Source organism: Lepisma saccharinum, chromosome 15 (assembly GCF_977018435.1).
Source record: "Lepisma saccharinum chromosome 15, izLepSacc3.1, whole genome shotgun sequence".
Classification (NCBI taxonomy): Eukaryota; Metazoa; Arthropoda; class Insecta; order Zygentoma; family Lepismatidae; genus Lepisma; species Lepisma saccharinum.
In genome coordinates this window covers 13,805,512-13,943,325 of record NC_139243.1, presented here as the reverse complement: position 1 = coordinate 13,943,325, position 137,814 = coordinate 13,805,512, and the positions used below count along the sequence as shown (strand labels likewise).

Here is a 137,814-nt window from a genome sequence, read left to right as displayed (position 1 = left end):
ACACTGATCTAAATTAATGCAACGGTACTCGGATATGCTAATCGACACTCGACCTGCAGTTAAAAGTGGAAACAACCCACCTACAGTGAGTTTTTAACTGACAACAAACCTGATACCCTTTTATAACTAAGCCACAGTGTTGCCACGATAACATTGGGTACGTTTTTTTTTTTTTGCTAAGTAAAGTAGGATACACAAGTATTTCTATGTAAATTTCCATAATTCTCCTGTGGCATCCAACTTGATTTTAAAAATGTAATTTCCACTTATGTTGCTCTATAGGCACATAGATCAAGATAAGAACAAAACACAGCTTGTTTTGAATTTTTTACAATACAAGAGGCTCCCATTCTATTAAACAAGTAGAACAAACATTGTGATGGACAACATTTGCTGGGTAATACTTATTCATCCCACTTATCAAGCCTGCACAAGAGTTTCTCAATTTTATTAAATAGGAAGAAAAACAAACGCAGTATATTTTAGGTATTTAATATATTCTTTCATTGCGGTTTATGCAACAGATTTAATATGCACAATGAAATTTCAATATATCGAAACCTTACATTTTCATGTTAATTTTAACCATCATAGGCACACATTTTTTTAAAGTTATGGAAGTAACATATTACCTAGGTAAATATGATTGAAGTACAAAAATTCTGAGTGACATTTGACAACGAATGAAAGCATAATTCAACTTCAGAGAATACATTAAGTTTTGCTACACAAAACATTTATAACAAACAATAAATGGACAAATAACACTTTTCTACACACATTTTGTTACCGAAATGAAAGTAGCCATTCTTTAATAATTTGAGAAGATATAATCTTATCCAGGGCCTCGAAATAGGTATGTTTTTACGCCACTTCATGCAAAGAATGCTTACATTGCAAATAATTAAATATATGACACGTGGGAGCTTTCGAAGAATAAACATAAAGGATGCAGCAAGTAGGCCAAAGGCGTATCCATGCATGGGCTCACCGACTCAGGGCACTTTTTGCAAAACTACCCTCCTGACGCAAACACAAGAGGCGTTCTTTATGGATTTGGGAGGGTTGAATTCGAAAGTGAAATTGACTTGTGTTGGTTGGTTCTTGTCATATATCCTTTAAATTTTCCCACATTACGGGCGCACGTAGGATCTTTTTCAGGTAGGACACAATTATCGATGAATAATTTTGAGGAAGGAAGTAGGCAAGTACACAGCAGAAAAGAATAAAGAAGTAAAGTTATCGCCTGTAAACTGTACCGTGTCATTAAAACGGTCTGTAGACCAATTGCTTAGAGGCTGATCTAACTTAAAATCACCGTTATCCCGTGACAGTAAGATACCATAACGATCTGTGTGGTCAGAATGCATACATTATTAAAGATAAAGCATGAAGTTAAACTACAAGGAATACATTACAAAAAATAAATATTTTAGTTAAAGTTATAAGTGATCCATTAGACAAAATAAAATATATTGGTGATATATACAAAGTAATAATTAGATGAGATGAAGCATGTAGGTATTCTACAAGGAATACATTGCAAGAAAACTGTCACATACACAACATTTTAAAAGAAGCTTCAAATAATACTTCACACAGATAAAGCACATAGATAATGTTCAACTCATATAATACAAAAATAAAGCAAATAGGTTACCTTGAAAAGACATTACAATAGATAAAGATCATTGGATAAATTTCAAACAATACATTACAAAGAATAAAACCATTTCTATTCCATTAATTAAAATATTATCTAAAACCTATGCAATAATTAAGGGACAACACATCCTCCATGTTAACACCTTTGTTATCTATATATACAGTATTGTGTGTGCTGCGAGACTATACTCTCACTAGACATCTTCACGACAGACACCCAATTTGATGCATAAATAATGTATCACTACATGATATTAAAATCTTGAACAATTACTTATAAATTTTACAAAGTAATAATTTCGTATTAAATTTTTCCATACGAATATTGTTTTCTACGAACTGTTAAAATGATCAATAGTAATAAAAATCAACATGTACATTATTTTTGTAAGTTGATATTTCAAATTAATTTTAAAGCTTAGAGTGAGCTTGTAATTTTGCAAAAGATTATTAGTTTCGAAATACATAATGTGCTTATTAAAATAAATAGTGTGCTTTCGTGTGCTAACGAATGCCTAAACGTAGTACAATTTAGTTGCTCAATTTTTTTTTATTTGTGGCGATTTTATCGATATCAAGCCAGAATAACCACAGTAAACTCATTAATATCTTTATTCATATTTGTGTGCTTATTAAAATAAATAGTGTGCTTTCCTGTGCTAACGAATGCCTAAAAGACAGTACAATTTGGTTGCTCAAAAATATTTTTTTTGATTTGTGGCGATTTTATCTTGATATCAAGCCAGAACTGTAGGTGCAGTCCCTATTAGACTTACAGCATAAAGTGGACTTAAAAAACCAACTTAATCAAATCAGCGTGCGTCCCGTAGCCAAAACCCAAGGCCTGGCAGAGACACGTGCTGAGTTTAGTTACGGTAGGGGGCTGGGCCACGTATAATGTGATGGGTGCAAATAACTCAAGTGTTGACGTAGCCAAATCAATCAAAAAAATGAAAGGACAATAGGGTCTCTGCAGCGCCGTCCCTGACCCCGGATACTGTACCAGGGATACAGGGCTCATAGTATCGCCAATTCGATTTCGAAGGTAACAATTTTATTTCAGAATATATTATGCATATAAATACTAATCAAAATTGAATCAGTAGTTTTAGATGTGCTTCAAAAATTAATTTTCTTACACAGAATCTAATTTGTCCACTCTGACTGTACTGCAGAAGTTGTTTTCCAACCTTACAAATGATAATTAATTAACATGTAACTGCGAGCAAGCATATTGATTTTCGCACCTGGGCCTCCCTGATGGTACAGTGGTTGTGTCGTCGCCTTGTAATCAAGGGGTCCCGGGTTCGATACCCGGTAGAGCCACAAGTGGTTCGGATCCCACTTTAAACTGTAGGTCCAATCCCGATTAGCCTTACTGTGCATAAAGTGGACTTAAAACACCAAATCAAATCAAACTCGTGATTTTCGCACCGTATTGCAATGATTAGTTGATTTGATTTGTATTACGGTCCACTATATGCACAGAGGCCCTCCTCCGTGGCCGTGCAGCCTAAGTCGCTGTGCTTTGAACTCCGACTGCGGGACGGCATAGGTTCGAGTCCGCCTGGGTTCTCGGCCTGTCTCGGCCTGTGTATAGGACCGGTGGCAACCCACCATCGCGAGGAAATTGGGGAGCTACGAGTGAGTAGCGTAATCCGGTCTCGGAAATCTCCTATAAGGCTGGGGATTCGACGTGCTGACCCCACGTCATCCCATTACCGGTTCATAAACTCCAGACCCCTAGGGTAGGATTGAGGGAGGGAGACTTGCATTCGGGAGATAGGCCTAGGGCTGTCGAGCCACTGATTATTATTATTAGAGGCTAATCGGGACAAGAGCTAAAACTTCCAGTGGAATCCGAACCACTTCATGAAATGTTACCTCCACAGGGGATAGAAACCGGGACACCTCGATATCAAAATAACCGTTTTATCGCTAGACTATCTGGGCTGGGAGCCCAATTTTAATATTTCGAATTCTTAGCATTTCAAAATTAGGTAGTTGTGTACTCTTTGATTCCTTAACATCGTATTTCCCCCTCTCGAATATTTGCAGCGAAAAGAATAGATATAACGATGAAACCAATGAGGGAGCATCGCTAACACTCGTGCAATTGTCAAAACTGGAATGAGGAACTAACGAACAGAAAATTAATACTGTATAACGTTCTTTAGATTTTGAACGTCGTCATAAATATTAATTTTTTATGCTTGTTAGACCTACTTCGAAATATACTGATACGATTTATAGAGGTTAATAATGCCCCAATGGAAGTTTTATAATGGAAAATGTAAACTTCTACTTTTTAAGTTTTCGGTCCGCAGGTTGTTGCCCCAAAGATGTTTTTCCCTGATTGTACATATTATCCGTTTGACAATAAATAACATCATTATAATGTATAATGCATATGTTTAACACACACGCATGTAGGCTATATATACTAATTATATTTTACATTGCAAAGGTTATGTGCAAATGTAACTGTTGATCAGTGTGTGATTGGGTTCCAAAACTAGGGGGGCAAGGTGCAAAAAGTGGGGGAGGGGAGGCCAAGAGCAGTTTATTTTCCCATGGTATGTAAGGTTTGGTATAGTGCTAGGGTAAAAGTGGCAAAAAGTGAGGGGAGGGCAACTGTTCCCCTAATCGCCGCCACTGCTGTTGATACATAAACAAAATGAAAGATCACGAAAAACAAATGGAAGAAGAAAAATCTCTTTTTGTAAAAACTGTGACTGACGACTCATTGCGAAGGTAATTATTTAGCCTACTCTAGGCCTATTGCGAAAATTGTTTTTCAAATAATTGTTTCATTAAAAATAGCTCAACATTGTTTGTAATAATATAGTATATTACAATTATAGGACAACCTATTGCATTTGCTTTTGTGATGCAAAAATAAAAATAATAAACAATGAGTAAAAAAAATAAGTATATTCTTCCGACTATAATCTTTTTTTCTTTAGTTTGAAACATTTATTTTACATGTTATGCTGTTCATTAGATAACATTTTTGTAATCTGTAATTTTAAAGGCAGTGTATTGTTTGTAATAAAATATTCCAAACCATATCAAGGGTAGAACTACAAATATTGTCAAGTGACCCCGAACATATGGTCAACTCACTCCACATACGAGGTGAATTTACATTACTGACACATTTCGAAAATAAAGACAAACTCTTACAAGTTTTAGAAGTATGGTGAATTTTTAATTCATAGTGATCGAAGAAACTAGAGGTATTGTTTGTTCATAGCATGTCGTCAATAGTAGATCTTATTTTTTAAGAACTTCAAAAACAGAAGGGTGCCTTAGAAAAATTGTTAAATGTTCCAAATTTCGCCACGACAGATAAATGGAAATAATGGCGATACACTTGAAATCATGGAGTTTATTGTTAGGAATATAGTCGAAGTCTTACTTTCAAGTAACTTTCAAGAATTATATGGCACGTTTGTTATTCTGATTTAACGATACAAGTGTTGCAGAAAACACATGCTGCACTCATGGCCGTCCGGAAGGGGGGCCGTGTCCCCTTCCTGGAAAATGAAAGTCAACAAAAAATTATCTATTTTTCACATATAATTTCATTTCAGCCACAGTAATATGTGTTAATTATTGCATGAATATGATAAATTCAAATTTAAACAATATTTTTTGAGGGAGCAACACTATAATTGGGGAAAATGTGCATTGTTTGCCATACCCCCTGGAAAAAACTACTTTCCTTGCCCCTCCCTGGAAAAATACTGTGGACGTCCATGGCTGCACTCCATATTTTAAAAATGAAATGAAAATTTCCATAAGAGAACTTGAAATATTAAATATATATATATATATATATATATATATATGTGTGTGTGTGTGTGGGTGTGTGTGTGTGTGTGTGTGTGTGTGTGTATGCATATATATTGAGAACTGAATTTGAAAATTCAGGCGCCAGTTGAAAATCCCTACATTTTACATTACCAATTTCGCCTTAAAATAAGCACTCAGGGAAGCTATTATCAATTACACAGGACAGGCAAAGGCAACCTTATTTTCACGTAAAGATTCGGAAGAGTTTGTGGTGGATGACACGCATCGCACACCCAAACCCAGAGCTATAGATCGACCACAAGGAAAAAAACCTTGGGACGGGAAGTCCCCGCGCAGCTTTCCCTTCTTCCCTCCACCTCGGGCCATAAGGAAGCATGTTCCACTCTCCCCCTCTCCTCTCGCGGGGGTAGGGTGCACAGGAGTCGCGGCTTCGTCGGGTACAAGAGATCTGACCAATAAGGACGTTTGAAACCCACGTGACTGTCACCGAAAGAGCTCTCCCCCCAATTTGTGCTGGAAACAGCAAAAGAAGACGGCCGCGCCATCTACTGGCCACCGATGGAAATGCAATTTCAAAGCGCAGCGAGGTTTAAATGTGGGGTAATCCTCTACTCCTTAACTCCTCTATGGTTATATCAACAAGAAAATGTAAGCGGGTCTATTTTCGGTTTGTATCAACACTCAAGTTACTTTTCTCTGTTCGTGCAATTAAACAATGTTACAATATGCTCTTGCAGCTATTTAAGGCAAATTTCAAGAAAAAAATATATGGTATTTCAAACAGTAAATAACAATGACACGATGTATAGGAAGAAAGGAAAATGGAAGAAATATTTATCACTGTTCACCTCGTTGTGCATGCTTCTTCTTTATTATTATGGAAACAGGATTTTATGAATTGATTCTCCCGTCTTGCCACTTGCAACACATTTTACAAGCAAATATTCGTTAGTACAGCCATGTTACAACAGCTGAACTACGGTCAATGTCTGCTGATCGGAGAAAAATCGCGGATCAACTTTGATCGCAGGCACTGAATCTCAGTTCAACTTTTATACAACACAAAATCAGAGTTCAGCGTGACTGCAGATCAATTTTACTGGCTCATCGAGGATCAACTGTTTTATAAAATTTGTTATATCTCTTTTAGCATTAAAAAGAAATACATATTTTTTTAAAAAATCTATTTATGCAAGCATATTTTCTCCCCTTTGCAACCGAGAACCGATAGTTGCTTTCGTTGTCAAGGACAAATCATCCACGTGGAACGTGCACAAGCAATAAATGGCAGTTTAGTATCTAATTTACATGATGTTACTAAATTTGCAATATGTTCGAATATTTACTACAAGCAACACCTCAGATTCAAATATTAAATACATGCATTTTCCGAAACAGACTTTAAAATGTATGCTGTTCAGTATTGGATAATTGGCAACATCACAGGCACTCTAGCGACATGTCTGGATTTCTTTGACTCTTTTGTGTGTACCGTCAGTTCTTTTTTAATATTATTCTTTTTTTTACACTCCACTACATCCTTGTACATATTGAGAAGGTTGATTAGTACGTCTCTCAAATTCATAGAAGTTTGCAGCCCGAATTATTTTCATCTCCTACATGTTGATACTTTAACACATCACATTACTCTATTGGGTTCTTGATTGTCATTTGTTTTAGCCAACCAATCAGGTATAGCCTTACAAATTAATCTCGGATCAGTTGAACGGAATCTCCTGAACGTCGTTTTTCGTTGGTGCAATGCAAATCTTTAAACCAAGTTCATTTAGAGTGGATTACAATTGATCTCGTTCATCTGAACTTCGAAATAATCGGCGTTGGTGCACGCGGCCATAATAGTGATGTTTATACAACCGGCCCGATTGTATAAAACAGTTGATCTTCGATTAGCCAGTAAAATTGATCTGCAATCACGCTGAACTCCGATTTTGCGTTGTATAAAAGTTAAACTGCGATTAAGCCCTCGTGATCTAAGATCATAGTTGATCTTCGAATTTTCTCCGATTAACATCCTTGATCGTAGATTTGCCACGAACGAGCGAATGAAGGTTTCATTGAATGATAAAAGTTTTCAACAATTCTCCATTATCTTTGGGTTTCAAGAGGAAAACTATAGCGTCAGGTAGGTGAAGATACTTTTCTCAGCTTGTAAACTATTGTTTTTACGAAAATGTAAATCGATTGCAAGTGAATTACTACTGAAACAGGATGTATGGAATCGTAGCTTTTTTGGTCCTGAAAACGTTGTTGTGTTAGTTTTCAGAAATTATTGTACGAAAATGTATCTTGCTTGTACCAGGAGTTAGATCGTAGGTGGTGAGATCCATTATACCCCGGACGGCCTCGAATTTTTGAAAAGTTTTTCCTTTCCGAAAATTATTGTTTTTAAGGCTGTTAATGTGCAGCCGTGTAATTACATATTGACAATGCCATAGTGTTTGCACGTAGAAATTGTCATGTTTCAAGCTTTATCATTGATGCATAACTGTAGAATCATAACTAAATAAAGGACTAACCGACTTGACACAATGGTGTATTGAAAATAACATAATTTTGAATAGCCTAGATCAAAAACTGCCTATATATTATTCCATATATCTAACTGGTACCATATATAAAAATGAAAAATTGTCCTAAACCTATACTACAGCGCCTTGTACCTATACTAAAAATTAATAATGATATTATAAGTACAACATACAAAATTTTCACTCAAGATTGAGATATGGAATGTTTTGGGAAAACACACCTGGTGCCAAATAGTTGTTTATTTTACAAAAAAGAATCGTTAGAAAAATAATTGGTGCCAATTATCGTGAATCGTGTTTAGAAGCCTACAGATTTTACCATTACCATGTTTCTATATAATTATATGAAATATTAATATTTCCGAAGAGAAATATTTTCAACCTTAAACCAAATAGTAGTGTACATTCATATGGAACAAGGAAGAAAGATGACACAGTACATCTAATTTTAATACGAGTGTTTACTTTCATGGATATAAGTTATATATCAATTGTTATCTATATTTTGTATTAATAATGTATAAAATGTAATACATTGTAATGTAACATGACGTTTCGTATACCAAACTTGTAATTAGTGTTACATGTATGGTTCTTACAGGAAATAGATCTAATCTAATCTAAATACAACACACCTATTCTGACAATAAGCTAGCAACTTTGAGATATAACAGCGCCAACCCTTACTTGCCTAACCTACTCACTCAGAAATAAACTTGTGAATAGGTTGGGCAGGTTAGGTTTCGTGCTGTAGGCATATATGTTTAATTTGTTATAGCTGTTGCTAGCTGCTCATCCTATCATGGGTTCTTATGTATGAACCTGTCACTTCGAGTTTTGCCACTACTGTCCTTTCGTGGATTCTTCACCCCCTCTCTAGATAAATAGCCTCTATCTATTAGTTAGCAGAAGGTTCCCTTATTCCTGAAACTGCTGTACCTGATGTCACATGGCATAATGTAAGTTGTATCCATCCATGCTATTGTGACAGGCAACACTTCTCCCATTTAAAAATACATGGGAAATTATAGGCCACAGTTGTTAATATACACCTAAAAAAACTATGGAATATTGTTATGATAGGGATTAGTTGATAGGTGCATCCTTGGAATACAACAACACATGGTGTTTGTCTCTGCTGGACATCCTTGTGTTTTCGCTGACATATGCCACAGTGCCTATCACCTGTTGCCTAATGTAATAATATTCCAATCTTGTGCCTAACATATCAATATTCCAAATTTTTTTCAGGAGTGTATATTAAATTTCATGTTTAATAAGATTTTAATCTTAGAAATGATGAGCACAATAGTAGAATGTATCAGTGCTGGTAAAATTTTAGTATCCGCAAAACGTATTTCTTCAATTTTACAGGAGAATGTACTTATCGAACAGACTTTCTGTACACTTTTGAAAGGTTGTGGAAGTGTTTTTTCCCATCGCTTAATTTATTTCGCTGGTAAATCATGTATTTTTGAAGATTAATGTCTCTCCAATGCACGAAAGCTGTTGCCTCTATGTCCTTCTACTATGCAAACCAAATATTGCGTGCGTTCGATGATGTAACCCCCAGCCAGTGTTACCAACCGTGCCGTTGTTTTGCAAGAACATGACAATTTTAACTGTTTGCCTAACAGTGCCATGCATGGTTCGTGGGGCTATTTATGAATGGTTTGTGGGGCTACATGCTTTGTTTGTGGGGATTTCAAACACGGAAAAAAATACAAAATCAGTAACACGAAAGAAGATTTTTTTTATTAAGAAGGTTGGAAACACTGCACACCACTGATCAGAGACAATAATTACTCAGTATGTAGAAAATTGATACTATTGTCGTGAAAAAAACTAAAATAAAGGAATTTCAGACGTTTGGCAGATAATAAAATTTTACCAACAAATAATTATTTTGAGAGGGATACCAAACTTTACAGCCTAACCTAACACACATTGCCATATAGCAAATTTATGAAATAACATAAATAAAAATTCCGAATGTTAAATATCAGCTATCATGAACAGCTGTGGGACGGGCACTACAAAAGAAAATATGAGGGAAAATATTTCTATGCATGCTTTTATGGCTACTTTCGGCCTCTCACTTTACACACCATTCTTCAGTATTAATTTGGAAACGTACATAAATCTGGCCTGTGGTGTACAATTACAGTTTTAAGGTATTAACATCATGATTTATTATTGGACCTGAAAGATAGCTGACAGGACCACATTTTATAACTGTTACATTTGTGTTAGGTTTGGCTGTTTTGTTTCATATTATGTCTTTTTATTTTTTCAAATGAATATACTGCAGACACTATGATGCAGTGCAGACAGCCTACCAGTTTTAACATGAACATCTGCCACGATTTTATATATCTAGAAATCTTTGCACTTGTGATGTATTTAGGTGAAGGGGAAAATACAATTTAGAGTATTCTAGGAGCAGGAAGTAGAATATCAATATCTATATGTTAACATGGTATTCTGTAATGTTGGCTAAAGGTAGCAAAGAGAGTGATTATTTTTTTATTTTTGCTATTAACAGAATAATCCATTTCATCTCCACTGACGTCAGGGAAAGTGACAAAAATACTGAATATACTGATATATTATCAAAACTGATATTTCTTTTATCAATTTGCAGATGTCGGACTTCACCGATTATTCATCAGATGGGAGTGAAGAATTCCAAAGGGCTCCACGTGTATTCCAGCAGAGGCCAAATCCATTGAGGGAAATGAGTGATGAGCAATTTAGAATGAGATTTCGTCTCAGAAAAGATGTTGTAGAAAATCTGGAGATGACATTAAGAGAATCTCTGCAGCCTACGACTAGGAGAAATATGGCTTTGTCTCCCATGTGTATGGTGTTGCTAACACTGAGATTCTTCGCTACTGGCAGTTTTCAAATTGTGATTAGTGACTTATTTAAAATAGACAAGGCAACTGCATGCAGGGCAATCCACAAAGTTACAGCAAAGATTGCTGCTTTGCGACAACAATATATTAGGATGCCAAACAACAGAGGTGAAAGAAGATTGGCCATGCGTAAATTTTATGAAATTGCCAATTTTCCGTGTGTTTTAGGGGCAATAGATTGCACCCATATTCCAATCAAATCACCTGGAGGAGATAATGCGGAGATTTTCAGAAATCGCCATGGGTGGTTTTCACTGAATGTTCAAGCAATCTGCAATTCGGACCTGAGTTTTTGTAATGTTGTTTCCAGGTGGCCAGGATCATCACACGACAGCAACATTTTTCGGAATTCTAGGGTCCATGCACAGTTTGAGGCAGGGGAATTTCCTGAAGGTGTGTTGCTGGGAGATAGTGAATATTTCTGTTGCCACTATCTTCTTACTCCTGTTGTACATGAAACTACACCCGCACACAGAGCCTACAATAAAGCGCACAGGAAAACAAGGTCAGCAATAGAACGTGCCTTTGGAGTTCTTAAGAGGCGGTTTCCTTGCTTAAGTCTGGGACTTAGAGTCAATCTACACCGAATCCCACCAATAATTGTTGCAACCTTTGTGTTGCACAATATTGCGTTAAATGTTGGAGATGATGCACCTGAAATTGATGACCATCTAATTGCAGAAAGACCTGTGTTTGCAGAGTTGCCAGAGCCAACACGTGAACAGGGAGACAGAAGGGAAAACACTGCTGTAAGAACTGCACTGATAACCAACAAGTTTGCATAAGGATTTTAACTTCAATGTAAGGATGTTCGATTAGAGTGGATGGTGTCCTTATTTAACCATAGAGCTCCAGTCTTGATTGCTTTCACAATTGGCTCTGTTCATGATTACATTGCATTGTAAATAATACAATGTGTTTGTTTTGGCTCCAGGCCAAGATAGTGCATGAACAATATTTGACACTTCTTATAACACAGATTAGTACTCATCATGCAATATAAATATAATTGTCTACATGCTAAAAATATGTGCATAAATAAGTGAAACGTTACAGGATGAAAATGTCAGCATCTGCGCCATGCCATGCGCTATCTTGGTCCAGAGCCAAAACGAACATACTGTACTAACACCTTTATATAAAAAAAATACAGTTACATATTAAAAGAAAATAGAGTAGATATAAAAATGGGTACACTTCTTTTTAAATCCATAGCATGACTGAGCATATTATAGACTTACAAAATTTAGTTTAACTTGCTCATTCTGCTCTTTTTTTTTTAACCATATAATTTTAGTCTGGACTGAATTTAGTTGGTAAGAAGCATTGGAGTTTGTCTCTTTTCATGTGATCAAAGTTATGTCCTGAAACTTCATCACTCCCCACTGCCTGTCGTATCGCATCATTTCTTCCCTTCTAGTTTTCCCCAATATACTCCTTGAAAATTTCATCTCTGTATGTAATTATTGGCACATAGTATGTGTTATATATTACCTTCTTGCATTTCGTAGGAATATCCCTGTTCCATGTTAATCTTTAAATGTTTTGATATAGTCCACCACCCATTTGTCCTCTTCTGTTATGTTAAAATTTTTCACAAAGGAAACAACTTACCTATGCATACTTTTTATAAATAATTTTGAGAAAGTGGATACTATTGAAATTGGTCTGTAATTATGTACATTTTGTTTCTTTCCTTCTTTATTAGAATATCATTCGGCTCTAATAAGTCCTTATTTTTTTTAATTTTAATTGATACAAGTCTTATAAGCATTGTATTTGAATTAGATTTTATGCTTGGAATGACATGAGGGGAGTGATCTTCCTATGCTTTCAGGTATGATAATTGATAGATGAAAAATTATTACTGAACAAGTTTGCAATATCTAGGGGATTTTCTTACATGTATTATTCCATCATAGTGATACAAAATATTTTTGTTCCAACTGCCCGAAAGTAAACACCCATTTAACAAGAAGCAACAAACTTTTTTATTTATAATGCAAGAATTAGGTTTCCTTTTTGCTAATGATATTTGTTTATTTATTTTTTTGTACTAATTCTCAGATTCTATTCTATTGGGTTGTATTGTCTCAATAATATAATCTTGCTACTAGTGATTTTGTTTCTTGCTGCTGTTTTTTTTCCCAATGGAGAAGCCTTCTCAAAGATTTTTTGTTTTGCAAAACGAGTAAAAGGCTAGATTAACTTCATTCAAATTACATATACAAATGTTTCAATCTTCACTGCTGAGCAGGTATTTCTAGGAATCAAAATTGTCTTTGTTAAATGCTCTATTGTAGTAGTATGATAATTTCGTATTGCTCTTTTTCCAGGGAAGGGATTAGTTTTCATAATGAGAAGTTGAAATGACTGCAAAACGATAAAAAAAAAAAAGAGTTTTTGGTATTTGGTATTTACATTTCTATGCTTTTTTATTCAACAATATTTGGTCAAATTACTTATCAGTGCACGTATCTGTTAAGCAGTGTAATGCATTCAGGGTGTTTATCTTTTAAGAAATCTATGCTGGTATCACCTTCGATTACAAATTCTTTTTTTGGTAGTGGGAAATGAGTCACACTTTTTTGCAGGTGATATGAAAATACTTATTATGTTGCTATGTGGTGTGTAATAGATAAGAGTACAAATAATGACTAGTTCCATTATGATAATATGGATCTAAAAAACAATGTCAATATTGGCTAACACACCTTGTAAACCTTCAGGCATAAGCTTTTTATTTATTTCTTGTTTTATAGTTTTAGACCTTGTACATAATTATGATTTTTTTCTTGTCACATAATACATTGTTTTGTTTGATAAACTGATTTTAGTGTGTAAAAAGATGTGTTCTTTTCAATGAATGTTAGTATTTAATATTATCCTTAAATTGATTTCCTATGTCGCACTAGAAGCAGGTTTGGGACGGATTTTGTAAACTGTCTTATTTGCAGTTTTCATATTTAGTTTACACATTATTTGAAACATTTTGTTTGCAAACAGTAGGACTCCCAGATGTGAAAAATACATCAGATGCTCTTAAGTAAGTAGGCTTGCCAACTTTAAACAATAAAAGTCTACGAGATTTCTTTGCAGCCTCCAGACCAGGGTGTGAAATCACTGCAGATTGGTTGGGGGTTGGGAGTGGGGAGGAGCACGTGCACGCACACACACACACACAATTAAGTGAAGGGCCCGGGTGTCATTTTGGTCATTTCTGAGTTCATAGAAAAAAAGGTTATTAGAAGCTATACTGTAGATAAACTGTTTTCGTGTTTTGTTTACCAATTTGAAGGCTTTCACTGAGTTGAATGCAAATTGTATGATATGCCTTTCACTCGAAAATTGGAAGGATTGCACATTTTACTTTGCAACTCAAAATTACCAAAATGTTTTACACCCGAGCCCGTGAATGATTAAATTATATGTTTCACTGATGGTCCATTTCAAATTGAAGATTTTAATGCTATCAATATGAACAATGATTTGCGTAACTAAGGGAAGGTTAAAAATTAAGAACATACGTTTCCTGCATAAAATTCACATCTAAATGCTACTTATTAATATATTATATACTTTGCAGTAGTTGACGAAAGGTGATGATAAATGGAGAAGAAATAACAAGTGAGACTAATTTCTGTAATCTTCTTTCCCCCCTATTCTCTCTCACCGTTTTCTATGTTCCCGGAATTGCTGGGTTCAGTGGCCTTAGAGATGAGACTTTTTGTTGTCCGTCCTTTGGGAATGTTTTCGATATTATTCCAGTAAAGGGGGGTGGGTATATTCGACTCCCAAAGTAATTGTTTGTTTGCTTATAAAAGAAAAATTCCCCACCAGGAAAAGTTTTGTGGGGGGAAGAAAGAGAGAGAGAGAGAGAGAGAGAGAGGCAGGGGCGTTCCCCAGGATTTTGTAGTTTCAAACCCTTTAGATTGAAATGTTCTGAAACACTAATTTCCTGAATATCAGTTGTTATCAGTTTGTAATCTTCATACTGTGAATACTAAATTGAATCAACTTGATCAAAACTATCTAGCAACCACAATTTGTAAACAAAGTACCATACTTGCCAGTATATAAGATGCAGTTTTTCCCCATAAAAGTAGGTCTGAAAAACAGGGTGTGTCTTATACGCAGTTTTATATTACCTTCATTTCTGGAAATTTTCTCTTTGTTAGATAATTTCTTTATTGCTTCCTTGCGATGTATGACGAACAAGATTAAAATGTATTCTTTCGTAGTTAGATTGGGTAAGTTATTTGCAGTGTTCAAAAGTAGCATGCTACTTGTAGCGGCGATACGATAGCTAGCTACAAAATTTGTAGATGTAGCGGCACTACATTTTGAAAATTGTAGGGGAAGCGAAGCTACAAAATTCCTGCAGTTGTAGCAAAATTTCGCTACAGCTACTTTCTTCTCAGAAACCCTAGAACACTTGTTAGAATCACGTTGCCAGGAAAGCTACAATTCCTACTTGCTTCTCAGCATTTTCAGCTAAATTTTGAATGAAAAAAAAAAAGACAATAATGATTACTTTTGCAGGAGGTTCATAAAGACAGTCTTCCATATGGAAATACAGATAATCTATATTATAAATATCTTGATATCACAGATTAGATATGTGTAATTTATTTCATTGGTATCTGAATAATTATAATATACAGATAAATAACTGACATATATGAATATATTCCAGCTAACAGAAAGGTTTTTTTTTAACGGCATCGCTATTTTGGGTGAAACATGCCTCGTTTAGAGCACCCGTGAAAAAAAAGCAAAAAAATAAAAAGGCCTCGTTTGCGCCACCTACAGAATAAATCCATGGTGCAAGAGGCCACAAAATGCCATTATGTAATTACTATGTAAAACAAAACTTGCAGTGCAAAAACGAGTGATCCCTTTTCCACTACAATGACATAGCAATAGTGCCAATGTCAGGATATAGAATCACACCAGCAAGAAATAATTATTACAAGAATGATGGAAACATTCGGGTTTACACGTCAGTTTTCTCAATTATCTTTGTTTCACTTTTCTGTTACTTCCACTGATCATGACAATGAGGATGAATGTTTTATTTAGTAATTTTCTCATCTAGAGTCACTTTTGGCTAATTGTGAGAATGAGGAAGAATGATAAGCAGTATAAGGATTGGAGGAGCAGGAAGAAGGATCCCATTCTCCAGGCATGTTTCCTAGTTTTTATTTTGAGTTTACTTTATAAACAGATAAGCTAAAGTTTTTTCCTCAGAAATGTGTCCAAAAACAGGGTCTTATCAGGACCTACTCAGCTTTGCAATTAGCCAAAAGTAGCAGAAACATTGAAAAACACTTAATCTCACAGTAACACGCTATGAATTGAATCTATGTAATGCAGTCTTGAATGTTTTCATCATCTGCAGCTCTTGTGTACTCATTGGTGCAACAATGTGTTTTAACTTTCTATTTCTCCCTCCTCCCACTTAAACAATGATTCACTTTTCAAGAGCTTTCAAAATAATATTGAGAGGTTTGTTGTTTGTAATATATTTCTCTGCTGAGCAAATGCATACCAAATTAAAGAAAAAAACTAATGCCTGGGAGACAACCCCATCAGGAAGGTTGACAAGCTTGGCTGAAAGGAAATTGTGGAAATAAAAATAATGTTTCAATACATTACACTATTACATATACTATATTACAATACATTACGAATTCCGTAGTATTTCTTGTAATTCCATGTCTTTAATTTGATTTTCTTTTTTCAATATGTCCATTTTTAGCTCGTGTTCAATTCTCATGCACTTCATCTTAAATTCATGTTCTGCATTGAGACATTCCACTCTCCATTTGTAGAACTCTTCCTTCAGATTTTTTTTGCGGGGTGTGGTGCATGTTGATTGCGATGATCCTTGGCATGGTTGACCAGGCTGAAAGTAGACATTGCAGTATAAATTAGTGCTTTAATGAAAGACTCTTACTCAACTTATTCTTTATCATTTGTCATGCAAAAAGAAAAATAAAAGGCTGTGGATAAATTTCCACACATAAAGAATACAGTGAAAGGAAATAAGCAAATTTAATGCATGACAATGATTAAGATTCACATTTTGTCCATGAATGGTTATTGCTTTATGTTGGATGATTTGGCGATAACTTCTATGTTGCTGGGAGCTAAGTTTACTGGCCATTTGGGTCACCAACTTCCAAACATGAATTGAAGGGATTTTCCAACCTTTGGCACTGAATTTAATAAGAGATTTAGTAGCAACAAATACTGTGAATTTTTAGGGTGTAGCATCGCACTGGCAGATGTTCATGGGATGAATAATATTAAAATGCAAATTGATCTTTTTGCTTTATCTAATATGCAGGTCATATACAGAATAAAAAATTACAAGTTTCTTAGTCCTCACCTATGTATTTCATTTCATGATGGATGTGGCAAACACAGTTTAAGTATTAGCTACAAAAAGTGTCATGTTTCCATGTTGAACAATTGCATAGTTTTTTCAGATTAATTTCGAAGACTCACTACCACTCCCCGGGAACAAACAAAGAAGTGAAGTGTTACCATATCCAATCCAGTACCCTTAGTGAATGAAGGCAGAGATCCTTCAAAATTAATTGGGGAAAAAAAACTATCCAATTGTGAAACACAGAAACATGAAACTACACATATCTGTCCACTGATCCTGTGGAACAAAGGATTTTTTTATCTTCTTGTGCATCATCATTAATCGATTGATTGAATTGCTTTATTTAACTTCGCTTCTTGTGCTACTTTTCGCTAATTTACGAAGATGAGGATGGGTGATGATATGATGAAATTGATAAATGGACACTCACAAACATCCATGGCCAGGATTCGAACCTGGGACCCCTGGCTTCGTAGTCATAATTATTCGCTTTGTATGGCTTTTCGAACGCATTATGTTGGAATGAATTTATATTTTGAGATCTCGATAGTTAATGAAATATATGGGAGAAACAGAATGTCAATACAGGATCCACGAGGGGAAAAAATTGTCCTAAAACAGGAGTTCTGGGGAAAAAAAACTAGAGAATTGGTCACCCTATGCACAATTCTATTCTGTGACTCTTATTGATTGAACATTACAGAGTTCACCTGGTCAATAGTTGGTTGTGAGGAAAGCTTCAATACTTCCTTCACATTGGAAGAAAAAATATACAGTCGTAATCTTACAGCTTTACTTTCAAAGCTTGCTTTATTAGCATTGAATTTAAAATATTAGGGCATATTTGTTTGCACAAGAAAAGGTTAATTCCGACACAAATCAATGAACTGAATACTTCAATAGTTGTTTGTTTTCTTTTGGAGTTTTTGTTTTAAGTCCACTTTATGCCCAAATAGCCTGGAATACTCAAATAAGAAAATAGCAGATTTCCAAACTTATAAATCATTATATAGGGTGAGGCAGTCAACGGGAAGATTTTAAAAATTCACAAAAAATAGAGAGCAAATATTATTTATTTTATGAACATGAATGTACTGTACATGGGTTGAAATTACTAGTGTACCTGAAAAAATGTTCATTTTTAGAATATGGTGTCAGTAAGATAGCGTCCTTGGTGTTGCCCACATTATCAGAGTAAATCCGCCCATGACATTGCATAGCATCTCCAACGGAATGTTCTGGATCTCTTGCCGAATTCGCTCCTTCAAATCATCCCTGGTTCTTGTGGGGGTTGTCCTTGAATACTTTGGATTCGAGGTAACCCCAAAGGAAAAAGTCAGGAGCTGCCAAGTTGGGTGAACTGAATCTTACTGACACCATATTCAAAAAATGAACATGTTTCAGGTACACTAGTAATTTCAACTCATGTACAGTACATTCATGTTAAAAAAATAATAATATTTGCTCTCTATTTTTTGTGAATTTTTTAAATCTTCCCATTTAACTACCTCACCCTGTACATCTTAGCACAGGATAAAGAGTTGCATACCTCCACAGTCTCCACATGCTGCTCATCATCTACAATTACTTGCTCCACTACTTCATATTCCAGCTCTTCTGCATGGGTTTTCTTTTGAGAGTCATTTATCCTTATATCTGAATTTAAGATAAAAAAATATCATTTGAATAAAAAAGAATTACTAAGATAATTATTAAATAGGCATAATACAACCACAATCAATTTCATTTTGATGAGACTACAAATTTAAAAAAAAATCATATTCATGAGCTGTCAACTGAAAGAGAAATAAAAACAGAAGAATAAAGAATATGTGGTAACAGTTTCATAGATCGGAGACACATTAAAATCGGATATTTTGTTTCATGTGGTCCATACTTACCAATTGTGTATTGTGGAACATTGTGGTGCCATTATGCTTTTTACACGAACAAACTCAATTTTTCACATTCTGAGTGCTTTATTTTATTCCTTTCTACGTTTCCGGAACACACAATATGGTGGGCACATCTTTACTCAGATTGTGAGTATGCAGTGTTTCAACCTTGAGCACCGAAAAATACCTACTATCGTGTTTGTCACCGGTGGAAATTATGCATGGGTAGCTGACGTATAGCCCAGGTAACTGACGGATAGCCCCACAAACCATTATGTATGGTAGCTGACCGATAGCCCCACTAACCATTTCTGATAAGGTTTGGTTACGTTAGGCAAGCATTGTAAAAAAGAAAGGGGGTTGAACAGTGACAGGGGCTTACGTCAGTCATCAAACGTACACAGCATCAGGTTGTCGTATGGCAAGCAAATGAAGGCAATGGCAATTGTGCGTCGGTGAGATATTTCTCTTGAAAAATACATGATTTCCCAGTCAAATATATTCCACAATGAAATAAAATACATTGACCTTGGAGAAACTCATTTCGGTAAGTAGCTTCTTGTGTAAAATTGAAGAAGTGTGTCTCCGATGTATGAAACTCTTACTGAATATGTACCAAACAGCTTTGAGATTAGAAACAACAGGTAAAAAAAATTACATACATTGTAATGTTAACTTTTTAAAGTTATATATATTTTTTGGTCTAAGTATTTCTTCCAGTTCTTAATTCACATGTGTAACTTAATTAAAATAACAATAAAAAATATCAAGTACATTTTTGCATTTTAGCTACTTGGTACTTGGTTTTCATTTGAGATTTCCTTTCCTTATAAAAATATTATTGGTAAATCAAAAATTATTTTTTTCACTAAACCCTACCATTAGTGCTTCAAAATTTCCACAATGTTAATAAAAAACTTACCATAAACAACTTCAGGATGGAAACCAACATCATCATCAAACTGGTTTGCCAGTGGACAGAACTGGGGTTTCATAGCTGCTAGCAGCTTCTCGTCCGACTCATCTGTCGTTGGTGGAACAAACCCCCCACCACCAGTCTTGTAAATTTCCACCTGAAATGCAATTAATTTGTTTTAATAACACAAGAAAACAAACATAAATAAACTAATTTCCATCTGACATCATAAAAGCATGCAATAGTGTTATAATTTTCCCGTTACAAGCACGTACAATTTTTTTTCTGGAGTGACTACCTTCATCAGGTTTTGAGGTATTTTCACTACGTTTTAAACTGTGCATGCAGATGATCTACGACCTGGTAGTTTGTGCATTTATTTCCATACGGCTGAAAGCTACCTTTTCCTGCACATCATGAAGTTAGAAAAAAATACTGGCTTGTGTTATGATATCAATTGTTCTTGCTAAATGTCATGTGATGTAGGTATGATGGGGTATTGCAATCCTAAATGCTTTTGTTATTAGGTTAGGCAGGCCAGGTTTAGAGTTAACATTAAAATTACTTTCAAAAATACTTCTAATACCTAATTATGTGATTTCTGGTCCATCAGTTTAAGCTATTCTCACCACCTGGTGAAAGTAACGTACTATTCTCAGCACCAAGTGAATCATGTACAAAAGCATACCTCTCACGTCATAAATCTCGCCATACATCTATTCGAAACCAAATTAATCACATATTTGTAGCTAAAAATCCATTACAACCCCATAACCAATGGCACATTGGTGGTTCCCATAATTTTTCGTGGCTAATTGTCCTAATACTAAAAAATACTTTGAAAAATTAACTTACCTTGTCATTTGCATACGACTTTTTTGCCCTTTTCTTCAGATTTTCATAACAAAGTTTCAAACTTTTCCAGTCTCGCTCGTTCTCATCTGACGCAGAATTAAAGTCCACCGTCAGATTTTGCCACGCGGTCTCTTTCCTCTTTGAGGTGAAACTATCGGTCTTTTTATTTTCAATTGGGTAACAGTAGTATAAGCCGGAGACGGATTTCTTAAAATTTACAGGAGAAAAGACGAGAAAGTACTTACGGAATTGCGTTCTTGAGGACTTTCTGAAGCCGGGGAAATTGTTTTTTAGAATCGTGCAACGTATTTTGCCTGTGAATAAGGTATTTTTCGTCAATCATGCATCTCCGTTGTACGATAGCTCGTGCCGCCATTACCGTCGACTACTTGAATCAAATGTTCCGTGCGTTCGGTTATGTAACCCCCTCACAGTGTAGCAACCACGCGGAAGTTTGACAAGATGACGTGTGAGCGGTTTTTTTATCCAATGTAAGGTAAGACTCTAGTTTACGTCCTTTTCCTAAGGAATACGTGTCATATATCGTTGGAAAGCTTATTTTGTAAGGAATTCAACAACGTAAATAATAAAGCGAGCAAAAATTTCCTGAAGGAGTAAATCGAGAAAAACCGATGTTGTCCGGATATGCGCAATTGAACGTAATGGGGAATTTTTTAGATGATGAAGCACATATTTAGGGGTGAAATGAGTGCTAATGGAACCTAACCTAACAGGCCTAACCTAACCTCGTAGGCATACCTCGACCCCGTGAATGGATAGTGGGGCTATCGTGAACAAATCGAGAAAAAACGATGTTGTCCGGATATGCGCAATTGAACGTACTGAGGAATTTTTTAGATGATGAAGCACATATTTAGGGGTGAAATGAGTGCTAATGGAACCTAACCTAACATGCCTAACCTAACCTCGTAGGCATACCTCGACCCCGTGAATGGATAGTGGGGCTATCGTGAACAGAAAGTGTAAAAAGAAAAAGGTACTTACCCGAAGAGATGTCGGGTGCCGCACCGCGAACGCAAAGAAGCAATCACCATGCAGATAAGGACGTAAAGTAGAGTCTAGCCTCAATTTTCGCTTAAAAACCTTTTGTGAATAGTTTGTGCGGCATTTATCGGTTCATAAGTTTGGAAACACTGCACATCAGCTGACGATACTGCATATCAGCTGACGATAGACAACGTGAGTCAAAATTTGCCCGCCGAATTAGCAACGACCAATAAATGATTATAATGTTAAAAATATCGCTTTTTTGTTGGGAAAAAAAGTGATCCCCAGCTTGAAAAATCTTCCGCTATGCATATGAGGTAAGTAGCAATGATTTTTATTTGAAAACAAACGAGTTTAATGTGTCTCCGGCTTATACTACTGTTACCTTCAATTGTGTCTATGTACTTACTTAATACAATGTCTATTAGTATATCTTTTTCCTTTTTGGAAAAATTTGCTGCTCTATATTTTTTCTTTTCCGCCATTGTTTCATGGATTGTAATTCGAATTCTCTTTCTCTTTCATTGTTTACAGGTTATTCGCGAATTGACACACACCGTAATGACATTAACTAGTTTCAACTCCTACAATTTTTTTAGTTTAATCTCACCCAAAAAAAAATATATTTTAGTCGGAGAATAATATTGTCTGAATTAAGAAAAAAAAAGTTTATTTTTTCACAAAAGTGGATTAATTGTTTTTCGGCACGATGCAGGACAATTCACATATATAACGAACATTCTTTAACGTGTATTCACGTTTTTTTGATCAAAGTAATTGAATTTTTTTTAAAAAAAGTGTTTTTGTAACTGAAGAATGTACGTTTCCGCAAATTGTTTGTGGGGCTATGTGTCAATGGTTCATTGGGCTATGCGAGAATGATGGTGTGTGGGGCTACGCATATTTTTTTCAAAACTAATTTTTATCTATTGTAACCTATACGTGACCCTAACTAACCTAACCTTACCGGAAATGGTTCGTGGGGCTATGCGTCAATGGTTGAATTTCTGCTATGAAACATTCCCACATCACACAAAACACCTTCCAGATGTTAGACAATGCTACAGGAACGTATTACCATAAGTAGTTTCTTCTGTAAAAATGAAGAAATCTGTCCGGGGAATATCAGATTAGTACCATTTTTCCTCGCTTTGGGATTTACGTTGTTGAATTCCTTATACAAAAAGCTTTCCAACGATATATGACACATATTCCTTAGGAAAAGGACGTAAAGTAGAGTCTTACCCTCGGAGAAAAAAAAAAAACTCTCCATTGAAAAGCGACAGTAAGTATTGTAGACTAGTGGGGATGAATGTAGAAGTAAATCGGAACCTTAGTACAATGCATTTAGGGACTTTATTTTAATTATAAAATAACCAAACCTGACATGCCTAACCTAACCACGAAAGCATATATTGAACAAAATATATTAAACCTCCGCAGTATGCGTTAACATAGGTAAATCGAAATTGAGCCATGTAAAAATTGCATTTGTAGCATGACGAAATCGCAATAAAACAAAATGAACTTGGGCCACATTTTACTGCAATGGAAATCATTCAAGCGTGTTGTTTTATTAATGTGGGGCTTGCAATTGATGCTTAGAGCACAAATGTTGGATGCAGCTGACAACGGAATATGCTTATTATCCTCAAGGTTGACAGATTGTCAGTGGAAAGAATTTTGAAAAGACATATCTATTGCATCTTGATCAGTCACCATCTGAGAGTAATTAATTCGACTTAATATTTTTTCTCTCTACTTCCTAATATTTTTGCTATTTTGTTTTTAGTTTTTTCGTTTATTCCTACAATCGCGGCACCCCGGTTGCTCTAGATGGTAGTGGGACATTACGACACACGATAAAATTACATATTATAAGTATGCTCTAATGTAAATATTCTAACTAAAACATCACATAAAAATGTGATTACTACACAATAATGTGTTAGTTTTCTTTTCTAATATTGGTCAAAAAAATTGTGAAACCTTACTGGAAAATGTGATTCAATTAAGCATCAAACATGATTCTTTGATGGCTTAGTTTTTACCCATTGTACCATTTAAAATCCAGTTCAATATCGGTTTCAGCTTTAAATTTTCAACACTGATATATAGCAAAGTTACTTACCTCCATTGTCACTCGATTCATTCTAAAATGGCTTTGGTATTCATCCAAACTATAATTTGGCATCGTCAACTCGAAATAGTTCTCATTTCTTACATGTTCATCTGGCACATTTGGTTCTAAATGTGGCGGTTCCGCAAGCTCCATTGCAGCATTTAATATGACATTCATGTCTAACCCACCATCGAAAAACGGTAAAAGATTTGCCAGATTATCCATTACAGCGAAATAATTCGAATACTCTTTGTTCTTCCTTGGTTACAACGTTCCAGTTCGTTCAAGACGATTCCACCGGGTGGTCTCCAGGACAACGGTAAACGTTGCTCATCTGTTTGCAGCAGACGAATATCGGCCGTGGATGCGATCACTGAGCTGAAGCGTTCGAAGAACTTACATTTTCCCGGTGATCGCTCACAAGTGAGCCGCTCCGCATCGGCTCAGTCCTCCGAACGCACTCAATATATCGGAAAGAATCGATTTTTACCTCCAGTTAGGGATGTTTATACAATGTTTATTCAAGGCGCTGTACAGATGTCAACAAAGAAACCACAGATTAAAGGGACCAGTGTTGCCACATGAAGGGAAATTTCCCTTTTGCAGGGAAATTCGGACCGACATTTTAGCCAAAAGGGAAAAGGGAATTTCGATGAAGAATACCACAATTGCAGGGAAATTTTAAGATAATCTAACTACATTATTACAGTTTATGTTAATTTTGAATTTCATATAGGCTACACATTTTTATGTTATTTATTTATTGTGCTATTCCTACTTGTTTCTGCTCCTTTAAGTTTATTGTACGTTGCTTTTATGCATCTTTGGATAAATAGTGACGATGAGGATTAACGATTAAATGGATTCCTGACCAGGATTCAAACCTGGGGCATCTGGTCAGGAAGTGATGAAACTGAAATGTGATTTCTTTTTCAAACGAATAACGAATTCAACGGAATACTTAACTACGTACAGTGGGATCCATGAGTATTACCGTGCAAATTGTCCATGACTATTTTCATTATTTTTTCTCTTACATCCTGTGTGTTTTTAAGCGATGGATTTTTATGTATGCTGGTGCAGAAGTTGTTAACAGCTTGTTTTGAGTTTTCTTTTCATTCTTGAAGCTCTTATTGGGTCAAATAAAGTAATAATAATAATAATAATAATAATATATCTTTATTGAGCGGGCGAGGTTCAGCGTACGCTGTTCTCCCACCTAACCCTTGTCAGAATACAGTCTACAGTTACAAACGGTATATATATCCAATAAGAAAAAAAGAAAGAAAAACAATAATAATAATAATACAAATAATAGTAAGTAAGTAAGAAAGATGAAAAAAAAAATGCAAATCAAATAAGAACTGTAAAGATACAATTAATGAGTATATGTATACACAAAAAGAAAAAAATACATAAAACTAAATTCTAAATACAATTTTAAGTATATATATATATATAGGCACACACACATGTACACATAAATGCATATTTGGTAATGTTTGATGGTGCAAGAATAGAAATATTTGACATGAAGTAATATCAAATTCTTACATTGACATTAATACATTGTGGGATGTATTTTTATTCGTGTGTGCTTCTAGATTCAAACTGTTTACATAGTAGATAGTCCTTTGCTGTGGATTTAAGAGCATGCAGTGTTGATTGGTTAGTTATTGTTATGGGCAATTTATTCCAGGTTGAAACTGCATTTACCGAGAATGATGATTTGAAGGAGGCGGTACTGTGATGATATGTAAAAAGTTTGTTATGCCCTCGCGTGAAGTGTGAGTGTATTTGAGTGCCTACTTTAACTTTTCTAAATAGATAATCTGGTTTACTTACTTTCAAAATTTTGTTTATGAAGGTGATATAGTGCAGATGCCTTCTTCTGTCCATTGTTAATATTTTCTTTGTGTTCAAATGAGGCAGGATATGTTCATATTTCCTTATGTTCAATGCAAATCGTATGCAAGAATTTTGCATCACCTGAATTTTCCTTTTATCTCTGACTGAGACCCCAGGACCATAAACTACATCACAGTAATCAAAGAGTGACCACAATAAGAGCTCAACTAGCTTCAGTTTAACTTTTTCCGTTAGATAATTTTGAGACCTATATAAATTTCTGAGAATGTAGAATGATTTTCTACACAGTCCATTGATGTGTTCTGTCCAAGTGAGAGAACTATCAATCACCAAACCCAGGTTTTTAGATGTTGTTTTATGCGGTATGCACGTCCCACGTATCTTCAAGACTATGTCGTTATACTTGTCGTTTGTAATTGTTTGTCTGTTCCCCAGTAACATGTATGTGGATTTTTTGGGATTTAATATCAGTGCATTGGAGTCACACCAGGTGGAAATTCTTTTTAATTCATTGTTGAGGACCATAACATCACGTCTAACTGTAATTGGCGTGGTAGGTAGGTATATCTGTGTGTCATCAGCATAGAAATGGTATGTACATGTTTGTATTGCTCTCGATAAGTCTGCTGTGTATAAAGTAAACAGTAGTGGCCCCAATATTGATCCCTGAGGCACCCCAGTTTTTATTGGCACAGATTTTGAAAATGATAGTGGAGTGCCAGGCATTTGTACTTTCTGGTGTCTGTCTGTAAGATAAGAGTTGAACCACTTGATTGCTAATGGGCTGAAGTTATAATATCTGAGTTTAGCTAAAAGTAGATCATGCCGTACACTATCGAAGGCTTTGCTGAGGTCTAAGAGGACTAGTATAACTGCACACCGTTCATCCATGAAATGAAGGAAGTCATCTACTACTTTTGTGAGTGCAGTGGCTGTACTATGTTTACTGCGAAAACCTGACTGTAATTTTGGTAAAATATTGTTCGCATCAACAAATTTGGTGAGTTGCTGACACACTACTTTTTCAATAATTTTGGAGACAACAGGCAACAAGCTTATTGGTCTGAGGTCATCAAGACTTTGAATATTCTTCTTCTTTGCTAGTGGGATTACATGAGCTTCCTTCCATATGGAGGGAAATTCTCCAGTGCAAATAGAGAAATTGATGATTTGTGTTAGTGCAGGTAGTACAAAGGGAAGCGATAACTTTAACATTTTAACTGTGATTTTATCAGCTCCAGCTGCATTTGAGTGTATACTATGTATTGCCTTATATATGTCAAGTTCTGTTATTGTTTTAATTGCGAAACATAAATCTGTGGTATTCTCATTCCTGTTTGTCATGAAGTAATTGTACTGTTCTTGGATAAGTGTTTCAGAAAAATTCAGATTCTGTGTTACACTAACAAAATGGTTGTTTATAACATCTGCATCCCTAAGATTAGATGGAAGGGCATCAATATTATTTGTAGTTTTATCAACAATACCTAAATCTTTTAATTTTTGCCAGGTACCACGTGTGTTCATATTTCTGCTGTTTATATGGGATGTGAAATATGCTTTCTTTTCCTGCCTTGTAATTGACGTTGTGAAGTTACGCAGGTCCTTGTATTGTAGCCAGTCGTGTGGGTTATTTGTTCGTTTAAATTTACGTAAGGCATTATCCCTGAGTTTCATTACTAGTTTTACATTATCTGTGATCCATGGAGTATATTTTTTACCTACCCTTGCCGTTTTAGTAGGTGCATGAATTTCAAAGACGCTGATGATTTTTGAATTAAAATAGTTTATTTTGTCTTCAATATCATGGATAGGTTTCAGCAATTCCCAATCTACGGCTTTCATATCATTTTCGAATTTATCACTATCAAAATTAGAAAAGTCACGATATGTAATGTATTTCACCTGCTTTATGGGCTTCTCACAAACCAACGATACATATGTGAGACAGTGATCAGAGGTGCCTATAGGGTTTTCAACATTCGACCTGTGAACAAGTTCAGTATTATCTATTGCTATGAAGTCTAAGAGTGTCCTACTATTTGCTGTGATTCGAGTGGGTTTGTCGATTATTTGAGTCAGGCCAAATGTGTTAAAAATTGCTTTTAAATACATGGTGTCTGATTCGCGTTTTAAGAAGTCACAGTTTGCGTCACCCATCAGCAAGAGGGTGTCTACACAAGGGTATAGCTCAGAGAGTAGATTTTCTACAATGGAGAGTTTTGTGTACGCTATGTTTGGTGCTCTATATATAATACACACACCTATTCTTTTACTATTATTATTTACAATAATACTGATATATTCAACATCACTGCCATTGTCCAAGTCATTATAACCTACAATGCGAAAGTTCAGTTCTGTTTTCATGTAAATGGCAATGCCCCCTCCGGTTTTATGCATCCGATCAATTTTCACGATCTGATACCCTGGTAGGTTGATAGATGCCATTGGCGTGTAGGCATCAGTCCAGGTTTCAGAGATTGCGACAATATCAAAATCATGCAGTAATGTAACACACTGTAGTTCATCAATTTTTGGTACAAGAGACCGCACATTACAATGAGCGACGCTAAAATTGCCACTTGGCTGCGTTAGACACTCTGGATTTGTCGTTTTACCTTTTAGTTTGAAGAAGCATTTGCTTTCTTTAGTAGTTTTTCTTTCATTTTTGTCACGACTTACCATAAAAAATCTTCATTCCATTTTTGGGGCACACGCTTTACCCTTTCTGAGGATCTTAATGCACCATTTCCTTTTATTGTGGTTACATTGCCTACACTGACACTAATTTTTTCTTCACCTTTTACCGTATCATCATTTTTGGTTGGAGTTACGAGGTTAGTATCACACTGCACTTCACACACTTCACTTTCTGGTTTTTCCTTAAGAGGGTACACTGATTTCTGCGAGGGTTGTGTATTAGTAAATAGTGCATAGAGATTATCACACAGAAGCGTTTTCCCTTTTCCGTTCAGATGTTGGCCATGGTTTGTGTGGCCATCTCTTCCAATTTCACTAACGCTTAGCATTTTTGCTGTGGGAGAGGATTTACACACTTTGTATATTTTAGAGTTCACACTGTTAATTTCTAAATTTACACAGGAAGTTGGTATTAGGTCGTATCTGTGAGGAATGGCAGTAATGACGACGTTGGTATGTTTTCCACCACCACCACTAATAATGCTTCTACTACCATTAATACTAATGACTATTATTATTATATAATTTGTTTATGTGAAGGGAAAAATTGGTCCGAAAAGGGAAAGTTTGCCCCTTGGAAAGGGAAATTGTGCCCTCATATTGTGGCAACACTGAAAGGGACCTGTCCAAAATTCTCAAGAGTCAATCTATGTTTTGTATTTTTCACTGAAAATATGATAGTTTTGTGAAAATTTGAAATGATGGGACCCAAATTACTGAATAGAAATTTTTATCAGCACACAGAAATCGGAGAGGATTACCATAATTTATGTCGGCTTTGTTTGATGAACACTTGTTCGAAATTGAACTTCTGCCTAGAGGAGGGACAACGACGAGATATTCAAGGGAAGATATTAAATTGTCTATCCCTCATTGTGAGTATATTTTATTATTTGTAAGCATTACTTTTCATTTATTACTTCATGAAGCTTTTTTCAGTGTGGATAATAATCACCGTTGCCAATATTTTGGCAGCTCACCCAGCCTCAAATCAAGGTGAGTTGCTGCTCATATCACGTCCGAAATGCCCGAGATCTGGAATATGTAGGGCCCCTGCCCCCACATGTACTAAATGTGTCGGTAAATATGCGATAACGCCCGGACACTTTTCACTCATTTATTTCCTTAATTTTACCGCTGATACTTACCTATTTTGCCTTGTGGAACATTCTTTAAGGTGAAGTTATGCCTTTTTCCATAAAATACTGTCAACTTTTCATATTGCGATTGATTATTTGTCTTACTTGTTCTGCTTCTGTAATAGACCATATGGCGTGCACTCGCAATGGGTCATGACGCGCCAGCTTGTGTTTCGTCGATTTTCAGTGCGCAAGCAATGTTTCAAACCTTCGTGATGGAAAATTACGTACTATTTCGATTTTTGTTTCATGTTTACCTCCACAAACCATGCACGTTAGCCCCAAAAACCATCCACGGGTAGCCCCACAAACCATTGACATTAGCTCCAAAATCCATCCATTGGTAGCCCCAAAAACCATCCACGGATAGTCCCACAAACCATTCACACAAGCTTTGGTTAGGCCTGTTAGGTTAGGTTCCATTAGCACTCATTTCACCCCTAAATTCATCGAAAAAAGAAAGAAGGGAGAACAGTTAAAAATAGAAATTTTCGTAAAAAGAAGGCACGTTTGGAAACGCTGCAGAGATCACGTGACTTTCAACGCTCTCGCCATCTGCATGCACACAATGGAAACAACGGCATAATGTGGCAGGCAATGTAAATTTCTTACGTAAAAAGTGAATAATTCTTGTTCGGCAGCATTAAACTACGAAGTTTTTACTTTCCGTGAAAGAAAATACCTCCAAGAACGTCCAGAATGCTAAAGAAACTCATTTCAGTAAGTACTTTCTCCTGTAAATTTGAAGAAATCCGTCCGGGCGATAACGCATATTTACCTACATGAATCCATCATGCCATTAGGCCCAAGTTGCTTTTGTGGTAAAATTTTCGTATCCCCAAAACTTATTTCTTCAATTTTACAGGAGAAAGTACTTACCGAAATGGGTTTATTTATGCTTTAGGAAGGTCTTCGAAGTTTGTTTTCACCTCGATGAATTTTTTTTGCCGGTAAATCATGTAATTTTCAACATTAATGTCACTCCGATGCACGAAAGCTGTTCCCTTGATGTCCGTCTACTACTTGCACCAAATATTTGCGAGCGTTTCATGACGTAACAACCAGTCAGTGTTTCCAAATACGCGGTTTTGTAACTGTGTAACAGTTCTAGAACGTAAATAAACGTGAGTTACTGTTCATCATTTCTGATTACGAACTTGCAACAACATGACATGCACATGATCAGTGGCATGCTCAATGTGAGGTTGATGGGGGTTATAACCCCCCCCCCCCTTTCGCCCAGTGTCTCTAAGGCTACTTATGAATGGTTCGTGGGGCTATCCGTAAATGGTTCGTGGGGCTTTTTATGAATGGTTCATGGGGCTTTTTATGAATGGTTCATGGGGCTATCCATCAACGGTTCGTGGGGCTATTTATGAATGGTTTGTTTGGCTATCCATCAATGGTTCGTGGGGCTATTTATGAATGGTTCGTGGGGCTTTACGTGCATGGTTCGTGGGGTTTTCGAACACGAAAAAAATGTTCTAATTTTGAAAAACAAATTTAACTATGTTTGCCTAACCTAACAGAACCTAACCTATCCTTGCCATGCATGGTTCGTGGGGCTATTTATGAATGGTTCATGGGGCTATCCATGAATGATTCGTGGGGCTATCCATGAATGCTTCGTGGGGCTATTTATGAATGATTCGTGGGGCTATCCGTGAATGGTTCGTGGGGCTATTTATGAATGGTTCATGGATCCTTGAATGGTTCGTAGGGCTATCGGTGCATGGTTCGTGGGGGTTTCAAACCCAAAAAAAAATATATCTAATTTTGAAAAACAAATTTAACTATGTTTGCCTAACCTAACAGAACCTAACCTAACCTTGCCATGCATGGTTCGTGGGGCTATTTATGAATGGTTCGTATGGCTATTTATGAATGGTTCGTGGGTCTATCCATGCATGTTTCGTGGGGTTTTCAAACCTGGAAAAAAATACAAAATCAGTAACACGAAAGTAGGTATTTTTCTATGAAGAAGGTTGCAACACTGCATAACCACTGATCATGGGCTACGCTAGTCAAGATTTCTCCACCATATCGCGTGTAACGCAAGCGAATGCGAACAAAATAAAAATACTCGATATTTCGAAAATTGATATTATTTGCGTGCAAAAAAAGAAACGCGAACTTGAAGAACCCTTAGGAATGCAGAATACGTAAGTATCAATGTGAAAAATACGAAAATAAGGGAATTAGAGACGTTTGGTGGTTACTGAAATTTTAATCCTTTTGTTTCATTGCGATTTCGTCATGGTATTCATATTTGACATGGTTCGATTTAGAGGAGCGAATTTACAATACCGGCCCCCTCTTTGATTTTTGTAATATTTCGCATACTCACTAATTGAGGCCTCCTAATAACTAATTTGATTACCTGTTCGATCTCGGCCGAGCACCTCGCACTCGTTTATTTCGTCAATTTTAACATTCGTACTTACCTATTCTACAGTGTGTAAGATTCTTTAAGGTGGGATTTTGCTTTTCTCACGAAAATAATTTCAATTTTCCACATTAAGAGTAATTATTGTTCTTCCTTTTTTCGCTTGCATAACACAAAATAAGGCGGGCACAATAAGACTCTACTTTACGTCCTTTTCTTAATGAATACGTGTCATATATCGTTGGAAAGCTTATTGCATAAGGAATTCAACAGCATAAATCCCAAAGCAAGGAAAAATTACCTGGAGGAGGAAATTGATAAAAACTGATGTCCGGACATGCGTAATTGAACGTACTGGGGAAATTTTTTGATGATGAAGCACATATTTAGGGGTGAAATGAGTGCTAATGAAACCTAACCTAACAGGCGTAACCTAACCTCGTAGGCATACCTGATCCTCGTTAATGGTTCATGGGGCTATCGTGAATGGTTCGTGGTGCTATCATGAACAGAAAGTGTAAAAAGAAAAAGTTACTTACCTGTCTGCAAGCACGGTTTTGAATGATGCACTAAATTATTACTGGGGATAAAGCTATTTTACACTATCTACATGTTTTTGCAACCTGTTCTTTTTCATGCACCATACATACGCATAACACACCGAGAATGCAAAGAAGCACTCGCCACGCAGAATGCAAACAAGCAAAGCACACGCATTCACAATGCGGAAACAAAGACGAGCCTGCAGTGTTGTTAACTACCATCGGTTACCACCAAAAGGCATTAAGGACGTAAAGTAGAGTCTAGCCACGGGCACAGCTTGAGTAGCCTTGTGGATCATGAGTGGGTATGCAGTGTTTCCAAACCTTCTTAACTGAAAAATACCTACTTTCGTGTTACTGACTTTGTATTTTGGTAACACTGTCATATAGCTGTGACACATTTCTTACTTTTTACAGGAGAAAGTACTTATGCAAATCATTTTATGTAGCATTGTGGAAGTTCGTGAATGTAATTTTGATCCATTTTAATGCGAATGCATGTTGTTTTATGCGAAAATCTCTAGCATGCTGTTGCTGCTACCGCCATTTGCTTTCTGCACGAGAGCACAATGTTCCATGTGTTCGATGATGTAAACCCGTAGTCAGTGTTTCAAACGTCGCCGGGTTTTTACTATAACATGACGTGTCGAGTATTTTTTTTTTTTTAAATTTAAACTATGCTTGCCTAACCTAACCTAATGTTACCTTACAGAAAATGGTTTGTGGGGCTAACGTCAATGTTTTGTGTGGCAAACGTCAATGGTTTGCGAGGTATTAGCATAATTTCAAATCCAGGCACTAAGGTAGGTATTTTTTGGTGAACATGGTTGCAACACTGCATAAATCGACAAAACACTTGCACAACGTGCGATGAACCAGTACACTATCGCCATAATGTGTGTTACAGAATTGAAATAACGAGTAACAGTAAGTACTCGTAAATGTAAGAAATGGACATTATTTTCGTTAGAAATTCATTATGTCACCTAAAGAAATGTTCCGCAATACAGAATAGTACGTTAACAATGTAAAAAAGTGTGAAATAAATTATTTATAGGTGTCACACCTATACGAAAATAGTACCTGTATTTTTTTCCCCAGGTTAGGTTAGGTTATGTTACATTAACATAGTAAAAAAATGGGTTCCATGCACGGATTAGGTTATGTTAGGTTATGTTACGTTAACATAGTTAGGTTAGGTTAGGTTAACATAGTTAAAAAAAAGGTTTGTACTGAAATTCAACACGATGAAAGAAAATACCTCCACGAACTTTCAAAATGCTACAGAGTGTCATTTTCGTAAGTAGTTTCTTCTGTAAAAATGAAGAAATGCGTTGGCCGAGATCGAACTGTTACCCAAATTTGAAGTTAAAATTTGGGGATCACGTAGAGAATTTGGGGATCACGTGTAGAAATTGCAAAATAAGCAAAATTGAGTGGTCCGTGATCGGAACAGATATGCACGATTGCTCATTATTTACCGGAAGATTTTGTGTTTCCAATACTTAAAAAACAAAATATACATTCCTGACATTACTACGACCCCAAATTTTAACTATGCTTGCCTAACATAACCTTACCGTGAATGGTTCATGGGGCTATCCATCAACGGTTTGTGCGGCTACCCGTGCATGGTTTTACGACCCCAAATTTTAAGTATGTTTGCCTAACCTAACTTAACCTAACGTTACCGAGAATGGTCAGTGGGGCTATCCGTGAATGGTTTTGCGCTAATTGTGATAACGAACCGATTAAAAAATCTCATTTTCATAGCACTTTAACGGCAAACGTTCTTCATTCAAGATGCCATTTTCGTATCCTGCAATTTTACGATTGATGCATTGTTGCCAAACTTACCTGTAATCAACAACTTTTTACTGTTCTGTTCTCTTCCACCATTCTTACACGATCCATGCTCTCCAAGTATGAAATCAACAGTGTGGCAATGCTGTAGACAGCGTAACTAATTGTGAACGTCAATTATTCATGTCAACAGATATGGTTCCCATACTTGTATACGAAGAATCATTGCGAGAATAGAAATGCTTATTTTACAACTTCTACACATTAATGAACAATTTCTACATCTCACCCCAACATGTTAACCTCAGGTAAATCATCGGCACTAATTATTTCGTGAGTATAATCAGTAGCATAGAAATTACAGAAGGGTCGGGTATTGTAAATTCTTGCCAATTTAGATTTAGATCTGTTAATAAATGCTGCGGAGTTTTAGTGATTACATACTGTGTTTCCTTGACACAGGCTTTCAACTTCCATATACTACTATGTAATTCTGTACTTGCCAACATTTCGTTTACTGTTGCCTTGAGTACGAACTGTCCCTCCTACCTAGGTCACATGTGTGAGTTACGAAAGGGTTTCCAGTATTGGTGCACGGAATCTCTTCGTTTACCATGTAATGTTCAGATGTGTATTTTCTTCTTGCCACCAAAATGTTTGGAGATTTTGTTGAATACATGCGTCTCTAGGTAGATTAGGTGTGTCAGTTTCAGTGTCCTTAGCATTTTAATAATAACCCTAAATGCTTTCATTGTTAGGTGGGTCAAGTTTAATGCTTTTGTAGTTAGGTTACCTGAGTCAGGTTTACTTCACTTACCATTTTCATAATAATCCTAGTTATTTTTTTTTGTATAGGTTAGGCAGATCAGCTTTCGTTCTCTTAGCATTATCATAAGATCTTTACATGCTTTCTGCTATGATCGCAGCCAATAGGTTTGAAGATTTTGTTCAAAAAATGCTTTTGTAGTTAGGTTAGGCAGGTCAGGTTTATTTCCCTCCTTAGCATTTTAATAATAATCCTAATTATCTTTTGTTGTCTCAAACACGAAACCCCTTCGAACCTCATGTGAACATTCAGGAAGAGGTGAATAGTGGTAGTAGTTTGTGTAATGTGTGAAGCATCCAAGACAGGAAATTTTGCTCAAGGAAGCTGTTTGGTTGTAAGGAACTATTTCAAGACTATTTCAAAATGAAAATTTCTGATTATTTTCGAGAAGGATCCAAATTTCCTCACACCATGTGTAAAGCACAATAACTCAAGAACGAAGAAGGATATCAATGTCGGATGAAAAGAATACAAAGAAAGTCATGCCTGACGAATACAATGGTGCAGGAATTGAGGCACAAGGTAAATTGCGCAAGGGGACTCTCAAAGAAAGTGGGGAATCCCTGATGGAAAATATAGGAAATTTACTACTATTTTCTACATAATGTTGAGATCGGAATGTAGGCACTAAAAATGAGGATGTATGTCCACATGTCCCACTACTGATGGGACACCGTCCCACACCCAGGAAATAGGAAAATAACTGCAAATCTCGTGTTGTACACGGTTCACATTGCGGTATGAAGAAGAAAAGAAACCAATTTGTCGCATGTCCCACTACTGCTGGGACACCATCCCAAATGGAAAAAATACGGGAAAATCATAAAAAAACGTTTTCAATCCCTTAATGTTGACACACTACTTTGGAGTACGAAAAACAAAAGTTAAACAATGGCTACATGTCGTCAGGCTGTACATACTACAAAGAGATCTCCCCAAAGAAAGTGGGTAATCCTCGAAGGAATGAAGACGGAGAATGGCGAGAAAACGCACACAATGGCATGTAACATTTCCAGGCACAGCACATCTTTAAGGGATTCCATTGAGAAGCGCACAACCTCTGCACATGCAGATCGATGGTATGAAGTACAGCGATCTCCAGCATCTTCACTCGCACCTTTCACTAAAGGACACTATGTGGTGCTGATAGGGGCTCACAAACACCGGTATACTCAGAGACATTGTTGAAAATGTCCGCCATTTACTTCAAGACAAAGATGGCATCGATGAAGCACTGATTGTCTGGTACGCGCAGATACCTCTGGCATCTCACCAATTGTCCAAGCACCGGCACTAACATGGGCAACAAGGTCCTCAGCACTTTCCACAGGGGTTTCATACAGGGGGACACGAAGGTGTGAACCTCCGCCACCACTCGCCACTCTCACTTCTTATACCCTCTGACTCAGCTATCATTTGTCGTTAGTGCTTCTGCTGAGTGCGGTATTCTTCGTGTCCCTGGAGTGAAGGATATACTTTGGAGTGGTTAACTAGGTTCTGGGAATCTCCGCTTCTACACCAGTTTGAATAAGAAGATAAGCGAGTAATATAAATCTCGGTATCTAAGATAAAACCGAGATGTTTGAAATTAGAGTTTGAGAATCTAGAATAGTTTTCGAGAAGCATACATAAGTTTAATATAGAATAAGTTTCTTATGATAAATATAAAATAATATATAATACATAAAATATAGAGAGAATAATTCAGGGTCCAATAGGGCCCGTAGAAAACTGGAGTGGCCTTCAAATGAAGACCACCAGGAACAATAGATAGCGGGGAATAATATACAGTAAGAGAGAATATAATAATACAGAAAATTTACAAGATGGGAACTGCGGGCGGACCAAGAAGGCCCACCACGGGATGCAGAAGATAAAATAAAGTAAAATGGACTAAAGGTTCTCCCAGAAGCTTAGAGAGTGCCTGGTCATCTTCTGCTGCACAGCATCCACTCGTGTTGAAATCAGGTCTGCACTACAAATCTGCTTCGAGCTCTTCCAGCTGTTTACCTCTAATGGAAGTTATGAAGAAACGTCTTCTATTAAGGGAAGTTGGTCCTGTCTCGTAGTACCTGATCTCTTCTTGCTGATGATCTTCCTCAGTGGTCACAGTAATGGCTGATCTCAGTACCCGAGTTGATCTCCTAGGTACATCCTGAACTGCGACAGTCCTATGTATAGTAGAGCCAAGAGTGGTATCTCTCTCTGTTGGATCAGATCTTCTATACTCGAATTCCTCATAGCTTGATATTATATCTGCAAGCTTGTTGACGATGTTGAAGGTCTGCTGGCAGCTCACCATCTGTTGGAATGAGCCTCTTCTTAAATTAGTCCTCAGATGCCGAATTCGGACGTCGTCAAATTTCTCGCAAGTTAAAAGGGCATGTTCCGGTGTATCTATTACTCCACATTTCTGTCACTTATCATCAGATCTTAGTCCGAACCTCTTTAAATAGGAACCATAAGGGCCATGCCCTGTAATGAAATGAGTAATACCCTTTGATGGTCGGAAGAAGGAGTTTTTAGGTCTTATCTTCGCCAACGCCAGAGATCCTTTGGTACGTCCGGAACCGGGATGCTGTTCCCATTCCATCTTCCAGGCATTTTCTAAGTGTTGATCGATGTCCTGAAATGTGTTGAGGTTTTGACCAAGAAGGGCTAGGATCTTATTATGCTGCCCTTTCCTCAGCCAGTATCTGGCTGCGTATATCTTAACCTCGAAATCGAGTGGAAGAACACCGGCAATTACTATTACATTGATATATTTCTTCCTTCTTTAGTTATTGTGCTTTAAACATGATGTGAGGCGATTTTCGCACACCTGTCACTCGAAAACTGTGCTGATTTCGACATTTTTTCCTTGTTTTTACTTGCCGAATCACCTCCCAAGCGTTGTAATCGGAATTTTGCACCACCCTGTGTGTATGCATTGTATTTACTTGAGTACGCCATACCCCCCATTAAAAAAATGAAATTGTGGTAGATTATGAGTGTGCATGACTTATATTGGTATAAAGCTCCAAACCACAAATAATGTGTATCCTACATAGACAATAAACCCATAATGTTGAATCGGTGCTCTGAACTGGAGGGAGGGGACACTGTCTCAGTGCATGGCATTGGAAAGAAAACAGAACATGAAAAACATTTGCACATTATCTATATTTGAGAAATGAAAAGAATTGTTTAAAAAGTTTTCCGGTTTAATTACACCACAATTAACTTTATTCTACGTTCACAACATTTCAATAAAATGTACTCAATTCTCCCTTGTAATGTTTTATACATGCAAGAATTTATTGTAGCAATTGCTCGTCACAGGTGAAACTCTTTTCCTCACATACAGAAGTGACTGATAACTAAAGTGCTACCACATTTCAAAATTATAAGCTTTGTTCAAGTATACTGCATCAATCAATGCAAACGTTTTATCTATAAAAAAAAATGCACACTTTTTCTTTTTCGTTTCCCTGATGTATGTATGTACAGTATTATTTCTGACATGATTTGAGAAAAATATCCTGAAAAAACCACTGTGATGTGTAATTAATATTATAGCCTCAAAGAATTTATTTGCCTACACAGTTTGTAAATACCCATGTCCTAATCCTACTTATGAATTCAATTTTTTCCATCTCAGGTTACAGAGGATGACAGTTTGCCAAAGTTTGTGTGCTATTTGTGCATAGACAAGCTAGAGGATTTCCAGGATTTCCACAACATGTGTCATGAATCGGAAGACCTTCTCAAGGAATACCTGACGTCTGCAGAAAAGCGGCGTAAGAGGAAGTCGAGTGTTAAGGTAAAGATAATTTTATACTTGAGGAACTGGTGGCATGTGTAAAAGACAAGTCAAACTTTATTTGTTCATGGCATGGTAATAGATGCATTTTTAAAAATTAATATTTTCACACCTGCTATTACTAAGAATGGAATCATGTATTCATTCATGAAAGTGGTTTCTGGGGATCTGGGCTCTTGTGTATAATTTTTTTTTTTTTATTACTGTATTCTCATCAATGTTTTGAATTGCAATGCATTTTTGTGGATGTAAGGGGTGACCCTTTCCAAATCCGTCCAAATGACAACCTCGTTTACGCAGACTAACGAGGCTCTAGCAGTTGAACCTGCAACCAGTATAATCTTCTGTAAGAATTGTGTTGTGTCATTCATGTGTGTTTGTGATTGTTCTTGATCCATGTCATCATATCACCATTCATCCTCATCTTTGCAAAAGTGGCAGAAACATGAAGTAAAATAAATCTTTCATTCATTCATTTTTGTATGCAACATGGGCCTCATTGTAAACTATTGCAAATACATTCAGAATGAAATATATGTACAGCATGTCCACAAAGTCCTGCTGCCATTACAATGAAACTTAACTTCTATACTATATGAGATAAATACATGCAGTTTTTTGCAACATGTTCTACAGCTCTCAAAGTTTTATTTACAATTACAACACTTCCACATGCGCCTCGTTAGTTGCCCTCAGGACATAGAGGCGATATTCGATCTCCATCCATACATGCTGCAGCATAGCAGCATCAACCTGTTCGAGAACTTCTCCAATCTGTGTACGAAGTGCGACAATATCTGGAGCAGGGGTTTCGTAGACATGATCCTTGACGTACCCCCAAAGATAAAAAACAAAAGGGGTGATATCAGGGGAGCGCAGTTGCCAGGAAATGTATGTCCAAAAGGTCCCTCACAACATACTCTGCAAAACATAATAATAAAATACCACTACTTATTAAAACTTAGAGAGCTGTAGAACACGTTGGAAAAAACCGTATGTCTATATCTCATATAGTTTAGGAGCTATGTTTCATTGTAATGGTAGCAGGACTTTGTGGACACCTTGTGTGTGTGTGTGTGTGTGTGTGTGTGTGTGTGTGTGTGTGTGTGTGTGTGTGTGTGTGTGTGTGTGTGTGTGTGTGTGTGTGTGTGTGTGTGTGTGTGTGTGTGTGTGTGTGTGTGTGTGTGTGTGTGTGTGTGTGTGTGTGTGTGTGTATATATATATATATATATACATAATGGATAAAAGCAAGGATTTTCGCTAATTTCATAGCATCATCGGTGTGAGGAGAAATAGACGGAACCGGAAGTTAAAAATTAGCGAAAATTTTGAATTTTTCTACTGTCCGGTGAGTGTTTCCTTTTACCTTCTTTGATTTATATATATATATATATATATATATATATATGGTAAATTTCTCGTATGGGACAAACAGCTAAAATTTGCTAGTTCATTTAATTTGAATATTCGTACTTAAGTATTCTGCATTGAGAAACATTGCTGAAGGTGGCATTTCGCTTATTTCACGGAAATAAGCTCTATTTGCGACATATTGAGTAAGTTTTCTTCGTTTCTTTTTGCCTTCGGTAACACGCAAAATGGCGATCACAGTTTCACTACTGAACTCAGCATGCAGTGTTTCCACCCCACTGCACCCAAAAATACCTACGTGGCCCACAAACCATTGACGCATAGCCCCACAAACCATTCATACATAGCCCCACGAACTATTTTCGGTAAGGTTAGGTTAGGTAGGGTCACTATAGGTTACAATAGTTAAAAATTGGTTTCGAAAAAAATATGCGTAGCCCCACACACCATTCTCGCATAGCCCCACGAACCATTGACGCATAGCCCCACGAACCATTGACGCATAGCCCCTCGAACCATTGACACATAGCCCAACAAACCATTTGTGGAAACGTATCTTCTTCAGTTACAAAAACACGTGTTTGGAAACACTGACCAGGATTACGTCATCACACACAGGCTACATCCACCTGGAAGTAAATGGATGCAAGAACTTCCGTGCATCGGTCACACATTTATATCGAAAAATAGATGATTTACCGTCAAAATCGATGAACGATGCGAGAAAACACTTCCCCGAACTTCCAGAAGTATAAAGAAACTGCATTCGGTAAGTAATTTCTCCTGTAAATTTGATGAAATCCGTTTGTCCCTTACGAGAAATTTACCATATATATATATATATATATATATATATATATATATATATATATATATATATATATATATATATATATATATATATATAAATAACCTAGACTAAATATTGCAATATTTAAAAATATCATTTAAAATTCAATGAAGTTACTTAAATTGCACGACGTGCCTAAATATTTTACCTAATATGTCTTATGTCACTGCACTCATCATAATAAAATAATAATAAAAATCATACCTGGAGTGGATAATATAAATGCCGTATTCAATGTTCAATCTTCTTATAAGTGTCTTCACCAGGAACTTTGTAAAATGAGATTAGAAGTCTAACTTGGAGCAGGACAAAAACAGTCTTGTGTTAACACTTTCCTGATAGAGATCTTTGTTTAGAAGATCTAAACACTCAACTTTCTTTTTATGAACCGCTCCCAGTATGTCTTGCATTTTATGTAGCAAGATCGGATAACATACAGTGGAACCCTAATTTTAATTTCTTAATTTTATTTTTCCCACCTTTTAAGTTCTGTACTAGTGTCCCTCGAGGAATGTTTATTCTAAGTTACACTGTAAATGCAATAACTGTTATGCATTTTCTGACTTGGAGCACCATGAAAAGTTCAGATAAATCACAGTTATTAAACAATTAGTGTGTCGACCAGCCCATGCTCTTTCTTATCCTATTAATACATCTATTATATGAATAGCCGGGCCCCGTGGCAGGGTGGTTAGCTCATCGTACTACGATGCCAGGTGTCCCGGGTTCGAATCCTGTCCTAGGCATGGGCATCAATGCCATCATATCATCACTCATCCCCATCTTCGCAATTAGCCAAAAGTGGCAGAAAAGTGAAGTAAAATTAAACAAATCAATCAAGTATTAAATGGATATTTTTGAACCTGTAAATGTAATTTCAACTAGCCATTTTTCTTGGGATTTCTGCACAGTGCCAGAGAACGTTGTCTGTTGTGAAATATGAGGATAATTTCAAAAAAAGTGAATACATGCTCCTACCTGACTACTTATATTATTGTAGAGGTTGAAATTACTGCATACTCTTTGGCCAAATGTATCACATTTTGCCAAATGTTCTGGTAATAATCTCATGCTGTCAGCAGAGTTTTTTTTTCTGGAGATGGGACAGATTAATCGGTGCACTATTTGTACCGGCCTGATACAGGCATATTGGTTCATCGATAAAATTACCAATAATTTTACAGCATCCAGTGTTTCTATAAATATCTAATAATGTATTGCAATATTCTGCCATTTTCTTACACCATATTGGCACGAATATAAGCTGCACCCTAAAATATGAAGGAGCGAAAATAAAAAAAGATGATGCCCGAATACAAGCCGATGGAAGAGAAGAAAATACCGGTAACCATTTGCCAGCAGATTCCCAGGCTTGATGATGCTTTCTTCTCCACATGATCGTTCATATTGGTGACAAGCCTGTAGATCCACTTCAGTAGAAATTAATACCTGTATAAGCTTAGAAAACAACGAACACAATCTTAATAAATTCAAAGAGTACATTATCAAGAATGCTGACAGTCTTTACAGTGCTCAGTTAGAAACAACAATGCTATTGTTGGATAACATTATGGTATCTACAATGTGGCCAGTTTCTACAATGCTATTGTTGCATTATCGTTACTTGAAATTTAGAAATCAGCACATTTTTAACATATGATTTGACGAAATGTCATAATTTTTTTAAGATCGCGAATATAAGATGCATCCTAATTTTTCATAATTGAAATTTGGATAATATGTGTGGCTTATATTCGGGCCAATACAGTAATTTTTATGGGATATAAACATACAATCTCCATGCCCTACTTTTGTTGAAAGTAAATCTCTCAATATGTAGCTTTTTTGCATTGCAGTCATGTGGTAACACACACTTATTAAGGAGATGAATGAACCATTTAGATTTTTCAAGGATCATTTAAGATTTTATAAGGGATCAGTTGAGCATTGGGGGTCTCCCCGATGGCGCAGTGGAAGCATCGTCACCTTGTAATCAAGAGGTCCCGGGTTCGATACCTGGTGGAGGCACAAGTGGTTCGGATTCCACTTTAAACTGTAGGTCTAGTCTCGATTAGCCTTACTGTGGATAAAGTGGACTTAAAACACCAAATCAATCAATCAATCAATCAGTTGAACATTGGTTATTGGTTTTGGTAAATTTTATATCAACTCATCCCTAATTGTTCTATATATCACTGAAGTACCAACCTATGATGTGCACTGTCATTGACGTCACTGTAGTGGATCTTCTAGCACTTCCAAAGCAGTAGGCCCACTAAATTTGTACCATGGCTCTTTGGGCTATGGTGCAGCACTATCAGATGTCTACCAAGAAATTGTTGTCATTTCTGATATATCACTGGACATATCCAGTAAGTTCACCAGAGGTCCCGGGTTTGAATCCTGGCCTGGGCATGGATGTTTGTGAGTGTCCATTCATCAATTTCATCATATCATCACTCATCCTCATCTTCGCAAATTAGTCAAAAGTGGCACAAAAAGCAAAGAAAAATAAAGCAATTCATTCAATCAATCAATCAATATCCAGAAAGTTACTGCAATACCCACTGTTCACAGGGACAAAGGAGAATGACCTTGTAGTTGTAGGCAATGAGATGCACCACCTAAATGTTGCTGGGTGCTTGTCTAAACTTCCACAGTGGTGGCACTTAGTATCGCGAACCAGTGTTGGATATGGAAGTGCTTCATCACTACAAGTCCTCTGGGACAAGCATTTCTTCCCATACAATTTGAATTTTGATGAACAGAATTAGTTCTTTTCATGCGAACATTGTTCAATAGTGCACAATAAGGCTACAGTCAGTATAGTGCTGCCACTAAATGTCAATCTGAGGAAATTTGACATGTCAAGGCAGGAAAAAAGTCATTATCTGATTCCATGATTCATAAATTACTAAGGCTGGCAAAGGGAGGTGGGGGGGGGGGGTCATTTTGTTAATCACTTTCTTAAAATAAAGCTATTCCTTGTGTCCTGCACTGTGCATTGAATGCATATTGAAGTTGCAGAGGTAGGTCCCAGGTATTTCAGTCTGTCATAGGCCATGTCTAAATTGGCAAGTGCTTCATCCCATTGGTTCGTGTGCTGTCGGAAGTCGTTCAAATCTACATGTCCCCTTGCAGTAGGGTTGCCACTTATCCTGCCAGGTATCAGCTCGAACGTTACCCACCACGCTTTGGGGTGCAGACGTGCACTACGGAAGCAGAAGGCAGATGCGAGACAAAATCACAATGATTTCCACCTATTTACTACTCATATCAAAAATGTGGCATTTGATTTCTTTATTTAATATTTTTCTACATACAGTGTTATCGAAAAGATATCAAAGTAGCACTGAGTTGTACATCGTCAATTCTGTAAACGTTGCCTCTGCAAAGTGGAAGGGAATTATGGCTGCCAGGTGCAGGGCCACAGTGAATTGAAGCGTGCACCTGTCACACCTTCCACCTCTTCCCTCCAACTCCACCTGTGCTGTCAATTCAGAGAACATCGGTAGGCCGATTTCAAGGGTGGAATGCTTCTCAAGGCAACATCTGCTGCCGATTCGGACACAGCCATAGTCAAGGTGATGTGGTCAGCATGAGGCTCACACTGGGAATCAACTAAACTTTCTGTAAAAACAACCCATGCAGCCTTCTAACTGACTCCCATAATTGCTATAGAGAATGGGTTCCCAGAGTACATTGTGCTGCACCATGGTGTACTCTAGCAGACAAAATTTCAACTTTTACATCAGTGTGTGTGTTCATTGTAGCATCTGGTGTAGAAAGAATATTACTGGGGAGTCATGATACTGACTGAAAGCCTTCATATCAAGTAAATGCTAACAAATGAACAGTGCAGATGCAATATTGTGTCGTGTGGTTGTCTTCATTCAATGTTGAGGGGTGCCTGGGAACACTGAAGCAGCCTTGGTTTGTTTGTGGCTTCTAAGCTACAAAATTAGGATAGTGATGTCTTTATTAAGAGGGAAGGGTTGTTTTATATATGCAAAGGCAATATCATAAAATTTATGTACCTTATCATTGTATTTCAGAAGCATCCTGCATCCTCGTCTCGTGTTAGTGAAGAAACTGTGCCTGCTCCAGTATCTGATATGTGTTTCCCTCCTCCAGAAGTGAAAATAAAATCCGAAGCGGAAAGTACTGATCCATTAGTTTGTGAACAATTATCTCTGGAGAATGTGTGGCTTCCAGATGAGTCGTGTGTTAAGACTGAACCCGAATCAATCAAGGAGGCTCCTGATGTTGACATCTCTGTTGACAGCAAAACTTTAGTTGGTAAAGTTGAAAGTGCTTTAGTTGATAAAGTTGAAAGTGAGAGTGATGAAGATTTGATGCATTTTGAAGGCACAAGTGAGGAAGATCCTAGTGGACAAAATGTTTCTGGAAGTGAAGGATTTTATCCGCATGATTGTGAACAATTTGTGGAGAAAGTGCCAGCTGAGGATAGTGACAATGATGCATTAGTATTAGGTGATGATGAAGATAAGAAGAAGAATGTAGTGGTCACCGAAGAGGTGGAAGGCCAAGGGACAGATCCTGGAGAAAGGTAGGTGAAGGAATTTTTAGTACAAGGATTGAAAGTGAACATGGCAGTACTAAAGTTCAAAATTGGACCTTATTACAAGGGTCGTTCAAGGTTGACCGGGACTTTTATTTCTGCAGAGGAAATAGGTAGCAGAAGAAACACCAAACTATGTCAGTTTTTCAAAGTATTCTCCGTGCATGCCTAGGCACTGTTGCCATCGTTCTGGCAGCTCCCGAATTCCTTTGGCGTAGAAAGAACTTGGTTGTTGTTGTAGCCACTGGAGGACATCGCTCCGCAGTGCTTTGTCTGTCGTGAATTTCTTCCCTCCCAGATGGTCTTTAAGGGGTGCAAACAAATGATAATCACTGGGGGCTAAATCCAGACTGTAGGGGGGATGGGGCAGAACTTCCCAGCGCATGTCGGCCAGAGTTGTTCTTGTCACATTCGCCGTGTGAAGGTGGGCATTGTCATGGAGAAGAATGACATTTCCAGACAACATCCCAGGTCTTTTCTTGCGAATGGACTTTCGTACAGCACCACTCAACAATGTGGAGTAATACTGGGCATTAATCGTGCTCCCTTTGTCCAGAAAATCCACATGGATAACGCCCTTCATGTCCCAGAAGACACTTGCCATGATCTTTCCAGCGGACGGCTGCGTTTTGCTTTTCTTGGGGGGCGGGAAACCTTTATGCCGCCACTCCATGCTGCGTCTTTTGGTCTCTGGGGTTGAATTGTGCAACAATGTTTCATCACACGTGATTATGGATTGCAACAATTCATCACCTTCTGCTCGAAACCGATTCAGAAGCTGTTCACAGACCGTCCTGCGCCACTTCTGATCGAATGTCAGCTGGCGGGGAACCCAACTTGCATAGATTTTGCGGAAGCGTAAGTGGTCGTGAATGATTGTCTCAACACTCCCGACACTGATATTCACCTCTGCAGCAATATCCTGCACTGTTACTCGCCGGTTCTCAAGAATCATTTGCTCAACACGTGCGATATTCACTGGTGTGACTGAAGTCGGGCGAATGTGTCCATGCGCTTCATTTGTCACCAGCTCTCGTCCTTCGCGAAACTGCTCACGCCATTCGTACACTCTTGTCCGCGACATCGTTTGTTCACCATACTGTACTTGCAATCGTCTGAAAATCTCAGCTGGTTTCACTTTCTCCTTCAAGAGAAATTTGATTGCACACCGCTGCTCCACAGCCACAGACACACTGCTTGCCGCCATGTTCGCTGCAACTGCTGCGCATGCGCGAATTACGTCATGCCGGGCGCTAGTTACTCGCGAAGGAATACATTACGTCACCCGCACATTTCATCATGATCCGGCTATTCATCGATTTTTTACGTACGAAAATCCCGGTCAACCTTGAACGACCCTTGTACTTACGAGTTACAATGCAATTAATTTATTGAATATTGTCGCCAATGCTACAGTGTTATTGGGCTATTCCATACAAGATCATGCAGAGGTAATGGTTCCGATTTTTTTTTTTTTTTTTTTTTCAAATTCTGTAGAAGGAAGACTAATTATAATTATCATAGAATTTTGGCAATAATTGTCAAACAAAATTTGTATCTTCCTGAAAGTAATGAGCACTGTTTTGATATTATCATTAGAAAAATAATATGTGAATTGTGAAAATACCTTTCGCAATTATCCCCGGTTGATATTCTTTTTGATTGTTCAGGAATTTTCCATCAAATATCAAACCCTTCTCCCTCTTACAGAGTTTCTTGTTCAAATTCTTCCACTCCAGGCTCAACCAGCATTACTGAGAAGTTTTGGATTTTATCCTTTCATCATAAACCAGGAAGACAAAATTTTGTGAGATTTTTACACCGTAATGTCAGCCTACCATTCCTAAGTTGATGTATAAAAGCTGACCTAAATTATTACTGTCATGTTCATTTACAGTCTGACATTTGAGGTTTCTTATGTTTTTCTCTCTCTTGTTTGATGTGTGTAGCTTGAAAAGAGGGAATTGAATTTCCAAGTGTGACCACAGTGCAGGTTTATCTAGGGGTAGTGGGTGGCAAGTCGTCAAGCAATCATCAGTAGTGATATCACTACCGTAGACAGTGGACCATGTCTGTTTGCAGTAGTGGCTGCTTAATACGTGCTATCATGCTATAGCATGTCACTCAATTTTCTAAAATTAAAAGAGAGAGAGACAAATTTCATAGATTTAAGAAGTTCAGTAAAACATTGAAGTGAAATGGGCAAAACTGTCATATGCGGGAAATCGATATCTTCAAATTTACAGGAGAAAGTACTTACGGAATTGAGTTTCTGTGTAATTTCGGAAGTTCATAGAAGTGTTTTCTCGCATTTTTCAAACTATTTTGCTACTAAATCATGTATTTTTTCCATAATAATATCCGTCCGATGCACGAAAGCTGTTGCTTGCATTCCCATCCATGTACTTGAACAGGATGTTGCGAGTATCTGATGACGTAACCTTCCGGTCAGTGTTTCAAACTATGTATTTTCGTAACTATATGCACGTTGCAGAAGGTCAGAAATATACAAAAATCTGCATCCGAATGTGCATGACCCGTGTTGTAAATCTGTGAAAGATGACGTGTACAGGGTGCATCATGAATTTGGACGGTGTGGAAGATGTAGTAGATTTTGTTATTGAGCATGGAATTGTGAAGCAAGAAGTGGAATGTGAAAAATGTGAAAGTACATGTAAGTTGCACATTGAACCTAATGGCAGGTGGAGATATTTGTGTACGAAAACAATCCAGGGACGTGGGAAAATGAGTTACAAAAGATGTCCGTGTGGATTCAATCGTTCTGCAAGATTGGGCACTTTTATAGGAGAAAGTAAATTGACTGTACGGAGAGTCATTAAATTTTGTATATTGTGGCTTATATTGCCAAACCCAAGGGCAAGTATCATACAATTCCAACTGTACATTACTTGTAAAACAGTTGTGGACTGGTCAAACCACTGTAGGCAAGTGTGCCAGGAATGGGTAATTAACAATTCAAGACCAATAGGAGGTCCTGGAGTTATTGTGGAAATAGATGAAGCTAAGTTCGGCAAGACCAAAAAATGTGTAAATTGAAGGGGATGTCCAATTGAAGGACAGTGGGTTTTTGGTGGAATTGAAAGGGGAAACTGTAAAGATTTCTTCATAGTTCCTGTGAAAAATCGAAACGAAGAAACTGTGATGCAAGTCATACGCCAGTTCATACTTCCAGGAACAAGTATAATGTCCTATTGCTAGAAATCATATATAAACTTACAGGGAGCAGCCTACAGACACCTGAGAGTTAACCATAGCGTAGAGTTTGTCGACACACCAGCGAGTGGACATGTTCCCCAAGAAAACCTACAAAGAATGCAGGGCGAGGAACTTCCAGTCCACTCTCAAAACATAGAGAGAGTTTGGCAAAATGTCCGGCATTCCATTCCAATTTTTGGACACAGGAAATATCACTTTACAGGGTATTTATTGGAGTACATCTTCAAGAGTAACTTTTCACTGGAAAATAGAGTGCGCGAATTTTTCATGCAAGCAGGAATCATGCATTACATGTAAAAAAGAAAAAAATATATGTTATCCAGATGTAAGAGAAAAAAAGCAGAAATGTTATACTTAATATGTAAAACTTCGAATGATCTGTTTACATCTTTAAAAAACAAAGCAGAATATATGTTATCCTGATGTGAATTATGTTGAATTTTTGTGATAATTAATAACTATTTTAACTATGTTTGCTTTACCCAACATAACCTAACCTAACCTTGTTGTGCATGGTTCGTGATGGATGAAGTGAAACAGTAGTATTATTTTTCGACACCGTATTAGGTATTTTTCGGTTTATACTTTTGGAAACACTGCTTCACCGGTGAAGATCGACAATGCTAGTCAACATACAACCTCCATATAACAAGGGTAGTCAAGATGTACCGGCCATGTTCTGTGCTACGGAAGGGGAAAAACAAGGAAGATTAATTACTCGATATCTCGAAATTGGAAATAATTTTCATTGAAAAAAGCTAAATCCATTGTTAAACAATCTTTTGCAATGCAGAATAGGTAAGTACGAATGTAAAAAAGTAGAGAATAAACGAGTTAGAGCGATTTCCCGCATATGACAATTTTACCGTGAAATCAAATTTCTCACATTAAGAAGCTCAAAAATTTGCAGTGCGCTAGGTTTTTCCTGCATGCTGATAAGCTACAACGAATACAGGGCTATTGGCTTCATAGCACGTTTTCGCCTCCTCGTGGTACACCTGAATGCCCCTCGGTTCTTGCGGGTGAAGTAGGGTCTCAGCCAATGAACTCAGGACAACCATCTTCTAGCGTGCTACTCAGATCCACAGCACGGTAAGTGTTCTAATCTCAGTATAAGAAGAAAGTTTGTGAATAACTTTACAGATTTTGACACAAAATTTTTGTTGCAGTTCATTGTCAAGCAGTCATTCAGTCATTGTGAAGGATCAGTGGTGCTTTTTTTATTTCAAGCAATGATGTATGGGAGGTTAGGGGCAGGGAGTTGATCCCATCTCGAAATTTTGAGTTTCGGATGAAAGCAATGAAGAACTTTTTCTTTTTTTAAAAAAAAAAATGAATGCAAACACCCCTTAAAATGATCTCCAATTACCATTTTTGTCTTTGGATAGCTTTTAAAATTAAGATTTAGAGCGGTGATTGCAAGATATTTTATAATTTATTTTGCCCCTACCTAGAAAGTAGTTATGTGAAACCGACTTTTACAATTCCAGCCCACTCTGAAAAAAATAATGATGCATACGCTAGCGGCTCCAAGTGAGTGTGTATATATATGTGTGTGCGGGTGAGGATAATTGTGAATGTAAGCAACAACATCTACCTGTAGCACGCATCTTTGAAAATTCACGATCCGCCGCTGTCTGTTTGCAAACAGATAATGAATATTTTTCTAGATATTATCATAGGATTCAAATTTGTAAAGTAATTTCTGTTTGACTGAAATATACATGTGTGAGAACTTTAGTATCATATTTCAAATTTTGGATATGTAAGAAGTAGACTGAAGTGGTATAGCTGTACTTTTATTAGCACATTTAATAACTATTTTGAGGGCCTCCCCGATGTCACAGTGGTAGCGTTGCAACCTTGTAATCAAGGGGACCTGGGTTCGATAATCGGTGGAGGCACATAGTGGTTCAGATCCCACTTTAAACTGTAGGTTCAGTACCGATTAGCCTTACCATGCAGAAACTGGACTTAACAACAACAACTCAATCAATCAAATAACTATTTTGAACATCTTTAGATTGATGAATTACGAAGTATGTCTGAATATCAGCAGCAGTTGGTGAGACAGGCCCGTAGCTAGAATTAATCTCCAGGGGGGGCTCACGGATTATCAGGGGGCTTTGTAAACCAAGTCCAATTTTCAAAAGTTTAACAGTATTAAATGCAGGTAAATTATGTGTGTGTGTTTGGGGGGGGGGTCATTAAGTTACATGAATTTTAGAAATATCGTACAAATATTACATTTTTTCCATATTTTTTAAAACATTGTTTTTTTAAAGTGTTGACTGCTACTGACATCATCCCTCACCATACTAGTTTTGATGATACAGATATTTATATCACACAAGAAAAAATGCACAATATTCAATCATAGTGCCTACAATACATTCCATTCCCCGGTAGAAGCAATGAAACTCCCCTTCGTTTCCAAAACATGGGAGCGGTTGACCTGTGACGCAGATGCGGAGCGAATTTGCATGATGACATCAAAGTCACAGATTTCTGTCTAAACGGGAGATTGCAACAGGGGCAGCGAACGTACAGATAAAGAAGCTGCCCTGTGAAAGAGCCTTCTTGAGTCTAGAGAAGACAATCTTCAAAATACTTGCCAATACTACTTCTTATAAATAAGATGAACAAATGTATTAGCTGTTGTTCATGTTTTGTGAATTTATCCTTCACGAAAGTTGTGAGCAAAATTATATCTGCTGTCTACATTTTTACTCTTTATTGCAAAAAAATTACAGAAAATAGTTTTGCCTAATATCCAGGGTGCTTAAGGCTGAGGCCCCCCTCCCTGGTTCCTGCCTAGCTATGGGCCTGTGGTGAGAGCAATAGTGGTATTGGCTCAAAATAGTGTGGCAACATGTGGCTTGTTGTACACAAAGTATTTACAAAGGATGCAATTCATGGCTTTGATATATTTTCTATGTAATTTGTAAAATAAGTGAAATTAGTGTTATGCTGTATAAGAGATACAGTTCTGCTAAATTCATTGACTCTGATCTCAACATCCTTTGATTGCTGAAATTTAAAGACCCAAGTTAAGACTTTGGTTACTCCACCACCACCCACCTTTTAGGTTTCTAGTTTCCCAATACTAAAGTACTTCTTAGGACCACTTTCCCTCCCTCATAGTCATTTGAGTCTCTCACGCTTGAGAATGTATAGATTCAAATATCTTTTCAATGAGACAAGAATTGTATTAATACATGTGCAAAAATCCACCCTGGTAGTCTCAGCCCATAATCAACTATATATGGCTATGTGTAGGTAAGATAGACTAGATTCCATTTTAACATGGAGATGATGACTATGTTCACTTAAGTTTCAGTTTCATTTCACAATCCATATTTGGGGGCCCACTACAACAGGCAAACTATGGTTGTATGTGTGCTACTGGCCTTTGAGCATATACCGCTCGTATTTCCTGTTCGAGCATTACGCTGTCTAGCTTCATCCAAACTATTAAACACACTGTCAAAAGGCCCTTGCTGCAACAGTACCCACTACTCCCCTGCACTGTGGCCTAAGGCCCAGGAACATCAAGAAGGGTGAGAGAATACATGCACCCTTGTCCACTGTGAAGTGGTTTGACGAACTTACTTTATTGCATCCCAAGGTAGGTCATATGGTAAAAGGTGATAATTTGATTTCCAATTTATTTGTTAATTTCAGTTACATGAAAATATTTGTATGTATTTTGTATTATCATTTTTGTGTGTGTATGCACTTGGTTATGAAGAGATACCGGTATCTGTAATGCTCTTTTAACTGTATCAATGAAATGGGATAAATTGGTATGGGATGATTATGGGATGATGGGTTTAAACTTGCAGTTTTCGGCATTGGAGCACTGCATGGGATGTGGACTTCTGCATTCAACATTTTACCTTTTACCAGGTAGGCTTTTTACTATTCCTTCATAGTTTTGCAATGCTGAGTTTTGTGCTTGTTCTAGGTATTGTGCGTGATTTATAGCGACATATTTTTATTCCATAAAAATAAAATATTATGAAGAATACAACCTGATATAACCCCTAAATGCTGAGCCAATTTTCCCTGGTCAGACATTACCAATCCTTTTTTGAGCTGGAAATTTAAAATTATACAAACCTTTAAATAAAAATGTATATCTTGCAAACTATGAATGCTAGAGTTACAGGTATTAGCTCATTTTGTGCAGTATGGATTAGGCTGTAAGCTTATTTTCAAAGTTCAAAAGCTTAATTCCCTTTATCAACTAGAAGAGGAAAGAGTAGAAAGTTAAATTTTTTTTTACAAATTTTATCTTCATCTGGCTGTCACGTACAGGCAAAGCTGGAGGAGGTTCATGTGTGTTCCATTCTCATGGCAAAAATTCTGTACTTGCTTGCTGATACTTTTACGGAGAAAAATATATCCTAATGTAAAAGCTGTGCTTGTCTTCAGCGAGAATTTTAAAATTCCACAAGGTTTTTTATAAACTTTTATACGTGGGAACCTCTGAATGCCAGAGTTACAAATTATATGTCTTCAGTACAGACCAGCCTATAAGTTTATGGTAAAAAAGTCATTTATCAAGTAGAAGAAGGAATTATGAGAAACTTATTTTTCTTACAAAATTTAAATTTCATTGGACTTCCACTTACGTAATACCAGGATGTGGGGGTTCAAAATGGTACCCGTGTATTGCCTGATATGTGTGCCATTCTTGTGGGAAGAATTGCACACTTGTTATTGATAATTTCTGAAGAAAAAATATTCTAATGTGAAAGCCGTACTTGTTATCGGCAGGAATTTTAAAACTCCGCAAGATGCAAAATAATCTACACAGTTATTTTTAATGGTTTTTATTTTGCATCTATAGAAAGTGGTTATGCGAACCTTTAAGAAAAGTTTTGAAATTCCGCAAGGTTTTCAAAAACTATGATTGCTAGAGTTACAACTGCTGCAGACTAGGCTATGAGTCTATGGTCTAAAAAAAAACAAACATTTTCCTTTGTGAAGAAGAAGACGAGGAGGACTAAAGTAATTTTTTTAAAAAATGTAATTTATTTATTTATTTTTCTTTTTTAAATTTGCACTTTGTTGGAGCCCCATGTAGGCAAAGCTGGGACGTGAGGGCCAGGGCCGCATTTATGTGCAGGCTATCTAGGGTGCAGCCTATGGGCCCGCACCACAAAAAAAAAAAAAAACTGTTAAAAAATTTAAATTTTGAATAGACTAAAATAAAAAATGTCTTTGTTTCAATACTGTGTTGCGGTCCCTCTTATAATCATAAATGATTTCGACGCAGTTATTTTGTGTGTTGTGTGGGCTATTTTGGCTGAACTCTTCAGTGGACAGCAGGGTGGAAAATCCTGGGGGGACAGGTGGATTTCCCCCACCAACAATCTTGTCCTCAAAACTCCCCCCACCAAAAATTTCCAGGGAGAAGAGTTTTTGTTATAACGAACAAAAGATAAGCAATTACTTTTAATTTCAAATATACTTTACTAAGAATAATATCGGAAATACACACAAATTAGTGTAGTTGTGAGTATTGAGATATCATTAACAAATCTACATCAATACACACAATAAATGTAAAACAAGAATGCAAGAAAATAATAAATATGAAATCTAATTGATTTATGTTATCATAAAGCACAAACTAAACAGAAACTTACACATAATAAAACCCCTTGAACTATTTCATAATTTATTAACATCTTTAACCAGTTAGTAAAGGAATTACTGCTTTGCAATATCTGATATGTGTAAAAGTAACAAATTAATTTCATGTATGTAATTAATAATAATAGTAATATTAATAATATATTTTTAATTGAGTAATTTATTTTTACTTTTAATAACATTACAAGCATGTATATCGTTTGTGGGGAAGGGGGGTTGTAGATAAGAAGTTTTTCCCCCCACCAGATTTCAATGATTTTGCACCCTGGTGGACAGCTGATATGAGTTGTGTCAGCATTCAGGAATCTCGATCGCTTGGTGTGGCTATAAAGAAATAAAAAATGAACTTTTTTGAAATTTCAGAGGACAGAAGATTCAGGACAATCATGTGTTATTGCTCTAAGTTTGCATAACAAAATGTCAAAGATGGTAGGGCCCGCACCACATGTTCAGCTTAGAGGTCTACAGATCCTAAATGCGGCCCTGGTGAGGGTTCAAACCGATACCTACATATTTTCAGTGTCTTCTCAAGGAGAGAATTGCACACTTGCTGCTCATACTTTTGGGGGGCAAAATTACTCTAGTGTAAGAATGATGCTTGATTTCTGTTGGAAATGTAAAATTCTGCACAGTTCTTCAATAAAATGGTATGTCTCAAACTACGGACCGTTCGAAAAGTCCCGGCCTTCAAAGTTTGAGAATTTCTTGCTTATAGTTCTTTGAGGTCATTATAGTTCTTCAAGGTCATACCAATCCCTAATGGCAGACTTGCCAACTAATTCAGATGAATGCCTTAGAAGCTTATTTTTTAAGAATGAGTGTGAGGACTCTTCGAATGCACTGTATGAATGCTAGAGCCAAATTATACCACATTTTCTTCAGTACAGACTAGGCTATAAGCCTATGGTCAAAAAAGACAATTTTCATTTACCAAGAAGAACATGATGAGAGTAAATACACATTTTTTATACAAAATTTGAAATTTGTCAGGTTCTCACATGGGCAATGGCAGGATGCGAGTCTTCAAAATAATACCTGCATATTGCCTGATGTATTTGTTCCATTCTTGTGCCAAGAATTTTGCACTTACTGCTGATACTTTTGTAGAAATAAATATTTTCTACTGTAAAAGCCATGCTTGTTTTCTGTGGGAAATGCGAAACCTGCTGAAGACTTATGTAGCACTCAAAATATTGTATCTCTGAACATCACCTGAGTCACAGTATGCTCCAAAAGTGTAAAATGCTCCATGTGGCATATGTGTCACATGCCAGAGTTAGCGACCTGACCAAGATGTGACACACATGTCACATCAGGAGTTTAAGGAATAAAGGTACACTGGACTTCAGATAAACAGGCACACATGTTTAAGTTAAACTTGAGCTTTGGAGGCGACCAAACATGTCAGTACACCTGAAGTTAAATTTCAAAATACATCTGCTAGCAACCTTGGATCATTGCATTCAAGAAATTTTCTTACTTTTCAAGTCAAAATAAATGCCTGTGGGAAAAATGAATGCTAGACTATCCAGTTTCTTAATTGAAATAATGTGAAGTAAATTTGCGAAAAAATGTATTTGAAGTTTGTGCATCCACCAGGGTTGATGTTGAGGATGATTTGGTGTACCAAGAACAGTTTCCAGTTTCGATAGGCACATTGTCTGTTGAACGGGAAGTAGAGGGATCAGGCTGCAGTCTCTTGACTAAATTGTATTTTTCCAAAAGTTTTGAATGAAAGTTTTCCTTTGGAATAATGTTCCTATTGATAGGGATGGAAGTCTTTTTTCACAACGGATGGAAGAAATTGTGTTTGAAACCATGAATAAAACGTTGCACAGTCTATCCAACCATTTTCTGTAGCACGGTAGGTTGTACCGGGGAATGCATCTTTACTCATCCAGCTGGACCACATGTTCTTGCCCGTGAATATTATGAGGGGTGGTAAAATGTCACCAGCAGCATTGACACAAACGAGGACAGTTGTTGCTTCTCTTCCTGTCCATTGTTTAGTAGGCAGCCCTATGCCACCTATAACCTTTCCAGTGCTTACATCATGGATGAATGATGTTTCATCCAGTTTGAATACATTTTCAGGCTTGTTTTGCAGCTGCAGTTCTGTTATCAGACATTCCAGAAGATCAAAAAACCCATACACTATGAAGGGGTCCTTCTGAACCTCCAAGTGCATGTGCTCTGTGATTTCTGGTTTTCTGAGGTTCTTTTTATGCCTCTGTGTAAACCCATGAAACCATTCATGACTGGGTCGCCCATCTTTGAATCTGGTTTGCAATTGATTTGCAGTCACATACTGTTCCACTACAGTCGGGACGCGCTAGCAAGCGGCGTGGAACCACCCACTCTGGTAGCGACGCGCTGTTGCCGGAATGACCTACTTCAGGATTTTCGAGAGTCCACAGAAACATGAGGAAAGCTGAACTACTGCAGCTCCTTATGTTACACAAACCCCAGTTCCTCATATATCGAATAGACAAGCTTGCAGAAGAAGCGGGACATATGGTGGTCCGTCTCCCGCCTTATCATTGTATGTACAATGCAATCAAACTTATTTGGGCACAGGTCAAAGGGCTGGTAGCACAGAGGAACACTTTGCCACCTTTTGCACAGTCTAAAATTTTGCAATTGACAGAACAGGCTATCGGGGATGTGACGGCAGATAGGTGGCGTTCGGCTATAGAACACACAAGGAAGATTATTTCCGAAGCATGGGAAAAGGAGGAGTTGAAGAGTAGCAAATGGAGGATTTTGTAATTTCACTTGGGCGGGAAGACAGCAGTAGCTCAGATGAAGATGTTCCTTTCCCAGCCAACAATGAAGATGATCTTGGGATAGCGCCACTGCAATGGTAGCTGGTAAGCAAAAACAACTGATTCTTTAACTATTACTTCTGTTCTTTCATTCATTTTTTATGTTTTTACATACAGGTAGCTCAAAGCATTAATAACACATGTACCAAATGTATCATTAATGTTAAGGAAATCGAGCAATTGCCAAGCGTTTCGTTGTAATTTATTGAACTCTGTATTGCCAGAGCCTGTATTCCCATATAGCTCCCAAATTATCTCACTTCGCACAGCCACATGTGCCTCTCTCCGATAGCACAGTGGTAGAGTAAGTGTTGTCGCCTTGTAATCAAGTAGTACTGGGTTTGATACCCTGTCGAGGCACATAGTGGTTCGGATCCCACTTCCAACTGTAGGTTCATTCCAGATTAGCCGTAGTGTGCATAAAGTGGACTTTAAAACACCAACTCAATCAATCAATTCACACACAATTGATTTGTTCTTGATAAATTCTTCTCCGTAATACAGTAATTCAGTTCTGTAAAATTCTGTTTTAGAGGTGAATTTTTGTAGGTTCCTCAAAATATAATTTAAAAACGTGTTAATGAAACCAAGTTGTACGTAATTTGTTTATATGTAATTTGCCCTAATTTTCAAGAAATACATTTCATTTGTAACTTCTGAAGCTTCAACAATCGCGGTGTGACAAAGAAGGCAAAGAGAGGCGGCATGAAATCAAAATACAACGATTTGCCACAGTGTTGTTCATAACACAGGACGCATTTTCTTTTGTTGGTAATTGTGATACGATACAACATAAGTAAAAAGATGCCGGTAGCTCATGCTTGCAATGTACCATAATAAAAACACAACAAAGGTTCTTTCAGTGAAGGTTTTCGGTTGCTGTGTAGAGCAGGAAGATAAAATGTTTCATGCTTGCCCGAATGTAAAATTCACACTGGAAGTTAACGTCAACCTACAAGAAACTTCAGATTCAAACTTCTAGATTCGTTAATTTATCACTTTACGACCGAAATAACATATATTAGCATACTGATACGTACGTACGTGCTTAATTTCGCGTGACGCTTTTTTCCCGGGCTTGCCAACAGCTGACTAGCCTGTCCGTGTGTTTGTGTGAACATGGCAACGTAGAAACCCCCCAGCCACATGGCAGCCAACGAGGAGACAGAATTTGGTCATGTCCTGCCGTTCTGCATTCTGATTGCACGCCGCTTCTTATCGCATCCGTACTGTAAGTTGATATACTCTTTAATGCTCAAACCAAAGCCCCACTTTGTCAAGGAACGTAAATGTGAAGCTAACTCCTCCCCTTCTCTAGCAGGAATCTCGGTGTGTCTGCCTCCTCCATCTGTTGACTTTAAAGTAGGTAACACTTTTTGTCTCCCTTTCAATTCTCTACAATGTAGCACAAGAGTTGAATATGGGATTTTAAAATGCTTAAAAATATCATGAACACTTGTGCCTTGCCTAACTCTTCTGCACTGTAGCTTCCTCCCACACCCATGTTTGTTTTTCTGATGTAGTTATGTGGCATTATTCCATACGTTTAGCTGGTCCACGGTTTCTTTATCATTATTATTATCATTATTCACAATTTAAAATGTGTGTATATATAGTCACCCTATCAGATATCACAGCTAACATTGGTGAACCCTGCTGACTATACACCCAACCAGAACAAACCTGAACAATTATAATTTTAAGACAGTCAGCAATTAGACATTCATCGCACAATTAATGATTAATATTATCTAAGCTTCCTTATACTTCACACATTAACCAATCTTAATTGTTCTAACATATAATAAATTGTCTTTGTTTCAAATCATATATTTAACTGATGCTACGTTCACAAGGGTCAAGGGAAAGTAACTAAATTCATTAGGTTTTTTGAGAATTGATTCGTGATTTTGGATAACGCAACAATAAGTTTTGATTTTTATTCAAAAGTTCACGTCCTTCCGTTGGCTTATTAGTATAATTTACTTGCAATGTTAAGTTAGCACCAACACGTTCTAATGCAGTTGCATACTCCTTTCAAAAGAGCATTTCTACTTATAATTCCTAGCACGTTTTCATAGAGTTCATGCGAACCATAACGGCATTTAAAGTTCATTAAATTTGTAGACATTTCAGCAGCTTTAAATATTATAAAGTTTGGCATGCAATAATTAACATAGCCACATCGTTCACTTGGGTCAAAAATTAGAATTTGTTCAACGTTGCATTAAAGTTCAAATACTATTCTTTGTCACTTTCATTCAAGTAAAGTTCACAGTAGAGTGTACGTACCTCATAATTCACAATATAGTTAAATAAAACTAATACTAAGCCTCAATCCGTTAGTCCATCATACATGTCAAGGTTGCAAAACTTGTGGCTCAACATGAATGCATAATGGCGTATCTCTTCTTCTTCAAAGGTGCTGATTCATGGTATGGATACATAATGCTCAACTGTATATGTGCGAGGTGTAATGAGAAAGCGATGTTAACAGCTGGAGGAGCAAGCATCAAGTGTATGCTAAAAAAAAAAAGGCAACTTCTACAACTGCTCTCGGACTGACGTAATTTGTAAGGAGCCGTCAGATGGCAGCAAAAGACTAGGCTAACATATAACATATGATATGATGGTGCCATCTATTGGCCAAAATGACAACTTCTAGTAACATTCTGAGAGAAGATTAATTTTATAACGTAACGTTGCGTAAAGAATAATACGCAACATTAGATTTCTCATAACCCTGTGCATTAATAGAGTGCCTTGAAACTTCCACCTTGACTTGACAAACCCTACATTTGTCCAGTCTCAGTGAAATGTTGGCATTTTGTAACTTGTCAAAAATAAGTCTTAAATGAAAAGGATGTTTTTCAAAAGACATGCTTTTGACAATTACATCATCCAAATAACATACAGTAAATGATTCTGTACCTTCCAAGGTTTGTGCCAGAGCATTAATGAAAGCAGATATTCCATTGATTGATCTGAAAACTACCCTTGTGGACTGGTAAAGTTTTCCCTGAAAACTGAAAGCAATATATTTTCTTGCTTTGTGATCTAAGGGGACCTGCCAGAAAGCATTAACTAAATCTAGGGAGAACAAACATTGACATCCATGGAAACTCATTAAGAGTTCATTTATATTCATGTAATTACTCAAGCTTAACATGTTTGTTTATATTTCGTTGGTCGGAGCAGAGACGAATGCCTCCTCCAGGCTTGACTACAACTACTCTGATTCAGAATATTCAATAATGCCTAATTTAAACATCTGTTGTATTTGCCTGCCAACTTCTTCCCTGTAAGCTAATGGCATAGAATAGTTTTTGTTAACTATTGGTGTGGAAGTGTCTAGTTCTATTGTGTGGGTATACTTGTTACAGAGACCAGGTAATTCAGAAAACAGTGTTTTATATTTTTTTAGCAACTGAAACAAACCTACCCTTTGAATCATCTAAATGTTCACACTCTTCAACCTTTTTCTACAAGTCTTCATCAGACGAATGAGTGGATGACTGTGAGGATATGTTTGATACAGAAGGTCTGAAATCTAACTCTTCTTCAGGACAACTTTAATTTGAAACCGGAATAAATTTGGAGAATTTGCTTCCTTCGCTCGATTCCAAGAGTAAACCTCTCTGGACAATATTGTATAGGACATCCAAACCAGGAATAATGTCTACTTTTAAATGTCTGACTACCTGGAATTTAATGTAAAAGGAAAGTCCACAAATTTCAACACTCAGATGAGTGGAACATATTTGTTTGTCGTTCGTTTTCCCTGCATAGTCAAGTAATTTAATTCCCGTAACTGGCAATAGCCGTGGTTTAGAAGCCTGACTAGAAATATATTTCCAGAGGTTCTCTGAGACAACACTGACCTCAGTGCCACTATCGAGTAAAGAAGTATATTCATTATTTATTGTTTATTCTTATTTTATGTGAGCACAAAGTTTACAAAATTTTACAAAAAATTACAATTTTTTATTTCTGCACTGCAATCTATTTCATCATATTCATTTAAGTTAATGAATTGAATAGCAGGGTTTAACTCATCACCTGCTTTTTGGCATGAGCTTGTAATCAGTTTAACGAGTTAATCTGGTGTATATCTGCCTTTAATCTGGTGTATGTCTGCCTGGACTGTGATTTCATTCAGATTGACCACATCATTGAAGTGACCCTTTTGTTGTTTCAAGAAATCAAAAAACACATTCATCCCAGACTTTGACCAATGAACTAAATCAATTCGGCCATTCCTTGGATTGCCAAAGTGTTTTTCAAAGAGATCTAATTTTATGCTAGAATCTGCATTTAAGAACAAATGGCTAATATTCACTACAATAAGATTCTCATCATTACCTAACTCCACTAGAAAAATATTCCACTGACTCCACTTATTCCACAAATCAGGATTGTCAGCAGTTAATAACTTTGGGATTGGTGGTAACGTGAGCAATATTAATTGATTAGTCAAAGGTAATAACTTGTGTATTAAACCTTTGAGGTTGCTTTTCATTTTGTGTAGTTCCATATATCTCAAAAAATCATATGCGCCAATAAGCAACATAACTTTTTTACCAACTTTGGTATCTGAATCGATTTTTTGAGATAGTTTGGAAATAGTTTGGCCATCATAGTCCATGACCCAGAACCTCAAATTTAGGTGATCGGTACCACTCGGGGGGGGGGGGGGTTACTCATGATATTTTTGCAAGGTCTGGATGCCTAGAGATTACTTATGAATTATTACATGAGGGAAGTCTGCGCTTGTCAGTGCACTTGAAGCTACTTGGACAGAAGACACAAATTGGTATTTTGAAGTTCCTAATGGAGTTGCAAGTTAGTAGATCTAACACAGTTTGAGGTGCTGGCTGTCACTCCATCCAATCCACTACCAGCTGCTCTGTACCATCGTGTTATTTCAATGTCATCCTCTCCCAGTGGGACTATGTGTACAAGGATCATTCAGAAGACATCTTTTGCTTATAGTGCTTTGATAATTCGCACATTAAGCATGTTTCTTGAGGCAGTTCCTCTAAGGTGGAAGCTACCTCACCCTTGTTTGCACAGAATAGATGACATCCCAAATCATTCACATAATGTACGGAAGATTTTGGGTGCATACAGCAAGCACGAGAACTCCAATTGCCCCATTACTTCTACTTGTATACTGTTGAGATCGGGCACTTTGGGACTCCCTTCAGATGTGATTTTGCATCATGTATCTCCACAGTTTGCGAACAGTGTTTTATTCAAGAGCTTTACAAAATGCTATGGTTCCCTATACTTGGTAACAAGAAATACAATGAGAGTTGTTTTATTCATTATGTGACTTAGGAATTTCATTCACTTTCTGACAATCTGGGAAGATAAGTTGCTCTGTGACTGGACTGGTGTCCGAGTTCTTCCCTTCTGATTGCCCTTTTGCTGTTCTTTATGGACATCTCATTGTATGTATCTAACACAACATCGATTCTTGGACTCCTATTTCCTTCCCTCAAAGCCATGGAGAAGGCAGATATAACCACCTCACCAAAGTTTGACTCTTCCTTTACTCAAGAGCCATACCATCAATCGCATGGCTGAATTACCAGATATTTCCTCAGGAGGGACAACATTTTTCTGCAAGTATGTCTCTAAAGCAAAATGTATTTCTCTTTCATTTTGAATCTTCCGGAGTTGGTAAAACCAATGATAAAGGTTCTAAGAGAAGGTGCATTTGAAGATTCTGATTCTGTCCTCTCACAAAAATTCAACCAAATAGTGTTTCATCTGATAAATTGACTTCCCATTGCTGTCCACTGCCCTCTTCTTGGATATATTAATATCATAGTGGTGATAATGGTCTTCCCATTTTCATGCAAAAAAAAAAAAACCTGCTTCACTGAACCAACATCACTCAATACTGTGTGTACAAACAAACATGCAAACTTGTGAGAGACCGACTGCCTGGATAGAATGCACGTAAGAATTATTATGTATATGTGGGAGCTCAGACAATAATTCATGGCAGGAACAGACAAAATAAAATTTTGGCATCTCTGCAATGCTTTCATTTGAACAACACTTTCTATTGGCTCATTTCTCTTGTGTTAAAACTGCTTGGATGTAGAGTTTAAAGGGAAAGCGGCGATGCTTGGCAACAAAGCTCACTTGCTCCACGTACGTTCTTAGCAATGATGTGAATTGCGCGGGAACCGGTTGCCAAGAAAAACAATTCTCTCTGTTATTTTCAATTTGCACAGTGTGCTAGAATGAGTTATGGAAATTTGATTTTTATTCCACGACCATCATCTTGATATGCATTTCATGACCATTGGCTGACCATTACCGAGATTGCAACACCATAATTAATCATTAATTGTGGCTGTTCCACAGATGTGGCAGTCTTACATGAAGCTACACACAATTGAATTTGATTTATGTAAAAGACACACGAAGAAACTACACCTTTCTGAACATTTTTGTCTGAATAGACTTAAAATTAATTTGTTTTGCTTTTGTCTAAAAGCAGACACTTGTAGCTATCCAATGAGCTATAATTGACTTTTTTACTCCCACGGAGGACAATTTTTATAAGCATACAAACCGAAGGCTCAAATTTTTGTCATGGATAATATAGTACTGCATCTGGCCACTTTCATTTGAATCTCCCACACTCGAGCATGCTACGCTCGAACATACCACACTCGTAGTGGAATGATTGACAACGTCTTGTATTTCAGAGCCTAATAAGCAGCACTGTCAACCTAAAACCCATGGAAGGAAAGCACTCTATGCAATTACAATTCTAAATAATAATTTTGGGTAAAAATGTCATATCCGGGAAATGGATTTCTTCAAATTTACAGGAGAAAGTACTTAAGGAATTGAGTTTCTGTGTAATTTTGGAAGGTCGTAGAAGTGTTTTCTTGCATTTTTCAATGTATTTGGCCACTAAATCATGTATTTTTCTATAATAATGTCCGTGCGATGCACGAAAGCTGTTGCTTGCATTTCCATCCATGTACTTGAACCGGATGTTGCGAGCATCTGATGACGTAATCTTCGGCAAGTGTTTCCAAATGCACATTTTTTTCAGTATATTGCCCAACCTAAAGCAACCTAACCTAACCTTACCGTGATGGTGTGTGGGGCTATCGTGGATGGTTTTTGGGGCTATTCATGGATGGTTATACGATCCAGAATGTTTTTTGGGACTATGCAGGAATGTTTTTTCCGGGAATGGTTTTTGGGGCTATTCGTGGATGGTCATACTATCCCGAATGGTTTTGGGGCTATGCGGGAATGGTTTTCGGGGCTATGCAGGAATTTTTCTGTTAAGAAGGTTGAAACACTGCTTTGCCGTTTGAAACACAACGCTAGTTAAGATTAGCCTGCCATTTTGCGCGTTCAGGAAGCGATAAAAGAACGAACAATAATTACTCGATATGTCGACAATAGATACTAATTTCGTTAAAAAAAGCGAAATCCCTTGTTAAACAATGTTTTGCAATGCAGAATAGGTAAGTATGAATGTAAAAAGTAGAGAATGAACAAGTTAGAGCGATTTCCCGCATGTGACAGTTTTACCTAATTTTGCATATTATGTAAGACTCAAATACAGCACATATGAAAGTATGCAATATCTACAGACCGAAACTTAAATTGGATACACATGCTAACAGACCTGCCTAAGCAATTACAAATATCGTATCACAATGCAATAATGTGTACAACATTGTTCACTTACCGGAAATGATAGTCATATTCTGCGAAATAATAAAATGCAGTTATAACATTCGATCGAACATCATTTCAATGTGACATTAATTGTAGAAACATAAAATGTCATCCTAGGCAGTTTCAGCCCATAATCATCTATTTCATTTTCACATATGTCGGTAAGATATATAAAACTGCATTTTAACATGGAGATGATGACTATGTTCACCTATTTTTCAATTTCACTTCATCTTTTACTTCACAATCCATATTTGAGGGCCCTCTACCATAGACAAATGACGTTTACTAATAGGGTTCCAGCGTTCGAATGTATTTCGCTCGTTTTTCACTCATGTGGAAGAACTGTCAATTCTGCATGCCAACTAGCATTGCCTGTGCGAACTATTTGCCACTCAAGCGAAAAACGCTCATTGCAGCACTCTAACCCCTACCTTCACTGTCTCTTTAATAACTATCCTGTTTATCTTATTTTCTCCTTGAGGCTTTCTTACTTTTCATAATTCTTTGTCCTTTTTAAACAGGTATATTGAAATCTACAAAATATAATTTCTTTCTGTAACATTTCATCTTATACCCCTAGAAGAGCGGGAGGGGTCAATTTGATCCCTGTAAAACTTAGTCTATACTTGCTACAATATCAGCGTTAGGTTGTGGTTCCTGTATCATCCTGTCTTGAGTGTATTCTCACTTGTCATAATTCATACATGTTGTCATTTAGGTAGTATTATTGGATCGGGAAGGACATCTCCGAACATGTCACGTGAAGTAACAGTTTCTCGTGATGAAATGCGGTGTTTTCCAAAGTGTTCAGTTTTAATTAAAATTTATAAACCACCTAACCACTTTGATTATAATACATAATGCACAGAAAATAATACAAAATAAAATTTTGGAATTTTTAAATGCACTTCTCATGAGGGGTCAAAATGACCCCTTTCCACTTTTCTAGGGGTATCGGATCCTTTGCAGTTCTAGTGTTAAACTTTCAGGATCTGTAGGAAATAGTAAGACAGTAGTTTCAACTCTACCCTAATTACCATATTCAGTATTCAGGTTCAAGTACAAATACTCATTCCTTTTGTTAAAACTTCTTTACCGAAACTACACATGAATGCTTTATGAAAACAAAGTTGACAATTTTCATATCATGCTGTCCTATCTTTTTGTATTCAGGTTAAATATTGTCTATTTTAAAAGTCTTTTGTTATGAGTTTCCTCATGTATACCTAGTCTGGCCATAAATATTGTTACACACTATTTTGTGAATAAATTGAATATGGTTTCACATTTTTAAATGTTCTTTTACTATGTTGCACTCACATATTACACACAAATAGCACCAATGAGTTTCCAAAATGTACACTTTTCATCCTTACACAGGCTCGAAGTCTCCCTGGCCAGTCATCTACTGCAGCACGGATGGTCTTGATGGGAAAGTCCGCCCCTGCTGCTATCAAGGAGCACTTTTAACTTTCAATTATACTGTGCCTCTCCTTGCAGAAAGTCCCCTCTAGTTCTGAGCACAGTTTGTAGTCCAAGGTACTGAGATCATGGCTATCAGATGGCTAATCAAAACTGGGGATGAAATCGAGTACACTGGTCTCCAGTCACCGTCGAGTCATCCTTGCCTTATGAGCTGGGGCAGAATATTTCTTGAACATCCACGATTCATTGTGAAACCTTGTTTGGTTCAACAGTGTCACAAAAGGGTCCAGGACACTTTCCACATACACTTTCGCACGGCTTTTTTTGGGAAGAGTTTGAAGCATACACCCTTTCATTTTGGCAGTTAAAACTTTATTCAGTGGTGAACAATTTCTTATCAGTGAAGAGGATCCTGCAATGCCCATTGCCAACGTATCGCTGCAGGAGCCGTTTTGATCTCAGTTCCCTCTGCTTCTTCACTTGCGGCATCAGGAAATTTCCAGTACTCCACTGGTAAGCTCCAATTCCAAGGTCTTCATTAAGTACCCTGAACATTGATTGTTGTGAAATGTTGAGCTCCTGTGCCATTATCACTTACTTCTGGATGGGATTTCGGCGGATGTGACCCATCACTGCTTTAACAGTCACCGCTGTTCATACGGTGTGAAGTCTACCAACTCTTGGGCGATCTTTCATGCTACCAGTCTCAGTGAATCTCTGTATTGTCTGATACACAAACCTTTTGCTGTTCTTCGGGATTTTTAGGCGCTGGAAAATCTCAATGAGTGACTTTCCAACCATATGCAGAGCAATTACGGCTACTCTGTTTTCATATTCGCCTCACTCCATGCTAAGCACAAGAAGATACACGCTTGCTCTTTCACAGCTGAACACAATGGTCAGGAGTGAACTTCAACACAAGCATGGTTCACGAGCCTGACTACCGGATGTACAGTCCAAACCAAAAGTTTGTAACAGTATTTATGGCCAGTCTAGATATTAAGTTTCTTCATTATAAAATCTATGTTTCAAATAGAGCACTTAAAATTGTTTCCCTTTGTTGTGAAACCTCACATAATATGTGGAACTTCTTAATGCGGATATTTAAAAGGGTTCTCATTGTCATCAATGCTTAGATGTGCATTTCAAAATCAGTTTTCTGATGTATACATAATGAAATAAAGAAAGGATATTACATACAGAGTGCAAAATATAAAACACAACATATTATTAAGGCTCTACCAGGGTCACATTATAACAAAATAACACATGGTAAATCAGCCTATGAGGCCAGGACCTACCGACTGACTGCCGATCACACTCCAACATGTATCAGCAGAGATGGGAGATCATCCAACCTGTTACAAGGAGTTTTAAGCCAGAATAAAACTACTGACGTGTGGTCAGCACGTTGAACACTCAGTCATCGTTGTCGGTTATCTATGACTGGGTTACATTACTCATTCGTAGCTCCACAATTTCCTCATGATGGTGGGTGGCCACTAGTTGCATACACTGGCCAGAATCTCAGGAGAGAAGTTGCTTTGCTTCCCCACGAGACTCAAACCAATGCACATCCTGTAGCCCGAGGTCAAAACGTGATGCCTTAGGCCACACAGACTGGTGTGGGACCAGTACACATTAACCAGTCGAAATTAAATGGTGATTTCTCAAGAATGGAAATGTTTCATATATATTATTATCTTTTGTTACTTATAGAATTCTTCAACCTGTATAAACCGATATATTCTGTTACACAAAACTGTACAACAAGACTCAATTTGAACACCAAATACAGATATCACTGTACACAAATAGAACCATCTGCAGTGTCCAGGGGACTAATTCTTTCATCCCCAACACATGGTACCACACGCCATCTTGAATTCAACAAAATATTTTCAAATGGAAATAGGGACAAGTAACATATCAAAATCATGTCAAATTTTCTGCTGAATTGCATAGTGAAATCCATTTTACAATATATGAAATCATTTTCAGGATATTTCATGTTAAGGATGTCAACTGCCATTGCTTATCATATGGTATTCATCAATGTTTTGTTCCTTGATGTGCAGAGATGCCATTGATCAAAGAAGAGTACATTGACACTGGCTTCCATTGTGGTAGACAGAGTGCAAGGAGAGTTGCAGATGACTTTTCAACCACAGACAGCCTGACAGGTGGCCAATTATTCATATGCAGTGGTGAAACTAGTACAGAAACTGATGCAAAGAAAAAGTGTGTGTGATAAAACATAACGTGGTTGCTCCAAAATAAGGAAGCAGCAACCACAATCTAGGCAAGGCACAAGAAGTTGCTACAGACAAATCTTCATTGTTCGTTTCCTGTCACAATGTTCATAACTTCCATACAAACTGCAAATACTACATGGTATGAGAGAGGATGATCCAGATTGCCATCTTCAGTTTTGTCACTGGGCTGAGAAGAAACTTGAAAGTGACTCAACTTCTGCATCCACAATTTTGTTCGGTGGTAATTGGGAAGTTAATCTCAATTAATTCCAAGTACTGAATCAACATCAATCCACAATGGATTAAATTACAGAGAATTCAAAGTGAGCCATAAGTCAAAGAGTGATGCAGAATCTGGCATACACAGCAGTCAAGAGTTTGTTAGTGGTACTTTGCTGTTACAAGTTATCTTCTCACATGCTTCTTCAAGTAGGATGGTATGACCCTTATTGTGGCACACCTGCTTGTGTGCATGTAAATTAGCAATTCACTTGCTGTTGGATTGGGTATTTTGGGAGGGGGATTTGATTGAATACCCTGCTCATAAGATTCAACTCTCAAACTTTTTTTTTTTTTGGTATGGGGAGCAATGTAAGAAGTTACATTTATGCAACTACAGAAGAAAGATGTGTGACGGTTGCAGCAACACATTATTCTTGTGTGTGAGACCATTGCACCCCACAGGGTGCATATGAACTGGGACAACATTTGCCAATGCGTGCAGCTCGAAAAGGACAGCATATTGAGCACGTTCTGTCAAGTGCTGTTCATACTAATGCACGATGTCACATGCAATAACTTGAAAACAGTTCAAAAATATCGTAAAATGGATTTCACCATTCGATTTGGTAGAAAATTTCACACGACTTTGACATGCCACTTGCCCCTATTCCCCATTTGGAAAATGTAAGTTGAGTCCAAGATAACAGATGTGGAGTGTAACATACATCAATGATGCAGTACTTGGTCTCCTAGATACTGCCTATGTTTCCATTTATGCAAGTGATATCTGCAGAGATTATATAGGTGGTTCCACACTGTTGAATCACCCTGTATAATATTCAAAGGCAAGAAATTAACCTCAATCATTACAAACTGGCCATCATGAATACAGTAAAAGTAGGTCAAATTTTAATAAAATTAAATAAATTCAAACATGGAAGGATTTTGACAGAAATGTTAGTCAATTAAACTTCCAATAGTTTGAATAGTAAAGAATACAATGATGCAGTACTCAACACTATCTTCTTTAGGGGGTGCACCAATGTGAAAAAAAAAATATGTTGCAAGATTTGTTAATATTCTGGTATATTAGGAGCATAAAAAGTGATTGTCTAATGGGGAAATCTAAATCAGTGAATGTAAAATTAAACTTCCTCTGAATACTTTCCCATGAAATCATCTTGCAAACAGCAAAAACCTGGCATATATTCAGTTCAAAATTCATTCATTCTTACCTACACATGTCCAAATGTATATTCAATGACACAGGAGTGGAAAATGATTGGCACTGTCACTCATTTTAAAGAAGCGGTTCTTAAAAAGTATTTTTTGTGTTGACTTGGATTTGAGACTTTTCTTTTTAATGTTATTTCATTTTGGGGACAATTTTATTCAGTTCTTTTAAAGAAAGAGCATTCTTTGCATATTTTAAAATAAGGACAGGAACATGAGAAAATAGGAACAATAATATCTTCATCTTATCATGTAGAATATCTTATGTTCGAATTTCTTCAATATCTTCAATGATTAAAACAATGAGAACAGGAAATTTACCACAAGTTTTCAGCATTGTGGCCATAGCAAAGATTTATTTTAGTGGATATTTAGTATGTTCACCAGTAAAGTAAATGCAATATTGTAACCAAATTGTCCTTATATATTAATGAAAAGTCTAATATTAGTACACTATACTACAGTAAACTATAAATATGGTCACCATTTGAAAACAAGGAAAAAGTACCTATATATCAGCTCATCAAACGTTCTTAACATTAAAAATATGTACAAATAACCCACTGAAAAATTTGTGTGCATAGCATTTACAATGTCACAAGTAGATTTTGTAAGTATTATTATGCGACACCAAAAAAAAGAATAATAATAATAAATTCATGATTTGTTTCTCTCGCAACATAAATTGTGTACAAGGTTTTATTGCAACACTGACTTTGTCAATAATTTGGTACACCTCAGAAAACAAGTTAAAAGATGAAAATTATGATTATCAATTTTAAGTTCAAATTTTTATTTTTGCTTGAGGAAACATCTATGAAATCTGCTGTATGAATCTTGTGTCACATATGAACTAGAATCATATGTACATAGGAGACATTGAATTGGCAGTATGCACTGCTAAGGGGCATAAAATCCCTAGATACAATGGTCCAAATGTACAGGTGAGAGTGCGTGCTACAGCAGCTTCCTTCTTTACTTGGTATCTTGGTCAAAGAATAAGAAATGGTTTGCTTTGTTACAAATCCAGCATGGGTTTTATTCTTCAAATTCTGGTGACCTGATTGAAAACATGGGTGAGATCCCTGCTCCATAATAAAGACATTCCTCCCCATGTGTAGACATCAACAATTGATATTGATAATACCAGGATCCTACAGCAAGTGAGATGTTCACAAACTCAAAAGGTTTCTATTTAGAAACATTGATGGTGTGACTGCTAAAAATTCAACAGATCAATCAATGTCTGTCGAATCAATACTTCACTGCTGCTAGGAAACCTCCCCATATGTCTATTAAAGTTACCTACCCTGCCAAAACCTTTTTTGAAAATTGAACAATTAATAGATTACTCTTGACTGTGAAACATCATGTGTATATTAAGAACAAGTACATCTCCAGACGAAATTTTTATTGCTAATTCAACAATGGAAAAGCTTCTCTTTAGTGTGAATGCTCAAATGTGCATTAAGTCGACACTTATGGCCAAAACCTTTGCAAATTGAACATTTAAAATGCTTTTCTTTTGAGTGAACCCTCTTATGTACATTACAATCGAGAAATGCGTAACGAAGGCAAGGTGAAGGCCATTTGTGAGCAACAACAGCAAAAGACAATGGGTGTGAAGTTTTCAGTCCGTAGTAGAAACTTGGCTGAGGAACATCGCAATTGGAACCACACCGAATGGAGTTGAGCACTGCTCTCCGGTGAGTAGGGGTTCAGCTTACAGCCTGGCAATAGACGTGCCTAATTTGGAGGGGATGTGGAACATGCAGAAACCCTCCTTTTGTGTAAGAAACATTCTAAAATGGAGGTGCTGAACTGATGGTATGGGCTGGTATAAAAATTGTTGGACGTACGGACCTCTGTATTATCCAATATGGCAGTTTGACAGTCCTTAGTTATATGGGTGAGATCCTGAGACCTCTTTCCATGCTGTGCGTAGATGTAATTGGCGATCGTTCCCTTTCATCGACGATAATGCTAATCCTCACAGAGTTCTGTTAGTGCACAACATGCCAGAGGACAAGGGAATTGAGAGTATGGAGTGACCAGCATGCTTACTGGACTTAAACCTCATTGAGAAAGTCTGGAAAGCACTTGGTAGAAGCATTGCAGGTAGGTCGCACCTCCCTCAACTCTTCCAGAGCTGAAGATTGCTCAAAGTGAAGATTTTCGAGGAATCCTCCAAGCTCTCATCGATCACCTCATTGAGTCCATGCCACACAGATGTGCAGCTATGTTGGCCGTTCGAGATCACAACACTGACTAACCGTTTTTGAGCTGTTGTATTGCTGCATACAATATTTTCATGATGCACATCATGTGAGCATTGGGTCAAGCGACTGTAGGGTATTTCTGTTGCCTCTACTGTATCTCCTCTCTGAATGTTCTTTCAGTTGCATAAACATGTGTTGTAAATGGTTTTTGTCTAGTTACTTCTGTTCCTCTCTTGATCCCTCAATTGTTTTCCACGGCATACTTTAAAATTGAGAGTCTTGCGAATAATCCACCCATTAAGAAGTTTCATGGCCCAGAGAATTGAATAATGAATAATGTCTAATATATCCAAGAAGAGGGCAGTGGACAGTAATGGGAAGTCAATTTATCAGACGAGACACTATTTGGTTGAATTACTGTGAGAGGACAGAATCTGAATCTTCAAATGGACCTTCTCTTAAGAACCTTTATCATGGGTTTTACCAACTCCGGAAGATTGAAAATGAAAGAGAAATACATTTTGCTTTAGAGACATACTTGCAGAAAAATGTTATCCCTCCCGAGTAAATATGTGGTAATTTAGCCATGCGATTGATGGTATGGCTCTTATTCGGAGAGTAAAAGAAGAGTCAAACTTTGGCGAGGTGGTTATATCTGCCTTCTCCATGGCTTTGCGGGAAGGAAATATTAGTCCAAGAATCGATGTTGTGTTAGATGCATACAATGAAATGTCCATAAAGAACAGCAAAAGGGCAATCAGAAGGGAAGAACTCTGACACCAGTGCAGTCACAGAGCAACTTATCTTCCCAGATTGTCAGAAAGTGAATGAAATTCGTTAGTCACGTAATGAATAAAACAACTCTCATTGTATTTCTTGTTACCAAGTGTAGGGAACCATAGCATTTTGTAAAGTTCTTGAATAAAACACTGTTCGCAAACTGTGGAGATACATGATGCAAAATCACATCTGAAGGGAGTCCCAAGGTGCCCGATCTCAACAGTATACAAGTAGAAGTAATGGGGCAATTGGAGTTCTCGTGCTTGCTGTATGCACCCAAAATCTTCCGTACATTATGTGAATGATTTGGGATGTCATCTATTCTGTGCAAACAAGGGTGAGGTAGCTTCCACCTTAGAGGAACTGCCTCAAGAAACATGCTTAATGTGCGAATTATCAAAGCACTATAAGCAAGAGATGTCTTCTGAATGATCCTTGTACACATAGTCCCACTGGTTGAAGATGACATTGAAATAACACGATGGTGCAGAGCAGCTGGTAGTAGATTGGATGGAGTGACAGCCAGCACCTCAAACTGTGTTAGATCTACTAACTTGCAACTCCATTAGGAACTTCAAAATAGCAACACGTGTCTTCTGTCTAAGTAGCTTCAAGTGCACTGACAAGCGCAGACTTCCATCATGTAATAATCCATAAGTGATGACACCTATTCAGAAGATGATGATGAATAAAAATAATGAAATTTTGTTTATGTTCAATCATAACATGCGTATGTAAGATTTAATAATTATTATTATTGAAAATTGTAAGTAAAAGTTATGCATTTAGTCTGTCAGTATGCAGTATAAGGAATACCATAAAGTTTTATCATCATTATAAGGATTCTAATACAGGATTCTGTATTATTGCCCTTTATTATTTAATTATTGTAAAATGATATTCAGTGTAATCAGTCTGTTGAAATTAACTTTATTTATTGAAATGAGGTGATGAATTTATATGCTATTTATAAAAAATGTGAAAACATTATTTTTCGGCTATCAATAATATTATATAAAAGGCAAATAGTTATGAGATGCTATCACCCATTTTCCATCTCTAGGCATCCAGACCTTGCAAAAAAAAATCATATGAGAACCCATCCCCTTGAGTGGTACCGATCACCTAAATTTGAGGTCCTGGCTCATGGACTATGTAATGTATAGCAACACGTTAAATGTTGAAACCACCACCATCACTACTCGGCACAATGATTAAATGAATTTTGCAAGATAAATACAATTTACATGCATCTTTGCTCAAAATATATTTTAAAATGTTAGTTGGCGTGGAGGCTTCAAATGTGCAATTTGGTAAACATACTTTTTATGCGTTGCTATTCCCTTTGTTATGAAATCACTGTACACAGCAGGTTTGTCGTTATTGTATACAGAGAAGACTGGATCTGTCATCGACTTAATTCAAATCATCGTCATAGAACATCATTGCATTCAATATATCTGTTTAAATGTGCGACTTAAAATAGTACTGGAAATATGACGTTCATGTAAAGCTGAGTTGAGTTGTTTTCTCTCTTTTTAAGTCCACTTTATACACAGGTAGGCTAATAGGAACTGGACTTACAATTTATGGTGGAATCCGAACCACTATGTATGTCCACCGGCCATTGAAGGAGACGACATTCATATGAGGATAAAAAGTTAAAAATGCAAAGAGAACTGCTGCACAGCAGTACTCCATTTGCAATATGAGAAATATTTTATTCATTATTTTATGCTGCGACAATACTTTGAATCAGATCGACGGAACGCACTTGCTCGATGCTCGCGGCAAAGTGCAGCGATGCGACAATGCTGAGGAAGTCACCTGCAGCCCGCGGAGTCTGATATTGGCCGCACCCTGCCATATGTCATGCACCCGTTTACCATATAAGGAGTGCGAAAGAATAATTAATATCTGGTACCATATTTGATATTAACAGTTTCTTGCAATTTCATTGAATTTGCAATTATGCAGTTCAAGTTTGCACGTTTCCATAAAATGTCCATTTTTGAAGTATCTACTAAAGATGTGCATCTGATTTTTCCACAGAGGTGCAAAAATAATCAAACTTCAACTACACAAAATCTCAATTTTATATGCACAGTTGCAAATGGATTGTTTGGTGTTAAGTTTTCAGTTCATGAAAAATGGAAGAAATAACTACACTTTTCAGTGAATTTTTCGTTGTAAGAAAATGGAGTTAATATTAATTTTCAAATAACGCTTATGAAAAAGGAGGTGCTTGAAGCTTTCCAAATTAGGTATATTTGACTTTTCCCTCCCACCGAGTACAATTTTACAAGCACGAAAACCTACCCTGCCATTCTAGTGTTAATACTGTAACAGTTATACTTGTGCAGCATATTTTTAAATACCGAAATATGTGTTTTCTGTTGCATCTATACTATATCGATCTGGTAGAGTTCTCCTTTTATTTTTGTACCCATATATGTAGAAATAGTTTTTTGCCAATACCCAGCAGTTTGTGCCTTTCAGAATTTACTTTGATTCAGAGATAAATGTTCTTATTGCTACATGAGCTTTGATGTGTATCATTACTATTCATCAATAGTAATTTGATTCTGCCTATATTGTGAAGGGTGGAGTCCCATATTAGATGCATACTTTTTTACATCAAGTATTTTCTGAATATCACTCCTGTGCTTCAATTCTGTACCCTAAACATGAGTTTTCAAAGGTAAAACGATCTGTTCTTCAATGGAGACAAATGCAGTGAGTTTCCTTTTCAAAGAACAAGATTGCTAATGGAATAGGGTGGGGGAGTGAGTCATGTTTCAGTCAGTGCAATGTTGTTCAAGAGTTCGGCATGTTTTCACAGTCACTGACTGAAGCCTGTCAATCAAGGAGTGTGAGTCCATGGAGACACTAGTTCTTTGGTTGAGGCCAAGAACCAAAAGGGAACACTTGTTTTAGTGTTCCTTCTGGGAAATGTAGAACACTCGAGAACTGGCTTTCTTTATTACAGATTCATATCCTGATGATGATCCGTACTTGTCTGTTTGAAGCATACTAAAGATTTTGTCGTTTTCTGAATCTTTTGTTTCTTGACTTAAGCAATAAAGTCTTATAAAATTGTCATTTCCTAAAGGTTACCAGTTTATGTGTCATCATTTCTTTTTCTCCTTTTACGAGGGAATTTACTGTTCAGCATATTAAGAACAATTTTTACAGAACACAGAGGCAATAAACCCCACCAAGCGACTTCTTTACTTCAAAGTCAAGTATCCCCACACTAAAAGGTGCCAAGATTCCGAGGCTTTTTAGTTTCGGCATTCACGTTCAGTAATAAGTGTGGAGTCTGGCCTGTCAAATTTTGACTGTCAGAGCTAAAGCTCTACGTTCTCACACCTACAGTAGGCTATAAATCGAGGTTCATCCTTTCATCAAATACAGCACAATTTTCTTTTTTGTGAATTTTTATAGAATGTATTTGTATCTAATTAATAGACAGCTTTTAATTTTATCCTTTCACTATTTTTGCTTTGGTACTGCACCAGTATTGAGCAAATATATTAGTGGTAATCAAAAGTCTACACTTCTAAAGTAGCTTCTCTACAGTTACAGCTAATTTTCCAAAAATGTAGCTTTCTTACAGCTACATCTACATTTACCAAAAAGACACTTTGTTCTATGTGATATTGGCCGCTTTACTATTTTTGCATAAGACATAAATCAACCATATGGATATTCAAAATAATCGCGTAGCACTTGTACTTACTAGATAATAAGTTCCATTTTATTAACTCAATGGCAACAGACACAAAATAGAAATATTAATGTACATTGATAATATCTTCAAAAATCATTTAATTTTGACTTTTTATACAAGAAAAATTGCATTGAATGTAGTTCCTTTTTTATATCAGCCTGTGTGCAACATCACATAAGGGTCAGGGCCTACCAAATGGACCACAACAAACCCCCAGTCGTTGTTGTATGTCTCCATGACTGGGTTGTGGTACTCATTCATAGCTCCCCAGTTTTCTCAAGATGGTGAATGCTTATGGTCCCATTTACTGGGAAAAGTTTTTACACTTACACCAGGAAACTTGAACCACCATGCATTCCATACCCGTAGCCCAAAGCCTAATGTCTTAGACCACACAGCCACAGTGCGGGACAAATGCATTTGCTAGTAGATACGAGGGTGAATCAAATATGAACGAGCCTTGATTGGCTAAGCATTGGAATGGGTAGCAGGGTGTGATTGGGCATGTGCAGCCGGTAGGTGGGGCTGTCGTGAGTCAGGAACCAGAACAGCCGGCGTGTCTCATGCTTCATTTAGTAGCTCTCACGATGAGTGAGCAGAGTGTGCCAGTGTCTGTTGCGCAACGCATAATCATCAAGTTCCTCACCCAGGAAAACGTCAAACTGGCCAAAATTTACCGGAGACTGCAGGCCTAGTTTGGGAATGGTACCCTCTCGTGGGCAAGAGTGATGGTGTGGTGTAAGGAATTCCAGCAAGGCCGTGAACGTGTTTGCAAATGAAGTGCACCCCTGTCGTCCTCGCACCAGTGTGACGAATGAGAACATGGCTCGTGTTCGTGAGCTTGTCGAACAGGATCACCGAGTCACTGTGAAGCAAATTGCGGCAGAACTTGGTGTGAGCTATGGAAGTGTCCAATCAATCATCACAAAGCACTTGGGCTTCTGCAAAATCACAGCTCGGTGGGTTCCCAAGCTGCTGAATGTTGCTCAAAAAGATGTCCGAGTTCGCTTTGCTCGCCAGCTTTACACTCGTTTTGACGTGGAAGGGGAAGCGTTTTTGCATCGCATCGTTACCTGTGATGAGACATGGGTGCATCATTACACCCCAGCATCCAAGTGTGCCAGCATGGAGTGGAGGAGGAAAGGCGAAGGAAACCCCGTGAAGTCCAAAGTTTGGTTGTCTGCGGGGAAGGTTTTAGCCACGGTGTTTTGGGACTGGAGGGGGATCCTACTGGTGGATTTCTTACACGAACGTCGGACCATCAATGCACCCTACTACTGCAGCCTCCTGGATCAAGTTAAGGTGCAGTATCGATGCAAATGACGAGGCTGTCCCATCCGCCAGGTCTTGTTCCTCCACGACAACGCCAGATGCCATACAACAGGTGTTACGTGGCAGAAACTGGTGGAAATGCACTGGGAACCGCTTCTGCATCCACCGTACAGTCCAGACCTTTCACCATATGATTTTCACCTGTTCGGACCCCTTAAAGAAGCACTTGGGGGCGAGAAATTTGCGACCAACGATCAGGTGGAAACCTTTGTGCGCAACTGGTTGGCTACCCGCCCAGCTTCATTCTATGAGAACGGCATCAAGAACCTATGACAACGTTGGGAAAAATGTATCACTAAGGGTGGATACTATGTAGAAAAATAGGATGTGGCAATGTCTGTTTCATTCAATAAATTTTGTTTTTCCGCACAAGGCTCGTTCATATTTGATTCACCCTCGTAATAACAAAGTATCCTGAAGATTATGGAGATGGCCATTTTTAAGATTGCCCAGAAAAATATGTGATACTTATGGATTGATGATCATTTCTCTAAACTGAGAACTTTTTTTTTGTTAAGGAAATATGTCGGACCAATATTTTAAATATCAATATATTTATCCTGAATTTTGAACTCAGGGAGGTGGAGACTGAAATAAAGGAGCATGTACAAGCATGTTGAGAACTCAGAAATCCTGAAATATATGAAGCTCCATTTTCCAATTGTTGAATGTTTTAAAATAGTTTTGCCCTTTTGCAATGACTTTTTCTAATTTTACCTGTAAATATGTAGAAAATATTTCTAGAAGTAATTTGTAATTTCTATGGCATTCATCTTTACAAGGAATTACAATCTTGAAAGGGTTGTAAAGAAATAGAAGGGTAAAGGGTAACATTTGTACCTAATAAATTTTATTGGAGTTTACATAGTGTGTATCTGAAAATGTCAGGCAAATACAACACCTAAAACATTTTTTAAATTTTTTGAGGCATCCTCCAATTCTGACTACTGTGAATGAATTATTCTTACAAGTAAATGTGCAACCCCCGGACTGGTTTCTAGCCTTCAAGAGACTTATGAGTGTGAGGTCATGTAAATACAGTGGTCGACCTTGAGCACTGAGAATAAGGGGGAGGCCTAAATGGAGTTCAAAGGCTGAGGGCATGTGTGGCTGGAGTTTGACCTTGAGCTTTGACAGTGTGTAGTAGCAGCCCTAAGTCAAATTGACATCTCTGGTCACAAGTAGATATGTAGTAGTAACTTGTTTACTCTGCAACAGAAAGAAAAGAAGAATGAGTGAATGTAAATGTGAGAGGGAATGACATCATATTGTCACACTTTTGATATGCACAAATCTTTATGTCCAACCTAATGAAAATTACAGCAAAAATGTGAATATTTTTTGACTATATGGTGTAGAGGTATAGGTTGTGTTTTTAGGTGATTCACAGCTCGCTCCTTCAACACACACCCCCATACATTTTAAAACCTTGTCCCTAGGTTCAAGACATGCAGTATCTGAAATTCTGTGGATATAATTATTGACAATAGACAGGTATTTCTTCAAATCAAAATATATATTTTCCATTTCCTTTTTGATATATGTAAGTGTATTCATATTATCTTATGTACAGAAGTTAAATCTTGGCTGTTATTCGCAAAATCCCCATTTCAGTGTGCTCAGTCTCCTCTTCCCAAAGAGAGTGTGTAGACTCAGGTAGCCACTTACTTCACGAGCAAAAAAAAAAAAAAACCTTCAGTACAAAAAAGGTGGCTGAAGGTATGTGTATGTGTGTACTCGCTTTCCCACATGAAATGAACTATTGAAATAATGTGAAAAGAGCAAGTGAGTGTATTAAAAGGAAGAAAGAAAGTTAGAGTCCACTCTGGTTCATAGTATCAAGAAAATTCTTCCATTCGCCCCATAGAGAAAACTGTACCTCTTACATCACTGTACTCTGCCAAACATCTAAGAGCCATTGCTCCCTTCCCTTCCTATTTACAGGCCCTGCTAATGACCTAACCCATTGCTGGAAACTTTCTGCTGGTTGGCTGTCCAGCGACACACCTACGTACCCCACCTGCCAAGTATTCAAACGTACACGAATACATACAGTCTGCGCGGAAAGTATTGACGCCAACAGCATTGACGTCAATTATTTTCGCGTTTTTACGTAGGACCACCTATCTCCTAAACGACACCGTGAAAAGAGTTGTCGTTCATGGGCAGTAAACTACCCCCTGCGATCTTCCTTTGTTCGTAGCTGCAAGTTTCAACTCGCTCAGTTTCGAGTGGGAGACATTGTTGTACCTGCGCACGTGCGTGTGGTATTTCCTGTGAATTTGGGGCTGTTGTGTTGGTGTTCTGAGTTGATTTTGTGTGTGAAACGATGCCTTACAACATATTGAAGCCTGGTGATACTGAGCAGTTGATTGCCTTGTTTAGAGCAGGCATAAAAAGCACAGAAATCGCGACACAAACAGGCGTGAACCTGAGAACAGTGCAACGTTTGGTGAAACGCTTCAAGGACGAAGGTGGGGTCAAAATGCCTTGCCCAAAACCTAAGTCTGGTCGGCCTAGGAAAGTGTCTGAAAAAACACTGCACATCATGAAAAGACAGCTAAGGAACCAACCTTCGTTAACAGCTAGGGAACTGAAAGAAAAAATCCTCTGTTGCTTGATAATGTGTCCCTCCGGACAATTCAGGAGAAGATCCATGATGACTTAGAGCTACGCAGTTACGGAGCTCGCCCGAAACCTCGCCTTACAGAGAAGCATCATAAGAAAAGATGGGATTTCTGTAAGAAATACAGTACCTGGACTGTTCATGACTGGAAAGAAGTGTTGTGGAGTGATGAAGCCACTTTCTTTGTTACTGGTAGTGGTTCCAAGCGAGTGTACCATTCTCCCGGTGATGATCCCACCCTTCCTCAGTACACACATCCAACTATAAAACACCCTCTCAGTATTATGGTCTGGGGTTCCTTTAGTTATGGTGGTGTAGGAGAGTTAGTTATTCTTCCTAAAAACCAGACCATGAATCAGCTCTTAAATGATGTTTTGGAAATGTTCTTTGAAAAAAGTGGAGCATCTTTTTTTATGCAGGATGGGGCTCCTTGTCACACAGCCAGAAGTGTGGTTTCATGGCTCAAAGATGCTTGTGTCCCTTATTTTGATGATTGGCCAGGACAAAGCCACGACCTCAACCCGATTGAAAACCTGTGGTCTATCATGAAGCGACGTTTAAGGAACAGGGACACATCTACACTCCTTAAGCTAGAAGCTGCCATAAGGGACATTTGGGTCAATCTGCCAGTTAATCTCCTCCAAAACCTGGCTTTGAGTGTTCCAAAACGACTGACAGAATGCCGGAAGCATAAAGGAGGGTCGACAAAATGCTGACTACAAGGTGAGTAGTACAACATTGATTTTGTTGTTTGTTTGGTGTATACATCTGTTGTGGTTCTTGCTTTCACTGGTGTGGCATCAATACTTTCTGCGCAGACTGTAGACATACACAAGAGTTGCACACTAACATCACCAAAACATATGAAACTAAAAACCAACCGACCCAATTTAATTAAAAATAAAAAAAGATCAAGTAATGATCGCATCATTACAATGGTAAAAGAATATTATGTATTCATTCTGGAAGGAATAATATACATTAAATTAGGCACAAGAAAGGAAATGTACTATGTAGAACTATAAGCGAAAAATGCAGGCTCGACTGGATTCCACACAGGTAAAGCAGCAGAAGTTTGGTAGCTCAGAGATAGATCAATGGCACAGAATACCAAATACCCAGGTTTGAGTCCTGGTCAAGCTTGCATTTTTGGCTGAAAGTTCTATGTGAAAATATAGGTGTATTTATTTACCTTTTCATCAGTATGTCCCCATCAATAGTTTATTCTACTCTCCTTTCTTTGCGTTGATTTGCACATGTCAGTCATTCTCATTATTTACTCAGAAAGTGAAACTATATTTGTATCATATTTTTTTCAGCTACCTGATCAAGAACTCTGTGGATGAACAGGTACAAGATGTCCCAAAGTCATTTCCACATTTGCCAGTGCCTGCAGGAATCTTAAGAGAACAAGAGCAGCCAAGAGAAATTACAGAATGTATCAGTAGAGAAGGAAAATTTGAGGCTGAACCTGCACCAAAAACACTTGCAAGCAAAGTACATGTTGATGCTTGCAAGCGTAATAACAGGAGAGAGCAATGTATAGCCCCCATTTCTAACAACACTTTCTCTGACAAAGGAGATTTGATAACCTATGAACCACAGATGCTTTTTAATTATTCAGTTTCCAAGGGAACGTTTGTCCATGAAGCTGAGCGTAATACACTTATGAGTGTTCCCGCAAAAGAGAAACCCTTTAGTTGTTCAATTTGCAACAAGGATTTTGCCCATAAAGTTAATCTTACTAAGCATGTCAGGGTTCACATGAGAGAGAAGCCTTTCAATTGTTCAATTTGCAATAAAGGTTTTGCCCATAAATATCATCTGAATGAGCATATGAGGGTTCACACTGGAGAGAAGCCTTTCAAATGTTCAATTTGCAACAGAGATTTTGCATATAAATATAATCTTAATGAGCATGTGCGGGGTCACAGTGCAGAGAAGCCTTTCAAATGTTCAATTTGCAATAAAAATTTTGTCCTTAAACGATATCTTCATTTTCATATGACTGTTCACACTAAAAAGAAGCCTTTCAATTGTTCAATTTGCAACAATGATTTTGCATCTAAACGTGATGTTAATGTTCATTTGAGGGTTCACACTAAAGAGAAGCCTTTCAATTGTTCAATTTGCAATAAAGGTTTTGCCCGTAAATCAGATCTTAGTAAACATATGAAAGTTCACACCGGAGAGAAGCCTTTCAATTGTTCAATTTGCAACAAAGGTTTTGCCCAAAAAGTTAATCTTAGTAAGCATATGAGGGTTCACACTGGGGAGAAGCCTTTCAATTGTTCAATTTGCAACAAAGGTTTTGCCCAAAAAGTTAATCTTAGTAAGCATGTGAGGGTTCATACTGGAGAGATAGGGTAAACTGACCAGTGAATGACCATTTATTAATACAAAAAATTATAAAAATAATACAGCATGAGCAAAATCAGATTGGCACATATTTTAAAGTTCGTTGAGATGTCTTCTTTTAGGAAAAAAAAATGCTGACACTGAACAATTTGTTTAAAGGCTGCATAATAACTGAACAATCAAAACAAGACAAAATCCCAGTGAATGACCCAAAGCATCCAGTGAATGAACAATGGAAAGACCAGTGAATGACCAACTTAGAATTTTAAGTTGTAAAGAAGCAGTTGGCCTAATTTGACAAGCTTTACATGGAAGATAAAGTAAACAAAGGTAGACAGACATGTTGTAACTGTATGTATCTAAAAGATACACTATAATTGTGCTTAAAGCAAAAGTTCGAATACCACTATACTTACATGAAAAATTTAATAGGCCCAAGGCCTGCACTCTAAATTTTGGAACAACTGACAATAATGGAACAAATGCTTAGTGTACTATAAGTCAGTCCTGCATCATGTTATGCCACATACATAGACATATAGGCCTACAAGATACCACTTCTCATCACAATTGATAGATAAAAATAATACTCTTAAGCTTAAATCAGTCCCATAAAAACAGCAGTCACATAAAAAAAAAGGAGCACTTCACATTGAAATCCATCTCATAATAAATCCACATGTCATATTAGGTTACAACCAATCACATAATAAATCCACACTTAACACTGAAATCAATTAGGCCTACATAAGGTACAGTAACAAACCTTCACTTCTTACTAAATCAACCTCATAATGAACTGACACTCAAAACTGAAATCAACTGTATTTCCTTGTGCATATATAGGCTAGCCTACAATAAATAATGAATCACTTCTGAACACGATATTTGTCAATTTCTGGGACGCTATAGTTATTTCGTGCAGATATCAGTTGTGGTGCCATTATGATTTGAGTTATTTTGTGAATATTATACCAGATCTTGTCACTTCGTTCGAGCCACTTCCAGCTCTTAAGCACCAGTCATTGTCATTGTGCTGACTTCTACATCTTCTCCAGTTTTTGCAGTGACAATTCCTGGAAAGAATACACTCTCATACTCAACAATCACATACTGATTGATGTCAATAGGTAACAAGTTAGTGAGTGGTTCGCTCATCATCTTCACTTGAGTTTTCAATGCAGAGGCTCGAAAGACTGCTATGAAGTGTATAATTATCTTCATCTGTAGTTGTCTCTGGTTCTTCCAGTGTCATCTTCCGTTTCCTTTGTGGGGGCTTTTTCTTCTCCTTTGCTGTAAAGTTCCTTTGACTTTCACGCTTTTCTCTTTCATCTTTTTGGTTTCTTCTTTCTTCATCTTTTCATTTTGTATTACTTCATGGTAGTCTTTCCATTTAGATGACGTTGTTGCAAAGGGTTCTCGTTTTACTGTGTGCTTCCTTTTTTTCTCAGAGTTTACAATCGTTGGCCAGTGGAGATGCTTGTCCCAAACACTATCAGGAGTTAAACGTCTTGATGTTCCATCCACTGTTTCAGGTGCTTCTGGGTGATTTGTTTCAGGGGTCACAGTTTTATCTTGTAGTGTGTCGGTTGAAGTGTTTTCCAATGTAGGAGAAGGTAGAATTCTGATGTCGTCACGTAGTGTAAACAACATGTTATCTTCCACAGATGAGTCTATATCTTGACTTGGGATATGCTGAACAACTGAATTTGTGTCTGACAAAGAAACATTTTTGCTTTGGTCCGTACCAATTACTTGTTGCAGTCCGACTTCCACAGGCAGTACATCTTGAACTAACATCTGTTCACCAGTAGCACTTGTATCTGGTAGAGTAATATTTTTCCTCTGGTCTGCATCCCTAACTTCTTGCTGCTCTTTCATGTTTTGATATATTTTCCATATGTTGAACAAGACCTGGTTGAATCTCAGGAATCAAGAACTTGCAGAAATGAAAGGTCTTCTTCTGTCATCCGTTCAGGCGAACGAACCAATTCTCGATGTCGATTGCTAATGACTTTAGTGTAGTCTACAGCCTCAACATCAAAAGGGTAAATACCACATGCCCGAAATGCATTCACAATCGTCTCTTTTTTAACAGCTGAGCTGTGTTGTATGCTTAATGAAATATAGTAGTGAATGTCACTCGTGTCACAGACGTGTTTGTTTTTTTGTTTGAAATTACGCCTTTCGCCATTCTACCTTAAGGGGTCGGAATAGTCCCACATCACAAGCCTGTAATATATTTATTGTGTTGGGCAGCAAGCTGAACAAAAGAATCCTCTTTTGAATGCAAAAGTCACATAGTTCCATATTTATGTGAGATCTGTGGCCATCCAGAAGGAAAAGAATTGGAAAAGTGACTTTGTTTTTTACCAACCATGGGTAGAAACAGTTAGCATCGTACTCCTAGAATGTTGCAGTTATCATCCTACCTGAATCACTGCGACCAATGAAAAAGTCATCTGGTATCAAAGCAGGAATGTCTCTGGGAACACCCTGGCAAGGGAAAACTGTCATAGGCGGCACAGATTTTCCATTAGAAATATTACACAATACAGTAATGCAGTCCTTTTCTTCTCCTGCGGCTACTTCATAAAAAATTCCTTAACTCTTGGGTCCAAGCACCTTTCCTGCTTTGGGGCACAATTGACCACCAGTTTCATCGGCGTTGAATATTCTGCTGCCATCTAAAAGTATGTTGGGACATCCTTCTTCATTTCCATAACGTTGAAGCTCATTAAACCATTCATGAATATGCTGCTCTGTAACACTGGCACGTCCTTTTGATATGACTTCAGCATTTCTCTTAACGATATTAGGTTTACGTTTGAGAAAAAGTTTCAGCCACTTGTCTCCAGGTCTGTTGTCAGTAAATGGATTTTCTCTCTGTGTTTCGCACCATGACTCTGTAAACTGCATCTTTTACCTCTTCTGCGTGCATAGGAAATCCAATTTTTGCCTTCCCAATGATCCATTTCTCCAATTTACCTTCCTCTTCAGTTGTAAGAATGGTTGGTGGACCCATTTTTCTTCCCTCACCTCCCTTCCCGTGTAGCTTGTTTATAAGTAAACCTTTTGGAATGCCATACACTTGGGATGCCTTGTTTACACTTAGTCTTTTTTCTTGCACTGCCTCCTGCGCATCAGCTAATTGTTTCTCCATGTAGCAGAAGCGATAGTATTCCCTGCATTTAGGCCAACTGCCATTTTGCTGTTCTCTGCATCATCAGCCATTTGCAAAAAAAATAAAACAAAGTAATAAGTCATGTGTTTAGTTAATATATTTTTATACATAGGTCTATTAAAATAAAAATCATGTAGGGGCCTATTTGTGTATGAGCCTAGCTTACAACACTGATCTAGCCTAATAAGATTATTCAATATGTATAGGCCTATGTGCAAGGTTTGTATTTTTAAGACTACGGTAATTAAAATAAGGCACCCTAAGCCTTACTAATCTGTATATTTAGGGTCTATAATGCTTATACCATTTTCCCAGTAAGTGACTGGTCACAGACCAGTAACTGACCATAGTGGTCATTTACTGGTTCGGAACATTTGCAGACCATTTCCAGTGACAAACAGTAATGCAACATTAAAAACATGACTATAGCAATCAACTGAGCTGCGGTGGCTCAGTCGGTAACGCGTCTGACTACCATGCTAAAGGTCCCGGGTTCGATCCCCAGCCGGTTCAAATCCTGGAACTTCTCTAACGATGGAAGCGGTCCCGGCGCCCACCCAGCGTTGAATAACATGGGTACTTGGGGAAAACCCTGGGGGTTAAAGGCGGTCAGGGCCGTGATGCTGATCACACCACCCCCACTCACGACCGGATCAAGAAAGTGCGGGGCGTTACCCCCACACCCCCTATACGCCTTCATGGTGTGGTGCTATGCACAGGGGAGCACTTTTTTCTTTTCTTTATAGCAATCACCCTTACTTTTCTATCTTGCAAACTACCTAGTCATATCATAAATACTGACACAACATTGAAAGTGAATTATCACAAAAGTGTTAAAGATACTTTAATGTCCTGATTGTATAGGTTACTTACAGGTCTAACGAACACATAACACCAATCATTTTTCAAAATGGCCACCTTTGGCCTTCACACAGGCCTGAAGTCTCTGCGGCCACTCATCTACAGCATTACGCACTGTCTCCGTAGGGAAAGTCGCCACTGCCTTCACCAGGGACCGTTTCAGACTGTCAATATTGGCATACCTCCTCGTACAGACCATGCCCTCAAGCACTGACCACAATTTGTAGTCTAACGGGTTGAGGTCAGGGCTGCTAGCAGGCCAATCAGCTGGAGCAATGAAGTCCGGGACATTGCTCTTGAGCCACTCCTGGGTAGAGTGTGCCTTATGGGCTGGTGCGGAATCCTGTTGGAAGGTCCAATGTTGGTTCCTGAACAAAGTGTCACTCAAAGGCTTCACAACAGAGTTCAACACAGTAGTTTCGTACGGTCTGGCTGACGTTTTCACCCCTTTTTCACAAAAATGCAGCTTGGTGGTGCCATCAAACCATGACCACCAAACCATGACTGAGGCCGGATGATGACCCCTCTGGATCTTTGGGACTTTCTCCCGAGCTTCGTGGGATGTTGACGCATACACCCGGTCATTTTGGGCGATTGAAAGTTTCCTCAATGTTGAATATCGTTTCATCTGTGAAAAGAATTTTCCTGTGGCCATTGTTGGCGTAACGCTGCAGGAGGCGTTTTGCTTTTATCACCCTCTGCTCTTTCAGACGTGCATTGAGGAAGTGACCTGTACTTCCCCGGTAAGCCTTCAACCCCAAGTCACTTCTTAACACACAAGACACTGACATTTTGGGAATGTTCAGCTCAAGAGCAAGCACTGCCTGCCTTCGTTCAGGATTTCTCTGAATACGGGCTGCCACTGCTTGCACTAACTTTTTGGTTCGTACGCTGCGTGGGCGGCCTTGCCTTGGGCGATCATCAACTGTACCAGTCTCTGTGAATCGCTTGATGGTCCGATACACGAAAGATTTGCTGATATTCAACTTTTTAAGTGTTCTGAATGTCATGGGACCTGTTTGACCCACTTTATGAAGCGCTATTACCTCCACACGATTTTCGTAATCGCCCCACTCCATAGCTACACTTTTACAAACACACTTCCTCTATGACAGCTCAACTCACAATGGCCCACTCCAGCCTCTTGCAAAGGAAGGTTGGCCGCGACCTTGAAAACCGGTTGTACACACTGCCTCAAACTTTCTGTCAGTATTTATGATACGACTAGGTACATTTAACCCAGTGAATGACCATGGTGGTCATTCACTGGACTCCTATCAAAATACACTACCAGTTATATGACCATCCCCATCTGCCCATGCTCAGGGAATGGTTGAGCCTAATAACACAAGATTGCTGTTTTTCAGGACCTACATTTACAAACAAAACATCAAAAACCACTAAAGCCCAACTAATTAGTACTAATTATTATATTTTAAGCTTTCAAACCATTTAACTTACCATAGTAATAAATCAGTAAAAGCAGCAGGTGAAGTAGCAGTCACTCCAAGTCAGCCATCTTTAACTCATAACCATGTGACTGCTGGAGCCAATCAGAGACTAGCTTACTTGCAGATGTCCATCAACAGGTTGTGATGTGGATTTTGATTGGATGAGTTCACTTAGTCTTGTTTTAGTACTATTTCCATGTACTATTTCGGTTCACCCTGTCTTTCAATTGTTCAGTTTGCAACAAAGATTTTGTATCTAAATATCATCTTAATGAGCATGGAGGGGTCACACTGGAGAGATGCCTTTCAATTGTTCAATTTGCAATAAATATTTTGCTCGTAAAAGAGATCTTAATGTGCATACAAATGTTCATTCAAGAGATATGTTTTTTAATTGTTCAATTTACAACAAAGGTTATGTTCCTCAGGGCCAACTTAATGCGCATGTGAGCATTACACATGAAGCTTGACAGTCAAGAGTAATATTTTAAGTGTTTACTTTGCAACAAAGGAATTTTGGAAATGAAAGATGTCTTAATTTAAATATGTGCATTCATGCTAAAAAGAAACCTTTATTTTAATAGACATATGGGGATGTTTCATCTCAAAGAGAAACTGAATTTGTGACAAGATTCTCGTGTTAAGATAACTTCAGAGTACATATGGTGACACACACATGAAACAGAAATCTATTAATTGTTTAATTTGAATCAAATATTTTGTCTGCGAGCATAATGTTATTATGCATGTGAGATTACATGCCAAACAGAAATCAATAATTAAGTATTGCATGCTGGAAGTATTGATTTGGCAAACAGTGATCTGTGTTGAATTTTTAGAAATCATACAATTAGTGTTTCTGAATGGATTTCTAAATAGAAATCTCTTGTGTCTGTGCACATCTCACATGCTTTAGGATCTTGACATCTGCAGTATCAGAATCATTTGTCTGCACAGCAGGAGAAACGTCGCTATATCCAGCTGGTATCTCAACCATTTTTTTCCCTGTGTGTGCCTAATCTGCAATTGCCACAAGTAGTTGAAAGATAATAGAGATACTTGATTTTTAACAGACAAACCATTTCTTACGCCTATTCCTTATCCAGAAAACCAAACAGAGAAGGAAGCTGTTGTAGCAGGCACTTTCACGTATACATTGTGATTTTTTTGGATTGGGATTTTATTGGTCTGAGCTGTGCATATTGTCTGCTATGTACACATGATCATATTTCAGCAGATTACATAAAACAGAGGTTGTTCGCTTTATATCCGACCATTTTCGATTCGGTGCTGCCACCTGGCGTATCATGGTGGAACTATGGGTCTGCTGGCGGGAGCAGTTCTGTGTCTGACCTTGTAGGTGCGTGTGTGTTGGTAGTGAGTGTTATCAAATGGCACCGAAAATCAACTGGTATTGGGAGGGTTACGTAATGACCCTTTTCCATGCTAAGTTTTCATATGTACGCATTGTGAAACAGTGTCGGGAGAATGGGTTAACACTCGGGCTGACTGCCAAGAAAGCTATTGTGGCCCGTTACACACAACAGGGACATCCCACAATTGTATGGAATGGACGCGAACCAGGTGATGATCCATATGGACAAGGCTTCGAGTTATACCGTCAAAACATCACTACGTTTTTATCAGGAAATGGCAGAGGAATTAGGAATTCGTGTCATTCCATTTGAAGACATTCCTGTGAAAAGCCCAGATGCCAGTCCAATGGATTTTTGTGCATTTGGACTGTTGAAACAACATCTTCAACATCGCCACCCGCGCACCGTGGATGGTCTATGGAAAGCTTGCAGGGAGGAGTGGGAGAGAATTCCATGCCTGTCCTGAGCCGGAGCTTGCTGCAATGGAAACTGCGATGCCAGGCGATAGTCCACAATGCTGGGAGTCCAATAGAACATGATCGGTGGTGGCAGCGCGGTATCTCTTAAGGTGTGTACCCATCAAAAATGGTCGGATATAAAGCGAACAACCTTCTGTACATGTAACTGACTACACACACTTTCAATTGCATCAATTTCTGGACGAGTTTCACCATTGGGATATGAACAGTTGTCTGGCCCTCTCACACTGTGTCTGCATTTGAAGAGATCTGCAACTTTCATTGCACTCTGTCCACCACATTTTAAGCTAGTGTCAATGTGCTCTTTGATCAATGGCAACTTGGTTTACTTCATAGCAAGGAACAAACATTGATGAACAGTATGCACATAACAGTGGCAGTCTTTATCCTTAACATTCAGTAAATTGAAAATGCTTAAAGACATTGCTAAATGGATTTCACCATTCTCTTTGCCAGAAAATTTCATACGATTTCACATGATTGTGTCACTTGTCCCCTATTCTTATTTGAAGAAGTTAAGTTGAATTCAAAATGTTGGATTGAGTTTGTAACATACCTCAGGGATGATGCAATTGGTCTTGTAATATAGCTATTTCAAAAATTTCCATTCTTGAGAAGTCACCATATAATTTCCCTGGTTCATGTGAACTGGCAGAACCTGAAAATTATATGTTTTGTTTTCTATTTTGCACTCTGTATGTCATATCCTGTCTTTTATAATAAAACACTATGTATGACTATATTATTTATTTTATTGTGAATACTTGGTGTTGAAACACAGTTCTAAGTATTCATATCAATGAGAACCCTTTTAAATCCCCCACATAAAAGTTCCACATATTATTTGCATATTAGGTTTCACATCAAAGAGAATACTTTAATTGTTTAATTTTGAACATAGATTTTACCCATGAAGATACTTAATATCAGCGCCGGATCTACAATCCGCAAAACCCCGTGGTGCGTGGGGGCCCGGAGATAAGTAAGCCTTTAGGGGTCCTTCAGCCATTGGCATAGTAGAGGGTTCGTATATACGTATGTAAAAAATAAATGTAGGTACTCTGGGGTACAGAAGCGAATACAATCTATACAGGTAAATGTAAAGTACCTGTGCAAATTACACCATGCCATGGAGGCACATTATGGTATGTGGGCCCCTCATATTTTCGATGTCTGCAATCTTGGAGGTGATGTGATCAGTACCACATTGTGGCTACCTTTATCCCCCCTCCCTTCCCTGTACCATTTTATTTGAGTGTGGCTGGGTCCTAGAGCTGCATTATGCAGGGACAAAGCCATAATAATTCCAACCTAAGATCACCCACCCCTTGTTTTCCACGTGGCAGTCAGACTATAATCAAATCAGGCTAGAATTTCATGAGAAATGCAGGGGTGTAGATTTTGTCAACCTATCTTTCTTTAATCACGAAAAAGTTACGACTGTGTGATTGTGACAAATGTATCATTTTCCAGGTGTAAGAAAACAGTGTCATATCGTATATCACATCGCACTCTCTGACATCAACCCCTTCCCAATTAAGAAAAGAATTCTATATGGCGGACGTCCGATTGGAACACAACAATGTGGTTCCCCCTGAACCTAACCTGTTTCAATCATGACCAATTGTATCCAGCCTAGCCCCTTTACTTTTTATAGGGTGTGTTAAGGGACTTTGGAATCACTCTCTATGCCCATATATGTGACTTTTTCAACATGAGATCAATAATCATGTGTGTATTGATTGATTGATTTGGTGTTTTTAAGTCCACTTTATGCACAGTAAGGCTAATCGGGACTGGACCTACAGTTTAAAGTGGAATCCAAAGAACTATGTGCCTCCACCGGGTATCGAACCGGGGACCCCTTGATTACATGGCGACGACACTACCACTGTACCATCAAGGAGGCTGATATGTGTGTGTGTGTGTGTGTGTAAAGGTAGGTAGGTAAAGGGGGGGGGGGCTTTGGTAATATTTTGCAGGAGGCCCAATATTTATATCCGTCACTGCTTAATATACATTTGAGACTTATAGCAAAAGAAATTCAAATGGAAGGAATGTGACCTGCACACAGGAAGAAAGGCAGCGTGATACAAAAATTATCATTTTTTTCTTCCTATAGAATTCATGTGTAGTTTCTGTAAAGAGGTTTCAACAAAAGGAATGAATACTTTACTTGAACCTCAGATATATTGAATATCATAATTTGGACCACGTTCAGACTATTTCCAATAATGTTATAGTCCCCTGCTCTCCAGGGTTTGCCCAGGTGTGCTCTAGGTTGGACCCACTTGAAAAAAACCATTTTAAAACCCAGTGGTTTTTTTTTCATTAACTTGGGTATTTCAGTGATTTCTGAAATGAAGGAATGTCATAGAGCTTCGATCGAGAGGCGTTATTTGGTTGATTGCAGTTATCTATTGTAATGATATTGAGACGAACTAACTGTGGAGGGTTTATCCAATATTCTACCGCATGATAAGGAACTCCTATCGGTTTCCCCAAACTTGCCCCTTAACTTCCAACTAAATACCGAACCGACAAACCCGTCTCTATTCGCCTCGCCAGTAGCATAGGTAGCTATGACAAGTGAGCCACCGCTGAATATTTTCCAAAATTTAAAGTATTAAACGTGAAATTTACACAACCTGCCAATCCAAGTGAACCTTAACTTTAATCTATCATTACTATCTGGGACACCCTGTATATATATATATCTCACACGTGTGCAATTCCTTAATTATTCTTTAATTAAATTGTCAATACCAACGATTTTTTGCAATTCACTCTAAGTTGATAATCTATGAAGATTTCTGTTTATTTCTAAAGAGGATAATTAATTATGATCAGTGTGAACCTGAATTCCCCCCCTCCTGGAAGAGAAGACATTGATTAGCACACAAATTATTAAATCTCTTTACACTGATAAATTATGTAGGTGTATGTGTAACACCACGGTTTCGAAAAGCACATTTATTAACAGCAAGAAATAAAAATAATGGTCACTTTCAGACATGATTTCCTTTGCAATAGGAAAATTAAACAAAATAAAAAAAAATGGATAGATTTCAAGTTTAACTAATTTATGAAAACATGTCTTCAAACAGCTTGTTTAACACATTAAAGCTGATAACAGCGGTGATAGATTCCACACTTCAACTATAGGTTACTCATATGTTTTAGAAAAGGTCACATGACCTGGAGTGACAATCACAACAATTCACTTTTACAATTAAGAAATATGAAATGTTAATTTTATTCCCATTATAGGTCCATATTCATATCCCTTTCAAATATTATCGTTCAGCAAATTCCCGTAATCGAATTGTTTTCAATATGACGAAGCCACATCCTTTGTTATATTCCTAGGTTCGTTTCTCGAGAAGTTCCCATATAATGGCCATAACACCAATGCAAGCATGCTTCAATGACTGAAACGTTATGTTTCAAAGCTTCTTCAACAACCATCTAGTTGTCACTTCAATATTAGAAGAATTTGGTACTTACATTATAGTTCCGAATACAAACCATGTGACTCTGACAGCCGGCAGTGAATTTCACGTATCCTGCAATCTGACAATCGTTCGTCTCGCTACATGTTCATGTCCGTATTTCCCGAACTCTTGCGCTTAGAACTTGATATCAATAATAGCTTGTACTATCTTTACAAATCCGATATCATTTGATTCTTCACCGTTCGTATTTGCTTGCCACTTCCTCGTTCTCCATCTTTTTTGCCAGATCCTTTTTTTTTCTTTCTTTCCGTTCAAAAATTCCAGTTCCGGTCATCACTTTTTTCTTCTTATTTTATTCCTGAGAGATTTTATGCACACCAAGTCTCATTGAAGTCAATCACCTTCTTTCAATTTAATCTCACATTAAAGATATAATCTTTCAATTAGTTACATAATTATCGCTTTGCCGTACCAGTTATCTCGATAACCAAAAATAAAAAAAATGAAGTAATCAGCCTTAATTTTACATACCAATACACATCATCTACACACAGAGAAACCGCAAAGCCCATCTATTGAGCAAAAATCAAACTATTTGCGACAGTGCTGCAGGCTACTGCCACCTAGTGAGTAAATACTGTACTCATTCAAACAACACGTAAACTATTCACATCGAGTCATATGAAAATTACCTACACTTTTGACATGAATTATAAAATAATAAATACAGTATGCATTTTAAATAGTGTTTATAACAATATTCGTTATAAATGGCACCCAACAAGGGCAGAACCCATACAAAACACCTCACACAATATAAATGAACAGAGAACTCTAATATAGAACAACGGTATATACAAAACATAATGATTAAGTTACCTTATTTACACCAACATTACTCATTCTGCACAGTCTATTCATTTGAGATCTTCTCAGAGAGTGGGAATTCTCAGTTCACGCTGGTCACTTCATCCATGCATACTCTGTGCATACTGACTCAGGAGTAGGACATCCATTTACAAGCTAGCCCGCTGTAAGGTTGCACCCACTTGACAAAAGAGCCCGCCGCTGGTTTAACTATACTTGGCCCAAGTAACGGATATAAGTTCCTTTACTCCTAACCATTATCCTCTAGCATCATTTTATTTATAATCTTCAGATTGGCACAAAGCCAATAAATTAGGCATGATCCTTTCAACAATTGCCAAACCCAATTCAATAACCTATGCATTTCCTCCACTAACTTACCAATACCCTTATTTCCATGAAAGGAACAATTTGTGTTCACTTACGTACTCCCACAATTAGCATTCCAAGCACCCCTATTTGGAATAGTTTACCACCATGTGTCGGCCCGCTGCAAAGTCAAACCTACTTGACAAATCGGTCTGCCGCTGGTTTAACTTCACTTGGCCTTCTAACCAACAGGTCTAGTCTACAAAGGACAACTTGTTACCTAGTGATCACCATTCCCAGAATTTCCTTGCTTGCACAGCTGTAAGAGACTAGACTCAATATCAGCAATTTCCTTTATACCCATATCCAAGACTTTATTTACCCAAAATTCTAATTTATCCTTAGTACAATTCCAAAGTTTGCAATTCTGTATAGAGTGATTATCTAATTTTTCCCCCGTCATGCAGTCAAGTAAGGTGACCGTGGAGTTACGCTTATTTTCAATGCATATATATGGACCCAAATAGAGATTACAATATTTCTTGATAACTTTATCCCCGAGGTTGCCAGGTGCAAAATTCTTAATGAAAACCAAACTTCCCTCTCTTATTTCCGGTCTATCGTTCCCTTTCTCGTTTGCTCGATTAAGCTTATTTCGTCTTCGAGACGAACTCAGCAGTTCCGCCATTAATAGTTTCGAATCCCAAGAGCAATTTCCCGAACGATCCATTAAAGATTGGAAGTCTATCAATGTTCTCGATACGTTCAGTCTTAACTCCGAAGGAGCAAAGCCCGTTTCACAGGACACAGTTATTCAACAAAAACAAAGCATGTTCAATACTTCAAGGCCATTTTGCATGATCGGATGAGCATATCACGCGCATGAGTCTGTTCAATTCGCTATGATAGCGCTCCACCAAGTTGGAAGAGGGGTGGTAGGTCGGCGTGTAAGTCACATGAACCCCCCAAAATTTCATAGTATTTTGAAAATTCTTGGATTTAAACTGAGGTCCATTGTCAGTGACTACTTTTGTAGGAACCCCAAGATGGACAAAATAACACTTGATCATTTTATTCACAATTGTGTTGGCCGTGCTATTGACGATTGGATAAGCCACCAAATAACGTGAAGCCGCGTCTAATACAGTAAACAAGAACCTTTCCTTTTTTGGACCAGAAGCAAAAGGTCCTTGAAGGTCCAAAAACAAAGTATGTCCTGGTCTATCAATATGATGCGATTTCGCAACAAACTTGGACGGGTGCTTGTTAGGCTTGGTTCGTTCACACACTTCACAATTTTTAACATAATCTTTAACATTGCCCTTCATGTTCTTCCAATAAAATATATTGTATATTAAAGCTAGAGTTTTAGCGGCCCCAAAGTGACCTGAATTGTCATGGCAATGGATTAAGATTTTACCAATCAAACTCACTGGGATACAGTTCCTCAATTTATCTTGATCATGGAAATCCCGTATGTATAAAATTTCTTCCTCCAAAACGTAAATTCGATCCCACGATCTTGAACGAGGAGACTTAGACTGCAATTCACCAGACAAATGCGAAATAATCTCATTTAAACACAAGTCCTCCTTTTGAGATAATACCAGTTCCTCCTTTGAAACTATAGGCATTCCCATGACCAAGGCAGAAGAATGATTCACTCGAAACCGAGAATAGGAAACACATGGAAAACTACGGCTCAAGGTATCTGCTAGAATATTATCAGAACCTTTACAGTACTCTATTTCGAATGAATATTCTTGAATCTGGATGAACCATCGAGTTAATCTCGCGTTCCAAGTGTGGGCTGTTTCAAGCCATGTAAGAGACTTGTGGTCAGTTACCACCACGAACTGCCTTCCCTTAAGAAATGACGAAAATTTTGAAATGGTGTATATAATAGCCAATACTTCTACTTCAGTAGAGGTATAAGATTTTTCATACTGCTTTAGTACTCTACTGACAAATCCTAAGGGTCTGACTACTCCTTCTTCCAATTGATAGCAATAACCCCCTATGCCTATTAACGAGGCATCTGTTTGTATGTAAAACCTTTTCTCAAAATTAGGATAGTATATCGTTACTTCCCTTTTGACTAACTCCTTCAATTTTTCAAATGCCCTACTGGCTTGATCAGTCCAAGTCCATTTCGACTTCTGCTTCAAAAGTTCATACAATGGATGGGCTATCAACGAATAATTTTGAATAAATTTACTAAGCCAATTAAAGCACCCAAGTACCCTTTGCAGTTGCTTTAAATTGTCAGGCTTAGGCAACTGTAGAATGCTTTCTACATAAGAAGAATCTTTGTGATATCCTTTGGTTGTAATAATGTGTCCCAAAAATTTCAACTCCTGTACTACAAATCTGCACTTATCAATTTTTAAAGTAAAACCTGCCTCCCTCAACCTTGTCAAGACCAATCTCATGTGATCGAGATGGGAATCAAAGTCCCGTGATTTATAATATCATCCACATATATCACTGTAAAGTCTTTAAAAGAACCTAGAACCCTGTTCATTACATCGACAAAAACTGAGGTTCCGTTTACCGAACCAAAAACTACGCGTTTAAACTGGTAGAGGACCCCTTCAAACGAGAAAGCTGTGTACTTCCTACTGTCTGGATGCAAAGGCACTTGCCAATATGCATTTCCCAGGTCGAGCGAAGTGAAGTACTTGCACCCTTGAAATGAGGACAAGAACTCATTAATTTTTAATGGAGCAAGTTGCTTTAATTGGACATGTTGGTTGATCTTCTTTAAATCAACACACAGGCGGATAGCACCATTTGGCTTGGGCACGACTAGCAAGGGCGAATGGTATACCGAATCAGATACTTCGATAACATCCCATTCTAGCATCTGCAACAGCTGTTCCCTCACCTTCTCACGATAAGCATACGGAATGGGGTAATTTTTGCGAACCACTGGCTCGTCCGTATTCAACTCCATCCTATGTACGTACTCCTTACATAAGCCCGGTACTTCAGTAAACATACCCTCAAAATCCTGCAACATGTCGACAAACAATGAGCTGTTCACCTCGTTCAACGTTAGAGATTCTCTGACCGAGTCTCGAAATTCCACCACGTGTACCTCTGACTCGTGAGTCAAGCGAGTCACCCTACAAGTATTGAGTTCCTGAACATTATCAGTCGAATGTTCAAGAGGAGTAAATTTCAAGAATATCTTGCCATTAGGCGTGCTATAAAAGAACGCATTGGCATCAAAGTTCATTTCTCCCTGAATTTTATAAATTACATCTAGACTCAATAAAACTGGTACACTTAAATTTTTTACAACTACAAGCTGCACAAATATCTCATACCCTCCTAAATTTAGCATCAATTTAGTTATACCCTCAACTGATTTGGATTTGCAGCCCGAGTAATCCACTAACTTAATATTTGATCCTGACTCCAATCGAGGTCTTGACACAATGGTAGACAACTCTTTCCAAGTATTGTACTCTAACAGACTTATTTCCGCGCCACTATCACACAAAGCCAACAATTCTTTGTTTAATATCTTAACTTTAATCAAAGCAGAACCCTTATGGTTATAGTCAACGTTAATCGGTACTAGAGAATATTTGGAGTCTACGGATTCACTATCACTAGAACTATTATACATATTTACAAAGTGAATGGCAGGTACTAACATCTCACTCTTCCCCCCTGCATGCTGAGAAGAGATCCGTTGAGGTTTTCCGAATCCCTATACCTGATAGAACCTCCAGGCCGTTCTCCCTCTGCATGAACATCAACAGTTATACAATGGGAAGAATCATTGAACTCTGCTTGAGCCAAATTATTCAACGCACCTATTTGCCTGAGGAAATCCATAACCAGAAGCATACCATTGCGGTTCCAGTGTACCTTATCAACTCTTCTCTGAGAAGGATTACCGAGATATTCCTCAAACAACTCTCCACGTATTTGTCCTCCCTCTGTGAAGAACAAATGAGATATGTCAAAGACCTGAACCCTGTCACCTTCCTTAAGGGAAAGAATGAACTTATTTAGTTCGCTCCACCTCTTCCAAACATTGGAATCTCCAGTTCTCATTACCTTTGGTATGGGTGGTAGAGTGAGGAAAGTAATATGTTTGGTTCGATCCCTCAATAACCTTACTATCTCACGCAAATTACCTTTGATATCTTCTAACTGCTTAAATTTCAGAATATCATTGGTCCCAATCATTATTATTACAGAATCTGCTATACTATTACAACCCTTCAATCTTTCTTTCAACTGTTCACTCGTCTGTCCACTAATACACAAACCTACGTGTCTATTCCCCTCTTCATCAAAACAGATTCGATAACCCCCAAATTTTTGTGCTAGGCGAACAAACATACTATCACCGATGAACTGCTTGTTATCTAAGATAGGTTCCGCGGGTTGATCACCAGATTGCGCACCCCTGTTCACCTGAGAATTATCTACAATCACTCTGTTTATAGGAGGATTATCCATGCACGTACCCACATCACCCCCTACGACGTGAGTCCTGTCCCGTTTCCCTGAAGGGAAGATTCAGTGTTATCCATGGAACTAAAGGGACGTCTTTTAAATTTAGGACTCGTACGATCCTTTCTACCATTTACCTCCTGTGAATTCTTTTTGATCTGAGTATCTCCCTTAATTAAAGTATCTGATTCCTGAGAAACCATTGAAACTTTGTTGATACCTACTTTATTTATTTTTGACTTTTGATAAGGTAACTGTTCCCTTTTAGGAGCTGCTTCTTTCAGAGATTCATAATTTTCGATGGCATGAATGGCGTCCGTAAATGAAGATATGTCCGACATAACAAAATGCTCCTTGAGCTTATATGGTAACAAAGAACTCAATTGAGCTACAATATGTGTCTCCTCGGCATTTGGCTGTATGGATCTTAACAATCTAAAATTCTTTGAAAAGAACTGCAAGACACCTACTTCAGATGACTTTACATAAGGTGAGTTTAGAATCTTTGCCAGGCAAGAACTCGTCCACCTTGAACTTTCATAATGGGTAATGAACTCATCTCTAAAGCTCTGATAGGATAAGAACACGGATTTCCTTTCTTTGTACCAAATCTTGGCACTGTCAACTAAAAGTTTAGGGACATACATGAGGTAACTATCTTTGCTTACATTATATAATTCTAACATCTCCTCAACACGCTCCAAGAACTCTGTAGGAGTAACGTCAGTAATAAGCCCATTGAACTTGGGAAATTTTAACAGATCTTGTGGTTTTACACTTGGATGAGTATCTCGGAAGGAGCCAGGATTATGCCTACCTTCGTAATTATCATTCTTCTCCTTCAGTTCCAACCCACCATTTACGCCCAATGCCCTCTCCTTACTGGACTTAATTTTCCTATGTCGATACTTAAAAATGCTTTTCTTACAAGCACAGTCACTATTGGTGGAATCTGTGCTAATTCCTTCTTCCACATTGTGCGAACTCAACCTGGGTTTGACTGTAAAGACCTCTAGGTCTGAGTCCTCTGTGGACGTAGCTTTATGAGCCACAGCCTTTTTCTGAATTGACCCCACGACTGCATGAGAACCCCCGTCACCCTTAGAAACATATGCTTGGTGAAACAAATACTTATCATCCAACTTTGCCACCGTGACATTTAATTTGTCCAAAGAATTCTCCAAAGCCCTAAGTGTGGAACTCACTTCTTTAGGTAAAGTGGACATGGGAGGAGCAGACACACCATCAGGCGTGACCTCCTTTGAATTCAAAGACTGGTCTTGACCCGGCCAAGAGAAAGGAGAAGTCTCTAATTTAATTGATTTCATATTATCATTTTGAGTTTCCACTCCTTCTCGCGACAACAAATCAATCTCTACCAATTCCCGTTTCCTCTCATCTAAGCATTCCTTTATCCTTTCATCTATGTGATCCTTCAGATCTTCAATCTGTTCTAACCTTTTATTAACACCCTCCATTTCACTCTCTAATCTCGTGGAAAGCAACTCATACTTCCGTTCAACTTTTTCAGCCCTGCTCATGCATTCGACTCGATATTGCGATATGCAGAGACGCAGATCCTCAGTTTCAAACCTAAGGCTCGCAATGCCCTCTGTTGTTTCCTTTCTCATATCGGCAAGATCGGTACTCGACTGTACCTGTGCTAAGCTAAGAGCTTCAAGTTTCTCATGTGATTCCTGTTTACTTTTCACCATGAGAGCAAAAAGTGTATCTAAGGTCACTGGTTCTTGTTCGGTACCCATTTTTACGCACTACTAAAGAATTCAGATTTTTTTTTTTTTTTTTGAAAGTTACAACTGTAGCCACTTAGCCACTGAGTCTCATAATCTTATTGAGACGAACTAACTGTGGAGGGTTTATCCAATATTCTACCACGTGATAAGGAACTCCTATCGGTTTCCCCAAACTTGCCCCTTAACTTCCAACTAAATACCGAACCGACAAACCCGTCTCTATTCGCCTCGCCAGTAGCATAGGTAGCTATGACAAGTGAGCCACCGCTGAATATTTTCCAAAATTTAAAGTATTAAACGTGAAATTTACACAACCTGCCAATCCAACTGAACCATAACTTTAATCTATCATTACTATCTGGGACACCCTATATATATATATCTCACACGTGTGCAATTCCTTAATTATTCTTTAATTAAATTGTCAATACCAACGATTTTTTGCAATTCACTCTAAGTTGATAATCTATGAAGATTTCTGTTTATTTCTAAAGAGGATAATTAATTATGATCAGTGTGAACCTGAATTCCCCCCCTCCTGGAAGAGAAGACATTGATTAGCACACAAATTATTAAATCTCTTTACACTGAAAAAATTATTTAGGTGAATGTGTAACACCACGGTTTCGAAAAACACATTTATTAACATAGCAAGAAATAAAAATAATGATCACTTTCAGACATGATTTCCTTTGCAATAGGAAAATTAAACAAAATAAAAAAAAATGGATAGATTTCAAGTTTAACTAATTTATGAAAACATGTCTTCAAACAGCTTGTTTAACACATTAAAGCTGATAACAGCGGTGATAGATTCCACACTTCAACTATAGGTTACTCATATGTTTTAGAAAAGGTCACATGACCTGGAGTGACAATCACAACAATTCACTTTTACAATTAAGAAATATGAAATGTTAATTTTATTCCCATTATAGGTCCATATTCATATCCCTTTCAAATATTATCGTTCAGCAAATTCCCGTAATCAAATTGTTTTCAATATGATGAAGCCACATCCTTTGTTATATTCCTAGGTTCGTGACTCGAGAAGTTCCCATATAATGGCCATAACACCAATGCAAGCATGCTTCAATGACTGAAACGTTATGTTTCAAAGCTTCTTCAACAACCACCTAGTTGTCACTTCAATACTAGAAGAATTTGGTACTTACATTATAGTTCCGAATACAAACCATGTGACTCTGACAGCCGGCAGTGAATTTCACGTATCCTGCAATCTGACAATCGTTCGTCTCGTTACATGTTCATGTCCGTATTTCCCGAACTCTTGCACTTAGAACTTGATATCAATAATAGCTTGTACTATCTTTACAAATCCGATATCATTTGATTCTTCACCGTTCGTATTTGCTTGCCACTTCCTCGTTCTCCATCTTTTTTGCCAGATCCTTTTTTTTTCTTTCTTTCCGTTCAAAAATTCCAGTTCCGGTCATCACTTTTTTCTTCTTCTTTTATTCCTGAGAGATTTTATGCACACTAAGTCTCATTGAAGTCAATCACCTTCTTTCAATTTAATCTCACATTAAAGATATAATCTTTCAATTAGTTACATAATTATCGCTTTGCCGTACCAGTTATCTCGATAACCAAAAATAAAAAAAATGAAGTAATCAGCCTTAATTTTACATACCAATACACATCATCTACACACAGAGAAACCGCAAAGCTCATCTATTGAGCAAAAATCAAACTATTTGCGACAGTGCTGCAGGCTACTGCCACCTAGTGAGTAAATACTGTACTCATTCAAACAACACGTAAACTATTCACATCGAGTCATATGAAAATTACCTACACTTTTGACATGAATTATAAAATAATAAATACAGTATGCATTTTAAATAGTGTTTATAACAATATTCGTTATAATATGAATATAGCTACTTTATTTGAATGCAACTTCAATAATGTATAATGGCTGAGTTGGTACAAATTTTTGCGAAGATTAACGATTAATAGCTCATTGCCTGTTGTCACAATAAAATGTCGATCACCACTTGATTGAAGTTGGACATGCCTGTCATAGAGGAGTATACTAATGAAGATTGCATTTGAGATTCTTAGAATGCAATCACGACTGTCAATATAACTTGAGATTCATTTTGCTTATCTAAAATGCACAACACTTGTAATATTGAAATGAAGTAAAATGAAATATCAGAGCTTGGTACACCAATACAAACGTTTAATCTTTATTAAGAAGTTACATAGGCCTATGTTAAGCTGTAGATTCTGCAGGTACTTTAGACAAAAGATTCCAATGTGTATGTTGATCCAGGGGTGTCCATCCCTCCCATGGCCCATGACGCACTTTCCCCAAAAAGGTAGAACATTTCCCCCCCCCCATTTATGCCAAATTAGATCATTTGGTGCCCATGGCCGACTCTCGCCGCCCCTAGCTACAGCTCTAAACTTGGCGAAAACTAGAAAAACAGGTAAGCCGATTGAAGCAAGCAACAAAATTTTACAAAATGAATTTTTATTTGCATAAAATTTGAAATTGAAGGGGTAATTTGCTCCTCTGTGCCTCCCCTGCAGGTGTCCTATATGTTCAATTTAAAAACATTAGGCTCACTGTCATTGCTAGTCAACCTTATTCTGCACAAATAGATTCTAAAGGCATAAAAGGTGGTTTTTCATTTCAACCCTATCGCCGCGATCACCACAGGTAGGTGGAAACTATACATAATTATCCAAAACAAAAATTCAATAACAAGTCAATCAAATGATATGATCCCATCCCCTTCATTTTTGTGTGAAGATATATACAGAGCATTCCCTGAAATTTGCTACGAGACTCGGCGGCAAGTGGCCCGGCATCGCTTGTCTTTCCCAGTGAATGGAGTTCGTGACAGTCGCACACTATAGTCTGTTTTTTTTTTTTTTTGCTCTCCCTGCCTTCGCTCTCTTTACCTATCTGTTGACGTTGCAGACTGACACCAGTATAATCATCCCTCGGAAGTTGCATTGTGTTGTGGTCGTGTGTTGAAGATTGTGGCTTAATATGCCACCACAAAAGTCTACATTACAACAAAGGATTTATCTTGTCGAGTGTTACTTCGGAAAGAGGAATTGTGGAGAAGTGCAACGATATTTTGCAACAAAATTTCCTGGTATTCCCGTTCCACATAGGAACACTATATTAAACCTCGTAAAAAAGTTTAGAGTAACAGGGTCAGTTCTGAATAAAAAGTGAAGTATACAAAGACAATCCACACACCATCCTTGAGTTAAAAGAGAGTATTGTACGAGAAATCTGAAGAATTGCAGTAGACGAACTTGCATGTGTAAATGCCAACTTCCTTCGGAAATGCCAGGAATGTGTTGCAGCAGACGGACATCATTTTCAACACCTTCTGCAGTCAAGGTTAGTACACAATATGAAAACTGTAATTTTAATAGCTCTAGCAACTGTTGCAGACTGCGTTCACCAGGAAAGACAAGCGCTGATGCTGGTCTGCTTGCCGCCGAGTCTCGTAACGAATGTCCGGGAATGCTCTGTAGAATTGGTATAAAATTTTGTCTCCCCCCCAAAAATTCCCATGACGCAGGCACGTCATGAAATGCCCCTTGTGGGCACCTCTGTGTTGAACAGCAACGTATTTATGTTTGCTCATTATTGAATAAATTTGTTAGTGCAGTTTGTATACCAAATAGCATAGATTTATATTTATATTTTAGATTTGATTTATTTTGCTTCACTTCTTGTGCCACTTTCTAACTAATTTGCGAAGATGTGGATGAGTGATGATATGAAATTGATGAATAGACATCACAAATGTCCATGCCCAAGACATGATTCGAACCGGGACACCTGGTGTTGCAGCACGATGTGCTAACCACTCCACCACAGGGGCTGGCAAATAGCATAGAATAACATGATTACTACATTATTATAATAACATAACTATTACGTTCTACGTAATAGTGGTAGGTTGAGTGGCAATTACAATGTGAATTATTACATGTATTTACATTTTATTTATAAAAGCTCGACAAAACCCAATCAAACCTGAAAAAAAACCAATTAGATCTGAAAAAAAAACAATTAAACCAGGTTTTTCAAACCCCGCCCACCCACCTTCATAGTGAGGGTACAACACTGTAACAATTATACACGTTCAGAACATTTATACATACTGAGATCTGTTTTCTGCCTCAACTATACTAAATCAGGGTGGCTAAGTTTGCGTGAATTCTGTGTAAGAAATTGCAACTTTTGTAAATCCAAATAAATTCATGCATTTACAAATGCCCCAAGGTAAGTTTTTTCACAGTTTAGCTTTTATTTTTATCGAGGAAGGAAACAATGGAAAGCTGCATCAAAAATATAACAGAATTCTCTCTCAATACATTTACTTTGTTAATACCCTTTCCAGAAAAATTTATCAAACAGCAGCTTATTGCAGAATATCATTAAGTATATTGTGTAATTTTAAGTTTGAACTTCTTGTACAATTTACATTATTTCGTAGAATAGTATATTCCGTAACATTTATGACTTCTGTTTGTAGATTTATTTGAAGCCTGAGTATGTGAAATGGCAAATGTAAACTCCTCACTTTAAAATGAACAAATTAAATAGTATATATACACCATACCGTTCATTGAATTAAATTAGAATTTTTGGATTCAGTGTAATCACATAGGCCCATTGTTTTGTTAATATATTTGTGTGTGTTTGTCTGTGGGTGGTGTGAGGTGGTAATATATAATGTTGAAATAGAGAAAGCATCTGCTCGTACCTTTGAATTTTTGGAAAGTATGCCTTGAAAACTGGGAATTATACTTGAATTTTATCATAGACCTAGAGTGGTCACCCTGTATATTGATCTAGTAGAGTTCCTGTTTATCACTTTTCAACCAAGATCTGCACTAGCAGATTTTTTTTTTTTTTTTTTTTTTTTTTGCCAATACCGAGTTGTACTGTACTTTTTGGAATTTTCTTTTACTCAGATATTGTTCAGAGATAAATGTTCTTAATTGTACATGTGCTTTCAAGTGTATCATTAGTATTAATCAATAGTAATTTAATTCTGCCTATATTGTGAAGGGGAGTCCCATATTAGATGCATACTTTTTTACATAAAGGATTTTCTTCAATTCTGTACCCTAAACATGGGTTTTGAAAGGCAAAACGATCTGTTCTTGAATGCAGACAATGGCAGTGAATTTCCTTTTCAAAGAACAAGATTGCTAGTGGAATGGGTTTGGGAAGTGAGTCATGTTTCAGTGAGTGCAATAATGTTCAAGTGTTCAGCATGTTTTCACAGTCACTGACTGACAGCCCGTCAACCAAGGAGTGTGAGTACATGAATACTCTAGTTCTTTGGTTGAGGAGAGGGAGCACTTGTTTCAGTGCCGTTCCTTCTGGTGTAGAACACTCGAGAGCTGGCATTCTGTGACTACAGATGCATTTTCTGATGGTGATCATTTCCTGCATGTTCAAGGCATACTAAAGATTTTTTCGTTTTGTGAATCTTTTGTTTCTTGACTTAAGCAATAAAGACTTATGTCATGATTTCTTTCTCTCCTTTTACTGGGGAATTTACCATATGTCACTGTTCAGCTTATTAAGAACAAGTTTTAAAGAACACAGATGCAATAAACCCCACCAAGCAACTCCTTTACTTCTTCGTAGCCCAAAGTTCAGTATCCCCACACCAAAAGGTGGCAAGATTGCAAGGCATTTTTGTTTCAGCATCCACATTCAGTAATAAATCTGGAGTCTGGCCTGTCCAATTTTGACTGTCAGAGCTAAAGCTCTATGTTCTCACACCTACACTAGGCTATAAATCTAGGTTCATCCTTTCAGCACAGCACACTTTTCATTTTTATGAACTTTTATATACGTAATTTATTTGTATCTAATTAATATAAAAGAGTAGACAGAATTTAATTCTATCCTGTCACTATTTTTGCTTCCGTACCGCACCAGTATTGAGCAAATATATTAGTGGTAATCAAAAGTCTACACTTCTAAAGTAGCTTTTCTACAGCTATAGCTAATTTTCCAAAAATGTAGCTTTGTTACAGCTACATCTACATTTACCAAAAAGACACTTTGTTCTATGTGATACTGGCCGCTTTACTATTTTTGCAGAAGATATAAATCAACCATATGGATATTCAAAATAATCGCTTAGCACTTGTACTTACTAGATAATTAGTTCCATTTTATTAACTCAATGGCAACAGACACAAAATAGAAATATTAATGTACATTGATAATATCTTCAAAAAAGTGATTTAATTTTGACTTTTTACATTGAATGTAGTTCCTCTTTTTTCTCAGCCTGTGTGCAACATCACGTAAGGGTCAGGGCCTACCAAATGGACCACAGCAAACCCCCAGTCGTTGTTGTATGTCTCCATGACTGGGTTGTGGTACTCATTCATAGCTCCCCAGTTTTCTCAAGATGGTGAATGGCTATGGTCCCATTCACTTTGAAAAGTTTTTACACTTACACCAGGAAACTTGAACCACCATGCATTCCATACCCGTAGCCCAAACCCACACAGTCACAGTGCGGGACAAATGCATTTGCTAGTAGGTAATAACAAAAGAGTATGCTGAAGATTATGGAGATGGCCATTTTTAAGATTGCCCAGAAAAACATGTGATACTTATGGATTGATGATCATTTCACTAAACTGAGAACTTTTTTTTTTGTTAGGAAAATATATCGCACCAATATTTTAAATATCAATATATTTATCCTGAATGTTGAACTCAGGGAGGTGGAGTCTGAAATAAAGGATCATGTACAGGCATGTTGAGAACTCAGAAATCCTGAAATATTTGAAGCTCCATTTTCCAATTGTCGAATGTTTTAAAATAATTTTGCCCTTTTGCAATGACTTTTTCTAATTTTACCTGTAAATATGTAGAAAATATTTCTAGAAGTAATTTGTAATTTCTATGGCATTCATCTTTACAAGGAATTACAATCTTGAAAGGATTGTAAAGAAATAGAAGGGTATAGGGTAACATGTATTTGTGCCTAATAAATTTTATTGGAGTTTACATAGTGTGTATCTGAAAATGTCAGGCAAATACAACACCTAAAACATTTTCTAAATTATTTGAGGCATCCTCCAATTCTGACTACTGTGAATGAATTATTCTTACAAGTAAATGTGCAAATCCCGGACTGGTTTCTAGCCTTCAAGAGACTTATGAGTGTGAGGTCATGTAAATACAGTGGTCGACCTTGAGCACTGAGAGTAAGGGCGAGGCCTAAATGGAGTTCCGAGGCTGAGGGTATGTGATACTAGAGATTGACCTTGAGCTTTGGCAGTGTGTAGTAGCAGCCCTAAGTCAAATGGACATCTCTGGTCACAAGTAGATATGTAGTAGTAACTTGTTTACCCTGCAACAGAAAGAAAAGAAGAATGAGTGAATGTAAATGTGAGAGGGAGTGACATCATATTGTCACACTATTGATATGCACAAATCTTTATGTCCAACCTAATGAAAATTACAGCAAAAATGTGAATATTTTTTTGACTACCAGGTGGGCTGAAAAGTTCGTAGGCTGACTCATAGATGGCGTTACTAGAATTAAATCCATGTGATTTTTACTTAGTACTAACCTTCAAAAGATACGTGTATAAATTTCACAGCTGCCGGATAATTAGTTCGTGAGATATAGCATTGTGAGTGAAGCAGCTTTTGTTATTGTGAAAAAATGGATAAAAAAGAATTTCGTGTGTTTAATAAAGCATTGCTTTTTGGCGAAAAAAAATACTGTTGAAGCCAAGGCTTGGCTTGATAAACATTATTCGGACTCTGCACCAGGAAAATCAACCGTTGAGAAGTGGTTTGCTAAATTTAAACGAGGCGAAATGAGCATCGAAGACGATGCACGCAGTGGACGCCCCAAAGAGGCTGTTACCGACGAAAACATCAAAAAAGTCCACAAAATAATTTTAAATGATCGTAAAGTGAAGTTGATCGAGATAGCTGAGACTTTACATAGCGTTGTTGGAGCGTTTAAAGGATGAAATCACGAAAAAACGGCCTCATTTGAAGAAGAAAAAAGTGCTGTTTCATCAAGACAATGCACCGTGTCACAAATCAATGAAAACGATGGCAAAATTATATGAATTAGACTACGAATTGCTTCCCCATCCACCATATTCTCCAGATCTGGCCCCCAGTGACTTTTTCCTGTTTGCAGACCTTAAAAGAATGCTCGCTGGAAAGAAATTTAGCGCTGATGAAGAGGTAATCGCCGAAACTGAGGCCTATTTTGAGGCTAAAGAGAAATCGTACTATAAAAATGGCTTCGAAAAATTGTATGACCGCTATAATCGTTGTATCGCCCTCGAAGGCAACTATATTGAATAATGAAATCGAATTTTGTCAAAAAAATATTTTTTACTATGTTAGCCTACGAACTTTTCAGCCCACCTGTTATATGGTGTAGAGGTATAGATTGTGTTTTTTCGTGAGTTGCACACTAAAATCACCAAAATCCCCCTTTCCCCGAAGGAAGGAAAATGAAATTTCTGTAACCTGAAAAAGAAAATAATCACAAGATACTTGACCACAGTTTCAGTTCACTTAATACACACTTTTATTATTAGTTCACATGACACTGACAGTCAGTGTTCACTCTAATTTTGTCCACAAGTGTATTTTGAGATACGCGTTCTTTCCTCAGCACTGGAGCTAGTTAACCCTCGTCGATTCTTACCCACTGCAGCATCTCCTCCATCCTTCCTCATGGACCAATGGAAGATTGTCTGCTGGAAATTCATCCAAGTCACCGAGGCTGCTGGTTCGATTCCTGGCAACGCCACTGCTCTGCGCTCGTGTCGAGATCAGAAGTCACCACTTCGACCTGTTTCCATGTAAATTGATCAAACTGGCTCGCTCTACATCCGGAGATGTCACATCTATTTCCAGTGTAACTACTGCGCTCACTCGCCACCGAAAACTGCGGTTTCTCGACGAAATGTGATATAAAAATATGCACTAACTTTGCCCTAGTTTCGCGATGACGTAGACAGCGGAACGACAATTTTGCATGAGTACTATGTGAGGTATCAGAGAGAGAAAAGAAATGAAAAATAGATAAATCCCCATTCGCAATATTTACAAAAATCCCCTTTGGAAATTAGACTAGAATCTGTTTCTCAGCTTGTAACGCATCTGGGGTACATCTTCAACTTGCTCCTCGTGGCGAAGTTACATGCGCTCTCTTTGCTCAATTGAGCTTGGCTACTTTCCTTGAAAAGTCAGGTATCGAAGAATAAGGCTTTAACTGGTCGCTGTTGGCTCTCAATATTCTTCTGTCCTCACAGTGTTTCAGTTTGAAAGTATTTGCCGAAGCTTGCCCCACAAATGTGTGTGGTCCAGAGGACTTCCCCGAGAGTTTACTGGTTACTCCGCGGGCTTTATCAGAGATAGGATGTTCTTTAAGACTAGCTTTATCCCCCACCTTAAGCGTGTACTGCGGCGTTTCTTCTCATGAGCTTCCATAGCATTGCGCATGCGCTGTTGATTGCTGCAAGCTCTCTTCTTGGCATTTTCTATCCTGAATTTTGTTTCCTCCTTTCTTGCCATGAAACATTGCTTCTTAGTCCTGTCATCTTTCAACACACAGCATGGTTGGCACGACTTACAACACTGGATAACGTCTTTAGTTAGGCCTATCCAAGTGTATTGTTCCCTAACCTTCACTAACGTTTTCAATCTCCCAGGATGACAAGTGAATACACTATCATGCAACGACATGAGAATTTACGAAAGTAGAGAAGTAGGTGCCCATATATTCTGTTTTCCCTTCTCTTTGTACTTTTCCATAGACAAATTTCTCCTAAGAATTCCCTCGTTGTCGAAGTACGAAGATTTAGCCTGGGTCTTCACCTTTTCCTTGTACTTCTTCGTTGCTTCCACCTCCTCATTCCTTATAGCCCTCACTATGGCAGCAAGAAATTTGTCTTTCATTTGCTCAGAAATGAGAGAGGTTGTGTCTAGAAGCCTACTTGGCTCCTCAGAATTGTATTCTTCATTTTACTCAGTGGGGGAGAATCGCAACAATGAAGAATCTTACATTTCTTTTCTTTCAGAGAGACGAACCATGGGCAGTTTTGTGCTCCGAAGCAAATTTTCCCTCTGTTTCTTATCTCATTTGCTTCGCACTTTCTGCAGTACACAAAGTGCTGAGATCTGCAACTGATTGACACACAGTATCAGTCGAACATTCAACTCATTCAATCATGTCCTCAGTTTCGGGGTGTGGTTGACAATTTCCCATCATCGCGGTTGCTTCAGCAACAGTAATTTTTTTCCATTGTCGTGGTTAGCCCAGCTTCAGCTTCCACAGTCGACGTTCTCCCCTGCTGCAAGATCGGAAGCCTCTTTCTCACTTCCCTCTTCTCCGCAGAAAACAAATAGATCTTGTCACTGTCCTCAAAACTGTAGCCTCCCTGCTTCAAATGTAGCGATATACCGGCTTTCCTTATGAACCCTCGACCTGCGATGAATCCCTTGAAACAATTTTCATCCCATTCAAATGTACAGTAAGATACATTTCTCCACATGATTGTACAGAGCCTACTGCTAAAGAAATATTAATACGTTTATTGTTAATCTTATTTCTTTGTTTTTCCAGTTCTTTTGTGATCTCAACAGACACGGTGCTCACATTAGCCCCAGTATTCAAATATAGCGAGAAGTTCTTTCCCTGGACCTTACAGCAGACTAACGGTTCTTTCTCGCCATAAGTGAAATTTCTGCAGTTGCATATTTTCCTATTTCTCCCCCTGTTTTATTTTCCTTCTACGTGTGCTAGGACCGACGTTATCTGTTCTGTTCTAACGGTACAGGTGGCACCTTTCTGTAGATCATCATACCCCCTTCTCTTTGCTGGTTCTTCCGTTCTCGACGGGGTTCCAAAATTCCCGGAAAAGCGTAGGCGGTTGAAAAGACCCAGATTTATGGCACTCATTGATACTTCTGTTCCAAAGCGACTGAAGGGGTTAGTTACCCCTGCGGTTGCTAATTGCCTTGGGCTACTCCCTGAAATCGACGCGGTGGACACATGGGGTAAACTGTTGTCCCTTAGCTCTGGACGATAGTAGAGGGCTTCTGAATACAATATCTTTTGAATGTCCATAGCTTGAGTTTCCAGATCTTTCAATGTTTGCGAATGTTCTGTTGTACAGGTGTGTCCTGAATTTAGAATGGGAAAATTTCAAAACATACTGGATGAGCTCGTCTTCTGTCACCCTGTTTCTCCCTTATTGCGAAAATCTTCCTGGTGTGTCGAATAAATTGCTATTTCCGAGTCGTAATCGACGCTGAAGTATTCTTCCAGGAACACCTTCTTGAATTCCCTAAAGGTTCCGAATGGTCTCGAAAATCTGAACTATTCTGCAGCGATTTCCTTCAACGAAGGAGGCAAGATACTATCTAAGAGAAAAGTCTCCCCGATTTCCATGATTTCCTGATAATTGCGTAATTCATACAAATAATCGTGTGGACTTACATCACCGATGTTTCCCTTAAAGATCGGAATGTATGTGTTTCTTTTTTATAAGATTTTGCCCATTTTCTCCTCGCCCGTCCTTACTGAAGTTCTTTGCGTAAGGTTTAGAGAAAGTCCCTCAAGTTCCCCAACAATATCTTCCTCAGGCCTTCCTTCCAAGTTTGCATTGCCTAGCAACTTGCTAATGAGCTTCCTGTATATTTGAATTGCCATTTTGTCTTCTGTTATTTTCTTTCCACTTCGCAATAACATATGCCTTCAGTATATCTCGCAAGAAAATATCCCTGACAAGCCCCCAGAATGTAAAGATATAGATTGTGTTTTTAGGCGATTAACAGCTCGCTCCTTCAACACACACACCCATACATTTTAAAACCTTGTCTCTAGGTTCAAAACATGCAGTAACTGAAGTTCTGTGAATATAACTATTGGCAGTAGACAGGTATTTCTTCCAATCATAATATAACTTCCATTTCCCTTTTAATATATGCAGGTTTATTTATATTATCTTATTTACAGAAGTTAAATCTTGGCCGTTATTCGCAAAATCCCCATTTCAGTGTGCCCTGTCCCCCCTTCCCGAATAGTGTGTGTAGACTCATGTAGCCACTGATTCACGAGCAAAAAAGAAAAAAAATAACCCTTTGGTACCAAAAAAGGTGGCTGAAGGTATGTGTATGTGTGTGTACCTGGTTTCCCATATGAAATGAACTATTGAAATAATGTGAAAAGAACAAGTATGTGTACTAAAAGAAAGAAAGAAAGTTTGAGTCCACCCGGTTATTAGTATCAAGAAAATTCTCCCATTTGTCCCATAGAGAAAATGATCTCTCTTACATCGCTGTGCCAAATATCTGAGAGCCACTGCTTTCTTCTCTTCCTATCTATAGGCTCTGCTAATGACCTAACCCATTGCTAGAATCTTTCTGCTGGTCGCCTGTCCAGCGACACACCTACCTACCCCACCGGCCAAGTATTCAAACGTACAGGAATACGTAGACATACACAAGAGTTGCACACTAACATCATCAAAACACATGAAACTAAAAACCAACTGACCCAATTTAATTAATTAATAAACATATAAAATAAAAAAGATCAAGTAATGATCGCATCATTACAATGGTAGAAGAATATTATGTATTCATTCTGGAAGTAATAATATACATTAAATTAGGCACAAAAAAGGAGATGTACTACGTAGAACTATAAGCGAAAAATGCAGGCTCGACTGGATTCCACACACGTAAAGCAGCAGAAGCTCAGTGGTAGCTCAGTGATAGAGCAATGGCATGGAATGCCAGAGACCTGGGTTCGAGTCCTGGTTGAAGCTGCATTTTTTGCTGAAATTTCTACATAATAATATACATGTATTTACCTTTTCATGAGTATATCACCATCAACAGTCTATTCTACTCTCCATTCTTTTTATTGATTTGCACATGTCACCTATTATCATTATTTACTCAGAAAGTAAAACTACATTTGTAACATTTTTTTTTTTTCAGTTACCTGATCAAGAACTATGTGCAAGAACAGGTACAAGATGTCCCAAGGTCAGTTCCACATTTGCCAGTGCCTGCAGGAATCTTAAGAGAACAAGAGCAGCCAAGAGAAATTACAGAATGTATCAGTAGAGAAGGAAAATTTGAGGCTGAACCTGCACCAAAAACACTTGCAAGCAAAGTACATGTTGATGCTTGCAAGCGTAATAACAGGAGAGAGCAATGTATAGCCCCCATTTCTAACAACACTTTCTCTGACAAAGGAGATTTGATAATCTATGAACCACAGATGCTTTTTAATTATTCAGTTTCCAAGAGAACGTTTGTCCATGAAGCTGAGCGTAATACATTTATGAGTGTTCCTGCAAAAGAGAGAACCTTTAGTTGTTCAATTTGCAACAAAGATTTTGCCCATAAAGTTCACCTTACTAAGCATGTGAGGGTTCACATCAGACAGAAGCCTTTCAATTGTTCAATTTGCAACAAAGATTTTTCATCTAGGTATAATCTTAATTATCATTTGAGGGTTCACACTAAAGAGAAGCCTTTCAATTGTTCAATTTGCAATAAAGATTTTGCCCGTAGATCAAATCTTAGTAAACATATGAAAGTTCACACCGGAGAGAAGCCTTTCAATTGTTCAATTTCCAACAAAGATTTTGCTCATAAATTTCATCTTAATGTGCATTTGAGGGTTCACACTGGAGAGAAGCCTTTCAATTGTTCAATTTGCAACAGAGATTTTGCATATAAATATAATCTTAATGAGCATGTGCAGGGTCACACTGGATATAAGCCTTTTAATTGTTCAATTTGCAACAAAGATTTTTCATCTAGGTATTATCTTAATTATCATTTGAGGGTTCACACTGAAGAGAAGCCTTTCAATTGTTCAATTTGCAACAAAGATTTTGCCCGTAAAGTTCATCTTAATGATCATATGAGGGTTCACACTGGAGAGAAGCCTTTCAATTGTTCAATTTGCAACAGAGATTTTGCCCGTAAAGTTCATCTTAATGATCATATGAGGGTTCACACTGGAGAGAAGCCTTTCAATTGTTCAATTTGCAACAAAGATTTTGCCCGTAAAGTTCATCTTAATGATCATATGAGGGTTCACACTGGAGAGAAGCCTTTCAATTGTTCAATTTGCAACAGAGATTTTGCATATAAATATAATCTTCATGAGCATGTGCGGGGTCACACTGGAGATAAGCCTTTTAATTGTTCAATTTGCAACAAAAAATTTTCATCTAGGTATTATCTTAATTATCATTTGAGGGTTCACACTAAAGAGAAGCCTTTCAATTGTTCAATTTGCAATAAAGGTTTTGCCCGTAAATCAGATCTTAGTAGACATATGAAAGTTCACACCGGAGAGAAGCCTTTCAATTGTTCAATTTGCAACAAAGATTTTGCCCGTAAAGTTCATCTTAATGATCATATGAGGATTCACACTGGAGAGAAGCCTTTCAATTGTTCAATTTGCAACAAAGATTTTGCCCGTAAAGTTCATCTTAATAAGCATGTGAGGGTTCACACTGGAGAGATAGGTAAACTGATGAGTGAATGACCGTTTAAGACCATTTATTAACACAAAAAATTACAGAAATAATACAGCATGAGCAAAATCAGATTGTCACATATTTTTAATTTCGTTGCTGGAAAGTTCCTTTGACTTTCACACTTTTCTCTTTTTGGTTTCTTCTTTCTTCAACTTTTCATTTTGTATTACTTCATGGTAGTCTTTCCATTTAGATGACGTTGTTGCAAAGGGTTCTCGTTTTACTGTGTGCTTCCTTTTTTTCTCAGAGTTTACAATCGTTGGCCAGTGGAGATGCTTGTCCCAAACACTATCAGGAGTTAAACGTCTTGATGTTCCATCCACTGTTTCAGGTGCTTCTGGGTGATTTGTTTCAGGGGTCACAGTTTTATCTTGTAGTGTGTCGGTTGAAGTGTTTTCCAATGTAGGAGAAGGTAGAATTCTGATGTCGTCACGTAGTGTAAACAACATGTTATCTTCCACAGATGAGTCTATATCTTGACTTGGGATATGCTGAACAACTGAATTTGTGTCTGACAAAGAAACATTTTTGCTTTGGTCCGTACCAATTACTTGTTGCAGTCCGACTTCCACAGGCAGTACATCTTGACCTAACATCTGTTCACCAGTAGCACTTGTATCTGGTAGAGTAATATTTTTCCTCTGGTCTGCATCCCTAACTTCTTGCTGCTCTTTCATGTTTTGATATTTTTTCCATATGTTGAACAAGACCTGGTTGAATCTCTGGAATCAAGAACTTGCAGAAATGAAAGGTCTTCTTCTGTCATCCGTTCAGGTGAACGAACCAATCCTCGATGGCGATTGCTAATGACTTTAGTGTAGTCTACATCCTCAACATCAAAAGGGTAAATACCACATGCCCGAAATGCATTCACAATCGTCTCTTTTTTAACAGCTGTGTTGTATGCTTAATGAAATATAGTAGTGAATGTCACTCGTGTCACAGACGTGTTTGTTTTTTTGTTTGAAATTACGCACTGCCTTTCGCCATTCTACCTTAACCCTTTCATGCATAGCAACCTCATATGAGGCTGTATTTTAAATAATTTATTAAAAATATCTCCGTTAGTGTATTTTTGAAACTATTACATCCATAGATGCATATAAGCCTCAAGTGAGGTTTTTTAAACCTTTCATGGTTCGTCGCTAGATGGCTGGTGCTGCTTTTTTCTTGTGTTTTCCAAGGTCAAGCTGGTGAGTCTTTGTTTATGCGTAGGCGTCATGTGCTGCAGTTGCTGAAGCTGGTTGTAGGTGATATAAGGACGATCAAAAGGTAAGAAAATTATTTTATGGGTGGAATTAATCCTAGATTAGCATTCAATTCTTATTTTTTCCCCATATTCAAGAAAAAGTACTTTTTATTGTAATAAATGTTGTAACCTCATATGAGGTTTCCATGCATCTGGGGTTTTTCTGAGCATAGGAAGTAATTTTCCGAAGTGTGTTTTGCACATGCTGTGAAATTTATTTTGGCGTGACAATAACATCTTTGAAAATGAAAAGAACTTTGTGTGCTCAGTTGTAAATTGAATTACTTTAGATTTCCCGTTATGTTATGGTAGCCTCATGGTTCGATGTAGGGGAGGGGGGTCATTACCCCCTCCCACAAATTGGAGAAAATACGAAGTAATACAGTGAATTTTTGTATTTCGCTTCAAATCCTAACCCCCAAAAATGCAACTTTCTCTAGGTAGCAACAGCACAACTTGAAAGGCGAAATAGGGATGTGGTATGAATATGATTGCATAGTAAAGAGCTTATCATTGTATATAATGTTTTTACACAACTTAGCACCTAAATATAAATAAAAAATTTATTTGTTTAGAACAGGTTATAAAACATAGTTACAATATTTTTTTCTTGATACTTGTTGCATTTTTCATGACAATCTATAGAATGATATAAATTTGTTTTCAGTATTTCCTTGTTTTTAGATAATTGCAGTATTAATTTGCTTTTTCTTTGTATATTTCAGTTTTCAAAATGCCAACAAAACTGATAACTTCGAAGGACATCCAAATGCTACTCGACTATCCTTCAGGATCTGAAGATGGGTTCGAAACTGATGACAGTGACCTTGACAAGACCTTTCATCCTGAATCTGAAGTATCAAGTAGTGATGAAAGCAACTCCAATGCATTATTACAAATGATCAACAATTCCCCGTCAAATGATGAGAGAGAAGCTAGCAATGGGAAAAATGTTACGGTGTCTAAAAAGAAGCCTCCAAAACGTGATACAGTGTGGTATAGTATGAAGGAAAATTCTCATGCAAGCAACCCTCCCCCATATACCGCACCAGTAACAACTAGTGTTCAGGGTGATACTCCAATTGATTACTTTACTGCTTTAGTTCCAGGTAAATTGTTATGTGACATTGTGTATCAGAGCAATTTATATGCCACACAGAAAGGAAAAGAAAATTTCAATCTAACTTTGAGTGAACTGAAACAATTTATTGGCATAAATTTTGTTATGACTTATATCAAATACGCCAGAATTAGACAGCACTGGTCTTCAGACTCAGGACTTCGTTTATCTATGGTAGCTGATCACATGTCAATCAACAGATTCGAAGAAATAAGAAGATTTCTGCATTTTTCGGATAATAATGAAGTACCCGGAGACAATATTGATCGTCTTACAAAAATCAAACCTGTAATTGACAAATTACACGAAACTTTCCACAAAGCTCGGACTCCAGAAGAATCTCATTCCGTAGATGAGATGATGATTCCATTCAAGGGACGGTCATCACTGAAGCAATATATATAAAATCAAAACCTCGAAAGTGGGGATTCAAAGTGTGGGCAAGAGCAGGAGTGTCCGGATATGTATATTGCTTTGAAGTCTATCAAGGTTCTGTTGCAGGAAGAGAAAATTCTAGTGAATTTGACGTTACAGGGGACGTCGTTCTTCGTCTGTCATGACATAATAAGACGAAATCACAAGGTATATTTTGACAATCTCTTTACGTCGGTGCCATTAGTCTTGGAGTTAGAAAAGCAAGGCATATATGTGATTGGTACATGCAGGTCAAACAGACTTCAAGGAGCTGAAGCAAAAACTTTTGTCAGACAAGGAAATGAAAAAAATGAACAGGGGATCAATGTGTGTAGCTACATCTAGAGAAACCATAACAGTAACCAAGTGGAATGACAAATATGGTTCGTGTTGTTTCTTCATTTGCTTGCATAGAGCCACAAGATTCTGCCAAACGTGGGAGCAAAGCAACAAATAGTAACATTGAAATACCAAGACCTTTTGCAATACAGCTATATAATAAGCATATGGGAGGAGTAGACCTTATGGACTTTCTTGTTGCATTATATCTTCACACATTGAAGAATAAAAGATTGTACATGCGCATTTTTCATCACATGGAAAAAGAGGCAGGCCCAGTACACCACAGGAAACAACAAAGAAGAGAAACACTCAGCATGTTACAGAAGCACTAGGATATGATGGAGAAGACAGAAGGAAAGTTTGCACTTGCTTGCAAATATAATGTGTGCAAAAGAAAAACAAGATATCTTTGTGGACGTTGTAATGTTCATTTGTGTCCTGAGTGCTTTGGGAATTATCATACAAAGTGATGAGTAAAACTTTGATGTTGAACCCATTTTGCATGGAAACCTCATATGAGGTGACAATAAATTTTAACTGTATTCTGTATTCAATATGTGAAAAAAATAAATTTATCACTTTGAATAGTCATTTGTATACACACTGTATCACATATATTTTTTCCATATATACATTGAAGTTTTAACCCATTTTGCATGGAAACCTCATATGAGGTGGCAATACATTTTAACTGTATTCTGTATTCAATATGTGAAAAAAATATATTTAACACTTTGAATAGTCATTTGTATACACACTCTATCACATATATTTTTTCCATATATAAATTCAAGTTTCAAGTAAATTCATGCATGAAAGGGTTAAGGGGTCGGAATAGTCCCACATCACAAGCCTGTAATATATGTGTTGCGTTGGGCAGCAAGCTGAACAAAGAATTCTCTTTTGAATGCAAAAGTCACATAGTTCCATATTTATGTGGGATCTGTGGCCATCCAGAAGGAAAAGAATTGGAAATGTGACTTTGTTTTTCACCAACCATGGGTAGAAACAGTTAGCATCGTACTCCTAGAATGTTGCAGTTATCATCCTACCTGAATCACTGCGACCAATGAAAAAGTCATCTGGTATCAAAGCAGCAATGTCTCTGGGAACACGCTGGTAAGGGAAAACTATCATAGGCAGCACAGATTTTCCATAAGAGAAATATTACACAATACAGTAATGCAGTCCTTTTCTTGTCCTGCGGCTACTTCATAAAAAATTCTGTAACTCTTTGGTCCAAGCACCTTTCCTGCTTTGGGGCACAATTGACCACCAGTTTCATCGGCGTTGAATATTCTGCTGCCATCTAAAAGTATGTCGGGACATCCTTTTTCATTTACACAACGTTGAAGCTCATGAAACCATTCATGAATATGCAGCTCTGGAACACTGGCACGTCCTTTTGATATGACTTATGATTTCTCTTAACGATATTAGGTTTACATTTGAGAAAAAGTTTCAGCCACTTGTCTCCTGGTCTGTTGTCAGTAAATGGATTTTCTCTGTGTGTTTCGCACCATGACTCTGTAAACTGCATCTTTTACCTCTTCTGCGTGCATAGGAAATCCAATTTTTGCCTTCCCAATGATCCATTTCTCCAATTTACCTTCCTCTTCAGTTGTAAGAATGGTTGGTGGACCCATTTTTCTTCCCTCACCTCCCTTCCCGAGTAGCTTGTTAATAAGTGAACCTTTTGGAATGCCATACACTTGGGATGCCTTGTTTACACTAAGTCTTTTTTCTTGCACTGCCTCCAGAGCATCAGCTAATTGTTTCTCCGTGTAGCAGAAGCGCTTGGATTCCCTGCATTTAGGCCGACTGCCATTTTGCTGTTCCTCTGCATCATCAGCCATTTGCAAGAAAAATAAAACAAAGTAATAAGTCATGTGTTTAGTTAATATATTTTTTATACATAGGTCTATTAAAATAAAAATCATGTACGGTCCTATTTGTGTATGAGCCTAGCTTACAACACTAATCTAGCCTAATAAGATTATTCAGTATGTATAGGCCTATGTGCAAGGTTTGTATTTTTAAGGCTACAGTAATTAAAATAAGGCACCCTAAACCTTATTAATCTTTATATTTAGGGCCTATAATGCTTATACCATTTTCCCAGTAAATGACTGGTCACAGACCAGTAACTGACCAAAGTGGTCATTTACTGGTTCGGAACATTTGCAGACCATTTCCAATGACAAACAGTAATGCAACATTAAAAACATGACTAAAGCAATCACCCTTACTGTTCTATCTTGCAAACTACATTTTACCCAGTGAATGACCATGGTGGTCATTCACTGGACTCCTATCAAAATACACTACCAGTTATATGACCATCCCCATCTGCCCATGCTCAGGGAATGGTTGAGCCTAATAACATAAGATTGCCGTTTTTCAGGACCTACATTTACAAACAAAACATCAAAAACCACTAAAGCCCAACTAATTAGTACTAATTATTATATTTTAAGCTTTCAAACAATTTAACTTACCATAGTAATAAATCAGTAAAAGCAGCAGGTGAAGTAGCAGTCACTCCAAGTCAACCATCTTTCACTCATAACCATGTGACTGCTGGAGCCAATCAGAGACTAGCTTACTTGCAGATGTCCATCAACAGGTTGTGATGTGGATTTTGATTGGATGAGTTCACTTAGTCTTGTTTTAGTACTATTTCCATGTAACGGTCATTCACTTGTCGGTTCACCCTGCCTTTCAATTGTTCAGTTTGCAACAAAGATTTTGTATCTAAATATCATCTTAATGAGCATGTTAGTGGTCACACTGGAGAGAAACCTTTCAATTGTTCAATTTGCAATAAATATTTTGCTCGTAAAAGAGATCTTAATGTGCATATAAATGTTCACTCAAGAGATATGTTTTTTAATTGTTCAATTTACAACAAAGGTTATGTTCCTCTGGACCAACTTAATGTGCATGTGAGCATTAACAGTACGGAGAAACTTTTCCTTTGTTGAATTTCATAAGATGTTTTGTCTGGAGGTGTACATTACACATGAAGCTTGACAGTCAAGAGTAATATTTTAAGTGTTCAGTTTGCAACAAAGGAATTTTGGAAATGAAAGATGTCTCAATTGAAATATGTGCATTCATGCTAAAAAGAAGCCTTTATTTTAATAGACATATGGGGATGTTTCATCTCAAAGAGAAACTGAATTTGTGACAAGATTTTCCTGTTAAGATAACTTCAGAGTACATATGGTGACACACACATGAAACAGAAATCTATTAATTGTTTAATTTGAATCAAATGTTTTGTCTGCAAGCATCAAGTTATTATGCATGTGAGATTACACGCCAAACAGAAATCAGTAAGGAAGTATTGCATGCTGGAAGTATTGATTTGGCAAACAGTGATCTGTGTTGAATTTTTAGAAATCATACAATTAGTGTTTCTGAATGGATTTCTAAATAGAAATCTCTTGTCTCTGTGCACATCTCACATGCTTTAGGATCTTGACATCTGCAGTATCAGAATCATTTGTCTGCACAGCAGGAGAAACGTCGCTATATCCAGCTGGGATCTCAACCATTTTTTTCCCTGTGTGTGCCTAATCTGCAATTGCCACAAGTAGTTGAAAGATAATACAGATACTTGATTTTTAACAGACAAACCATTTCTTATGCCTATTCCTTATCCAAGAAACCAAACAGAGAAGGAAGCTGTTGTAGCAGGCATTTTCACGTATACATTGTGATAATTTTGGATTGGGATTTTATTGGCCTGAGCTGTGCATATTGTCTGCTATGTACACATGATCATATTTCAGCAGATTTACATAATACAGAGGTTGTTTGCTTTATATCCGACCATTTTTTATTCGGTGCTGCCACCTGGCGTATCATGGTGGAACTATGGGTCTGCTGGCGGTAGCAGTGTTGTGTCTGACCTTGTAGGTGCGTGAGTGTTGGTAGTGAATGTTATCAAATGGCGCCAAAAATCAACTGGTATTGGGAGGGTTACGTAATGGCCCTTTTCCATGCTAAGTTTTCATATGTATGCATTGTGAAACAGTGTCGGGAGAATGGGTTAACACTCGGGGCGACTGCCGCGAAAGCTATTGTGGCCCGTTACACACAACAGGCTCTTCTTGTGAAACATTCACCCACGAAAACCACCAGGAGAAGGGTTGCAAGCAAAGTGTCACGCGTTGTGAGAAGGGGGATTCGTCGATTGGAGTGCCAAGAAAATCCCCCGACTCAACGTGATATGGTCCACAGATTTCACCTTGCACTGTCAACTGTGAACAAAACAATTTGCAAGAGCCTCAGGTTGAAGTGTGTGGGGAAGGCCCGTGTACACCACCTTCTACCGCATCACATTGCCGAACGTAAGACGAACTGCAGGAAACTGTATGAAAAGTACCTGCCAGGTTCCAAATGGAAGAAAGTTGTCACAATGGATGAATCATATGTCCATCTCTCTGCTGGTGGTCACATTCGGGCGATCACATACAGTGATATTGTCGGCAACGGCACCGCAACTTTGTTCGTCAGTGCAGGGAAAGTTTCCCTCGTGGCTTTATGGTTGTGACGGGATTTGGATATGAGGGTAAGTTGATGATACGCAAGGTGGACAAAAAGGTGAAGGTGAATGTCAGATACTTCCAAGACTCCATTCTGACACCTATCTATCGGAGAGACATCCCACAATTGTATGGAATGGATGCGAACCAGGTGATGATCCATATGGACAAGGCTTCGAGTCATACCGCCAGAACATCACTACGTTTTTATCAGGAAATGGCAGAGGAATTTGGAATTTGTGTCTTTCCCTTTGAAGACATTTCTGTGAAAGACCAGATGCCAGTCCAATGGATTTTTGTGCATTTGGACTGTTGAAACGCTATCTTCAACATCGTCCACCGTGCACCCTGGATTGTCTATGGAAAGCTTGCAGGGACGAGTGGGACAGAATTCCCATGCCTGTCCTGAGCCAGAGCTTGCTGCAATGGAAACTGCAATGTCGAGCGATAGTCCACAATGCTGGGGGTCCAATAGAACATGATCGGTGGTGGCGGTGTGGTATCCTTAAAGTGAGTACCCATCAAAAATGGTTCGGATATAAAGCGAACAACCTTCTGTACACGTAACTGACTACACACACTTTCAATTGCATCAATTTCTGGACGAGTTTCACCATTGGGATATGAACAGTTGTCTGGCCCCCTCGCACTGTGTCTGCATTTGAAGAGATCTGCAACTTTCCTTGCACTCTGTCCACCACAATTTAACCTAGTGTCAATGTGCTCATTCATCAGTGGCAACTTGGTTTACTTCATAGCAAGGAACAAACATTGATGAACAGTATGCACATAACAATGGCAGTCTTTATCCTTAACATTCAGTAAATTGAAAATGCTTAAAGACATTGCTAAATGGATTTCACCATTCTCTTTGCCAGAAAATTTCATATGATTTCACATGATTGTGTCACTTGTCCCCTATTCTTATTTGAAGAAGTTAAGTTGAATTCAAAATGTTGGATTGAGTTTGTAACATACCTCAGGGATGATGCAATTGGTCTTTTAATATAGCTATTTCAAAAATTTCCATTCTTGAGATGTCACCATATAATTTCCCTGGTTCATGTGAACTGGCAGAACCTGAAAATTATATGTTTTGTTTTCTATTTTGCACTCTGTATGTCATATCCTGTCTTTTTATAATAAAACACTATGTATGACTATATTATTTATTTTATTGTGAATACTTCAGAAGATTGGTGTTGAAACACAGTTCTAAGTATTCATATCAATGAGAACCCTTTTAAATCCCCCACATAAAAGTTCCACATATTATTTGCATATTAGGTTTCACATCAAAGAGCATACTTTAATTGTTTAATTTTGAAATTAGATTTTACCCATGAAGATACTTAATATCAGCGCCAGATCTACAATCCGCAAAACCCCGTGGTGCGTGGGGGCCCGGAGACAAGTAAGCCTTTAGGGGTCCTTCAGCCATTGGCATAGTAGAGGGTTCGTATATACGTATGTAAAAAAATAAATGTAGGTACTCTGGGGGTACAGAAGCGAATACAATATATACAGGTAAATGCAAATTCCTGTGCATATAGCACCGTGCCAGGGAGGCACATTTAGGGTATGTGGGCCCCTCATATTTTCGATGTCGGCAATCTTGGAGGTGATGTAATCAGTACCACATTGCAGCCACCTTTAGCCTTTCCTCCCTTCCCTGTACCATTTTATTTGAGTGTGGCTGGGTCCTAGAGCTGCATTATGCAGGGACAAAGCTATAATAATTCCAACCTAAGATCACCCACCCCTTGTTTTCCGCGTGGCAGTTAGACTATAATCAAATCAGGCTAAAATTTCATGAGAAATTCAGGGGCGTAGATTTTGTCAACCTATCTTTCTTTAATCAAGAAACAGTTACGACTGTATGATTCCGACAAATGTATCATTTTCCAGGTGTAAGAAAACAGTGTCATATCGTGTATCACATCACACTCTCTAACATCACCCCCTTCCCAATTAAAAAAATGAGTTGAATTCTATATAGTGGACTTCCGATTGGAACACAACAATGTGGTTCCCCCTAAACCTAACCTGTTTCAATCATGACCAATTGTACCCAGCCTAGCCCCTTTACTTTTTATAGGGTGTGTTAAGAGACTTTGAAATCACTCTCTATGCCCTTATATGTGACTTTGTCAACATGAGATCAATAATCATGTGTGTATTGATTGATTGATTTGGTGTTTTTAAGTCCACTTTATGCACAGTAAGGCTAATCGGGACTGGACCTACAGTTTAAAGTGTTATCCAAACTGCTATGTGCCTCCACCGGGTATCGAACCCGGGACCCCTTGATTACATGGCAATGATGCTACCACTGCACCATCAAGGAGGTTGATATGTGAGTGTGTGTAAAGGTAGGTAGGTAAAGAGGGGGAGGGGGGCTTTGGTAATATTGTGCAGGATGCCCAATATTTGTAGTTCCGTCACTGCTTAATATACATGAGAACTTCATAGCAAAAGAAATTCAAATGAAACAAATGTGACCTGCACACAGGAAGAAAGGGCAGCATGATACATAAATTATCAATTTTTTTTCCTATAGAATTCATGTGTAGTTTCTGTAAAGAGGTTTCAACAAAATGAATGAATACTTTACTTGAACCTCAGATATATTGAATATCATAATTTGGACCACGTTCAGACTATTTCCAATAATGATATAGTCCCCTGCCCCACAGGGTTTGCCAAGGTGGGCCCTAGGTTGGGCCCACTTGAAAAAAGCCATTTTAAAACCCAGTGGGTTTTTTCATTAACTTGGGTATTTCAGTGATTTCTGAAATGAAGGAATGTCATAGAGCAGGTATGTACAACGCGTCGATCGCAAGGCGTTATTTGGTTGATTGCAGTTATCTATTGTAATGATACGAATATAGCTACTTTATTTGAATCCAACTTCTATAATGTATAATGGCTGAGTAGGTACAAATTTTTGCGAAGATTAACGATTAATAGTAGCTCATTGCCTGTTGTGACAATAAAATGTCGATCACCACTTGATTGAAGTTGGACATGCCTGTCATAGAGGAGTATACTAATGAAGATTGCATTTGAGATTCTTAGAATGCAATCACGACTGTTCAATATAACTTGAGATTCATTTTGCTATCTAAAATGCAGAACACTTGTAATATTGAAATGAAGTAGAATGAAATATCAGAGCTCGGTACACCAATACAAACGTTTAATCTTTATTAAGAAGTTACATAGTCCTATATTAAGCTGTAGGTTCTGCAGGTAATTTAGACAAAAGATTCCAATGTGTATGTTGAACCAGGGGTGTCCATCCCTCCCTTGGCCCATGACGCACTCACCCCAAAAAGGTAGAACATCCCCCCCTTAAACCAAATTAGATCATTTGGCGCCCATGGCCGACTCCCGCCGCCCCTAGCTACAGCTCTAAATTTGCCGAAAACTAGAAAAGGAGGTAATGCGAGTGAAGCAAGCAACAAACTTTTACAAAATGAATTTTTATTTGCATAAAATTTGAAATCAAAGGGTTAATTTGCTCCTGTGTGCCTCCCCTGCAGGTGCCCTTGGCCATCAATGTTTGTCCCCCTTGCTACCCTAGAATTGACTTCCATCGAAGGCTGTGTGGGGGGCGCAATGACCCACAGCCCCCCCCCCCCTGGTTGCATCACTGTATAATACAGACATATTTAAGCAATATATGTTCAATTTAAATACATTAGGCTCACTGTCATGACTAGTCAACCTTATTCTGCACAGTTTATCTGCTTGAATAAAACCTTGTATTAATGCAAATACCATGCCCCCCTTCCCCCTTCATCCAAACAGATTCTAAAGGCATAAAAGTGGTTTTTCATTTCAACCCTATCGCTGCGATCACTACAGGTAGGTGGAAACTATACATAATTATCCAAAACAAAAATTCAGTAACAAGTCAATCAAACGATATGATCCCATCCCCTCCATTTTTGTGTGAAGATATATACAGAGCATTCCCTGACATTTGCTACGAGACTCGGTGGCAAGTGGCCTGGCATCAGCGCTTGACTTTCCCAGTGAATGGAGTTCGTGACAGTCACACGCTACAGTCTGTTTTTTTGTTTTTTTTTGCTCTCCCTGCCTTCGCTCTCTTTACCTTTCTGTTGACATTGCAGACTGACACCAGTATATACGGCGTACGCTTTTAGAAGGAACATGAGTTCAGCCAATACACAGCCAGTGCTGTCGCGCTGTTGCCAAACCAACTGCTAGCGGAATAGAAACGCAGAGAATTCATTGTGTCCAATATTCAACTTTTTATATATATTAATGCATGCACGTGATATTTGAGTACAATGAAGTATATAGTGAATAATTCTACACAGGATTATATCATATCACTGCAGCATATAGGGGAAACTCATACCTGAAAGAAGTGTGAAGGTATTTATTGTAGAGGAACTTCAAGGTCATCATCATCGCTCTCGTTTCTGTTTTCTGGCATGTGTCCCAGGATATTTGAACAGGGGTTGAACGATTTCTATGGTAGATATGTTACCCTGTTTTATAATACACAACACGGTGTGCACACATACACCAAACGCTTTAGCCTTAAATTCTCAACTCTGAGAAAACACTGTTTCAGCACACACTTCTTGCGAACACCAATTCGTTGAAGTAAGAATAAGCTTTAAAACTAAGATTTCTGTCTTGTGAACATAATACAAGTATTTTACCCTTGTGCCTGTACTACTTTTACGTACTAGGTTTCGAGAACGACATTTATAATTTGATTTGATTTGCTTTAATTTATTTCGCTTTTCTGTCACTCTTGGCTAATTGCGAAGATGGGAATGAGTGATGATATAATGAAATTGATGAAGGGATTCTGTACTTTATACAGAATTTTGAACTCAGGGAGGTGGGGACTGAAATACAGGAGCACGTACAGGCATGTTGAGATCTCAGAAAACCTGAAATATGTGAAGCATTCATTTTCCAATTATCGAAATTTTAAAAAGAATTTTGCCCTTTTACAATGACTTAGTTTTAATTTTACCTGTAAATATATATAGAATATTTATAGAAGCAATTAGTAATTTCTATGGCATTCATGTTTACAAGTAATTAGAATCTTGAAAGCATTGTAAAGAAAGAGAAGGGTGAATGGTAATATGTATTTGTGCCTAATAAATTTTATTGGAGTGGACATAGTGTGGCTGAAAATCATTATTTGAGGCATCCCCCACTACTTTTGCAACCTCAAAGAATTTAATTGTGAAAAGTACCACTTTTAAATTTAAAGATATCCATAAATATACCTGGTCTTCCCCAGATGGTAAAACTCATAATCAGATAGATCATATTCTCATTGATAAGAGAAGGCATATGAGTATAATTGACGTTCGTACACATAGAGGTGCTGACTGTGCCAGTGACCATTATTTAGTAATTGCTAAATTAAGAGAAATACTTGCAGTGATAAATCATAAGCAACAAAATCTAAAAGTTCTAAAATTTAATACAGGAAAATTTGCTGATGAAAAAATTAAGAAAGATTACCAAATTAAACTGTCAAATAGATTTGATGTTTTGCAGGATTTAAATGATGATGAAAATATAAATGAAACACGCAAATAAGAATTGGGAGCACATACGTAATGCAATAGAATCAGCATCTAAAGAAAGTATAGGATACCATAAACCAAGAAAAAGTAAGCCATGGTTTGATAATGAATGTCATAATCTAATAGAAATAAGAAATCAGGCTAGACTTAGGTGGTTAAATAACTCTGATGATACAAATCTAAGCAATTATAATAGAATAAAGCGAGAAGTTAACCGCACGTTTAGAAGTAAAAAAAGAGATTACTTGAAAAGCAAAATTAACGAAATTGAAACAAACAGCAAAAACAAAAATATCAGAGATTTATATAAAGGTGTAAATGAATTTAGAAAGGGGCGGCAACCTAAAGTAAACTTGATAAAAGATAAAGACGGTGATTTTCTAGCTGACCCAAGCGATATTCTAAATAGATGGATGAACTACTTTAATGACCTTTTAAATGTTCATGTAGGAGATAAATCAGAAGTAAATGAAGTACACACAGCAGAACCTTTAGTTCCAGAACCTAACTTGACTGAAGTTACAGATGCTATTAAATGGCTAAAGAATAACAAAGTACCTGGCATTGATTTAATACCAGCTGAGTTAATTAAATATGTGGAAATTGATTAATATGTCAAATTTACAATTCATGATGGGTTAAAACAAGGAGATGCATTATCTCCATTGCTCTTTAATTTTGCCTTAGAATATGCTGTTAGGAAGGTAAAAGAAACTAACGAAGGACTAAAATTAAATGGTATGAGTCAGTTGTTAGCATGTGCAGATGATGTAGACTTATTAGGGGATGATGTAAATACAATTAAGAATAATGCTAAAATATTTTTCAAAACTGCTAAAGAGATAGGTTTGGAAGTTAACAAAGAGAAAACTAAATATATGCTTATAGGCCGAAACCAAGTGTTAGGTAATAATCAAAATCTAATTATTGATAACAACTTGTTTGAACCAGTTTCCAAATTCAAATACTTAGGAGTAATATTAACAAATGAAAATTATGTTAAAGAGGAAATAAAATGTAGGCTTAATTCAGGAAATGCATGTTACTTCTCTCTTCATAAAATTTTGTCTTCTCGTTTAATATCTAAGAAACTAAAAGTTAAAATATACAAAACAATAATTTTGCCTGTAGTATTATATGGGTGTGAAACTTGGTCCCTTACATTGAGAGAGGAACATGAATTGAGAGTATTTGAAAAGAAGATCCTTAGAAAAATCTTTGGACCTAAAAGGGATGTGGAGACAGGTGAGTGGAGAAGGTTACATAATTTAGAACTACATAATTTGTATTGATGTCCAGATATTATTAGAATAATTAAATCAAGAAGACTTAGGTGGGCAGGCCATGTGGCACGAATGGGAGAGGAAAGAGGAGTTCACAGGATTCTTGTTGGGAAACCTGATGGTAAGAGACCTGTAGGACTGCCAAGACGAAGATGGAGGGACAACGTTGAGATGGACCTAAAGGAAATCGGAAGGAATGGAAAGGAGTATATAGATCTTGCTCAAGATAGGGACAGATGGAAGGCCTGTGTTGCTGCAGCCATGAACCTTCGGGTTTAAGAAGGCTAGAGAGTTAGTTAGTTAGTTATCCCCCACTGCTGACTACTGTGAATGAATTTCTCTTACAAATGTTCAATGCCCTGACTGGTTCCCAGCTTTCAAGACACTTATGAATGTGAGGTATTGTAATACCAGAGGTCGACCTTGAGCACTGGGAATGAGGACGAGGCCAAAATGGAGTTCAGAGGTTGAGGCCAGATAAGGCTGGAGGTTGACCTTGAGCTTTGACACTGTGCAGCGGCATCCCTTAGTCAAATGATCACATCTGTTCACAATTCGATATGGATGTAGTAACTCTTGTTTACCCTACAACAGAAACAAGAAGAAAAATAAGAATCCGTGAATGTAAATGTGAGAAGGAATGACAGCTTTTTGTCACACTATTGATATGCATAAGGCTTTATGGCCAACCCAATGAAAATCACAGCAAAAATATAAATATTTTTTAACTAAATGGTAAAAAAATATTATGTATTTATTCTTGAAGGAATAATATACATTAAATTAGGCACACAAAAAAGGAGATGTACTACGTAGAACTTAAACCGAAAAATGCAGGCTCGACTGGATTCCACACAAGTAAAACACTGGAAGCGAAAAATCAGGCAAACCCAGGCCAGCTCATTAGCTCAGTGATAGAGCAATGGCATGGAATGCCAGAGACCTGGGTTCGAGTCCTGGTCAAGTATGCATTTTTTGCTGAAAGTTCTGCATAATAATATACATGTATTTACCTTTTCATAAGTAAGTCACCATCAACAGTCTATTCTACTCTCCTTCCATTTCATTGATTTCCACATGTCAGTCGTTCTCATTATTTACTCAGAAAGTGAAACTACAATTGCATCATATTTTTTTCAGCTACCTGATCAAGAACTATGTGGAAGAACAGGTACAAGATGTCCTAAGGTCAGTTCCACATTTGCCAGTGTCTACAGGAAACTTCAGAGAACAAGAGCAGCCAAAAGAAATTACAGAATGTATCAGTAGAGAAGAGAAATTTGAGGCTGAACCTGCACCAAAAACACTTGCTAGCAAGGCATATGTTGGTGGTTCCAAGCGTAATAACAGGACAAAGCAATGTATAGGCCCTATTTCCAACAACATTTTCTCTGACAAAGGAGATTTAATAATCCATGAACCACAGATGCTTTTTAATTATTCAGATTCCAAGAAAACTTTTGTTTATGAAGCTGAGCGTAATACACTTATGAGTGTTCACACCAAAGATAAACCTTTTAATTGTTCAATTTGCAAAAAGGATTTTACCCGTAAAGTACAACTTACTGAGCATGTGAGAGGTCACACTGGAGAGAAGCCTTTCAATTGTTCAATTTCCAATAAAAACTTTGTCCGCAAAGGAGACTTTAGTGTACATATGAATGTTCACTCAATAGAGAAGCCTTTCAATTGTTCATTTTGCAACAAATATTTCGCCCGTAAAGTTCATCTTAATGTGCATTTGAGGGTTCACACTGGAGAGAAGCCTTTCAATTGTTCAATTTGCAACAATGGTTTTGCCCGTAAATATTATCTTAATGATCATGTGAGGGTTCACACTGGAGAGAAGCCTTTCAATTGTTCAATTTGCAACAAAGATTTTATTCGGAAAGTAAACCTTCGTGTGCATATGAGGGTCCACACCAAGGAGAAGCCTTTCAATTGTTCAGGTTGCAATAAATATTTTGCCCGTAAAAGAGATCTTAGGCTACATATGAATGTTCACTCAATAGAGAAGGCTTTCAATTGTTCAATTTGCAACAAAGGTTTTGCCCGTAAAGGAAATTTTAGTGTAGATATGCATGTTCACTCAATGGAGAAGCCTTTCAATTGTACAATTTGCAAGAAAGGTTTTGCCCGTAAATTTCACCTTAATGAGCACTTGAGAAGTCACACTGGAGAGAAGCCCTTCAACTGTTCAATTTGCAACAAAGATTTTGCCCGTAAAGCTCTTCTTAATAAGCATGTGAGGGATCACACTGGAGAGAAGCATTTTAATTGTTCAATTTACAACAAATGTTTTTCCCATAAAGATCATCTTAATGAGCATGTGAGGGGTCACACTGGAGAGAAGCCTTTCAATTGTTCAATTTGCAACAAAGGTTTTGCCCGTAAAGATTATCTTAATGCGCAAGTGAAGGGTCACACTCGAGAGAAGTTTTTCAATTGTTCAATTTGCAACAAAGGTTTTGCCCGTAAAGATGGTCTTAAACAGCATGTGAGACGTCACACTGGAGAGAAGCCTTTCAATTGTTCAATTTGCAATAGAAATTTTACAAAACAAGATACAAAACAGAGAAGGAAGCATTCATAACAAGCACTTTCACCTGTAAATTGTGACCATTGTGGATAGGGATTTTATTGGCCCGAGCTGTCCACATTGTCACCTATGTACACATGATCATATTCCAGTAGACTACATAATACAGGGTGTAGCAGAACCGACTAAGCAGTTTCTATCGATTACCGCGGGAGCTGTGGTGGGGGTAGGCAGTTGCACGTGGTCTGCCTTTGTTCAGGCGTTGACCCCATTTCAGTAGCTAAGATGGTCTGGACCGGTGCGCATCGTGGTTTTGCCGTTCACGCGTATTATGAAAACAACAGATCTGTGATCGCTACACAACGAGCTTTTCAGCGCCAGTTCAACATTTCACGCAACAATGCCGTTCCTAATGCAAACACAATTCGGTTGTGGGTTCGGCAGTTGGAGGAAACTGGTAGCACACTAAGAAGAGATACACATGGCCGACGCAGATCCATCAGAACGCCAGAAAATGTGCAGCGGGTGAGAACAGCAGTTCAACAATCGCCGCAACGTTCTGCTCGACGACATGCTGTTGCATTGGGGATGTCAGACCGCAGTTTGAGAAGAATTCTGCACTGCGATTTGAAGTTCCATCCTTTCAAAATAATGATTGCTCAAGAATTACGCCCAGCAGACTATGCCAACCGTAAAAATCTGTGTGAGCAAATGCTTGCTCAGATCCCTCCAAATGCAGCTTTCTTCAGTAGTGACGAGGCACATTTTCATCTTTGTGGGTGCGTGAATAAGCAAAACTTTCGCTACTGGGCTGAACATAACCCCCGCATTATTCATGAAAGACCGCAACATTCTCCTAAAGTGACAGTGTGGTGTGCCATATCACAATTTGGCGTGGTAGGCCCTTACTTTTTTGAGGAGGAAGGAGTGACAGTGACAGTGAATTCCACACGTTATGTTTCAATGTTGCAAAATTTTCTGCAACCCAGAATGGACGAGATTGTTGAAGAACATGGACTGGGGGACTTGTGGTTCCAACAGGATGGAGCTACTGCTCACACAGCTCGAATTTCACTTGATGTTTTGAGAGAAATGTTTCCGGGATGCCTCGTCTCTTTGAGGGGTGATGTCCGGTGGCCTGCGCGGTCACCAGATTTGTGCATTTGTGACTACTTTCTTTGGGGATATCTTAAGGAAAAGGTTTTCAAAACCTGCCCTCACACCCTACCAGAGTTAAAAGAGCGGATTATCGACGAAGTGAATGCCATACCCTGCGATATGTGTGCAAGAGCTGCTCAAAACTTCAGGGATCGTCTACAACAATGTATTGATGCTGACGGCCGCCATCTTGAGGACATTATTTTCAAAACTAAATGAATGTAAAATGGTATATTGTACTAATTTAGAAAACAAATACATTTTTTCTCTATATATATCCAGATTTACTTTTTATTGCTCCTTAAAACTGCTTAGTTTGTTCTGCCGCACCCTGTACAACATGTTAAAATGATATTTAATAACCGCTGATGTATCTCGTAAAAAGATCTTTCTTTCACCAGCTGCTGATGCCCTGAGAAGAATTAATATTGTAACATTTAATGTGAACTTAAAATTGATGAATTTAAATTTTGTTATTTGACTTTTTCCCAGATATGCTTCTAAATATCAACAATATCAGTATTCCTACAGAACATGGTTGCTGCTTCATAGTGACCACACACACTTTCCTTTTGCATCAATTTCTGGACGAGTTTCACCACTGCACTACGTACAATTGGCTGGCCATCTCTCAGTGTGTCTGCAGTTGAAGAGATCTGCAACTTTCCTTGCATTCTGTCCACTACAATGTAAGCTATCGTAGTGCTCTTTGATCAATGCCAACTTGGTTCACTGCATAGCAAGGAAACAAACATTGATGAATAGCATGCACGTAACAATGGCAGTCTTTATCCTTAACATGGAGTAAATTGAAAATGCTTAAAGACATTGTTAAATCAATTTCACCATTCTCTTTGCCAGAAAATTTCACATGATTTTGATGTGTCTCTTGCCACCTATTCCCATTTGAAGAAGTTAAGTTTAATTCAAGATGTTGGCTTGGGTTTATAACATACCTCAGGGACGACGGAATTGGTCTTCCAATTACTTCATGTGGTTCCATGTATGTACAGTGATATCTGAAGTGATTATATGGGTGGTTCCACATTTTTGAATCCCACTGAATTTGTGATCAAGTTTGGGTTTGTTTTAGAGTTACTGTGAGTGAATCAGAATGAATATATTGTTCTATGCATGTTGAAGAATTCTGGAAGTTCAAACATGTAATAAATTTCAAAAATTTCCTTTCTTGAGAAATCAGCATTTAATTTCACTGGTTCATGTGAACTGGCAGAACCTGAAAATTATATGTTTTGTTTTCTATTTTGCACTCTGTAATATCCTGTCTTTTTATAATAAAACACTATGTATAACTGTATTATTTATTTTATTGTGATTACTTCAGAAGATTGGTGTTGAAACTAACACAGTTATAAGTATCCATCACAATGAGAACCCTTTTAAATCCCCCACATTCAAGTACCATATATTATTTGCATATTAGGTTTCTCAGTCAAGAGAATACTTTTAATTGTTTAATTTTGAACATAGATTTTATCCATATCAGAGTTCATAGCAAAAGAAATTCAAATGGAAAAAGTGTGACCTGCACACAAGAAGAAATGACAGCATCATACAAAATTTATCAATGTAATCTTTCTATAGCATTCATGTGTAGTTTCTGTGAAGATGTTTCAAGGAAATGAATGAATACTTTACTTGAGCCTCAGATTTATTGAATATCATATTAGGACAGAGTTTAGACTACTTCCAGTAATCTTATAGTCTCCCCTCCTGATCGTGATGGTACACCACTGTAACAATTATACATGTTCAGAACATTTATACATACTGAAATATATGTTTTCTGCAGCAACTAACTTAATCAGGGTGGCTAATTATGCTTGAATTCCGTGTAAAAAATTGCAACTTTTGTAAATCCAAATGAATTCATACATTTACAAATGCCCCGAGGTAAGTTTTTCACAGTTTAGCTTTTATTTTTATCGAGGAAGGAAAGAAATGAAAGTTGCGTGGAAAATATAACAGAATTCTCTCTCAATATGTTTACTTCGTTAGTGCCCTTTGCAGAACAATCTATCTGAAGACTGATTATTGCAAGATATCATGATATCATGATTCTAGAGTGGTCACTTGTATATTGATCTAGTAGAGATCCTCTTTATCACTTTTGAACCAAGATCTACAGCAGGGTTTTATATATATATTGTTCAGAGATAAATATGCTAAATGCTACATGAACTTTGAAGTGTATCATTAATATTAATCAATAGTAATTTCATTCTGCGTATATTGTTAAGTGGGGAGTTCGATATTAGATGCATACTTTTTTACATAAAGGATTTTCTGAATATCACTTCTGTTCTTCAATTCTGTACCCTAAACATGGGTTTTCAAAGGAAAAACGATCTGTTCTTGAATGCAGACAAATGCAGTGAGTTTCCTTTTCAAAGAACAAGATGGCTAATGGAATCGGGTGAGGAAGTGAGTCATGTTTCAGTGAGTGCAATAGTGTTCAAGAGTTCAGCATGTTTTCACAGTCACTGACTGACAGCCTGTCAACCAAGGAGTGTGAGTATATGGACACTATAGTTCATTGGTTGAGTCCAAGAACAAAAAGGGAACACTTGTTCCAGTGGAGTTCCTTCTGGTGTAGAACACTCGAGAGCTGGCATTCTCTGATTACAGATGCATTTTCTGATGGTGATCATTTCCTGGCTGTTCAAGGCATTCTAAATATTTTGTCTTTTTCTGAATCTTTTTGTTTCTTGACTTAAGCAATAAATACTTCTATGTCATCATATCTTTCTTTACTTTCACTGGTGGATTTACCATATGTCACTGTTCAGCATATTAAGAACAATTTTTACAGAACACAGAGGCAATAAACCCCACCAAGCTACTCCTTTATTTCAAAGTTGAGTATCCTCACAGCAAAAGGTGGCAAGATTCCGAGGCTTTCTAGTTTAAGCATACACTTTCAGTAATAAGTCTGGAGTCTGGCCTGTCAAATTTTGACTGTCGGAGCTAAAACTATATGTTCTCGCACCTACATTAGGCTATAAATCTAGGTTCATCTTTTCATCAAATACAGCCCACTTTTTTCTTATGATATTTTATAAAATTTATTTGTATCTAATTAA

At 37.6% G+C, this 137,814-nt stretch overlaps 2 protein-coding genes across 2 annotated transcripts; one reads left to right on the top strand and one right to left on the bottom strand.

Annotated features, from left to right (window-relative positions):
* Positions 1-16,565: 16,565 nt before the first annotated feature.
* Positions 16,566-24,394, bottom strand: LOC145999607 (uncharacterized). The gene is made up of 4 exons (XM_083136667.1): positions 24,154-24,394; positions 20,166-20,316; positions 18,898-19,004; positions 16,566-16,859 (listed from the first exon to the last, which is right to left on the bottom strand). The coding sequence occupies exons 1-4, from the start codon at positions 24,367-24,369 to the stop codon at positions 16,638-16,640; spliced, it is 696 nt and encodes a 231-aa protein (XP_082992793.1). The 5' UTR covers positions 24,370-24,394; the 3' UTR covers positions 16,566-16,637.
* Positions 24,395-29,333: 4,939 nt separating this feature from the next.
* Positions 29,334-116,176, top strand: LOC145999785 (uncharacterized). The gene is made up of 5 exons (XM_083137088.1): positions 29,334-29,591; positions 39,053-39,214; positions 45,491-46,005; positions 114,900-115,099; positions 116,154-116,176. Exons 1-5 carry the CDS (start codon positions 29,415-29,417, stop codon positions 116,174-116,176), a joined length of 1,077 nt encoding a protein of 358 aa, XP_082993214.1. The 5' UTR covers positions 29,334-29,414.
* Positions 116,177-137,814: the final 21,638 nt, after the last annotated feature.

Bases quoted from the DNA above. Each gene is read 5' to 3' on its own strand.
- LOC145999607 (XM_083136667.1), bottom strand. From the start codon at position 24,369: ATGGATAATCTGGCAAATCTTTTACCGTTTTTCGATGGTGGGTTAGAC. The intron at 19,005-20,165 runs GTAAGTTTTTTA...TCTTAAATTCAG, and splicing joins CCATCCTGAAGTTGTTTATG to ATATAAGGATAAATGACTCT. The intron at 16,860-18,897 runs GTATGCAACTCT...GTCTACTTTCAG, and splicing joins AGCATGTGGAGACTGTGGAG to CCTGGTCAACCATGCCAAGG.
- LOC145999785 (XM_083137088.1), top strand. From the start codon at position 29,415: ATGATGGGACCCAAATTACTGAATAGAAATTTTTATCAGCACACAGAA. The intron at 29,592-39,052 runs GTGAGTATATTT...TTTCCATCTCAG, and splicing joins TAAATTGTCTATCCCTCATT to GTTACAGAGGATGACAGTTT. The intron at 39,215-45,490 runs GTAAAGATAATT...ATTGTATTTCAG, and splicing joins AGAGGAAGTCGAGTGTTAAG to AAGCATCCTGCATCCTCGTC.